General features: G+C 42.9%; 2 protein-coding genes across 5 annotated transcripts; one reads left to right on the top strand and one right to left on the bottom strand.

Moving 5' to 3' along the window:
* Nucleotides 1–13,530: 13,530 nt before the first annotated feature.
* MFSD6 (major facilitator superfamily domain containing 6) lies at nt 13,531–80,325 on the top strand. 4 transcript variants are annotated; one of them, XM_075608366.1, is made up of 8 exons: nt 13,531–13,782; nt 34,209–35,834; nt 46,236–46,333; nt 61,593–61,754; nt 65,091–65,189; nt 74,077–74,357; nt 75,644–75,663; nt 76,218–76,356. In XM_075608366.1, the coding sequence occupies exons 2-7, from the start codon at nt 34,264–34,266 to the stop codon at nt 75,659–75,661; spliced, it is 2,229 nt and encodes a 742-aa protein (XP_075464481.1). In that variant the 5' UTR covers nt 13,531–13,782; nt 34,209–34,263; the 3' UTR covers nt 75,662–75,663; nt 76,218–76,356. The 4 variants fall into 4 exon arrangements, with proteins under 4 accessions (XP_075464481.1, XP_075464479.1, XP_075464482.1 ...); XM_075608364.1 differs by lacking the exon at nt 75,644–75,663 and having other exon boundaries at nt 13,532–13,782; nt 76,218–80,325; XM_075608365.1 differs by lacking the exons at nt 13,531–13,782; nt 75,644–75,663 and adding an exon at nt 33,259–33,399 and having other exon boundaries at nt 76,218–80,325.
* A 7,100-nt stretch (nt 80,326–87,425) lies between these two features.
* NEMP2 (nuclear envelope integral membrane protein 2) lies at nt 87,426–106,286 on the bottom strand. The gene is made up of 9 exons (XM_075608363.1): nt 105,780–106,286; nt 104,166–104,281; nt 102,911–103,142; nt 102,249–102,321; nt 101,412–101,505; nt 94,927–95,041; nt 93,562–93,787; nt 92,278–92,454; nt 87,426–90,653 (listed from the first exon to the last, which is right to left on the bottom strand). Exons 1-9 carry the CDS (start codon nt 105,880–105,882, stop codon nt 90,419–90,421), a joined length of 1,371 nt encoding a protein of 456 aa, XP_075464478.1. The 5' UTR covers nt 105,883–106,286; the 3' UTR covers nt 87,426–90,418.
* Nucleotides 106,287–133,822: the final 27,536 nt, after the last annotated feature.

Raw genomic sequence — 133,822 nt, 5'->3', positions numbered from 1 at the left:
ACAGTATACAGTATGAACTCGTAACGTTAATCTTCAAATTACAATTACACACACTTGAAGTACTGTACGGCAATAAAAGACAGGTTGAATTGCAATTAGATTTTTAAGACAACTAGCGATCGCCCACTTGAGTTTCTCAACTTTATTGTAGACAACGCTAAAATGCAAGTTTCTGCACTCGATCAAAACTGTAGTAAACTCGAGTCTTAACGAGGGGAAATTTCAAGAAATCACGCACCATGACCGGGTACGCAAAGGAATACAACCTGCAAAATGATTGGATAATGGCCACTGCATCTGTAGCTGAGTGAGGTACGTTTTATTTTTTTATTTTTCTTGTGTGTTTTCACTGTCTGTTTTTGAGTTTTTAGCCACATATGTTCTTACCAATAACCATCACTTTTTAATTATTTGATAATAAAGTTATTTTATACCAACTCTGGCCACCTTCACATTTAGTACAGGGTGCATATCAATAGGGATTCTGTCCTTCTTTGTAATTTCATATGTGTTTATCCCTTTTTGCACCATACTCTCTAACTGACCTACAGTAGGCTTACACAGGAGCTTTCTTTCCTTCCCCCTTGATCCCCATTCCCTCTTCCCCCCACCCTGTATTTATATCATCATGCATACTCAATTTTCCCCCACCTTAGCTGTATCGTCTTGACAGAAATTTCCAGTTATCTCCTTTCTGTGGCTTCATATAGGGGATGGGCCTTTTATTTGTTTTAGCAGACTTGGGTTAGTCAAGGTAAACATGTTGCTAAAGTCTTGTCTTCAGGAAAGGTCAATTGTCTATTGACTTTGTTCCATTCTTCATAGTTCCCTGCAGCTGTATTTGTCTGTAGCTTGTTAAGATAATCTTGCTGGCATTCATCAAACTAACACTATTCTGCATTCAACCTTTAACCCATCCGTTGCTGGTTCGTGCCTGCACAGTTTCATCATATTAATCAGTCTTCTGGTGGTCTGTTTTGGGGGTCTTATACAGTAGTTCAAAATCCAACATAATCACTCTCCCCCTTCTTCCCTCCTCTTGTGCTCTACTCCACTCTTCCTCTTGTATTCTCTCTTCTCCATTCCACCATCTCTTGTATGCTCCTCCTCCCTCTTGTATTCTCTCTTCTCCATTCACTTTTCACCTCTTGTTCTCTCCTCCACCCTCCCTCTTGTACTCTCTCCTCCTCCACCATCTTGTACTTTCTCTCCTCTATTCTGCTCCCTCCTCGTGTACTCTCTCCCCCCATCCCCCTCCCTCCCTTCCTTACCTTGTATTCTCTCTCCCCCACAACTTTCATTGATTTGAAACTCACAACACCCCTCTCTTCATATGTACTCTCCCTCTTCTTCCTCCCTCCTGTTGTACTCTCTCTTTCCCTCCCTCCACTTGTATTTGCTTTCTTCTCCCCCCTTGTATCCTCTCTCCTCTTGTACTCTCCTCCACCCACCCTCTTGTATTCTTTCTCCTCCATTCCCCTCCCTCCTTTTGTACTCTCTCCTCCTCCTCTCCCGGCTCTTGTACTCTCTCCTCCACTTCACTTCTCTTGTATTTTCTCCTCCCTCCTCTTGTGCTTTCTTCCCCCCTCTTGTATTCTCTCTTCCACCCTCCCTCCTTTTGTACTCTTTCCCCCTTCTCTCCTCTTGTACGCTCTCTGTCTCTTTCCCTTTCCTTCCTTTTGCACTCTGTTACACACTCCATGCCCTAACTGGGGAAGGACTATGAAGCAAGGACCACCTAGGCGTCTAATACTGGAAGTTGTGCCCAAATTCCAGCAGGGCCTAACTTGTGGGTTCAGACTGCGATAGGGGGGCCCCTCTGTTGCTAGGTAGGTCACTAACAAGCTCCGCAAGTCTGCACCCATGTTCCCTAGGTAGGGCCTGGGAAAGGAGGCAGAGTGTCTCCAGAACTGCCGGAATAGCGTACTCTCTCTCCTCCCCTACCTCCTCTTGTACTCAACCCCCTCACACCTCTTGTACTCTCTCTCCTCCATCCCTGTCCCTCACCTTTTAATCTCACTCTCCCACCCCTTCCCTTAATTTGTTCTTTAATTCCTCCTATTCTCTTCATTTGTACTCTCTTTCTCTCTCCTCTTCCGCCCTCCCACCTCTTGTACTCTCTCCTCCCCTCCCTTCTCTTGTACTTTCTTCTCCCCTCCCAACCTTTGTACTCTCTCTCTATTTTCCGCTCCCTCCTTTTGTACTCATTCTCTTCTCCCACTCTCTCCTCTTGTATTCACTCTCCTCCCCCTACCTCCTTTTGTACTCTCACATCCATCGCCTCTCCTCTTGTACTCTCTTCTCTGTTGCCCTCCCTTTATTTGTACTCTCTCCTCCACCCCCCCCCCTTTATTTGTATTCTCTCTTATTTCCTCTTCTTATACTCTCCCTTCCTCCCTCTTCTTCTACTTTCTCCTCCCCACCTCCTCTTGTACTTAAACCCCCCCCCCCCCCACACACCTCCTGTGCTCTCTCTCCTCCATCCCTGTCCCTCACCTTTTACTCTCACTCCCACCCCTTCCTTTAATTTGTTCTTTCATTCCTCCTCTCTTCATTTGTACTCTGTCTTCTTCCTCCCTCCCTCCTCTTGTATTCTCTCCTCCCCCTCCCTCTTCTTGTACTCTGTCCTCCTCCTCTTGTTTTCTGTCCTCCCCCTCCCTCCTCTTGTACTCTCTCCTCCCCTCTCCGTCCTCCTGTACTCTCTACCCCTTCTTCCTCTTGTACTCTCTATCCTGTCCCTCCCTCCTTTTGTACTCTGTCTTCCCTGTCCTTTCTCTTGTACTCTCTCTCCTCCCTCTTGTACTTTATCCCCCTTCTCTTGTACTCTCTCTTTTCCTCCCCTCCTCTTGTACTCTCTTCTCTCCCCACTGCCCCTCCTTCCTCTTGTGCCTTCTCTCTTACACCCCCAACCACAGGCCCTACTAGGGGAATGTGGTTGTGGACTCGCAGAGTTTGTCAGTGCTCTGGGTGGGGGTGGGCCCCCCTCCCGGGGTGGGCCCCCCTCCCCCATCCGTAGGTGATGGAGGAGGGCTCACCCAGGGAGCTGATACTGGAAGAGTTGGATCCAACTTCCGGTGAGGTGGGTTCAAATCGCCAGGGCGAGGCCACCTCCGTTGTTGAGTTGGTCATTGACAAGCTCCGTTAAGTCCGCTCCCACGTTCCCCACATAGGGTTTAGGGAAAGGACGCAGAATGGCTGCAGAACTGACAGAACCGGACTAGAAAAATTGACCGCATTCGTTTTGCAGCAGGGATGTTTGGCCACTGCAGATGATGTACACCCTAAAACCCTAACTTAACCTTTTAGCCTAAAAACCCAAACCTTAACCTGTTAACCCCTTATCCTAAAAACCTTAACCGTTAACCCCTAATCCTTTATACATTGACCCGTTAACCCCTTAGCCTAAAACCTTAACACCTAATTCTATAGCTAATCACCTACCTCAGTGCTGAAACGGGAAAGTCCCTTTCCGGCTGCTAAAATAAGCACCAGAAGTATGTTCAGGTGCATTCATGCTCCACTCTAGTCCTGCCCTAAATTGATGTGTTTAAGTATAATGTTCAAACCCACATGAATAATATTGCAATGTTGGTGAGTCATTTTTCATGACTCATATAGAGGTAGCAGGAACAAACTCCAGTAAGAAATGTAATTGAATATAATGTTGAATTATTTTTGAAGTAAGCCTAAAGGTAAATTCGTAGTCTGTGCCAGCCGTTATTTTGTCTTGTATTAGTTTTGGCAGAATTTACAATACTCTTTATAATCACTTTGCTACTAAATAACAATAAATCTCAGAGGTGCAACTCTTGTTTAGCCTAAATGAATAACCTTCCCTTTAAAGCAGCAAGCCCATCCAGTATGATTTTTTAAACTGTTCTTGAGCGAAAGGCTTCCATTGAGCTTTTTGTGGTCACATCAGGTTCCTAAATATGTTTTTGTGCTGGTTTTGACACAAAACTTACTACAAACTTACTAGCAGGGTCACGTATATAAAGTCATGACATTGAAACTTTCTATTGGCCCTGGTGCTAGCTCTGACCCCATGGCCATTTTGTTTGCAGCGGGAAAATATTATTGCCCGATGACGATACCTCGGGATCAGGGGCCTCGGTCCCCAAAGGTCAGGACACCACAGATCGACTCCAAGGGACTACCTGGTTCAGATATTTAAGAAAAATATATAGCCCTCTGTGGCAGTGAGGGGGTTAATAAGTGTGGTTCTGTGCTGCTAGCAGAGCACACTCGGGTGCACTGCAGCAAGAGATAATCAGCCTCTCTGCCTGATAAAAGGCTGAGAAGAACAATGCTGGGGCTGGGGTGTAAGCCTGGGTAGAAAATGCATGGGGAAAAGCACTGCTGTTGATGCTACATCTAGCGATGGCTGGAAGCCATTACTGTAAGTAAGGCTCTGATAGGGATGTGTAAGCTAGCAATAACCGCATTATTTTGTAGGTCGTTTTTGAGCTTTTTAAATCGGTGTGTGCTGCAATAAAGGCTGCTCTGAAGAGTGGTTTATTTCTAGCCTCTGCCTGTGTGGTGTCTGCATCTACAACACAAACCTAAATCCGCTGTTACACCTCACAGAAAATTGGGCAGAGCGGACTTCTGCTTTAATATGAACGTGCAGTGACAACTATAACTTAACACTACAACCATCCAATGTCCCTATTCAAAATGCTGTAAAGCTGTCTTCCTACTGCTGGTGAGGACCTCGGCACCATTCATTTGATTGAATGGCTGATCCCACTGCCTTCTCTAATGACTTAGCTCCATTCCAGATACAATAATGAAGTCACCAATGTGCAGAAGGGTTCCCTTGTGTGTCAGGGGGCAGCGATGCAGGTGCTACTGGAAATCATTAGCTCAGACAATGCATGATCTGCAGTCTATAAAGCTATCTTCCACTCCACCTTCTCTAAGCAGGAAGGTTTTTTTTTTTTAGGCTAGTGTATGGAGCTGCTCACTATAATTCTATAATGCCGCATGTTTATTATGTTCAGGGAATGTTACAATTTATTTTAATGCCTCTTAAAAGCTGAGGATGTGATGCGGTTGTAATAAGGTAAAAGCATTTAGCTGTGACGCACCTTCCCTGACATTGTAGTGCGAGGTTAATCTCGCTTTGCAAATGTAATCTGAAAACCTAAACATACAAACAAATCTTTTCCATAATACACATATACCGTGGGGGCTCGTACCTAATGGAGGAAAGCACGGAATGGGACGTTTGGTCGCGGCCATGTCGCCGCGTCCCAGTCCCCACTGGCATTTAGCCGTAGAGGGATCCTCTGCCGCAGCTGCTCTGCCACTGGTCGCTTCTAAGGTAATGTAAGTTTTAGGATAGGGGTTAACTTTAGGATTTTTGTTAGCGGTTAGGGTAGGGGGTTAACTTTAGGGTTTTTCGCGGTTAGGGTAAGGGCTTAGGTGCTTTTAGGGAAAGGGGATTTTTGGGTAAGGGTATCATTATTATTAGGGGGTTAAGATTAGGGTGTTTAAGGGCAAAGGTTAGGGACTTCCCTGTGGCAAGGTCACTTGCGGCTAAACTCCGGTGGTCACTTGGTTTCGGAGAAACAGCCGTGACCAAATGACCTAGACCATGGAAAGAATACAGCAGCAGTTGGATACTGGCAGCGATCAGGGTTAAACTATACAGCAGGTTTAAAAACAAATAAAAAATACAATGTGGTCCCTGCCCAAAATATTTTTATACCCATATTTTCCCCGAAACTGAATTTCAAAAGGATTTCAGAACGCAGCATGGAAAGGGGGGAAATCTAGGCATTGTGTTTCGTTTTTGGAGCTAATAATAACGCATATTATTTTATATGTGCTAACCCCTTTGTGTCCAAGAGAGCCTGCAAAAGTGTGGCAAGGGTTAATAGTCTGGAATATTTTGATAGCAGACACTTTGTTGTTACTGTTCTAGCATGAATCTTAACAAAAGCAGACATTCATTTGTCTTCTCTGAGCCGTTATGCCTGTCTGGGCCTCAAACAGACTGTGGAGTCTTAAAAAGTGTTTGGATTGGTTCCCAGAACTGCATGAAGTCACTGAAATATTAATACGCCAGTGAGTCCTTCAGTAGGTGATGCTTTTAAAAGATATATTTGGCATCCAGTGTTCAGTAATCAAATGTCTACTGAATTTTGCTTGGCTGTCATATAAAATATACAGTAGTTATACGTATTATTTTTCTTTAGAAGAAAAATGTAAAAGTGTAAGTGTAACGGTGTCCGTCCCCCACCCCAATCACATATCGGGGCCATTACTGGGTGTGTGTGGTGCATGATACCTGCTGGTAACAAGTGGGCTGAGTTGTCCGCAGTAACTTTGGGCCACAGGAACAGGCTTCTGGGGTCCATACCCCAGATAAAACTTATCAGTGCAGCGCCTCCGTCTGCCGTAGGCTCCAGGGAAATGGAGATGAACTCCCGCAGTAGAACTGTACCTCTTCCCCCCCAGTTAGATCACATACCAGGCAGGAGGTATATTGCAAAAACAGGAACGGTTTATTACTACACTTGTTGCAGTAATACACAGCTACTCAGCAGTCTCCTGCCAGATCACAGTCTCTTCTCTCAGATATCACCGGAGATAGTCCCTGGACAGTCACTACGGGTCTAGGGCACCCACAGCCATCCTAGCTCTTCCCCACCTCTTTAGTGGAGGCTGAGGTATAGTCACACTACTCCTCCCCGGAGGGAAGAGCACATGGGAAAGCCCCAATCTCAAGCTCCCAGTCGTGACCTGCCTTCCTAAGAGGGAAGGACGGAAGACCCCAACTTTAGGGCGGTCCTATCCTGAAGTACAGCCAGAGGGTGAGAATTCGGTTGGCCCAGCCACAACAGGATGTGCCACCCCCTGCTGTCACTCAAGTGCAGCACCAAAGGTGAGGGGGAAAACCCCATGATAACTGGCACTGTGAACACCAGGGTTTACTGCCAGCCCATTGGGTAATAATAATACTATGTTCTTGTATAGTGCTGCTAGTTTCACGCAGCGCTTTACAGGGACATTTTGCAGGCACAGGTCCCTGTGTGGAGCTTACAATCTATGTTTTTGGTGCCTGAGGCACAGGGAGATAAAGTGACTTACCCAAGGTCACAAGGAGCCAACACCAGGAATTGAACACACTGAGCCTCTCCCTCTCACAGGTACTGTAGATTAGTAGCCAGGGGGTACCCCGCTACATAAGGTATTCATTACTCCTATTTTATTTCAATGTACTAATAGGATATTGTGATATGTTAGAAGGACATTTGCATAAAATAAGAGGTATGTGCATGTAACGGTGTTTCCCCCACCATCTGGGAGATCTGCCTATTACAGGGTGTGTAGTACTGTTTACCTGCTGGTTTACAGAATGCTGAGCTTTCCGCTAGTGGTATGGGAAAGACAGGACAGGCTTTTGAGGTATGGTTAGTTCTTCTCTCTGTGGTTGAGCCCCTCCATCTTCTGCAGGCTCCAGGGATGCTGGAGACAATCCCTGCAGGAGAACTCTTTGATACTCCCCCTGATAGATTGCACTTAGAGGCAGGAGTATATGTTATAAACTAGAACAACTTTATTCTTCAACTTCAGCATACACAGCATACCCTTGGCCTCCAGCCTTCAGATGGTCCCTGGACTCAAATTCTGAGATTTGAGGCCTCCAGAGCCGGTCCTATGCTCTTCCCTCATCCCCAGATGGGATGAATGGTATAGTTCTCACTCCCCTAAGCAAGAGGATGGAAGATGGCCTGAGCCCTGCGCACACTCTTCTCTGGGACAGTCTCTCTCAGGGGAGAGACAACTGACTACATTTAGGAAGTGCAGACCCTTAAGTACCCTAACAGAGGGTCCAAGGTCTGGGCCCAGGATTGGGCAGAACACAGGCCTTGTCCTGTCCCCCCTGTCACTCAAGGGAGCTGCTCACTGCTGGGGAAAACCCGGATTGGGCCTAACACTGCCTGCACTGGATACCATTACTTACATGCTAGGCAGGGCGGATTAGTAGTCAAAATGAGACTATATATATATATATATATATATATATATATATATATATATATATAAAATCAAAAAATAAATAGATGATACCGTTCTGTGGCTAACGAAATGCTTTTATTTGTGCGAGCTTTCGAGATACACTGATCTCTTCTTCCGGCGATGTTACAATGAATGAAGCAAGGATAACTTAAAAACAGTGTCTCTTGGAATGTTATCTGTGCTTCTCCTTCCCCCGGTGTGGATGTGTTTTATGGCTAGAGGTGTCAAAGGGTAACTGAAAGCAAGTGAAGAAAGAGTGTGTATGTGTATCAGTGTGAATAAAAATGAATGGAGAGCCCACAGTATAAACAGTGCTCTACACAAGGTGTGTGTGGAGTGAGAGGGATATAAATGGTGTGTGTGGGTGTGGAAATGTGAGAGTTTGTAGCACAACTAAAAGTGTGTGTGGATACTATGTGGTCCCTATTGGTGTATATGGATGGAAAAATAAGGAGTATTAGTATGTGTGAGAGACAGCTGTGTGTGCATACATATAGCACAGTATGTACAGACATGGCCTTTAGCGCTCATGGGAAGAGAGTTCGCTAGTGTCAGTAATGACTCATAAAATTTCGATCTCTGTTTAGGCCACTGCTAAGTGTCCCGAACAGTTGCATAAATTTGTATTCATGCAACCGTCTCTCTTTCGGGGTTTTAAGATTACCTTTGAGTATGGCAACCCTCAGATCGTTCATCTTATGGCCAGAGTCAGAGAAATGATTTTTGATTATTGAAGCTCGGCTAACACGGTACTGATACCTCTACATGAATATATATATATATATATATATATATATATATATATATATATATATATATATATATATATATATCTTATATATATATAAGATAAGACACTTAGTTTGGCCTCTCGCACATCAGGAGATCATTAGTAATTAGAGAGGGTGTGTTATTTTTGTGTTATGTTCATTGGTCATTAATTTAAAAATGTCTCTATATATATATGTCAATAAAGTTTGTTGTGTACAGACATACCCCGGTTTAAGGACACTCACTTTGAGGACACTCGCGAGTAAGGACATATCGCCCAGTAGGCAAGCGGCAGCTCGCGCATGCGCCTGTCAGCACGTCCTGAACAGCAATACCGGCTCCCTACCTGTACCGAAGCTGTGTGCAAGCGGGGAAACTATAGAGACTGTTACATATGCGTTATTTACATCAGTTATGCACGTATATGATGATTGCAGTACAGTACATGCATCAATAAGTGTGAAAAGGTAGTGCTTCACTTTAAGTACATTTTCACTTTACATACATGCTCCGGTCCCATTGCGTACGTTAATGTGGGGTATGCCTGTATACCTTGACAAAGCGCTTTGAGAAGCATGAAACGTTGGTGGGGCTTTTTTGCCCTTTTCTTGTCCTCATGACCATTAAATAATTATTTTTTATGGGAAACGCACTCTCCTGTTTATTTATTTTTCTATGGACATTTGTTGTAGTGCTCCACCATTCTTCCTTTTTCTCTGGTTGAAGGGTGAGCCTAAATAGGAGGACTGGTGAATCAGATGCCGGATTGCTGCTGCAGGCAAGAGAGAACCTGGAACCAATCAGGCAACTGGATCTTGCAGAGGGCAGAGTCTGTGATGAACCCTTACAGTACCTGCCCCCCTCAGGAGGAACCTCCGGGCGCTCTAAGGAAGGATTTGCTGGGTATTTACAGAGTCTACGATGGATCCTTGCAACCAGTTAATCCCTTGTCCCATTACCCCCTTGATCCACCAGCATAATTTGAATTCAGGAAACTGTACCACTCTTCCCATGCCAGAATATAAGCTGCCCAAGGACGGTGAACCTTGTACCAAACCCAACACTCCTCCATCACCATGACCCACAGGAATGCAAGGCATGGCTCTTCCACTGTCTCCGCTCCTGAAACCAGGTCTTCAAATGCTGCAAACTAGAAATGAGGCCATGCATCTGCCACCCTGTTTTCAACTCCTGGCACATGCTTCGCCCTAAACCAGATGTCCAAGCAATACAACACAAATTACCTGAGGAGAAGAGGCTGATACCACAGCCATCAAACCCATATTAGTGGACCTAAATACTACCTCTCAATTGAGTAACACATGCCCCCACAGCACCACCACCACCACCAGCAATGGGAACAGCTCCAGGAATGTCAGGTTCCCCAGCAAACAAAGGTCTCCCCATTCCTCTTGTTATTTCTCAGTGCACCACCGCCCCCGAAGAAAGGCCACAAAACCGACTGACCCTGCTGAACACATGAAGAGCTCTTTCGGCTGTCTTTTACCGGTTCCATAAGCGCTAATCTTACTCTGTTATAATGCCCCAAAAACTAATTCCACACCAACAGGTCCTTCCTAATCCCTCTCGAAACCCTGATGAAATGATGGGCTGCCCTAACCCCTGATATAGGAAAAGACAGCCGTCTGAAATAGAACCCATGCAGCAAAATTCAAATGCCCCAGCAATGATTGAAATTGTCTAAGCGTGGCTTTCTTAAGCCCCCCAAAATTGCACACCATCTCCAACAACTCTCTCAACTTCTTCTATGGCTGCCTAAACACCATTCCAATCATATCTACTTCAATGCCCAGGAAAGAAAAACTATTACGGGCCCTTCCATTTTCTCCTTTACCAACGGCACCCTAAAATACTCCACCAGCTCCTGAAACTCATGCAACAACCTCGCTCAGACCACAAAACCGCCTTACCCACCAACTAAAAACCATCCAGATATTGCAAGACGCTCTACAACCTAGACACATTGCGCAGCGCTCATTCCAAAAAATTAACTGAAGGTTTCAAATTTAAAAACAAGAAATCGCGCACCCTAACGGAAGACACAAATTAACGAAAATGTCTCCCTCCAACCTGCAACCCAGCAGATGGAAACACACAGGGTGCACTGGATGCAAACGGAAAGCGGACTCAATGTTCACTTTTGATAGCAATGCCCCTACACCTAAATCTCTGATCAACTTTCGAGCTCAGTCAAACAAAGCATACTGCACCCTGTATAAATCTTTGTTGATGTCGTAATTAACCAATTGTCACTCCGGAAAGGAAAGGTGGTAAAGGAACACAGCTCCTTTTTGGGCAGTACTCCCAAAAGGGATAGCCTCAAACTTTCAACTGAGGAAACTTGGAATGGTCTGCCATCTTATCCAACTTTCCCTCTTTACTCAACTTGGCCCTAGCCACCTCCAGATGCACTTCCAGGGGCTTAAGGTGCTTGCCACAAGGCGATCCCGTCTCCTCATAGGGAATGAAAAACCCTTTCTAACAATGTCTGCTGCCACCCTGTGCCACAGCTCCATACATCCTACGCTCACTGGCATCTTCGCTCTTTGCCCCGGCCTCCCGACTGCTCCCTTCATAACACCTGCCTTTTCAGAAGCACTTATTAGCAGGATGACCTCAGACTCATGTCGAAAACGGCAGCTAAGGCCCCACTTACACTGCGCCTCATTGAACTACCAGCATACTCCCTTCTGCCCTGAGTTCTGCTGACTGCCAGCCCCCGCCAGATGTCCTCTGTGCTACCCTAAGCGACATCCACAGGTCCATGCCCTTCACATCCCACCACTACTGCAAACTACGAAAACACTTCTCCGGCACCTTCACACCAATCAAACTCGCCAGAATGTAAAACGCCTGCAACCAGTCCCCAAAAGCCTGCCTACTCTCTCTGTCCTCTTCCTTCTCCTACCTCTCTCCCTTCTTAACCACCTTAGGGGGCTCTTTATAATCAGGGAGCAAAGGTAAAATCTCCACGTACTCCCTTTTCCACAGCTTCAATGCCCGAGTAAATCGTACCCCCAATGGGCTTGTGCCACAAAAATAAGCATCCTGATAACTGCTATTTGCCACCTTCACCTTGCCCTCTCCACTGCTACGCTGCCCCCAGCCTCCTGCAGGATCAGATCTGGAATTGAAGAGGTACAGTAGCCAAATTCTTTTTGACCACTAATAGAAACTAAACCCCCTCCTTAATCTTCAACTCAACTCCCTCAACTAGCAACATTAGGCCCCCACCTTGATTTAATGAAGGATTTTTGGGTACATTTTTTTAAAAATCTTTCTTTTTATAATTTTTTTCTTGCTACGAGAGCATTATATATATACGTTAATGGTACGCTTGGCTAGACATACAGCTGACCAGAGACCAACGTAGGAGGGCTTATATTGGTTTCGGAGAGTGAGGCGTTCTGTGTCCTACCTCAGCTGGGAGGAGCATATCCCTCATCTCATGTGCTGCCATGGAGGGACGAGAAATTATATTCATGGCAAAAAAAATTCTTTCTTTTATTTCTTAAAATAATTGAAATGATATTGTTTCTTATAGTGCCGAGTATGTGTCAAATTTTACAGGCTCAAAGAGGAGTGATGTAATAAATCAGTGGTGCGCAACCCCCTTGGGGGTCATTAGCAAATTTCTGGGGATCGCCAAAACAGAGGATTAACTCTGCGAGCGGTCCTGCTTCTGAATGGGAACCCCACTGTGTTTATCTTCTGACTGAAACTACAGAAGCAGCGGCAGCCTCCCTGGCTCTGTTCAGTCCGGCTGGATGATGTCGTAGATGCCCGAGTATTGGTATATCCATATTTGGGCATCTACGAAGTCATATAGGCTGTCTGAACGGAGCTGGAGAAACTGCTTGTGACTGCTGCTGGGGAGATGGAGCGAGACACAGAGACGGACAGCTGCGCAAGTTAGATTCTGTAGTTTGTCAGGAGATTAACTTTGCGTGAGGTTCCATTCAGAAGCAGGGAACCCCACAGAGTTAATGCTTACTGTTTTTTGGGGTGGGGCTCGCGTAGTGGACATTTATATTTAGGAGTCGCGGCTAAAAAAAGGTTGCACATCACTGTAATCATTTTAAGGGCAAGATGGGTGCAGATTTAATGCAATCTTCAGTGTACAGAGGGACTTTGCTTACATTTTTCCCCATGTGCATCAACTTGTGATTTTGAGGAATGTCACTAGAAGCAGTTAATTGGTCACACATTATGACAGGATACATAAAGCTTTGCGTCACTGGATGCCAATATTTTCACTCTCGCTAGCGTCAACAAAACTTCACCAGGTTTAAGAGTGGAATAAACATCCCTGCATCATAATCCACATTAGATATAAGAAACTGAATTTACCAGCTTCATAGTCTTGACATAGCTGCAAGCATAAAATATGTCAAATGAATTGCTGAACGCCAAAGTATATTGTTCTAAGTATTTTTTGGCTCCATGAAAAACAGGGAGAACCCACTTAAAAAAATATAAAATAAGGCACATGGAGGGTGAAAAATAATTTGTCAGATAAGCTGATTTTGGGATGAGCAAAGAGTAAATGGTCTTCCACATCATCTGTAAATACTCTATGCATCTGTAATGAGGGATCAGCACAACCACTGCCCATGGTGAAATAGCAAACAACATTTTGCAGCTGGGCGTGCACACAGTGACTAGAAAAAGAGGTGGGAGAGGAGGGAGAGGAGGACTGATGTCACAAAGAGGGAGGGTCACTTCACCTGCAGCCTGGTATAGCTGTAAGGAGTGGAGGGTTGAAACTAGTTTAACCAGTAGTGGGGACTGGGTTATTATTACAGGTATGACCTGCTACAGTACCTCACTGCTTTCCAGCAGATCAGAGGGAGGATGGTGAGGAGTGCGACAGTCGGGGCTGCTCTGATCTGCTGGAGAAGGGACTGCTGAAATGAATCAGCAAGGGGCATACTAGCTTCATGGTGTCTCATCAAAAAGGTACGTACAGCTGGATCTATTGTGGTTATGTTGTGGTTATGAAAGTGTGTCGCCTGATCACGTCTATATAGTCGTTATGGGCATGTTGTGTTATGTTGAGGGTGTGGAATTGAGATGCTCTTTCTCTCCCCTTAGCAGTGTGCATTGTGGATCTTTTCCTTACATAATTGCAATCCTGTACCATTTATAAATCAGATGGCGTGATTAATAGCCATTATATAGCCAGTACAGGAGGTTAAACGTGGATCTGACACCGGCCATAATAATTTAACTGATCTTGTATATTTGGCGGTGTGGGGTTATTTTTGTATGATCTATCAAGCCCCTATGGCTCTCCAGTAGAAGCTGATCCACAGCGCAGTGACAAGGCATAAACGTTATTAATATTTGATGTTTTAAAGCTGCCTTCATTATATTTGGATACGTGCTAATTCACCACCCTCTGCCGGGACTTCCGCAAACGTAAGTTCAACTGAAAACAAAGGTGCAGCACAAGTGCGCAGAGCTGTCACTGGTCAGCACAGTGTCACACACTGGCCTCTTTTGGGTTTTTTTGTTGCTCTTTTATCCTCGTGTGTCTCCCCTCTTCATTACTAATTTCCAGTTCCTAAATATACAGTAATTGTAGTCTGACATATCTATATATTTGACACACATACAGTATATAGATATATAGATTTTTTTAAACACGTGTGTATGTGTCACTCACTCTCTCACGCTCTCACTCGCTCTCTCACACTCTCTCACTCGCTCTCACTCTCACGTGAGGATGGGACCGACGGAAATTATTCCTGGACATATGCAATAATATACACATTTATTCACATTTCAAAATCATTTCCAATCTGTTATTATTTTTGGAAATAATAATTATTAAATTCTAATTGTTTTTATAAAACAAACACATTCTCCCCCCCACCCCCCGATTATCGCAATAATCAAATTTACCAGGTAGTCTGAGAAAAAAGGTACATATATATAACACATACAGACTTTACTGAACTCACTTTTAATGTTGTTCCATATGGATGTATTCACTCAGTTACTGATATGGCAGTTCTTGTATAAATATTTTTGTGTAGAAGAAAATCACCTCCCAACGCAATGTTTGGCGTTATTAAAACACTTGCACGTTAAAAGATTAATAACCAGAATCAGAAACAATATTCAAGGTCAATAAAGTACAGAAAAAAAAGAGAATAGAAATGAGGTGCTGAATAATTACAACACTTTTTTTAAAATGATTTTTTTTTTATATTATTGTATATGCTCAAATTCACACATATCTACACTGGTTTTCATATGTGCCTGTTTCCCACAGAGAAAGATGTCTGTTTTTTTTTTGTTAAACCTTGGACACGTAACATCATCCCGCTGTGCCTTTGGACTCAAAAATTAGATTGTAGCTCTGTGAGGCTCTTGTGCATTCCAAGTTTACATTTACAGCGCTAGCCGCAAAATATTAAATATAAATTAATAATCTTTTTGTTGATGTAACTTTTTAATGACCTTTATTCTTTCCACATCTATCTTTTTGTGCTGTAGCACTGCTGAGGTAGTTCCTTGTTTTTGTTTGGAGTATATAAAATGACATCCACTCATCCGAATTTTGTTTTTGCTACCTGTTGATGATGCTGTATGTACACTATACTGTAGTTAATGTTTATTAAACAGTACTATTTAATAAGATGCCTTACATCCCGTTTACTTCAACAGGATGTAAGGGGTCTTTTGGTGTCGGAAGATGTTCTATGGAATAGCACTGCTTGGTAATATGGCCCTATATGTTTTCTGAGTATTACTGCACCGACACACTTTATTCGAGCAAATACCCAGTATGTACCTGGCAGATACCTGGAATGCGCCGCTCCTCACCTCTGACAAGCCCCGTTGCGTTTGCCTTCCCAGCCTGGGTTCATGCCTGGCTGATGGGCGGCTGATCTGTTAAATGATAATGATTAGGATTTAATAGGCTGCAATGCTTCGCGTGTCTACCAGATGGCATAAATTCATGAATTGTAATGCAGTATATATATATATACTGTGCAGTATTGCAGCCAGCGGGAATAAAATGCTTCAATCCCTGCTTGGAAAATACCTCAATGCACTCGGGCAGAAAACAGTCACAAACCTCAATACACCCGGGTATACCCGAATTCGTGGGACTAGCCAAGCTCGAATAAAGTGTGTCGCCAGTGTACATCAATAAATGTCATTAAACAGGTTTTATGTATGAGTGCTTTTATATCCTTTATTTATCATGTGCTATAAAACATGGACTCTAATATACTATAGTGCCGACGAGTATTCTAAAACAAATCTGGAGCAATCACTAACAAGACCCAGGTACATGCTGGGTATATGCTGCAACATTTCAGTGACATTTCTGCAGACAGACTAATGGCCCATCGGATTAACAGCGGGGTCCCTGGCAGCCCCATTCAAACTGAATGGGACTGCCAGGGAACCCTGCTGTGTTAATAGCCCCAGATTTTCCAAGGCAAGTTTAAGGAAAGTTTTAGAATACTCGTCGGCGCACCTGTAGGCGTGTAACAGTGTTTCCCCCACCCAATCGCAGATAGGGGCCATTACAGGGTGTATCGGCGGTGGGGACAAAGGAACAGGCTTCTGGGGTTCATACCTCACATATCTCCATAGCAGTGCAGCGCCTCCATCTGCCGTGGACTCCAGGAACTGAAGGTGATCTCCCATGGTAGAACTTATTACCTCTCCCCCCCAGTAAGGTCATGCACCAGGCAGGAGGTATATTGCAAAACAAGAACGGATTTATTACTACACTCTGCAGTAACAGTTACACAGCAGTCTTCTGCTGGATACAGTCTGTCAGCTCAGCTCTCACTGAAGATGGTCCCTGGACCGCCACTGGCCAAGGGCATCCGCAGCTGTCCTAGCTCTTCCCCACCTCCCTAGCGGAGGCAGAGGTAAGGTAAACACTCACTCTCCCCCAAGGGGAAGAGGGATAGAGGAGGCCCAATATGCAGCCTCTCCAATGTGTGACCTGCCTTCCTCAAGTGGGAGAAGGCACAACCACTAACTTTAGGGTGGTCCTGCCCTTAAGTACAGCCAGAAGGCGGGAACCCCGTTGTCCCAGCTACAACAGGATTTACCACCCCCTGCTGTCACTCAAGTGCAGTACCCAAGGTGAAGGGGAAAACCCATACCAACTACTGGCAACCTGATTGTACCAGAGTTTACTGCCAGCCCTAGGGCAGAATAGTAGCCAGGGGGGTACTCTGCTACAGGTGTATTACCAGAGCGGTTTGGATTAGTGAAGATGGTCTTTGGTCTTGCAGACCAACAGTGGCCAACTGTCAACCATAGAAAGACATTCCCCATAATGATTAGCTCTCAGGAATTGGACATTGCATTACTAATAATGTGTAAGAATGTGCTTAATTATGCAATTAAAGTTGACTAAACTGGCGAGAGGAGGTGTGGTTCGACTCTTTAATGTTAAACCACTTGCTAAATTTAGCTCTTTGAAGTAGCATTTGACTCTGGTTTTTTTTCTTAAGTCTTTTTTTTTCCCCCTGAAAAGAGAGGGTTTTCAGAACTGCGATGTCATCTGGCACCCCCGCTCCGTCATTGGGCAGAAAATGTGCTAATGGCGGCGTTGGTGACCCAGCAGCCATGGTTGTAGTCTGGCGGACATGTTTTTGTGTGTGTGTGTGTGTGTCAAAACCATCACATACACAATATCTGAGTAACCGGGGGACATGATCAGGAGACTATGGATGAATTCCGGGGTAAAAAGTATATGTCCATTTGGGGGGAACTGCTTCTTTAACTTTCTGATTTCGCAAAGTAAAGAATTGCTTCTGATTAAGAAAATAGTTTTGCCATAAATGAATAAAGGTCACTTATTCCTTAATATTTGACATTTTAGATATTTATTTTGGTGGGAAGCTTTGATGTGCAGATAGACACATATATTTGGTTTAAGGTAGAGATAAAGGCAGTGATGATTTTAAGAGGTGCAAAGACCACTGATTTTTTTTTGTTTTGTTTTATTTTCCTCCACACCCACAGAACTACCACTTTTTTTTTATTTACAAACTTGCAATTTCAGTGTCAGGTCTACAGTACCTGTAACATTAGAAAAGCCTCTCTCCTGTGTTTTAGGCACCAAAATAGACTAACCTTTTCAGGGCAGGGACTAGTTATGCTGGATGATATTCTTTGCACAGAGTTGTATACATTGAACAGGGATCAGGATATTGAATCGTTCTCTGGGACATTACTACACTTGGAAAAATGTATGATCTTGTTTAATAAATGGCCTTCTTTGTGTTTTCTTTCGCAAAGGTTTGGTTTGGCTAGACGTGTTTACAACAGCCATTAAGTTGCTCAATACATACCACTGTGCCTATTTGATCTTCATGGTTCCTCTTGTACTAAAGCAAACCTGGAAGCGGGTCATAGAATTGTATTCCTTGTATTCCTTGTATGATCTAACACCGTGATGTCACTATGAGAAATTAGCATAAATAATGCAGCTATTTTAGGATTGCAACCAGAACGGAACTAGTTCATATAGTTAACTGTTCTTTATATAGCATTCCACACCCTAAGCCAGTGTTTTTTCTTAACCTTTTTTTGGTTAAGGAACCCTATAATTATATTGAGAAATTCTGCAGAACCCCAACTCTAATAGTGTGTGAGATCAGATACATTGTAAATTCTTCTGGATTTGTTGAAATAACCTGAAGATTATAGGGGAACCCTTTCGGAGTGCCTGGGGAACCCAAAGATTCCTAGGAACCTCTGTTCAAAAACACTGCCTCAAGGGATCTCATTTTGGTAGATAAATACAGCAAGGAAGATGATTTAAATATTGGAAGCAATGAGTTTGCATATGTAAATTAGTGAGTCACAGTTAAGATAATGTATTGCCAAAACCAGGAAGGGGAAATTGTGGTCTCTTGCTTTTCTTTCCTTTCAGTCTGTGTGTTGTTTTTGATCACTACAGCACGTTTCAATTCAGTTTGAAAGTTATATCCTTCCAAGGCCCTTTAGCAATGAAGAGGATGGAGGTGAAGAACCCACAATTTGGTCAACTCTCATCATACTGTACACACAACGCACAATCCTTTGTAGGTTAGTGCTGTTGGGGTCTGATCCTATGTGCACAAGCAAAATAAATCATAACCAATACAGACTTGTCAACTGTCACTGATTTTCTGTACACAGGACCTCATTGACTTTTAGTATTAGTTTAACACTCCTCAGTACATGCACACTGACAAAAGTCAGTACTTGACCACTAAAATTACCTTTTTTTGTGTAAAGTGTCCTCATATCTTCTATATTCCTGTCGTTTGAGATGAACATTTCTTTAACTCCCCTTTAGTTTTCACTTAACCTTTTTAGTGCCCTTATTGAATACATGGTACGTCACAGGCCCTGATATATTTGAGGCTCTACTGACGTACCATGTAAGTCAGTGGTAGGCAACCTGGTACACGTAAAGTGTCGCTAGGGCTATTATTGTTATTATTGATTTATTTTTAAGATGGCAACACATTCCACAGGCTCTGTGTTAAGTGGGTAAGAAGTGTAAAATAATGACATACAAAAAGATTACATTAATTGCACAAGTGGTGAAGTACCTACCGGTACTCCAAAGATCTTAATCCCACAAAGGCCAATATTCTGTGAAATCATTTTTTCCTTTGCTTTTTTTTTACGCCATGAAGATATATGGCCCTTTGTAAACTAATAAAATTTCCACTAGAAAGGGGAATATGGCCTCATGGTATATTAGGGACGTTCGTTCAAAATAGAAGTATTTTTTCCCCAAATCATTCTGGTATTTTCTATGCCATCTTAAACCTGTGGTTCATTGTAAAATCCTCAAGTATTTTCTGTTTCACAGAAATAATGAGTATTGCTTGACCTAAGGCTGTGGCCCTGCTGGCGATGACCACGCTCATGCTTGAGAGCGGTGACGTCACCAGCTCTCCAAGTATGAGCACCGGGTGTCCTGGCTATTTCGCAGGCGCAGGGAGGGGGGCGTTGCGGGCAAGTTGAGCGCGCTTCAAAGTCTCTTTTTGTTTTGTTTACTCAAGCGCCAAGCTTGGGTGAGCGTGCGTACCAGTACAGGCGCGGGTGCACATCGCGTGAGCAGGGACAGGATAATTTGAATTGCAGAAACTAAACTCGTCAAGCGCTGTGCGCTCAGCACGCTCAGCGCTTGTGTGGCCGCACCCTAAGGAACAGTGAGAACTCTCGAAAGCTTGTCTTATAATATCAATTGTTAGTCCAAATTAAAAAGGTATCGCCTAATACTGAAATACAGAAATAATAATTATTCATAATGGTGTGTTTTTTTTACCAACCTACACTAAAACTTTTTTTTTTCTTTTAAAGAAAGCGTAGTAACTTAAAAAGAACTTCTCAGTGAGGAGTTTATTGCAGAAAATATTACCTCTTTGCAAGTGAAATGGTTATTGCCTAGCTTTCTTCTAAAATAAAATTCCCCATATGACTTTTGTGAGCCTTTTTTTGCCTCGCAGTAATTTGTCCTAATGCGGTCTTTTCTTAGAATAGTAGGTCAGAGAGGGTGTTTTCCTGCTTTTTGCAAACATCAACTCCCTCATTAGCTAAATATAAAGCAAACTTGGGTGTACACTATATACCTTCACACGTACACACAGGGTAAATTGTCCTTTTGGCTGTGTTGAATGCTCTCAGTTAGGGTGACCAGATTTACAAAAGTAAAAACCGGGGCACATTAAAAAATATATTTATAAAACAAATGACATCACAAACTGTGCCCCTTCTCTCTGTCCCCCCTTCTCTCTCACACACACATCCAATTCTCTCTCTCCCGCCATCCCTCTCCCTCCATTCTCATTCTTCCCCCCATCCCTACATTCTCGTTCCACCCTTCCCATTCTCTGTGTCTCTCTCCCCCATTCTCTGTCTCTCTCTCCATTCTCGTTCTTCCCCCACATTCCTACATTCATTTTCTCTCTCTTTGTCTGTCTCTCTCTCTCTCGCTGTGTCTGTCTCTCTCCCCCCATTCTGTATCTGTCTCTCTCCCCCCAGAGGGGTGTATTAAATGAAATATAATTTTGTATGTTCCTTTAATAAATCTGGTGCAGATTTTGTACACGGACATTACACCATTTTTTTTTCTTTTAAAGAAAGCGTAGTAACTTAAAAAGAACTTCTCAGTGAGGAGTTTTTTGCAGAAAATATTACCTCTTTGCAAGTGAAATGGTTATTGCCTAGCTTTCTTCTAAAATAAAATTCCCCATATGACTTTTGTGAGCCTTTTTTTGCCTTGCAGTAATTTGTCCTAATGCGGTCTTTTCTTAGAATAGTAGGTCAGAGAGGGTGTTTTCCTGCTTTTTGCAAACATCAACTCCCTCATTAGCTAAATATAAAGCAAACTTGGGTGTAAACTATATACCTTCACACGTACACACAGGGTAAATTGTCCTTTTGGCTGTGTTGAATGCTCTCAGTTAGGGTGACCAGATTTACAAAAGTAAAAACCGGGGCACATTAAAAAATATATTTATAAAACAAATGACATCACAAACTGTGCCCCTTCTCTCTGTCCCCCCTTCTCTCTCACACACACATCCAATTCTCTCTCTCCCGCCATCCCTCTCCCTCCATTCTCATTCTTCCCCCCATCCCTACATTCTCGTTCCACCCTTCCCATTCTGTGTGTCTCTCTCCCCCATTCTCTGTCTCTCTCTCCATTCTCGTTCTTCCCCCACATTCCTACATTCATTCTCTCTCTCTCTCTCTTTGTCTGTCTGTCTGTCTCTCTCTCTCTCTCTCTCTCTCTCTCTCTCTCTCTCACTGTGTCTGTCTCTTCCCCCCCCCCCCCCATTCTGTATCTGTCTCTCTCCCCCCAGAGGGGTGTATTAAATGAAATATAATTTTGTATGTTTCTTTAATAAATCTGGTGCAGATTTTGTACACGGACATTACACCATTTTAATAAATAACTTCCGATCTGTCCCCAATTAGCTTTCTCCTAAGACAATGTGTAACTTAAAGTAGCAGTTCATGATCGTATCTGTGTTTTATGACCGTTGGAGATGAGGGCTGTAATAATAAATTGCAGTAGGAACCACTTGCGCTCTTCTCAGTAGCTCCGTGTGCGGTGGATGGGGCCAAGGTATAAAAGCAGCTCATTTCCGCCACTAGGTTCTTTTTCTGTTGCCCTCTCAAGGCGGCCGATGCTCCTAGCAGGCGGGAAACCAGCTTAAAAGAACCCACTTTATCAATGACATGTTGACACCATGGAATGCCCTAGAGTTTTCTTTGACATTACCGCTAACGGCGAACCGCTGGGCCGCATCATTATGGAGCTGAAGGTTGATGCGGTTCCAAAAACTACTGCAACTTTTGGGGAGGAGGGATTTGAGCACAAGTGCTCCTGTTTCCACAGAATTGTGCCCGGGTGGTGAAATCACCAAGCGCAACGGAATGGGCGGCCAATCAATCTATGGTACCAAGTTTGCCGATGAGAACTTCACCCTGAAGTACAAAGGCCGACATCTTGTCCATGGCCAACACCCTGTCCATGGCCAACATCGGCGCTCAGACTAACAGTTCCCAGTTTTACATCCCCACTTTACAGATGCAATAGGTGATTGTTAAAAATGTAGTGTTCGGCAGTGACGTAGACTGTGACATCGTCAGGATCGTGGATAGATGCGGCAAGACTTGTGAAGAGGTTGTTATCGCTAACCGTTGAACGCTTTAAACACAACAAGCACAGAGCCCCCCAAAGTTAGTTTGCTACTTTAGCCTCCAGTTCCAGTCCTTCAATCTTCACCGTGACTGAACTACTACATTTCTGTGGCACTTCTGTTCCTCACCCCCCCCCCCCATTCAGCCACGTCCCCCATTCACTCTGTTTATTTTCCCGCACGTGCCATTGATTATTAAAATAAATAAAACAAAGCAAACCTAACGATGATGTGGCCTTGGGCTTCCTGTTCCTGTTACACATGTATACGTTTCTTTGGTGAACTTCACATGCATACAATCATATGCAATACAGCTCTATTCAGCTGCATGTGCATTTTCAGGGTGGAAAGAAGCAGTAATTATACCGTTTATAGAATATGGAAAGTTAGATGCACGCTTATTAAACTAAATATTTCTGCATCACTGTATTTCTGGTTAAGGGCAGGGGTTTGCGATAGAAATGATTCAGAGCTAATAAGATCAGTAACGGCAGACATTTTCCAGCCGTTGTTTGATGCTCCTGTTTGACTTCCTTCCGAGAAGTAACTCATTACAGTTTATAGTGGTTGTTATCTGCTCTGTGCTAGCTCCAGAATGATGACTTGTGTCACTAAGGCATAAATAAAAATGATCAGTGTCTGGTTAATAGCTATTTACTGCACTCTGTTTTGTAATGGATCAGCTGAACCATACAAAGCCAGATCTGTCTTTTTGAAATGTCAATAAAAGGGGTGCTGTGTGTTTGAGAGGGGAAATCCCCCCCCCCCCCCATATAAACAATACCTTGTATAATAATGGAGTATACCTGCACACATCTATCCTCAGGGCCACTGACAGAATTCCCCCCCCCCCCAATGTCAGCAGCCTTTTGAGACCCCCCTTCACACCACCTCGCGAGCCACCTCTTCTATTTCCCCCCTACCCCTCACTGCATGTTTTTCTTTCATTCTTCCTCCTTCACTTCCTCACTCATCCCCCTCACCTTCCACTTTCACTCCCCCGCCTCTCCTCTCTCACTCTTCTCCCACCCACCCCATCGCTATCACTAGATTACCCCCTTCTCCCTTAATCACCCCCTGTTCACACTAATTTCCCACCTCTCTTCCCCCCCCACCCCAACCACACAAAATACAATGCTCCCTCTTCCCCATCACAAAATACCATGCCCCCTCCCACACACAATACAATACCCTTCCCCACACAAAATACAATACCACCCACGCACACGAAATACAATACCCCCTCCCACACACACATAATACCCCCCCCCCACACACACACACTACAATAGCAACGTTGTAAAGAAGAGTGGGCCAAAATTCCTCCACAACGATGTGAGAGACTGATAAAGTCATACAGAAAACGATTACTTCAAGTTTTTGCTGCTAAAGGTGGTTCTACAAGCTATTGAATCATAAGGTATTCTTAGTTTTTCACACATGGCTTCTCCATTTTGGCTTTATTTTTGTTAAATAAATCATGACACAGGGTAATATGTTTTGTAATTCTCTTAGCTGGGTTGCATATGGAGAAATGCCGGTTCGTGACGGTTCGAGCCTGGGAGCAGGTTGAGTACCTGGACAATGGTGAGTGTGGAAGGGCTGTGATTCAGATCAGGGAACTGGTTCTCTCGAGACGCTGAGGCGCCTACCACACGGGGGTACAGGGCTGGCCAGGGGAACCGTTGCCGGGTCTCAGCCCCATAGGCATGATTCCCATTGGCCAGTTCTAATTTTTCGCTTGCCAGGGGCGGTCTAGAGTCCTTAAGCCGGCCTCCTCCTCTGATTGGTGCAGCCGGGCGAGCCCTCGTCCTCTGATTGGCTGCACCATCACGATCCGTGTTCTGATTGGCCGATGGCCTCTGCTCCATTAAAAGTATAGGAGACCGAGAGCTATGTAAGGAGCATGGCTGATCAGTAGAAAGTGGCAACCCTGACTCTGAAGGCCAACCCGGAGAAAATGTTTAAAAAAAAAAAAATTCCTTACTTGGTGCGGCGGCGCCTTTCGGCATCCTGCTGCAAATCCCCCTCCAACTGCAGTGAACATGTCTGCGCGGCTTCAAATGACGCTGCGTTAGCATGACAACGGGACGTGAAGTCATGGCCCTACACAACGTCACATTGCCATGGTCACATGACGTCCCGTCATTTGACGCCGTACAGCCATGTTCACTGCAGTTAGAGAGGGAATTGCAGGAGATGCCGCCGCACCTTGCTGCCACCCGGAGATTGACAGACTTAACCCGTAGCCCAGAGGTAGGTGCCCGAAACCCTGAGTCTCTGGGTTAAACCCGGAGAGGTGGCAACCCTGATCAGATGACGTTTGGGGTTTGGACGGAGAAGGTGACATTACAACTGGCGGAGTATTCGAAAGTGCTATTGGATGAATAGCACTGACAAGCAGGATAAGAAGCTGTTCAGGGCAAGCCTACCGAAGCAGGCCCCTGCACCTAGTTGAGGCTAGATTATTTTCCCGCAGTTGGCGAGTGTTGCTTTGTGATTGCGTGATTTGAGTGTTTGCTGCCTTGCCAGAATGAACTTTCCTTTATTCAACTATTATGTCCTGTCTGGTGATAGTGATCCTTGTTGTAAAGGTGTTAAAACTTCTGGTCTCCCGTGACACTGACCTCTGTTTGGGCCCAACTTCCAGGGTAGGCCTGGCCCCCGTAGCCGCCATTGGGCCCGGGACGACAACTGGCTTCTTACATATTTTCGCTTTACAGAAGAATGAATATACAGCTGATCCCCGTTTTATAACGCTGTCCTCGGGTCCACCCAATACGACTGGAATCGCGGGGAAAAAATGGTAGGACTTACCCAGAACATGGTGCTGGGGAGCCGACACCACGGGTAATCCATTGCAGGGAGTGAGGGGGGGGGGAGGAGGGGAGTGCAGCTATACAGTGTGATGCTCTGTGAAGTTCTTCCGTTATGCTCCGTTGTTGAGTTGCTCCATAGCAGGAGAAAATGTCCTGCAAGTGCACTTGCTCTGTCCGTCCGGTTGCCAAAAAAGACCTCATGCAGTGGATTTGATTGAACAGCGTTCCCAGACAGGGCAAGTGCACTTGCAGGACGTTTTCATGGATTATCCTGTGAGGTGTTGAGGCGCGTGGTCCATAAAACTGGAAACTGTAATTCACTTCCACTTTAAAGTAATTTCTGATAGTGTTCAGTCCTACGGTTGAGGGGGGGGGGGGTTGTTAGGGGGGTTCTGTGACTGTTTGGGTGACTGCTACACCGGCAAAGAAATTGTCAGCAGTGTATGTTTCACCAACCAAGGTTTCTCTCGTTACGATCTCTTAAAAGCAACCAATAGGCCAGGTTTTCAAGATTTCTATAATATTTACATATTACGCTCTCTAACGATCATTAACAGAACTCTTGGATATGTGTTGCCCTGAAAACCTGGCCTTTTATAGTAGGAGGAGCTACACGTTCCTCACCTATATACAGGCATACCCCGCATTAACGTACGCAATGGGACCGGAGCATGTATGTAAAACGAAAATGTACTTAAAGTGAAGCACTACCTTTTTTCCACTTCTCGATGCATGTACTGTACTGCAATCATTATACTGTATACGTGCATAACTGATGTAAATAACGCATTTGTAACAGGCTCTATAGTCTCCCCGCTTGTGCACAGCTTCAGTACAGGTAGGGACCCGGTATTGCTGTGCAGGACGTGCTGACAGGCGCATGCGTGAGCTGCCATTTGCCTATTGCGATATGTACTTACTCGCGAGTGTACTTAAAGTGAGTGTCCTTAAACCGGGGTATGCCTGTATACAGTATTCTGACGTTTTCTCCTGCTATGGAGCAACTCAACAACGGAGCATAACGGAAGAAGACAGAGGAATATCAACATCACAGTATATGTACTTATTACGATTTAGTTACAACAAATTGCACAGACATCTATAAACAATCAGGTCAGATTTAATTACAAAAATCTATCCTATAAAGACTGGGGTAAATTGTGCAGCATAGCATAGCCATTATAGGTTCTAACCGTGCCTTAGCACAAGTATTGCTACTGCAGACACTAACACAAACCCATATCTTGGATTAAGCCTCATAAAATGGATTAATATTGTACAAGTCTTCATCATAGATGCACCTTACGAATTGTGTGAATAGTGTGAATTCTGTGACTATCATTGGCTAAAAATATCTTATTAAGGACTGACAAAACGTGTAGCACAGTACCAAACAAATATTGAGTACTAGACTGCACAATATGCACAAATTCTCAAACTGTGCTCAATTTAAAATCCTTAAGGCCCCGGACATGTTTGGCGCTTGCTTGCGGAAGCGTGCTGCCGCGCGCTCCCGCTCAGCACTGAGCCTCTACAGCCGCAATTAGAGCGGCTTTAGTAGGGGCTCACCTGCGCTTGCGGAAGCGCAGGTCTTAGGGGAATTTTAAATTCCCCCGCTTGCCGGCGAGACAGGCCGGTCACATGAGCGGTTCACCCAATGAGGGCGAACCAGCTCCGTGACGTCACTGGCCCACCCCCGGCCAGTGACGCGCCTGCCCCCGGCCCACCCCCGGCCCACCCCCTGACGGCTGCTGACAGCGCGTGCGGTAAGCAACCGCAAGGCCAGGGAAAGCACCCGCTTTCCCTGCACCTCAGCACGCCAGCAGGGACCATGGACTCGGCCTAAGAGAGAAAGCTGCTTCTGCAGATATACGCTAATATCTACAATCAAGAACTGCAACTTGGTGTAATAAGGCATAAACATCCATTTTGACTTTATCTCAGGAATGATGTACCGTATTTCCTCGATTGTAAGACGCCATTGATTGTAAGACGCCATTGATTGTAAGACGCACCATAGATTTGGCCCTTAAAATCGAGGAAAATTACTTTTTCACTTACCATGTTTCAGGAGAGGTCCCATCAGCGGAGGATGAAGCGGCCGGTGGCGGCAGGAGAGGTCCCATGTCTGCAGATGGTTGAAGATGGACAGTGTGCGATGGGAGTGCGGCGGCGGCGGCAGGACAGGTCCCATGTATGTCTGCAGGTGAATGAAGATAAGAAGACAGCAGGCATGTGGTGGCGGTGGTGGCAGAATATCATAATAGCAGGAGAGCCAAGCAGGAGCAGAGCGGCATAGGGGAACGACTGGGGAAGAGCACACTGTAACCGGAAGTCAGACACCGGTCAACTTCCGGTGTTACAGTGTGCAGCTCCCCAGCTGTTCCCCTATGCCGCTCTGCTCAGCTCTCCTGCTATTATAATCTCCTGCCGCTGCTGCCACCGCACGCCCGCTGTCTTATCTTCATTCACCTGCAGACTTGGCACCTGTCCTGCCGTCACCGCACTCCCGCCGCACAACAGCCAGCTGTCAATCTTCAACCAACTGCAGGCGTGGGACCTCTTCTGCTGCTGCCTGCTTCATCCTCCACTGACATGAGACCTCTCCTGAAACATAGTGTCTTATCACTCATTTTCAAAGATCTATTGTACTTTTATAAAGCACAAGACAAGCATTTCTGTACATCTAAAAATGGAAAATATGTTTTACAGTGGCGAGTGATACTAGAGGGCACAGAATATAATACCTATTGACTTTTATTTAAAACACAATATCGCCAGAACGCAATTCCATCAATAGACAAAATTAGAAATCGAATTTAGTTTGTATGCCAGATGGAAAAGTTAACGAGTCTGGTTAGCGATACTGGCGAAAAATTTCAAAAAGTCTGGCTGCCTTGGCTAGCCCAGACGGATATCCCGGGGCTGAGCAATGCCACCATCTGGCTTTAATAGGATAAAATGAGTTCTCCTTGGATGCACAGACAAGGTGACAGAACAGACACAGAGGACTAACGGTAGGCCCCCCCCTATAGGGAGCTAGGTCTAAGCTGAGAGAGGGGGGGCAGAAGGGAGAGAGAGGGGGGCAGAAGGGAGTGGGAGGGGGGTGGAGGGAAAGGGAGGGGGGGAGGTATGAGGAGGGGAACCGGAGACACCGTGCAGGGTCAGGTGGGGACCGGAAGGATTGTATGTACGTACAGCATAGCACCAAACACCCAGAAATGAATGTGCGTGCGTGTGTGCGTCTGTGCGCGCGTGTGCGTGCGTGAATATATTTATCAAAGTTGCACAATGTTAATAAATAATTTATTCTCACAACAGGTCTTTTTTTTTAATTTTTAAAATATTAAAATATATATTATATAATATACACACACACACACACACATACACACACACACACAGGTTCCCAGTGACACACAAACGCACAGACCACTTCAAAGTGACACACACACACGGACAGCTACCAAGTGACACACACACACACACAGTGATACCCGCCTCCCAAGAACGCTTGTGTCTCCTCTGCCAGGACAGCAAAAAGCTCCTGGTAGAGTGAGCGGCAGCAAGCAAGAGCGAGCAGCAGCACCTAAGCGCTTACTATGTCCGAGGCCTAAAGATCATAGATTTATTGCCCACCTGGAAATCTGGATTTCCTACGTAGGCTGAGTCCCCGCTGGTGCTGAGCACGCTCATGCTTGGAGAGCGCTCCAAGCATGAGAGCCGGATGTCCTGCATGGTGGGCGCGCGTGGGTGGGGCGGCATGGCGGGTAGTTGAGCTCGCTGAAAAGTATATATTTTTTGTTTACCTAAGCGCCGAGCGTGTGTGCCTGCGCATGAGCACGCACAGCGAGAGCAGGGACTTACATAGATATATGTATGTAAGTAACCACCGCCCGCTCAGCGCTAGCGGGGACGCAGCCTAAGGATGAGTATTTTATCAATGCTTTGGGTTCTTTTAAAAGGCCCAGGAGTTTCTTGCAGGCTCTCCTTGTGTCGGCGATCAATATATTGTTTTTTTACTGCTACTGGTATACTCTGATCTCAAATTAGTGTAAGGGCTTTTCTGGGAGGTATCAGCTTTTTAATGCAGCAGGCCAAAGCTATATATAGAGACTATACAATATCACATTTGTTTCTGATTATTTCTCCTTAATTAGCTTATTCTGTAATATATATTTAATAATTGGGCATTATTTCCTGATGGTGTATGCAACAATTTTTTTGTTATCCTAAAAAAGCTAAATGAAATGCTAAAGCTGGATTAACATGGTCACCCAGTTTGCATTTAAATTTGTTTTTGTTTTTTAAAATAGATGCAGCAGTGGCCAAGCTTTAAGGAAATGTAATTACCGAAGTTGCAATCGATCAGCCAAGCACCTGCTTTCCAGGATTCATATTATTGACACCTATTTAAAGAGGGGAAGTGCTGTGCCTTCTGTAAATGTTTTGCTGTAGCAACCCAAGGAAGCTACATTAAAACTCATTAAACATGTCAGAGTGGGAGCGGGAAAATGTATATTATACTACACCACTGATTTTATAACAATTGAATAGAGTGTGGGGATGCAGTAAGTTATCCAATTCTAAAATAATCTGATGTAGGCTACTTAAAAAAAAAAACCATAGGATTTTGCATGTAAGCTTAATACATTAATTCATTAAAAAAGGTATAATAAGTGAGGAGGGGGGGTAAAAAAAAGAAACAAAAAAGCACTGTATTATCTAATACTACATAACTAATGTATAAAAAGAACCACATAGGATTTTGAATGTGTTGCATGAAACAGTATACAGTATAAAGATAGCTGAGATTAAATGTAAATTTACTTGCATGTACAAAGATGCACACAGGCACTCACACATACTGTTTTATAGGCTGCCGAAAGGGTGAGCTTGTGATGTTTTGCTTAGATGAATACTGGTCTCCTGCCTTTATAACGAAAGTATTTTAACTTGTACACTTTGTTTTTTAAACATTCTTACTACCCACATAGTCTGGAAAAGAACACCAAATGTCAATGTCCGTGTGACCTTTCAGTAAGCTGTGTCCAGTTCCAAAGAGGGAGAGGAATGCCAATTGAATCGAATGATATTGCTTGAAACTTACTCTTAACAAATACAAACCGGCGCCTCAAAAAAGTCCAATAAATGCAAATATTATGTAATATGAAAACCTTATTACAGAAATCCAATCTGGACATCTGGATCCACTTGAATAATCCATGAAAAAGTCTCCTCAGGACATGTGGAATTAAACACAAGGGACAATCATAGTGTGTACTGCTGCATAACAACAAACAACTAGGACGGGACTAACACACTAACAAACAATGAACAATCAAAACACTGCTGAAATAAACAGTTAAGCTAATTTATTAAAATATAAAAGAGACAATGTCTGTCTAAAAATGTCGCGCTGCTGGTCCGGTTTACACAAACCAGAATCCTACTCCCAACAAGATAGGAGATAAATAGGCACATCCAAACAGTGGCAGATAACTCCCAATGGCTCCTCCGCTGCAGGGGGACGCCTGTGTGGGCGATCCGTCTGTGTGCTCCATGTACCGAGCTCAAGTGCAAGAGCAGACGTTGGGGGAGAATTTCACTGAGTGCTGCTGGGCTGTTTTCACAGTACCTAAAAGGCTGCGCTCGCGTCCATCACAAGCTGTAACCTCTGACCCGACGTGTTACGTGACTGCGTCACTTGGAAGTGACGCAGTTACGTAAGGCATAAAAACAGCCCAGCAGCTGTCTTGTGAGTAGGATTCTGCTTTTTGTAAACAGGACCAGCAGCGCGACAACGCATGAATTTTTAGACATGGTGTCTTTTATATTTTAAGAAATAGGCTTAACTGTTTATTTCAGCCGTGTTTTGACTGTTCATTGTTTGTTAGTGTGCTATTCTTGTCCCTTCTTAGTTGTTTGTTGTTATGTTGTTTATGCAGCAGTACACACTATGATTTTCCCTTGGGTTTAATTCCACATGTCCTGAGGAAACGTATTCGTGGATTATTCAAGTGGATCCGGATGTTCCAGATTGGACTTCTGTAATAAGGTTTTCATATTACCTTATATTTGCATTTATTGGACTTTTTTTTTTGAGGCGCCGGTTTGTATTTGATATGTATGTTTCCCTGATCTTGTTCGGTCAGTTTTTTTTATCAGGCAGCCTTGCTTATATGTACAAGTACTAGTACTCTGTACACTTTTTGATTATATTTAGTCACTAGTGGTCACATATTGTTTGTAAGCAGTAGCGCTTTCAGCACTTTCCTTTTTGTTGTATGAGACTTACTCTGCCATATTGTGCACATGGAATGACAGATGTTTTCTAGGAACTGATCACAGAAAAATATAGTAAAATGGCACATGTCCGAATGACGCGTTTCCACCAGGTTTCCCAAATCCACACACAATACCATTTGCATAGGACTTCCACCTCATCGGAATTCTATTGCACAAGTGGTTTCAGGTGGAATTGCAGCTGTGCTCTATAGAATTACAGATGTTTTCTAGGTTATTACAATAAAAATGGAGACGCAAAGCAGCACACTTAAAAAACAAACAAAAAAAAAACACATATTATACTGTATCCTTAGGAACTCCCTCATAGTTATGACCCACTACACAAGTGGACTGGAATACCAAGCACGATGGTTCAATAGAAAGCAGCTACAATATCATTCCACCTCAAATCACTTGCGCAGAAGAGTGCAAATGAGGTAGAAGTCCTAAGCACACAAAGGATATGATGTGTGTGAGTTTGCAAAATCTGATACGTGGAATTTTTCTACGGTCCTTTCCCATGAAAAGATCTGTCATTTGAGAGAAAGCTGTTGTCATTCCATGTGCAAAATATGTGTGTAAATATATAATCTGTAGGGGTAAGAGAGTTTTATGGATAAACCTTTTTTTAATTGTCATTTTTTTTTTCTAAATGTGAGCGGTCATTCCTTTTTAGTATGTCCATCCAAAAAGAATAAAATTGTGTGTCACGTACGGCACACTTGTGAGCCCGGCACCTGAATACGGGATAAGGGTTAATACATGGCTCTCTAGCTGACCCACTTTTCACCTTCGCGAAGGTCCCTCAAATTAACAATATCTCCCCTCATCCCATCCTTATACACCATCTGTCACGAACAGCACAATTGTGAGCACATGATTTAGATATTCAACCAGAGTTAATACATACAGCTACTCGAGCCAACTCACTCTTCCGCAAGGTACTTTCAATGAGTTAATATTAATCCCTTACTCAATTGCAATCATATCTATCCGCTGCCACCACCCTAGAATTATGCAAAATGTGTAATTAATATATATATCTGCCAGGGTCTTGGGTCCCTGTTTATTATAGGACAAAATATGCACTTAACACACATCTGTTGTAGCAAAATGTGTCCGAAAATGTAAATACTCTCTACAAAGCGTGCAACAGTTCATTCAGAGCCCCAAAGCATTACTAATTAAATGTTTTAATAGATTACAGAAAAAGATTACAAGAACATACAGTTACAATAAATGCAGAACAGTTTCTTAAAATAAAATGATAAACAAAGAGAAATCCCTACTTTACCATATGTTTATAGGTCTTTCCCAGAGAGGTCACTCTAGTCGAAGATGAAAATTCACGCCTGATCCCAAAATACACCTTGTTGAATTCCAATTTTCATATTACTTGGGTGAGAGACTTTTGTACTATCTCTGCCCCATGGAAACAACATAAGATTCACCCCTGTCGCATGCAGCTGTGTAAACCACGATCTCCGATCTGTGGCTGAGCTGCTGGAGATTGCAGGGGAGGGGGGCACCATGACGTCACCTGGCTGATTCGCCCTCATTGGCTGAACCGCCGGAGGGGCGTGGCCAGCGCTCCATCGCCAGTTCTAAAGACAATTTTCTTGTCTTCAGAAAATCTATTTGAGTATGACGGTGGCAAATTGAGCACCAAGCCAGCTAGTGGGCCCGGCCCCATTGACGGGCGGTTCTTGTTCCTGCAGCGCACGCCACAGCGCGCACTGAAGCATGTACTGGGGACCTAGCCTAACACCCAGGTACCACCTGTAACCGTCCCATTTGTAATCTTGTGTAAAAATGTATTATCTGGTATTTGTCATTCGGGTATTCTCTCTTTTTTTACATGAGTATGATTGTTTACATTCACAGTTCACCAATCACTAAGAATTGTACTGAACAGGAACTATCTGAATTAATGTTCATCTGTAATGGAGGAGACACGGTCACCGTTATCTCTTATTTGAAGGAATGTATATGAGGTCTGTGAAACGATCACAAGCTGTGGTCACAGTATCTCTGCTATATGTCGCTCCGCCATAGCTGTCATCTTAATTTAAACAGCACAAATTATTTCATGAGCAAACAAAACACCATTCCCTAATTACTTGATTACTGATTACCATGGATCTGTAACTATTTTTGGTCACAGACCCTCATTGCCAGAGGGAAATAGAATAAAAACTGAGTTTAGTAAGGAGGTTAACCTCTGTGTTGCAATAATGCACACAAACTTTAACCCTTACATGGCTTTATTGTGACACTGAATATAGGAGTTGGTTGTTAGGCTTCCTAAGAGTTTTTGAACATGTCTGTTTTTTGCTCTGACGTCCATGAGTGCTGTAGGGGTGAATTACATATATCAAATGTAAAGAAACCAGCAGTTTACATTTGATGTATCCGCCACAGAAATGTAAGTTGCCTAGATTTGAAGTCAGTTGACCAATATCCCACCCACATTTCAACGCCTGTTGAAAGACCAATGTTAATTTAAGTATTATTACTCTTGCCAATATAAAATCAGCTTTAAGTGTTACATTTCTTAACATTTACTCTTTGTCACTTGCAGGTTTGTCGAATAATCACACTTGTATACTGTTGACGATCAGCATTTGTGTTGAGCCATGGCGTCAGGTGACAAAGTTGCCATCTTATCCGAGGATGAGGAGGAACAGAAGAGGAAATATGTACTTGCCGACCCTTTTAATGGTCCCACAGTGGAGCATAATCAGACTGGACCCAGTGAAGCCCCCCAACTTACTGAAAACATTTCTGCTGCAGACCAGGAAATGGACTGGCTGGAAAAACACTGCGTCAAAATAAACAATGACCTTCTCATCTCTAAGGTCTTCTATTTCTTCTTCTACTCTGCTTATGGATCGCTTTATCCTCTGCTACCTCTGTATTACAAACAGCTGGGAATGACACCTACTCAAAGTGGGCTGCTGGTAGGGATTAGGTACTTTATAGAGTTCTGCAGTGCCCCTTTCTGGGGCGTGATAGCCGACCGCTTCAAAAAAGGGAAGATAGTCCTGCTTTTCTCGGTTTTATGTTGGGTTTTATTCAATTTGGGTATAGGGTTTGTAAAACCAGCTTCTTTAACATGTGTGCCCAAGAATCTTGTACCTGTGCATCCCACTAACTCCAGCCTAGCTCTAACAACAAGTTTGCCGCTTACCTTCACATCAGCATTTGTTACTACACAGAACACCACCACAACAAAAAGCAAGCGGAAGAGGGATTTATATGCACATAGGCCAGTCTCGTGGGAAGCGAATGTGCCCCACGACTCTGGAATAATGTCTGCATTTTCTAATGGAGAGCCCATTCTGTTACATCGGATGGTTCGAAATGCTGGAAATGATAGAATCAGCTTAACAGGGAACATGAGTGGGACGAATGGTTCTACCACTTCTGTTGCCACCACTACCATTGTTACCACTACTACAACCAAAAGTCCTGCTGCTGACCAGTTCATGTTGGTATATGACCAAGAGGATGTCGAAACAATCTTCCTGTTGATTTTGCTGGTGGTCATTATTGGAGAGTTTTTCAGTGCCCCAGCTGTCACCATTGTGGATACAGTGACACTGCAGTACTTGGGCAAGCACAGGGATCGCTATGGGATGCAAAGGATGTGGGGATCCCTGGGCTGGGGATTGGCCATGTTATCTGTGGGTATAGGAATTGATCATACCCATATAGCAGTGATCTTTGAGGGTATTGGCTGTAAAGCCCCCGACTACAAGAACTACCGCATTGCTTTCATTGTTTTTGGCGTCCTGATGTCGGTAGCTCTAATTGTCTCTACCCAGTTCCGCTTTCATTACCACCATATAAAGCAAGAGGAAGACAGGAGGGAGGACCTGGAGATCTCACAGGGGGAAGCAAATTCCCAACTTGAATCCCCCGTACAGAATCAGAATGGAAACATAGAGCAGGGGGAGATTGTCCAAAGCTTCCGATTTTGGGACTTGATAAAGATTATTTGCACAGTGCAGTACGGTTCTGTGCTCTTTGTGGCCTGGTTCATGGGGTTTGGTTATGGATATGTCTTCACCTTTCTATTCTGGCACTTAGAGGACCTGAATGGAACTACAACTCTGTTTGGGGTCTGCTCTGTCTTGAGTCACGTGTCTGAGCTGACTGCTTATTTTTTCAGCCACAAGTTGATTGAACTGGTTGGTCACATCAGGTAAGTGATTATAGCGGTGGTGTGTATAAAACCATATGACTCTTAATGGGATATAAGTTATTGGCTTCTTAACCTCATAGATTATCACTGTTCATGTAATAGCTGGGTACACTTATGCTCATAAACATCAAAATATTACATTAATGTTGAAATTCTTTAAGTAAAAAGGGATATGTTTCAGTCTTGTTCCTGCAAGGTAACGTCATACAAAAAGGAGAAGCTAAAAATGAAAAAAAAAAAAAAAACTATATGAGCAGCCAGACACTCAACATTTAAATGCTTTGTTTGACTAATTTTTATTTGAAAATAAATGTCATCAGTACTTATCTCCATAAACATGTCACTGCCATTGATTCACTTTGGTGCTAAAAGGGAATGCAGTTTTCATTTAATTGTAGGTAGTACTACCCTGAGCTCATAAAAATAAAGGAATTCTGGGAGACTGAGAGTTCTTAATCCTGGATTTGGAAACCCCCTTCGCATTTGGCCCCTGGTGCCTTTGAGAGTCATTGCATCATATAGACAAAATTGATCCACAAGACAGGATAAACAAAAAGAGCCCCTAGGTGTTTGCACTCATTGAATCCCGTATAGTGGATATATATTAATCCAGGGATACTAATATTCCCTAATCGGGCCTTCCTGATAAGTCATAAGATATATATATAGATATATCTATATATATATATATCTATATATATATATAATATATTTATTTATTGGTGGACCTCTAAGAATGGGGTCTTTAATATTGTTAAAACAAACTTGTATTACATCATAATAAATTGCATCAATAACTATGTTAAAAACTATTTACAGTGAACAATATAAGATCTAAAAACATTGGTGGGGAGGTTGCTGTCTCCATAGGTGGGGGAGTATATTCAATATACAGCACCAGCCAACGGAGGTCTATACAGGGTTAAAGATATTACCCTGGTCTATCCTTGCTATAGTCTAGGGACTATGCAAGTTTATAGAGATAGCGAGAATTAGAGATTCAAATAGTATACAATTCATATGGTCCCAATATCCATGCAAAGTATATATCAAGATACAGTATATGGTTTTGCTGGCCATAGAATGGGCTTTCCCCAAGGTCCCTCTAGAGGTCACACTTGGCAGCCATGGCTATTTGTGCTATAAGTTTATTCTCGCTTCTGCTGAGCATCTCTGAGGGTCTATTCAATAGGAACAGCCAAGGGTCCATGGTACATGATTGGGAAGTCACCTTCTGGATCCATCTATGTATTACAGAACACAGGGAGAGGTCCCAGTACTCAATAGCGAATATAAATGCAAACGACAATTGGTGATATGCCAAAAAGAATGTGTTTTTACTATACTGTAAATTGTACATTATACAGAAATAATACAAATATAGCAAACAATTGCATCAGACAATGATACAGGTGTAGTGACCCATCTAGTAGTGTAACCACAAATGGTATCAAATCAACACACTAAGTGTGATGGGCACAAACAGAAAAACAGAAAAGGGGGGGAGGGAGATGAGGTAAGGGAAACCAGGGGGTGGGGGATGGGGGAAAACAAGGGAATAAGGGGGGCAAAGTTTCGGGGCTCCTATCTCCTTCTTCTGGCCTTTTTCCAAAGACCAAAACGATCCAGGTACATCCCTTAACTTACCCTGTACAACAGTGACTCTCTTAGTAAAAACAATAGCAAGGCTGTAATAATTCTGCAAGTAGCAAAAAGTGCAAAGCATACTGTAGAAAACCTCCAATTAGGTATACTTCAGACCCATAGTAGCAAAGTTATCGAACAGCTAAGAGATAGTCCTCAGTAGCACAATAGAGTCCTATGACTAAAGTTTACACAGAATGAAGTTATGAATCAAATCAAACCAGCAGAGGTTGAGGTTATTCAGGACGTCTGAAATCTGCAGTGCGCACGCCGATTTAAGTCCGCATCAACGTGATGTCACTGGGAGCCACTGCTTCAAATATGCTCTCCCATCCCTCCCTGTCAATCTCCGTTCCAAGATCCTGTTTCCACTGTCTGATACATTTAGGGTTTCTATTTGTTTTTTCACTAGCAAACATGCCATAAAGGAACGAGATCAAACCTTTAGAGTGTCCTGTTTCCCGGCATAAATTCTCAGCGGGTTAGGGAGTCTCTGGGTTTCTTGATTTTAAAGAACCCTCTGTTGCATAAATCGAAATGCTTCTCGCATCCATGTTTGTTTTGTCTGGGAAGAATGTTTCCAATGGCTTAAATCTATTCCTACTCCTGATATCCATTAGGCGTGTCACCCCAGCTGCCCGCCAGTGCTGAAACCCAGATCTCGAAAGTCCTGGGATAAAGTCAGGGTTGTTGTATAGGCATGTCATTGGGGAATCCAAGCGTGTAAGGCCTTTTCTAAGGGCGTGAATCTTCCAAAATTTCAGGGAGTCTGTTTATAGTGGGGAGAATGTCCGCTTTTTCTTTTCTTACTAATTGCGGTAACCATAAAATGGTCTGTGTGTGCTTAAGGGGCTTTTCAGGTCAGATTCCAACTGTACCCACCGTCTAAGGTCTGTGTTCGTATGCCAGTTGACCATGTTACTGTGGCTCACAGAGCTGGTGGGCAGTGTAGAACAGGACAAGAGGAGACAGGCTGAATTCGATACCAGCGAGAGGGAGGATGAAAAACTGGTTTGTCCCGCCTCAAATAAGAGGGGAGGCACAGCTGTGCGAACCCTCCTGATGCTGTCGGTAATGTCCTGATTTGCCTGTTTACTCTGGGTCTTTTTCCTGACCATATAAAGCTTGTGATTATTCTTTGAAGGCTACTAAAATTGCTGATCACTAGGGCTATAGGGAGAGTCTGAAATATGTATAACAGCCGGGGGAGTATATTCATTTTGATGGACTGAATTCTGCCAACCCAAGATATCTTGATTTATGACCAGTTCTTTAGGTCTCTCTATTTATTGTTTGAATTATTTTGGGATAGCTTGCCTTCTACAAAGTTTCCGTAGGACTGTAATGTTTAACCCCCAGGTATCTGATGTTGTGTGGTCTCCATTTATAGTCGAAGTTGAGTGTAATATGTTTGACAGTGTGAGGCGGGAGATTAATATTGAGCGCCTCTGATTTATTGTTATTTATCTTGAACCCTGAGAGTGAGTTGAATATACCCAATTCTTTGGTTAGGGAGGGTAGGGAGATTAAGGGTTGGGCTATGGACAGAAGGATGTCATCCACAAATAAGGATAGTTAATACTCAAAATTCGCTATGTTGATCCCTCTTATGTCTGTATTCTCTCTCATTTTGCCCACCAATGACTCTACTGAGTGCAAACCAAAGGTGGGAGAACGGGCATCCCTGCCCCGTACCTCCCTTGATGTTGAAAAATAGAAGGAAAAAAATCCCTCATAGGTGCATACAAAAACTGAGTGCCAATATATTTTATTGCTATATAAGCCAACTGTCATACTGTATATAAATATGAAAAAGAAGTGGAACCATAAGAAATGTCACTTGGTGGGTAACAAATCCATGGAAAATAAACAACGGCCAAAATGCATGTGGTTTAATGACCCTCCTTGCAACCAAACAGAGGGATAGAACCACACCGGAGGGATGCCCACAAGCCGAAGCACCCTCGGTAGGTCCTCCAACCCAATCAACAAGCCCCCCCACTCCCAACAGGTATGTACGGCACGGTTCCCACACTGGCTCAGAAGTAATGACACGTGAATAAAGTCCTGTTCAATCAGAGACAGGTTGGTACTCGCGGTACTCCATCTATTATGAAAAAAGGTTCCTCCGGGCGTGCTTCAGCTGTGAAATCACTTGGAAGTAGAAAGATAATAGAAAAAGGCGAGGCACTGCAATGATAGTCAGGCTGGCGGCAGTAGATAAAAATGTATATTTTAATGAATTCACATGGCAATGAACAACCAGGTACGGAACAAGAAAATCCTCTGATCCACGTTTCTCGCCGTGCAGCGCTTTATCAACTCTTTGTTTAATTTTTATCTACTGCCTCCAGCCCGACTATCATTGCAGTACCTCGCCTTTTTCCATTAACTTTCTACCTCCCCTCGTTTTGGATGCCGTTCCCAGACAAGTCACACTCGCTGTTGGAGTTGTGCATATAGAGATAGTATTGCTATGAGAAATGATCCGCTGATACCAAATGCCTCTAGGGCGACTCAACTGTATGTCCAGTCAATTCTATTGAACGCTTTTTCAGTGCCGAATCATCAGGGGTATATTCTGTTTTTTGGAGTAAACTCTAATGTCTATAACCCTTCTAGTGTTATCCCCTGCCTGGTTGGTACAAATCCCATCAATGTCGGTGTTAATCAGCAAGATTGGCCTATAACTGGTACAATTTGCAGGGTCTTTTCCCTATTTAAGTATTACTGAAATTGATGCACTGGAGGATGGAGTTCAGGAGTTTTTGTAATTGAGAAATTAGTGTCTTGGCAACATTTTTGTAATAAATGTTTGAAATGCCATGTGGCCCTGGGGCCTTTGAGGTTTTCAGTGATTTTGATAGCAGTCACAAATCTCATGACATGAGATTTGTTTATGTAGGGACGATAGGTATGTTAGTAGGTTTTCTGGATGTTGTTTGTTGGACACCGTTATTTTTTATTTTTTACCATCCTATAGTTTAGTATAGTATTGGTAAAACTCTTCTGCTAGTAGTTCTGGGTTTGAGGCGAGTGCCATCTCTCAGTCTTGGGCATTGATTATAGTGGAGGCACGCATGGCGTTGCGTGCGCCTGTCGCCCGAGTGATGTGTGCACTGTAGATGGAGTCGTCCCAAGGCTGGGTCGCCCTCATTGGCAGAACCACTCATGTGACGCTGCCGTCGCGCGTAAAAAACAAATGTATCCGCGTTCGTTCTAGGTCCACCTCTGACAGGATTTCGGGTATTGTAAGAATAGAAAGGTTTGGGTAAGTAATGATTGGTTTAACCTCCAGGAGAGGTGTTTGTTGTATGAAGATCGCTTGTTTATCGTAATCTCCACTGAGCACATAGCCTTTTTAATGCTTTGCAAAATTTGGCATTTTCGGGAAATTGTTTGCGCCAAAATATTGGCAGGTTTGCCTGATTTTTGTGATGCACATCTCTCTATGCAGCAGTTATTTTTCTGTAGAGGACAGCAAAACTTTTTTTTTTTTTTTTAACCCAATTAGTATTTTTCCCCATCTCTGCATTTTTGATGTTTTGTATTTTTGGATTAAAATTAGAGCAGTTTCCTGCTATGTTAGGACATTACAGAGTATGACCAGGTTTTAAAAGTTAAAATGTAATTTGAGTTTCTGATACTGTTGTAATATAATCCTTATTTTGTAAATCCTTTTTTTTTTCAATAGAGATACAGAGCTATTGTGAACCACAATGCAGTGGGATTAGCGTTTGAAAACACAAATGGCATCAGAACCTCAGTCTGCCAATACTGTAAATGTGTCTGCTGTCCCGTGTTTTTAAAGCAAGTTTTAGCATGGACTTTAAAACACACATACAAAGCAAGCTTTAGGGACAGATGGAGGAAATAGATATCGTTTCTTATCTTGCTGTATCTGTTCTGAATCATACTGTGGACATTAAGGTTGAAGCTCATTTTGTGCTCTATAATTAAACAGTGGTATATAATTTAAGTAGTAGTTTAACAGTCTAATAATATAATTATGTGCAGGCAGGGTTTGAAGTGCAATGCAATTTTTAACCCCTATCTAATATCAAAGACATCCTGTTTAGTCAGTTCAAAACCATTGTAATTCTCTGGTAGGTTTTTTTATTTTGGAAATAAATCTTAATTATTAACCATCACAGGTTCCCAATCAAACTTTAAAAATTGTAACAAAGAAATTGCATTTAATGGCAAAGTACTTTTTAACATTTGTGCAACCCTTATGGTTTCATGGAACTGCCTCTCTTTAATGTTGCAGTTGCCGCTTGCAACCTGTATTCTAGGTGCAATGAAATGAAAGCATCCAGTTCTATAACGCATCTTGATCATCAGGGCCGCCAACAGCGTGGGTCTGCCGGGGTTGGTGTTCTTGTCCCGGTGAGTTGGGGGGGCCCGGCCAGCTGGCACTGCAAGTTGGGCCGACCTCTGGCCAGGCCCGTCTGCCGGTCCTCTCGCGGCCGGGCCCCGGCTCTCCCTTAGCAGCAGCCTGCATTACTCTATTCCTCTGTTCCACGCCAACGGGCCTCTCTGACGTCAGCACGCCGGAAGCGCTCTGACGTCCGCACCCTCTGCTTCCGGGGCGCGACGGCATGAGAGGGAGGCCTGTCGGAAGCTCGGCGTGGGACAGAGGGATAGAGGGATACAGGCTGCTGCTGAGGGGAGTGTCGGGGTGCGGATGCGAGATCACCAGCAGCAAGGCCTGGGCAGAGGTTAGATGGGGAGGCGAGCACCGGGGCAGGCCAGACAGGGGGGTGCAGCAGCAAAAGTTTGCGCTCAAATGGTCTAGACCAGTGGTTCCCAATTCCAGTCCTCAAGTACCAACAACAAGTCAGGTTTTCAGGATATCTCTGTTTCAGCACAGGTGCCTGAATCAGTGGCTCAGCAGTTTTGATTGAGCCACCTGTGCTGAAGTAGGGATAACTACGATGAGTTAATAGTTTGCTTCAGCTTTAAAGGATCAGCCATGTAGCAGGTAAAAAATAAATAATTTAAACAAAGTAGTGTAATTCCTTAGGTTAATTAAATCACCATAGAAAAACCAATTTTAATTGTTTGCATTCTGTTCTGCAGGCCAGCTAAATACAAGCAAATCTACTACTTATGTTCATCATAATGACTTTGCAAACAAAAAAACTAAACTAAAAGAACAGTTTGCTTGTGGCTTTGTGGAGTGAAACAGTGTAGTCCCCATAAGACATAAAAAAAATATATTTAAATATACGTATTTGTTATATTGTCAGCTACGTTTAACCACTCTCCTTAGTTCACATTCGTCCTAGGAGGGAGTCCCAGGCACTGCCGACTCTCGCCTTTCTTAGGCCCAGGACATAGTGCACTCAGTGTCGCTGAGCCGGGCTGAGCCGCGCTGAACAGATGCACAAAGCCCCTGCATCTGTTATCAGCGCGGCTATAGTTTCTCCCTCCGCATGCGTGCGGAGGAGGAGAAACTTTCCGAGAGCGGCAGGTTTGAAATTTGCCGCTCGGGGAAGCGGAGGAGCGGTCACGTGACCGCTCCCATCCAATGGGGCTGCAGCCGGTCCTACACAGGCAGCACAGAGGTGTGTGTGTGTGTATGTAGGAGGGGGGGGGAGCGGGTGATATGTCCCCTTCTGCCCCGATCCCTGTGCCTGTCTCCCTGCCAGCGCGGGAGATGGAGGGGTGTTGCGCTGCCCCCGTGGGGGGGGGGGGGAAGGGGTGAGTGGGTGATGTGTCCCCCTTCTGCCCCGATCCCTGTCTCCCTGCCAGCGCGGGAGATGGAGGGGTGTTGCGCTGCCCCCGTGGGGGGGGGGGGGGGGAGAAGAGGTGAGCGGGTGATGTGTCCCCCTTCTCCCCCGATCCCTGTCTTCCTGCCAGCGCGGGAGATGGAGGGGTGTTGCGCTTCCCCTCGTGGGGGGGGGGGAGGGGTGAGCGGGTGATGTGTCCCCCTTCTGCCCCGATCCCAGTCTCCCAGGCAGCGCGGGAGATGGAGGGGTGTTGCGCTGCCCCCGTGGGGGGGGGGGAGGGGGGAGCGGGTGATGTGTCCCCCTTCTGCCCCGATCCCTGTGCCTGTCTCCCTGCCCGCACGGGAGATGGAGGGGTGTTGTGTGTGTGTGTATGTGGGTGTATGTGTGTGTCTGTATTTGTATGTATATGTGTGTGTATGTATATGTATGTGTGTGCGTGTGCGCGTGCGTGAATATATTTATCAAAGTTGCACAATGTTAATAAATAATTTATTCTCACAACATGTCTTTTTTTTTAATTTTTAAAATATTATATAATATACACACACACACCACACACATATACACACACACACAGGTTTCCCAGTGACACACAAACACACAGACCACTTCAAAGTGACACACACACACACTGACAGCTACCAAGTGACACACACACACACACAGTGATACCCGCCTCCCAAGCGCGCTTGCTGTCTCCTGTGCCAGGACAGCAAAAAGCTCCTGGCAGAGCGAGCGGCAGCAAGCAAGAGCGAGCAGCAGCACCTAAGCGCTTACTATGTCCCAGGACTTAGGTATGCTGTAAAAACCAACATGGTCTCATATAATCCTACTGTAGGTCCTGCCTCTGTAAATCTCAAGCATACACCCTACATTGTAAGATCTTTGTATGTATGTATGTATGTATATCTTTATATCGCGCCATTAATGTAAATGGCGCTTCACAGTTGTAAATACATGTGACATAATCATATAAATAACAAGTAATACAAAAAACACATAATGGGAAGTGCTTCAGACATAAAAGTGGCATTTAGGAAAAGGAGCCCCTGCCCCGAAGAGCTTCCAATCTAATTGACCAAGGACTCCTTTACATTCATATTGGCTGCATTTACTGTATGATCATTTTGTTATCTCCCAGTGCCTTATCCTAGATACTGTTTCTGCAAAGCACTAATTACCTAGTTGATATCATATAATAAATATGCATACATATGATCATTCAGGATAAAAATGGAAAGTAAAAGGAATTTTATTTCTGTAAAGATCTGTGGATATTTAATCTATCTTTGTGGTTTTCACCATTTTTAAAAACGGCAGACTCCTTTTTATAAAGGGTTTATGATCTTGCTAACCACAGACCACCTCTCTCCTGTATGAAAATACTATTGCTGTGGGGCTATATTTGTAGGTGATCTGCTTTCCATATAATTTATCACATGACATAGTCATTTTGCTCTGAATTTAACACAGGTGTGGTATATTGACATGGTTACAGCACACCCTGTATTCAGGAAACTCCTACAGACACACCCAAGCTATAGGAAAATTCTGTTCTAAAGTGTCATGTGAAAGAGCTGGGTTTCTTCTTTTTTTTCCTTTTTTTTAAGAGCAAAGTTAATTGCTGCTGCCTGGAAAAGTAAAATACAGAAAATGGATATGGTATGATGAACGATAAGCAGTAAAAGGCCTTAAAAGACACCATCCAAAGCAAAATAAATTCTTGTTATCCTTTTCTTCTAAACACAATTCTGAAATGCATGGTAAAAAAAAGGTTTGCCTGTTATTCAGGCCTGAAAGCTGGCCCTAAAGCTCCAGAATCTGTTTTACCTGTTCTATGACATTGGCCCTTTTTAACTCCTGATTACAATCATTAGGTCACTTTTGATCCTACTTGAAACTGATCCTTTAAGGTAACCATATCATTGTCATTAGGTCACTTTGGTTTTACTTAGGACTGACCCTGTAGTCAATTAAACTTATTGCTGTTAAGTCAATTGATCTTCCGTGATTCTGACACTTTAAATAATTCCTAAAACATATCGCTGTCTGTTTGATTATACTAGGGAATTACCTTTTTACCAATTAAACATATAATGTTTCTTCGGACACATGGTACTGACGCACGACTTTTCAACTGGCTGAAAGGGCATGATGTTTCATACTAGTTACTTAAGCAGCTAGGTGTAGTTTTTCACACTGAAACGACATTTATGCTAGCGAACTGTTGAAATATAATAATGTGCAAGTCTTTTTAAGTGTATGTAAAATTACATTACAATAAGCTTGTGAGCCTCCTACTTCTAAATGTTTTCTGAGTTCTGCTTTGACCAATTAAATATATCGCTCTCATTAGGTCACATATTACTGTGATTAGGTCACTTTAATCCTACTGTACATGGGACTGACCTTTTGAACTTTACATTGTAAGTATTGTTGGCTTGGTCATGGTGGCCACCAGGGAAATGAAGGGCCTATAGTGGACAGAGGAAATGGGTTCTTAAAATAGGTTCCCAGACTTGTCAATGGAAGCTTCCTGTTGTAAGAGATATATTTTCTTCCAAAGTCCTGGGGTTTTCAGAGAATTAAAAAACTGTTACGCCAATGTATAAGGGATACATAATTCTGACCGTGATTTCCTTATTTTATTCATGGTCTGCCAGCCATTTTTACCTTTAACCATCAAAAGCCTATATCTCCGGAATTGGGGGTCTCCTTATGATTACACAGCATTACCAACGTGGCTCCATGTCATCACAAGACTTTGGCTCAGTCCTTGTGTTTTAACACTGGTCCCAGTGCATTTTGGTTAGTGATAGTCCTGTATGTCTATGGATAATTACCACTTAGAAAACCAGACCCGGGTTCCATTTTTATGATGACATGGAGTCAGAAAAGCTTTGCTGCAGAAACTCCATAGGTTCAAGTTAATGCAAAAATATATGTATATATTTAACACGGCTGCTTTAAAAATAACGATCAACCTCATTCTCTGATTCTCCCCATGTCTGTTATATTGTAGGGTGCTGTACATTGGCCTTGCTTGCAATACTGCTCGTTACTTGTATATCTCATACATGGACATTGCCTGGACTGTTCTCCCAATGGAAGTGCTACAAGGTATGTAAAACCTCAATGAAACACTTGCTAACACTGTACTATAAACAGCAAATAAAAATACCACTTGTGAGCACATTGACGTCTCAGACAAGTCTGCAAACCTGCCTTTCCCCATTATCTCTTAACATACAGTGCTTCTTCTACAGCCAGAGATTCTGGGTAATGACATGCAAATGAGCACTCTGTGTGTCACCTTTTGCTCCATATCCATTTTAATATTGACCCTTATAAGCTTCTGTCTACCGTATTACACAGCTTTTACAGCACAGCCTATGTCACTCCTAGACGAAGCGCCAGCAGAGTGTGAAACGCGTAGAGGAGGCTGTGCTGCAGCCTGCTGTTTTACCTGTGTGTATTCAATAAAGCTACTGTGTTTAACCTTGGATCCGATGTCATTGGGCTGTTTGCTGTCACACCGGATTCTCCCCTTCATTTCTATATGTTAAAGACGTGCATAGCCAGTAAATCTACTCAAACATTTGTAATTGTCCTTGAAACCCTACAGTGACTACTGGCCCTAAAAGGGTTAAGTTTATTGACAAGAGGAGTCGGTTTACCAAGCTTTTGGGCAATTTTCTAATTCAAATTACTCTAGCTGTCCCTTAATTTAGAAAAGAGGCATTGAAGGAGGGGATTTTCTTCCTATTTATAAATATATCGATGGTCAATACAAGGAACAGCAAAGGGAACTTTTTATCCCATGGACAGTAGAAATGACACAGGGTTGTCCCTTGAGGGTGGAGAGACTAACCAGCAGCAAAGGAAACAATTGTTACTCTCTCTATCCACCTTTAAGACCCATCTTAAAACCCAACTCCTTAACGAAGAATATGAGTAGCTCAGTGGCTGATACTATACACCGCATACATCGACCTTGGCCCATTCAGACATACAACACCTTTCTACCTTTTCTGTACGTAATTCCTACTTGTCAACTAGATTGTAAGCTCTATGTCTGAAGCACTTCTTCCCATTTATGTATTATTGGTCGGGGGACCACGAATCAGCCTCGAGAGACGCAACAGTTCATATACTGTACATTTAAATAAAGAAAATAGAAATAAAAGATGGGAATTACTGCATTACCATCAATGCATAAAAATTCTTTGCATCAGATTTTGTTCAGCATGTGATATGGGATATAGATCAATCAAAAAGAATTACTTGATGCAACTATTATTTTAGGATTTATTATTGTCATGTTTATGTGAAAATAAATAAATAACCAGGTATAAACAAGGGGGAAGGAACATATAAGAAAAAAAACAATAAAAGCAAGGATGATTATATTTTACACAGTAATTAAAGCAGCAGTTCTATTCAATTTCCTCCAAGATACATGTCGGCAACGATAGCATCGGTACTTCCTGGTTGTTTAAATCCCTGGCATCACATGGGCCAATATGAAGCTACAGTGGATGATGTTGCAGCTTCCTACTGGCCCACGTAACGCAGGAGATTTAAAACGCCATTTTGTTTACCTTGGAGGGGACCGTACCGGCGCTACCTTTCCAGGTATGTCTACCTTACGAAGCTTGTATGGGGCACCTGCATCAAGGGTTATCTAACCCGTTCCGGCATTAACTCCCATTCATGGGCAATGGGAAAACCGGTGCGATAACGCGTACTGGCACGTGATACTGCACCGACACACTTTATTCGAGCAAATACCCAGTATGTACCTGGCAGATACCTGGAATGCGCCGCTCCTCACCTCTGACAAGCCCCGTTGCGTTTGCCTTCCCAGCCTGGGTTCATGCCTGGCTGACGGGCGGCTGATCTGTTAAATGATAATGATTAGGATTTAATAGGCTGCAATGCTTCGCGTGTCTACCAGATGGCATAAATTCATGAATTGTAATGCAGTATATATATATATACTGTGCAGTATTGCAGCCAGCGGGAATAAAATGCTTCAATCCCTGCCTGGAAAATACCTCAATGCACTCGGGCAGAAAACAGTCACAAACCTCAATACACCCGGGTATACCCGAATTCGTGGTTCTAGCCGAGCTCGAATAAAGTGTGTCGCCAGTGTACATGTGCCCCAATCACTTTACTTATTTATGCCTTGTGAAAACTGTATGTTTTGCTTTTCTCTGGGTCTGTTGAATGCAAGCATAGAGAGCTACGTATGTTAATCTTGTTTGACCAATGATGGCGCCATAATTACTGTACTTTGCAAACATAAAACCAAAACAATTTAACCGTGACTTATACAGGTTTTAAAACTCTCTGCAGCATTTGCTTACCATGGAAATATTTAAACTTTACAAAAAAGGCTTTGAAAAAAGAGTACTTATACAGCTTCATTGAATCCAATAGACATGGCACTGTTCTTTGTCCATTTTTTTGCTCTAGGAGGAACCCTCTTTAGATACTCCTTGGCTGCATGGCATTAATATAATTAAATGAACACAGTAAAAGTTGTACAGACTGGCCAGTAATTGCTTTACATTCAGGGGTCGTTATGGACATGGCTGACGTCAGGCCCTGCGTTCACGCTGTTGGCTTTAGCGGTGCTTTTTTCTTTCTGGTGTGGGGATTGTAGAACCTCCAGTGCAGAGCCCACGCCCTAAACTAAACAAAGGGATAATGTTATGCCGTGCGCACACATACATGCTCAGAAATGCCAGTATTGAAGCCTTTGTCAGTAGAAGGGTTAGACGCCAATACTTGCTTTGCCACATTTTGACAGTAGATTTTCAAAGACACGGGGGTAGGGAATTATTGTGCTTATTTAGTATTAAAAACTTGCGCTAATGCTATTGGAAGGCCATTTTAAGTGGCAGTTGCCCTTGTATTTTCTTTTGACACTTATGTTTTTTTTCTATAGGGGTGGGTGATCAGGGGGTCTCTGGAGCTGAACCGCATCAATTTCAGGCCCGGTGACCTCCTGGGTTTAGAGGTACATACCTGTAAATGAAGTGCCGGTATGTCGCCTCCTGGGGATACAAAATGGCAGTTTGAATCATTCGCGTCACGCAGGCTAATGGGAAGCCGCAACTACATTTTCCTACTGGCCCACATGAAGCAGGGGATTTAAACAACCAAGAAATACTGGCACCAGCATTCCCTGTAAGCATCTCAGGAATAGAGGGTCCCCGGAGATGAAATTAACATGGTCCGGCTTTGGAAAGCCCCTGCTCCCCACCTATGTGAAGAAAGGAGAGACGGGGGGGGGGGGGGAGTGGTGGTGTGGGGAATGTTGGCAGAACTGCTAGCAACAACACCAGTGAGTATATCAGGAAAAGAGGGGTCATGTAGCTGAAACAGAATTCAGTTCCTGAGTACCCCCTGGTGGTGATATATCTGGTGTACGGCTTAAAAAGTAAGGGTTAAATTAACTGTACTGTATATAAAGGATTATTGAAATGGGATATTAGTTAAACTGTTTTTTTTTATTTTTTAGAGAAGGCACTTTTAGAGCCAAATTGGTCATTTCCGCCACTTTTTTACTTTTACCACCCAGATGTGTTTATTGGCCACAGCAGTAATACATCCAATAACTGCCTAGCTCAGGTTAGAACTTCTTTTGAATTATAAACCTGGCACTGTATAGCAAAGTATATCATAGCTTGTTCTGCTGCAATGGTTTGGGTCATATTTGTATGTCAATGTAGATATCGGTTAAATGAAAGGGTGGCTCAAGATGACCTCAGTCCATCATGCTGTAAATCTCATGGGTTTCAGTCACAGGATTAACGCCTTGTGACAGCAAACCCATCCTGATTACAGTAACGTTTGTGTCATGCCGACTTGTTGCAATTACATCCCTTGTCTAGATTTAGATTGCAAGGGCGTTCTAGATGCACACACACACACACAATGAGCATTTTGCAATGTTACAAGGCTTTGGCTTTGAAGCTAACAAGTATAAACCACTGGTCATAATTGTGAGAATAGGCAAGTGTATTCTGTAGAGTGTAGACTATCAACGGGAGAGGAAAGGGTCTCAATTCCATTCTGTTCACACTGTTTACTAAGTGTCACTAAGCTTTAAGACACCTTACAGTCACCATAAAGAAAAGAAAAACTATAGGCTAGCAACTCTATATAGGTGTTAACCCTGGCTTGTCAAGGTGGGGCTTCTGAATGGTTTTGTTTCCATATCACCACAAATATTTATTTTCTATTATACCAGTTGCTCTGTGGAATGTAGCACAATAGTCCTAGAAACCTCCATAACTCGTACAACCTGTTTCTGAATGCTGCAGTCTATCTTACCATTACAGTCACACTTGCTCATAAATATGTAACAGTAAAGGAAAAGAGAGAGCAGAGATATTGAGAGAGAAAATAGATGGTGGTGAGAATAAGCATAGAGAACAGAGGCAGAAACAATGAGATATTCAGATAATAATCTGTATTATGTGAGAATTGTAGTTAACTAATTATGTTCAATAGCTCTGTAATGTCAGCAAGCTGCACATTGTAGAGCAGTGGTGTTCAACCTTCTTTTTGGCTAAGGAAGGTATGATTATATTGTGAAATTCTGCGTTACACCAATCCTCTCTAATAGCGTGTCTAAGATCAGATGTATTGAATAGAACCTCAACCCACTCTAACAGCAAGCCTGATGCATGTAACCTAAAACCTCTCTAAGGCCACGCTTTTAGTGCCGGCGACGGTAACGTCGTGCTGCGGTCAAATCTAATTGAAATGACTTCCAGCGATCGCGACCAAACCGTCGCTCTGTCGCGCTTACTATAAGCGCATGTGACGGTCAATGCATTTGTTTTGATGCGACGTTGCTGTCGCCGGGACTATAAGCGCGGCCTATTACCATGTCTGAGCATCAGATCCATTGTAAGGAGCCCCAACCCTCTACATTGGCACATCTGAGGATGAGATGCATTGTAAATTCTTCTGTATTTGGTACAGTTTTCAAATGTCCTGAAAATTGCATGGAACCCTTTAGGGATGCCTGCGGAACGCTGTATAAACCACCACACTTCTGCTATCTCTGGAAGACTCCCCTACGAGTAAGCTCTTCACGGCAGGGACACTTTCTCCCAATGGTAACTTTTATTTTTGATGCACTTATCCCAATTACACCGTCTATATTATTTCCATCAAGTGCTGCTCACACTGTTTTATATGTAGTTAAAAATATACCTACAGTGCATACCAGAATGTTTTTACACATTGCTAGCTCCATTACCACTAAATGCCGCATTTTTGGCCCTTTTGTTTATACATTCAGGGTCTTCCGGTGCTGAACCACCTTATTTTTTTTTAGCTCAGGGGGCCTCTCCTGATTTCACAGTTGCGTACCAGTGCAGTTACCGGTGTTAAAGTTCCCCGAAGGAAAATCAATATGACTGCCAAATCTTGCATGTGCCGCGGGCTAATGGGAATGTTGCATAGTTTCCTAGTTGATGGCCGTTTACATTTCTAGTGAGAACACAAGTAACTACACAGACAACTATCAGCAGGGTCGGCTTAATGGTGGTGCCAGTGGGCCAAGCATTGACAGAAGCCCCGCGCTCTTCCTCGGCCCAACTTCTGCAATCACTGTTTAAATGTTGTAGTGGTTAATTGAACCATCACAACATTTAAACTGTAATTACCAGAGTTGGGCCAGTGGAAAGGGTGGGTCCTCTGTGAGTGCCGGCATCTCCTGCTACCATGTGAAGTCACGTGACATGGTGCATGGGTGGGAAAGAGGCCCCACACGTCACTTCACTGCTCCAGAAGCAATATGAGGCCCTGCGTACACATACAGTGCACTGGACCCTGCCATACTCCCTGCCAGCCCTGGGAATTTGAGGTCCTCAGGACTAAAAAGACAGTTTAGGTCCAGATGACCCCCCAGTTCCAATGCTTTGAAAGGAAGTCTGCGCCAGCTACATGGTACACTATCGAAAATCCTCAAATGAAGAATGGCTATTTTAGTCCCTTACTTGCAATGTGTTGCAGAATTCTTGCAGCCAAGGGATTAATCGGGAGTTCTACACAGTATCTTTACTGAAGTAACAATTCATTTCTGGGGCATGAATATCATACTCTGGATTTATACAATTATTTATAGCCTTATGATCATTTTATTATTTCACATACAGAAATAACTAAGCTATGTTTTATATTAGATGGAATACGCTCTCAATTTTCTTGCAAGTCAGCATCTAATGTAGATTAGTTTATTCCTGAAAGCGCAGTCCTAAAGTTCAAAGCGTGCCGCCCAATGATATCACCATTAGAAGTGACGTATATTGCATTCTAAAATTCATGTTAGAATCCTAGTGTGTTGGTAATTTGCAGTTGTGGTTTAATCCTCGTCCTACGCTGCACAATAAATAGTCGGCATAATCGCAGTGCATTATTCTATATAACCAGACTAATGTGGTTTACAGAATAATAACGCATGTATTTTCCTATCCCTCAGACTGCTTCAGGAATCATTTGTAGTTACTGAAGTGAAGTCTACAGTATGTGCTAAGCGTCGCAAACTGCTTTTTCTGTTGCAAAATTGGTGCACGGAAATTAATTTTAAATTGCGCTTGTGTGCACCTAGCTACTGCCCTGAAATGTCTCAATCTGCTCCATCAGCATCAAAAGAGTTAAAACATTTTTTAAAGAAATTGCGCACTGAAATTAACTGCTCTAGGCGTACAGATGTAAATCGTATGTACTAAAACAATGTGCTCTGAAAAAGTAGTGCGTCAAAATAATCCGCCAAGTTTAACTTGGTGTGAACCCTAAAGTCTGTGATTAGTGTTGATGCAGAATGAAATTGCTGTGTATTAATCAAAAAATGTATTTGATTTACCACGGATGTTTAATTATGTAGATTAACCAAATGTATTATTTTCCCAGTAAGGCTATGATAAATAATATTACACTAATAATTGATCTTTACCAACACAAGTTCTAAAATAAAATAAAAGATAGTTCTGTTTAACTCGCTGCAATCGGGTATTCAACATGATGCACTGTGTGAAAATGAATGTCAAACAACCAATATGCGTCATATGTACGAAGCCTTCAGCATATGATACACATCTTATGAAGATCCGTACCACTTTTTAGCAATGAAATGTCGACACACAAAAAATATATATTTGTAAATGATTTGTAAACTTAAAATATTTATATTGTGAATAGTTTTGCGTTTTTGACCTAATCTTTGTAATGATAAAACAGTTTATGGAGACTTTCTACCATAAAAATGTGATTCCAACTATTTTGCTAAGATGTTGTTTTTTACGTAATTAGGATGCCCTTATTAGCCAAACTACAAAATAGAAGACTATGCATTTGTTTTTACTGGGTACATTTTTAATCTAAGGCCAGGTCCCTGCTGCAGCGGACGCTGCGGGGACAAAAGCCGTCCCTCAGTGGGGCCGGGCTGCAAGGGGGCGGACAGTTTTTCCTGCAGACACGAAAATTGTGCTCAATACTAGCGACGGAGCGCTAGGCCACGCCCCCCGGCGGCTCAGCCAATGAGGGCGGACCTGCCGGGTGACGTCATGGCCACGTCCCCTGTTTATCCCCCGTCACGCCCCCAGTGTCTTTCCCCCTGCAGCTAACTGCAGACCGGGTAACTCAGCTGCGTGCGTGCAGCGCAGACAGCGGGGCCGTAGCCTTAGGGGGACTGATGGAAAAAGATCTCTACATAGCAGCATTTTTTTCATTTTTTTTTTATTTGAAAGCCCCACTGCTTTCTCTATTCTAAAGCTTTACAGCTGTTTTCAAGTTTAAACGTATATTTTTATAAGACATTTTCCAGGGTATGGTAAATAATAGTGCGTAATAAATCTTTGCCGCAAGCAATGAATACTCTTGGATTTATGTAATTACCCACAGGCACCACCATGATCCAGCCGTATATAAAATGCAGTATTACGGCGCACTCTGCCTCGAAAACTTTTTTAACCCAATGTTTATTTTGAATGATGGAGAATTTAATTTCAGAATATGCGAGATACTGAAAGGGCCGCTGACGTCTTTTCCCTCTGTGGGAGTTGAACTGGGCCCCCTGGTTGTTGGGTGGGGTGCAGAAGGATGGTGGCGCTTTAGTGAGTCCTCGGTATCCGTGGGCCCGGTCCCAGCTGCAGAGGAGGGCCTGCCCAGGCGGTGGAGGAGGGCCTGCCCAGGCGGTGGAGGAGGGCCTGCCCAGGCGATGGAGGAGGGCCTGCCCAGGCGGTGGAGGAGGGCCTGCCCAGGCGGTGGAGGAGGGCCCAGCCACACTATCATGGGAGTTTTAGCAAACTTGCGCTCTGAGTTTTGGAGCACAAATGAGGCATTTTCAGCTTTCATCTGCTCTTTAATGCATCTTAACACATTGATGACTAATCATTAGGAAGTTCCATGAGGCCATATTATGAGTAGGCAACAAACTCTGCATCTCTGTGTCGTTTTTCTTCTATCGGTGGCATCAAAACTGGAGCCTTTTGTTAAAAAATTGGTATTTATCTGTGCCATAACCTTGATAAACAACCGTCTTATACTTCTTAAAAAGCTGTTTCTGTGCATTGATCTGCATTTTCTCTCAAAGCAGGTATTGAATTTATTTGGCGGTCACCAGTCAGGGTTTCTATACTGTTTACCGACATTAATGTAGTTGACTATTTCTGTACCCACGAAAGGAAGTTTATTTTATTAAACAGCGTTGATGAGCTTTGTTCTCCATCTGGCTCACTCACTGCTTGAAGGTCAGTAGGAGAATGGCTGACATTTATTAGAGCCAACGTGCAGTTCTATGTTTACTTTGTTAAGACAGTTTTCATTAAATGGGAGAAAATCTGTGTTTGTTTTTATGCTCTCCAATGGAAGTAGATGAAATGTTCTCAAAGCGGTCTGTCTGTGTAAAGATAATTAACCATAATATTACATGTTCTATCACAAACTGAGGTATTAAAATAAGCTGATATAGCCTGGAACCCGTTATAACGCTGTTACATCCCATAATCCAGCTGCACATGCTGATCTCAGTTACTGATAAAGCACATGTTGTTCTAGATTACTGTACGAGGACATGTGCAGAGGTATGCAATGGAGACTGTTTTAAGGTGAAATTAAATAAGGCTTTTATTGCGCCCGTTTCTTTAGCACAAAAAAATCACCCAAACGTATGAAAATAAGGGGTCAAACAAAACTTCTGTTCCACTTGGGAGTATTTCTAGTTAAACCTATGCAGTCAACAACTCCCTTTAGATTAGCATGTCTCCCAGCCCCAAACATATATCTTTATATGGGCAGATATATAAAAAGTCTTAGAAAGGAAAGTATTATCTGTTTCTTGTAGGGGAAGGCTTCTTTGTTCTTCTGGTATCCACACCTTTGGGCGATAAGGCAATGTCAGGATCCAGGTTTAGAAGTACTTTCCCCTGTGTCTTGCTGACAGCGTGCAGTCTAGTCTCTCTGCAGCTCAAGACACCTGTTCCTATGGTCAGTCCCACAATTTGTGAGATTCAGGAACAATCTCACTTCCTGTCTCAAAGGCAGGCTTTTCTAACAAACCTAATCAGCCAGGTAGTGTTGATTAATTGACTACCGACAGTTAACCACCACACTGCTGGATTAGAGGCACATTTCCTGAACAGGGATAAATCCCCTGTTACAATTACATTTGTTTTTTCTTCAGTTTTTAACTATTGCTATTTCATTTTTGACCATTTCTAGGCCATTACCCCCTTGAACGTCGGAAATATTAGTAAGAGAGGGGAAATACGTTTTGCTGTGCACTCTTGTTGAACACACATGGCCATATTTATTAAGCAATCTTCTACCACAAGACACTTTCCACCACTGCGAGAAAATGCGATACTTTTACCTAGCAGCTGGGGTTCCACGAGCACCCCTCGGGTTCTGTGGCTGCCAGGTGGAGAGAGCTGAGACAACTCTCCCAACTGTCCCTGGCCGGCAGTGCGATGGCACCCAACGCAGCTGTGACCCGGCGGCTCCTGAGCTCAGCTGCAGCAGCCGCCTGGTCACGGAGATCCTTCCTCTCCCTCCAGTCTAAGCAGGAAGTTGCGTTCAACTTTCAGCTGACAGGAGGAGAGAGCTGCGGACCGGCACAGGCTCAAAGAGAAGTAGGAAGGAGAGCGAAAGTGTGTCTCAGGCTCAAAGAGAGGTAGGGGGAGGGAGGTGCGTGTGTGCGTGTGTGTGGAGTGGAGTTGCGGGGGGGGGGAAGACTGGAGTGGAGCAAGACAGGCAGGGGAGAGTGTAAGGGGGCAAGAGAGCGGGGGAAATTGCAAGGGGTGAAGGGAGTGTGAGAGGGGGGAGAGTGTAAAGGGGCAAGAGAAAAGTGAGAGTATGGGGGGGAATGAAGGGGAATGAAGGGGAAAAGAGGAGTATAAGGCCGCGATTATACATCACTCTGGTGCATGTCTGCGTGCGCTCATCGCATCACGGGCGCCCGAGCGGTGTGTGATTGTGAGGAAAGCAAATGGGGAGGCTGGTTCACCGTGATTGGCTGAACCGCCCACGAGACACGGCAGTTGCTTGTAAAGACACAATTATTTGTCTTTTCGAAATGAGCTTGTGCCATCGGACACTGTATAATCGCGGCCTAAGAGTGGAAGAGAGCAAAAGGGGGAAGAGGGAGGTAGTTTAAGGAGAAACAGAGAGGGGTGAGAGAGAGCTGGAGGCGGGGGGAGGGGGAGGAGCATTGTGGGTTCCCCAGAATTTCACAATCTAATTCTAGGTTCCTTAACCAAAAAAAGGTTGAAAACCACTGATCTAGAGTAGTGGATTCAATCTTTTTTTTTACATTGTGCACCCCCTGCTAGAAAAAATTCGATCCAGAAACCCTTACTTAAGTAATACATCTACATACTCATGACTATTGCTTTCAAGAGTTCCCAGACAGTATAGTGTTACAGTAGGTTGTGGAGAGAACACCTGCTTAATAACTGCACCTCAGTGTGTGCGGAAAGCATGGGTGGTATGGCTGTCAATGACTGCCCCACAATGTCTTGTCACTGTGGATGCAAAGCATTGTGGGTTGGGACTTTGGCAACTCCTGATGTAATTGACAGCTATACTACCCAGTTTGGGGCATTACTTCTTATTATTCTTCTTATTAGTATTATTATATGGGCTCTGGAACCCACAACACTACCTGGGATCCAACATTACATTTTTTTTTTTTTTTTTTTTACAAACACCCTGGAGACAACTCAGACCCCCAGGGGGCCTCAAATCCCCTGTTGGTAATCCCTCATCTAGAGCCATTTTTAATATGGGTGCTAAGGAAACGCCAAAGAATACCAAATCATACATTTTCTTGTGTGCACGGAACCAACAGTTTAACTTTTTTTGTGTGAAATCAATGTCTTCGATAGTTTAAATTCCAACCCCAGAGGAGATAGAAAAGTCAGCTGATTGTTACCCCCGGATCGTAATCTGTGTATAACCTATTCCTGTGTTAAATACACAAAACTGCTCAAATTGTTAAATTGTCTGAAATTTCCTTGAGAGAAAAAAGAGGAGGGTGTTATTTGCAAAACAGAAGGGGAAATGGAAGTATTCCAAGTTGGAGACCTGCTGACTAGCAAGTCATTAAATGGTTACGGTTACTGATTGGCAGCCATCTTATATTTAGGGGATGTCAGGAAGGGATAATGTTAGAGGAGCAATGCGGTCCTGCTAAAGGAGATCTCTTGTTTTTTTCTTTTCAATTTCTGAAAGAACTTGCCAGACTTAAGAGCTTTTTGAAATGCAGATATGTTGACCCAACGCCCTTAAGGCTACGGCCCCAGTATCAGCTGCTGCACGCGCGCCTGTTGGCGCATGCATGTGTGAAAGCCGCCATCTGCGGTCTGTGGCTGAGCTGCAGGGGGAAAGACATGATTGCGACGGGGGGGACGGGGGGCGTGGTGGGGACGCGGCCATGACAGCACGCGGCTGGTTCGCCTTCATTGGCTGAACCACCGCTGTGACGTGTCCAGCGCTCTGTCGCAACCAGCAAAGACAAGATTCTTGTCTTTGCGAAAATATGGTCGCACATCGCGATCTGTACATGCGCTTGAAGGCAGCTACTGGGCCCGACACCATAGAGGTGCAGATCTTGTTCCTGCAGCACACACAGTAACGCTCGCCGCAGCTTATACTGGGGACTCAGCCTTAGGAGCTCAGCTTGTGCTGTTCCACAGCAGCTGTGGAACTCACCACAAAAGCAATATGTTTGCATGTTTTATATTATTTACACAGTAGGGTGGACACTTTAAGGTTATATGTTAGGCAGTTTATATTTTGGCATCAGAGCGCGTCTGCAGATCCATTCAAATTGCTATTCATAAACAAGTGTTAAACCTTTCCACTTCAGTATTTCCTGTTATAAACCACATAGCCTGCACTGAAAGTATGCAGAAATCAATATTATGTTTAAAAAATGTTGCAGGAAGAATACTCCTAAGGACATTTGTAAAAGCAGAACTAAGAACCAGATTTACTAAACCTTTGGTGTACTTTGTGACTTTCTAAAACTGGATTTAGAACTACAGTACATTGTTTGGATTTGATACAATACCGCTTAAAGCAGCAATTTATCCACAAATCACAAATGAAGTCCTAACATAACCTGATAGTTCATGTTATGCTGATCTACTTCTAACTTCAGTTTTTCAAAATTTTCTTTATTTTTTTGCAGTTTCCAACTGTAGATTTATTTTACTGGTATTATCATACTAACTGTTATTATGCCAACTCTGCGGTCTTAATGTGTGTGAATGGCAGTGGCCATTTTAACCTCCCAGAGTGCCTAATTTTCAGAAACTGATAGTTTCAACATTTGACTACAGAACTTTAAAAAGTGCAGGATTGCTAAAATCCCACAACAAAAGGACATTATAATTGTAAAAAGAAAGCGGTTTATTTTCTTGTGTTGAGTAGAAGACTGCTGCTTCCAAGCAGCAATTCCACTAGACGCCTACATGAGTTTAATTAATATATTGTTAGTATCTTGCCCCGTGAGCCTTACTTGATCTTTTATTAATTTGTTTCTAAACCACCAGGGCTCAGCCCATGCGTGCTTCTCACGCCAACCCCACCCTCCACAAAATGACAGTTTGCCTTTTTTTTATTTCCCCCACCTTCTCTGTCCTCCCTCCCTCCCTCCTTTTTGATCTTCCCCCACTCCTCTCCCTCCCTTCTTTCTCCACCGCATCTTTCATTTAATATCTAATGATGTCATGAATTCTTTCCGTCTCCCTCCTACTCCAGCATTCTTGCTTGCTCATCGTATGTCAACTGACACTCACTTTCTTTCCCAGTCTGCTTTCTGTGTAAACTTTATAGCTATATGACTCTATTTCTGCCACCAGGCTATGTGCATTATGATGTCACTGATGAGCTATATCTCACGGAGGGGCAGGCAAAACAATTTTGTAGTAGAGAGGTCATCTTAATCTCTAGCTTCTGAGGTTACTGAGGTAAACTATAGACTGCACTGGGACACTTCATTTTGCAAATTCTCCTGAATGAAGCATCTGGTTTTAAAGTAAAAACATCCCCTGAAAGGGCACTGGAGTTAATTTTAAAGTAAAAAATTCAATTAAAAAAAAGGATGGTCCCGAAAGGGTTACATTTACCAGGACTGAGATGGTATTGAACACCATTCAAAGAGGTCTGCATCAAGACAAGTGAATTTGCAGGGGTTGAAATGGACACAAATAAAAGTACTTGAACAGCGTTAGCCCTAAGGTTGGCCTTATGATCAGGGAACATTATTTGTTTTGTTGCTCATTCTCTAGTCTAGGGGAAGATTGCATTCACTGCTCTGTAGAAGGCTTCACTTCCATTCGCATCACTGGGGGCCGATCGCTACCCTCAAGTGGTCATGTGGATACGATCCCTGAAGAGTGCCACCAGTCTTCCGGCACCATAAGGGTTAGGATGCAGATATCAGTCATTTGTATTGCCAACAACTACCAGATCTTTGAGGTTTTGTATCAAAGTACCAACGAATTTCAATAATTGAATCTCTCAAAACCCCATTTGCTCAAAAAGCAGGAGTAAATGCATCTGGCATTACTGTTAAATTGCCAAACTTACTTAGAATTTGACTTTCTTTTCCAAAGTCATTATCAATTTTAAATCCAGATGTAGTATTGTATGGCCAGTATTAAAACCAGAGACAGAACATAAAACACAGACAGAGCCCAGTGCTACATCCAAAGACAGAAATACACAGTACAGTGCCTAAATATATATATATATATATAGATGTCTTTTGAATAAAATGGTCTTTTAGTTTAACTCTTTGGCCAAAGTGTTGTAAGCCCTTGAGCCCCTCCAAGGCAGACCACATCTCAAGGGTCCTAAAACTAATATACATTCTTAATAACCTGTACATTACCAGGAAGAATGATTTATAATAAATCTGTCAAAATTAGTTGCATAGTTCTAAGTCTGATTGAAGATCTTATTAACCTGTATAATACCAGGAAAAGCACTCTGTATTAGATTTCTCGCAATCAAACTGCACGCAAGTTCCCATGAGTGTGGAAGGTGGAATGGAGTAAGCTTTAACCATTTAAAAGTGGGAGGGGGTGAGCTTCAAACTAGGGAAGGAGGAGCCACCCTCCAAATCAGCCAGGACCAGCTGAACAAGAATTACAAAACCTACAGGACCCCTATAAGCTCATATTGAACCCCCAAAATAACCACAACATGTATATATATATATATATATATATATGTATATATATATATATATATATATATATATAGGCACTGTACTGTGTATTTGTGTCTTTGGATGTAGCACAGGGCTCTGTCTGTGTTTCATGTTATGACCATTTTATGACCACAAAATAACAGCTAAAAAAAATTGTACATAGGAAAAACAGATGAGTTGCGATCAGACAGCCTATTGCCCAGTATGCTGAGGTAATCATTAAAAAAATAAACCAGGAGGTGGAGCAGATGGAAAATAGCTAATGAAATAAGTCTTCTAGTTTCATGGCACAGAGAAATCACAAAAAGCCTAACATAATGTACATTCATTGTTAAATTGTTATTTTATGCTCATAATATGTTGACCTATTGTAGAAGCTTCTGAATGATTGTTGGAGCCTATGGTAAAGTTCTTAAATTTCACACCACTACAAGGACAAAATAAAAGTTTGATGTGTATTCACTCCTCAAAAGGGTGATCTATCTTGCCCAGTGTTCATCTTACAGAAATCAAAGTAGCTTTTTAAGATGTCCGGTTGAGTAATTGTAATAGGACAATGCACACTTTCTCATCACAAGCCTCTGGGGAAGCCAATCCAAGCACCATTGTAATGACCATGTTTCTCTCATGTAGGTGTGACCCACGCGGCTATATGGGCAGCCTGTATTTCATACCTTAGTGCTGCAGTCCCACCTGCATTACGAACCTCTGCTCAGGGCATTCTGCAGGGCCTCCATTTGGGGCTCGGAAGAGGATGTGGTGCCATGATAGGAGGAGTCTTGGTCAATTACTTCGGTAAGTCACAAACCTTTCTGTATGGCTTCTATTCATTATGGTTAGAAGTGGGGTTGTGTATGGCAAACTAAGCATTAAGTTCCATATGTTTCAAGCAAAGTTGATGCATTGACTGTATATTGACCCACCATATTGAACAGGATTATGATGGGTCCCTGTGATGGGGTTCATTTACTCTCAATCTAGAACAAAATAAATGCTGCATTTTTTAAAATCAACCATCGATCTTTAATCTAGTGCAAAATGTATCAGTGAACATAAATTCTTATTGGAAGCAATAGGATTTTCTTCGATAAATCATATGCTGTTTGCACTGAGCTGTGCTCTATTAACCTACCAGCTTTTGAGTCCACTCTACGCTCCTCCCTCTCCTCTCTCAGTTCTGCTCCAGACCCTGACAGTCTGGTCAGGAACTACATCTTTGCCCTATCCTCCTCTCTTGATCTACATGCCCTGCTTTCTCTCTGCTGTTCTCGCCCTTTGAACCCCAAGCGCTGGCTAAATACCCACACGCGCATGCTGCGTTCCTGCACTTGTTCCTCTGAACGACTCTGGAGGAAATCTCACTCTCGCAGACTTCCTTCACTACAACTTTATGCTATCCTGTTTCAACTCTGCCCTTTCTCAAGCTAAACAAACCTACTTTTCTTCACTAATCAACACGCACGAGTTTAACCCACGCTGACTCTTCTCTGTCTTTGACTCCCTACAAAGAACACCCTCTGCTGCTTGTTCTTCTTCCTCCATTTCACCTCAGGACTTTGCCGACTATTTCAAGGAAAAGGTGGAATCCATATGTCAGGCCATCCCTTCTGTATTCTCCTCCCATCCTACACCTCTTCCTAACTCTTCTCCTGCCTTCCTTGACTCTTTATCCACTGTCACAGAGGAGGATGTGTCATTTCGGATCTCCTCCTCCCTCTACCACCTGCCCTCTTGACCCCATTCCCTCCCATCTCCTAAAACCTCTTGCTCCTACTATAATCCCTACGCTCACACACATTTTTAACTCCTCCCTCTGCTCTGGAACCTTTCCATCCTCCTTCAAACATGCAACAGTCATACCATTACTCAAAAACAGCAAGCTTGACCCTACCTGTCTTTCTAACTATCGACCTATCTCCCTCCTGCCTTTTGCCTTTAAACTCCTTGAACGACTTGTATTCTCTCGCTTGCACCATTTTCTCAACACCTATTCTCTCCTAGACCCTCTGCAATCTAGCTTCCGCACTGCTCACTCAACTGAAAGAGCCCTCACTAAAATAACTAATGAACTCCTTTTGCCAAAGACAGAAGTCATTACACTCTGCTCATATTACTCGACCTCTCTGCAGCATTTGATACTGTGGACCCCCCTCTTCTCCTTCACATTCTCCATACTCTTGGCATTCATAACAAAGCTCTATCCTGGATCTCCTCTTACCTCTCCCATCGTACTTTCAGTGTCTCTTTTGCTAACATCTCTTCCTCTATCGATCTCTCTGTGGAGGTAACCCAGGGCTCTGTCCTGGGACCCCTTCTCTTTTCTCTTTACACACACTCTAGGTGACTTAATCACATCTCTTGGGTTCAAATATCACCTCTATGCTGATGACACACAAATTTACTTTTCTACCCTTGACCTTACACCTGCTGTAGAGCCTAAAGTTTCTGAATGTCTATATCATCCTGGACGGCCTTCCACCGACTTAAACTTAACATGGAAAAAACAGAACACTTCATACTTCATCCCAAACCTGGCTCTATTTCCTTCTTCCGCATTACTGTTGGAAGAACTATCTTCTTGGAAGTAACTAAGTTACTATCATTCACCCAGTAGACCAAGCACGCTACCTAGGGGTCACACTCGACTCCTCTCTCACATTCTCTTGTCATATTCAAAAGGTAGCAAAAAAATGTCGATTTTTCCTTCGCAATATTACCAAGATACACCCTTTCCTCTGTGGCTCAACTGCAAAAACTGACACAGACCCTCATTCTCTCCTGTCGTGACTACTGTAACCTCATGCTGTCTGGCCTTCCTGCCTCTCACCTGTCTCCTGTACAACCTATCCTAAATAATGCTGCCAGAATCACTCGACTATTTCCTAAATCTTGCTCAGCGTCTCCCCTGCTGAAACCCCTCTCCTGGCTTCCTATCAAATCCCGTATCACACACTCAATTCTCCTCCTCACTTTTAAAGCTTTACACTCTTCTGCTCCCCCTTACATCTCAACCCAAATTTCTCGCTATACACCATCCCGACTCTTGCTTTCTTTTCAAGGATGTCTTCTCTCTACTACACCTTTTGTTTCTAAAGCCCTTTTCCACCTTAAAACCTTCTCACTGACTGCCCCACACCTATGGAATGCCCTTTACCTCAATATCCGACTAGCACCCTCTCTATCCACATTTAAGTCCCACCTCAAAACACACCTGCTTAAGGAAGCATATGAGTAGCGCCGTGGCTAACACTATACACCTAATACATAAAGCTTGGCTCCTTGCAGATGCAATTACCAGAACGCACGTCTACTGTCTCTGTACATTCTTCCTACCAACCAATTCGATTGTAAGCTCATCGGAGCAGGGACTCCTTTTCCTAAATGTTACTTTTATGTCTGAAGCACTTCTCCCTTTTGTGTTATTTATATTATTTGTTATTTATATGATTGTCATGTATATTACTGCTGTGAAGCACTATGTAAATTAGTGGCGCTATATAAATAAAGACATACATAAGCCTCAATACATACTAAGCCTCAATACTCTGAAGTCTGTCCACCACAAAGCGTCTTTATAAGTCTGAGATGAAAACCTTCTCCATTCACCTAAAATTTGTACTGAAACGTATAATAAACGTTATTCTCACTTTTAACATCATTGGCTGCAAAACCATGTCTGGTGGGGATAAAATTATATCATTGTAGATATAATTAGAGTCCTTTGTAGATGTTGTTGTTTACAGAAACCTCACCGATCTCTTCTCCATGTTGTACAGAAGAGACCTGTGCGGTTTGAGTAGCTCTGTACACGCCTATACATCTATGATGAATTCTACCATTGATCCTTTATATTAGCTTCCAATCTATTGTGAAAGTACACTCTACAACGAACACAGCTCGTAGTACTTTTTTAATTACACCATTGTGTCTCTTAACTCCATGTCATGATATTTTCTCATTGTTTTAAGTAGTCCTGTTGTAATCTGGCTCTCTATAATCCCCCATTATATTGTAAAATTGAGAATGGAAGAACCAGGACTAGACTAAAGTCTCATGACGGCATGACCTTATGTTGACAACACTCAATGAGGTACAAGGAGCAGAAGGTATCTAACGTGTTTAATGTTCCAGGTGCTGCAGAGACATTCAGAGGGATAGGAATGGCATGTCTGGTGATTCTTCTGCTCTTTGCTATGATCCAGTGGATAGCGGCTCCTCATAACAACAAAGGTATGTATGTATGTTCTGTATTATTGTATATAACAGGCTCTTCGTCTTGTTGCATAGTTAATGTGTTTTAATTTCCTCCAGTCCTGGAGAAATTGATGTTTGTGAAGAGACTGTACACTGAAGAAAATGTGGAGTTAGTAAAACTAGAGAAAAGGATTTAGATTTGTAGGATACATGCATATTCATTAAACATTATTCTAACACAGCTTTTTTTTTATTGAACCAGGATTCACTGGTAATAATGTTGCTTGGGTGAAAAATATTAAGGCCTCACTAAATAGTGATATGCCTTAGAGCAGGGGTGAGCAAACTTTTTATGCCGAGCCCCCCTTTTCATCCATGAAATTTCTCGGGCCCCCCCTGCCTGATGTAATCAAAATCACATGACGTCAGCGCACGTGAGCTGGTTCAGCCATTGAGGGCGAACCAGCTTTGTAACGCCCCCGCCACGCGTCTACAAAAAAAGTATTTATAGCACAAATTACATAACTTAAAAATAAATATTATAATATTTGTCTAATAGCGTTCCCATTTCTGCTGTATTATTAATCTCTCTCTTCCCGCCACATTAGAACACCTCAGGACCTCTCTAACCTCTTCCAGTCTCTCCCTGTATTTCTCACTCCCCCTCCAGTCCCTCTCTATTCCTCCCCTCAGTGTCTCCGTCTCCCCCCCCACTCTCTTTCCCTCCCCCCAGTGTGTGTCTCTTTCTCCCTCCCCCATTGTCTCTCACTCTCTCCCCTCTTCCAGTCTCACACTCCTCTTCCAGTCTCTCCAACTCCCTGTATTTCTCACTCCCCCTCCAGTCCCTCTCTATCCCTCCCCTCAGTGTCTCCCCCCACTCTCTTTCCCTCCCCCTGTGTGTCTCTCTCTCTTTCTCCCTCTCCCTAGTGTCCCCCTCCCTCCATTGTCTCTCACTCTCCTTCCAGCCATTGCCTCTCCCTCCCCCCAGTGTCTCTCTTGCACTCTCCAACCAGCTATTGTTTCTCCCTCCACCCGGTGTCTCTCTCACACTCTCCCTCCAGCCATTGTGTGTCTCCCTCCCACCAATGTCTCTCTCATCCCCATCCCCATGTAGCTCTTTCAGCCCCCCCTCCCCATGTCACACTCTCACCCCCTCATGTCACTCACACCCTCCCCATGCCTCAGTCTCACACTCACTCCCCCATGTCCCAGTCTCACCCCCCATGTCCCAGTCTCACTCCCCCCCATGTCCCAGTCTCACTCCCCCCCATGTCCCAGTCTCACTCCCCCATGTGCCAGTCTCACTCCCCCATGTGCCAGTCTCACTCCCCCATGTCCCAGTCTCACTCCCCCCCATGTCCCAGTCTCACTCCCCCCCATGTCCCAGTCTCACTCCCCCCCATGTCCCAGTCTCACTCCCCCCCATGTCCCAGTCTCACTCCCCCCCATGTCCCAGTCTCACTCCCCCATGTGCCAGTCTCACTCCCCCATGTCCTAGTCTCACTCCCCCATGTCCCAGTCTCACTCCCCCATGTCCCAGTCTCACTCCCCCATGTCCCAGTCTCACTCCCCCATGTCCCAGTCTCACTCCCCCATGTGCCAGTCTCACTCCCCCATGTGCCAGTCTCACTCACCCCCTCTCCCCATGTCACACGCTGATGCAGGAAGCAACGAGATGCTGCTGTGTACTGTAGCACAGCGGAGCACAGCGGAGCACAGCGCCACCTAATGGCCAAAAGAAAAATTGCAGCTGCAGACTGCTTTTTTCCTCTGCTCCTGGCAAAATCGCCGCTGCTTCCTGCGCCCCCCCTAAACAATCTTGCGCCCCCCCAGGGGGGCGCGCCCCCCAGTTTGCGCACCGCTGCCTTAGAGCAGCCCATACACTTGAATTTTTTTTTTGTTGTTGTTGTAACTTATTATTATTTAGATTTTGAAAAAAAAACACAGGGAAAGGGATACAGAAAGAGGAGGGGGGGAGTGGGTACCACCACTTTAACACCTGGATCCAACAATACAAAATTACATAACAGCAACAGCGCCATACATCTTAACTCCACAGGTTACACAGAAATACCAGCTGTTAGAGAGCAAGTACAATCCACATTCCGCAGTGAGTCAAAGATTCACTTATTTCCCCTTGTGTTCCAGGGCTCCCAAACGTTATAGAATTTTCTTGAGTTACGTCTAACAGAAGCTGTGAGTCTTTCTATAGATTGCACCTCATTCACTCTCGAGATCATCTCTTTCCTGGAGGGGGGTTGGAGCTTTTTCACAGGCACCTGTGATTGTGCGTCTTGCCGCAGTCAGAATATGCACCAATAATTTAGATTTATTTTAGTTTAAATTATCTAGAGGTTTACCAAGAACCATTGTCATCGGGTCTAGGGGGATTCTTATCCCAAAAATTTCCCGCACCAAATTTTGCACTATTCCCCAGAATCTCTGTATTTTGGGTGAAAACCACCAAATATGGGCCATATCTCCGATACCGCCACAGCCCGTCCAACAAAGATTCGTGGACTCAGGGTAGATCTGCCTCAACCTCTGAGGTGTCAAGTACCACCTGAACATAACCTTGTAAATATTCTCTTTAGAGATTGTGCATAGTGCTGTGTTCGTTGCATTGACCCAGATAGCTTGCCAGTCTTCCCAAGGAATCTCTACTTGAAAGTCCTGGGCCCATTGATCCATATAGTGGTGTGTGCAGGTGGCCTTAGGTTCCCAACTTGGTATAGTGTTGAGATAAGACCCCACTGCTTATTTTTCTACATAACATTCTGGGAAGGACCCACCCGTGGACAATTAAGATAGTGGGAGACCTGTAAATATCTGAATACATCAACACCAGTGAAAAAGTATCTCTGGCTGAAATCCTGAAAATGTAATATTTTGCTGGTTAAAAGCATATCTCCCACATCTCTGACTTCCCTTCCCTTCCATGCATCATACATACTAGAAAACCACCCGGTCCAAAATCAGGGTTATCAAAAATAAGGGTACATCTCGAAGGAGTTGGAGATAGTTGATAGTAGTTTTTAACCGTATACCAAATTTTAAAAGAAAATGTTATTAGTGCCGAATCAAAAAGATCCGGTTTGGAACTCTTTATTGACCTATTATTCCACATAAGGGTCGGGAGAGCTGTAGAGCTATAGGTCTACCCACCGATATTGATTTTCTTGAGAGTGCAAAAAAACTATCTGTTTTAAATGGGAGTCTAGATAATATTTCCTCATTTCAGGAACTGCCAGACCCCCTCTTTCTCTGGGTGCGATCATGACTGATCTCGGTACTCTTGGTCGTTTGTTACCCCATATAAACTGCATGATTTTATTCTGTAAATCCCTCTAATATTTTATCGGAATAGCAACCGGTAATGTCTGGAAACAGTAGAACAGTTTCGGGAGGACATTCATCTTAACTGATATAATACGACCTATCCAGGAAATTTGGTGACCATTCCAGAGTAAAAGATCCAGTTTTAATCTAGTGAAAAGCTCTGGGTAATTATGTTTATAAAGAGAATGAAAGTTTTTTGTAAGAAAAATCCCTAAGTATTTCAATTTTACATTGTTCCAGTGATAATTAAAATTGAATTTGATTAATCTTACTTCAATATCTGATAAAGTTAAATTTAGAGCCTCTGACTTGGCCGAATTAATTTTATAACCTGAGAACAGACCAAACCTAGAGAGCTCATCTTGTAGGTTGGGAAGAGAAGTCAGAGGGTTAAAGATTGTCAAAATAATATCGTCAGCAAACAGAGATAATTAAAACATTTCCAGGACGATCTTGATACCTTGAATATTAGAATTTTCCCTGATTTTGATTGTGAGCGGCTCAATTGTCAGCGCAGAAAGTAGGGGAGATAGTGGGCAACCCTGCCTGGTACCATTGCTGATCTTAATTTGATTTAGCTCCCCCTCAGGGTAGCTGTAGGAGTGTCGTATAAGGCTTTGACCCCTTTTAAAAATGGTCCGGAGAAGCCGAACCCCAGCATAGTTCTATCTAGAAAATCCCACTTAATTCTATCGACCGCTTTTTCTGCGTCTAAGCTCAATAACATCGCTTTGGGTTTAGAAAACTGAACATAATCAATTATATTAATAATCTTACGCGTGTTGTCTGTGGCTTGATGCTTGCTTATAAAACCTACCTGGTCATTGTGGATTAGGCGGGGCAAAATTGAGTTTAATCTAGTCGCCAGAATTTTACTATATATTTTTAAATCTGTATTGAGAAGTGAAATTGGCCTATAACTCATTGGATCTTTTCCTTCCTTAGGTATTACCACTAAATTTGCTTTTGACATTTGTGATGGGATCTGGGAACCTGATAGAAAACTATTAAACATATCCAAAATAAATGGTGCTAATATTTTTTGTATTATAAATTTGAAAAAACGTCCGGGCCTGGGGCTTTTGAGGATTTCAAACCTTTAATAGCCTCTTTTAATTCTGTAATATTTATTTTAGCGTTGAGACCTGCCGATTCTTCCGCAGATAGCTTTGGAAGTTTGCATGCCTGTAGATGTCTATTTGTTCGATGGATGTTTTATTAAAGTTGGGGTCTGATGAGTCGAGATTATGTAAAATATTATAATATTTAGAAAATTCCTCAGCAATTTGAAAAGAGTTATATGTGATTTCCCCGTTACGCCTTCTTATCGCTGAAACTTGCGATTTGGCTTTTACACCTCTTAGCTTGCTAGCGAGGAGCTTATCTTCTTTATTGCCTTTATCATAGTAAGTCTGACGGGTCCATTTTAATGCTTTCTCTGTATCTTCCTGTCTTAATTTATGTAGTTCCTCTCTGTTCTGGCAAAGCAATTTATATATCTTCATGCAGGGGTGTGATTTATGTTCCTTTTCAAGTTCAGTTATTTTAGCTGTAAATTTACTTTGTTTGATTTTTTTTGCCTTTTTCCTATATGAAGCTATTGAGATAAATTGACCCATAATGGGGGCTTTATGGGCCTCCCAGAAAATGGACGGACTTTGACTGAACCTTTTATTTAGTTTGAAATAATCTACTAGAATATTCCCTCGCTGTTCTTCGATCCCTGTCTGGTTTAAGAGCGTCTCATTTAGGCGCCACTGGAACACCTTGGGTCTAGTAAAAGGGGGTTTCAGGACCAACTCAACTGGAGCGTGATCAGACCATGTTATAGGGCCTACATTTCTATGGGCAACACGATCCGAAAGATTTGCAGAGACTAATATGTAATAAATTCTTGTGTTTATGTTGTGTGGGGGGAATAAAAGGTATACAGGCATACCCCGCATTAACGTACGCAATGGGACCGGAGCATGTATGTAAAGCGAAAATGTACTTAAAGTGAAGCACTACCTTTTCCCACTTACCGATGCATGTACTGTACTGCAATCGTCATATACGTGCACAACTGATGTAAATAACGCATTTGTAACAGGCTCTATAGTCTCCCCGCTTGCGCACAGCTTCGGTACAGGTAGGGAGCCGGTATTGCTGTTCAGGACGTGATGACAGGCGCATGCGTTAGCTGCCGTTTGCCTATTGGGCGATATGTACTTACTCGCGAGTGTACTTAAAGTGAGTACTTAAAGCGGGGTATGCCTGTAATCCCTTTGTTTCTTGTTCATGTGCCGTGTCTTCGAGTGAGAAGTTTTTTTATAAGTTTCTTAAAATATTTTGCTTGGTTGAATGCTTCGTTTGCTATCTTATACCGTGGTGATGAGGGTCTGTCCAACTCAGGGTTCACTGTCATATTGAAATCTCCTCCTAATATTATATCTCCCGAGGGGGAGCTCCCAATTTCTTCTAAGGTTGATTTAAAAAAATCAATGTGTTGATCGTTTGGAGCATATACATTGACTAAAGTTAGTCTAACCCCTGCCAGAAGACCTCTCACCATTATGAATCTACCCTACTTATCTCTTTTAATTTCTTCCATTTGAAATGGGATGGCATGTTTTAACAAAATGGCTACGCCTCTTTTCTTTTTGGAAAAAGAGGAATAATAAGCTAATGGGCCCCGAAAGGTGTTAGGAGGGTCCTGATTATTAAAATGGGGTTCCTGTAGAAATAAAATATCTGCCTGCATCTTTTTAAATTCTCTCATGGCTAGTCTCCTTTTATTATTTGAATTTAGTCCCTTTACATTTAAAGAGACTATTTTAATTGGGTAGTCATAGATTACAAACTAAGACTCGCTCTTTAATAATCGTGAAGTGTAGAATAGAGTGTGGATATGGAGGCGTCGTTACCTAGACTTGTAGATTTACTACGTTTTGCTTTAAAAGAGGAAGGACTCATCCTCCTGGATAGTCTGTGGTGGTACTGAAGGGGGAACACCTTGGGGGGGGGGGGGGGGGAGAGTAAAGATTAAGAAAACAAACACAGAAAACAACAATGAAGAATATATGGGGGGGATGGACCTATTGTGCATCCTAACCCTTTTTAACTATTGATCTTTATATAGACCAAGATAAAGGGCTTCAAGAAACCCAAATAGGGGGGGGGGGGGGCACAAGCTTCTCGGGATATAATATAAACCTTAGAAAGTTTGTAGTCACCAAAAAACTTTAAGATTGAGGGCAAGTCATCTTAGTCTTAGATTTTCTGTTCCCCATCCGGGACCAACAAGACCCGGTAGGGCCAGGAAAAGAATCAAACCTTGCCGAGGTGAAAAGTTAGCGCAGGCCATAATTTCTCCTCCATCAGCTAGACCGACTTTAAACGTAAAAACAGGGCCCTTTGTTCGGTCACGTTGGGTGTGCAAAATCCAGAGGGTCTTGACGGTCCTCTCCTTCACTCCGCGCTGAAGCCTCCGGTGGTCTCTTAGGTCTCGGAGAGCATTGCGGTTTCGCGGGTTGCTGGCCGTCTACTCCAAGGGTTCCCAGGAAATTCTCCGCCTCTTCTGGGAATCTTAGCGAGAATTGCTTCCCATCTCTGTTTACAACCAGACGGAACGGGAAGGCCCATCTATAGTGTATGTCATTGTCTCTAAGGAACGCTGTAACTGAGCGGAGGCCTCTTCATCTTGAAATTGTGGATCTGGAAAGATCCTGGAAGATCTGGATAATGGAGTCTTCGAATTCCATGAAATTTTGATTCCGGCAGCTTCTCACTATTTTCTCCTTGGTGGTGTAGTAGTGTAATTTGACGATTACATCCCTGCATTTCTGAGGGTCTGCAAATCTTGGACACAAGGCACGATGGGCTCTGTCCACATGAAGGTCACTTGTTTGGAGCAACGGGACTAGTTGAGTAAATAGGTTTGTTAGGAAGGGTTGCAACTCATCCGGAACGACTGTTTCCGGGATATTTCTTATTATGAGGTTTTGCCTCCGTTCCCGATTTTCCAAGTCGTCGACGGTGTCGTTCAGGTTCCTGACTTCGTCATTGAGTCTGAATATTTCGTCTTCCATTGAACCTTGACTCTGCAGAGATTTTTCAAGTTTATTTTCCAGCTGGACTGTTCATTTGGTCAGAGAGTTCAGACTTGCCTTGAATTCCGGATCAGCCTTATCGAGAGACCGTTGAAACACACCTTGCATCTCTTTAAATAAAACCTTTAAAACTTTTGTAGTGATTTGAATATTTTCTTCTAAACCTTGTTCTTGTTCAGTGTCCGTAAAGTTTCCTCCTTGTTGTTGTGAGAGCTCCTGTGCCCGTGGATGCGTGTGCCAGCACGGGCACCATCTTGGATTTCGGGCAGAGGAGATGCAGATTTCTGGAGGAAACAGGAGACAGAGGGGGTGGCTGGCTTACGGTCTTTCTTGGGGGGAGGCATCCCTGCATGTTCCAACACCTGGGGAGGATGTTTTTACGCGTGTTTCGGCGGTTTTGGAGGCTAATTATAGCGCGATCTCGGCGGAGACCCCGGAGCTGACTCGGGCTGCTACCATCCTCCTCGACGCTGCGTGCGCGCCTTGAACGAGTTTTTAATGCGTGTTAAGACATAGTAGCATTTAAGTCTTGATCCATAGGGGGGGGGGGAAGGGAGCGGTATTCTCAGGAACACACCCAAAAAATAAAAAATATACACAATAATGGTGCAGTATGATAAAGCAATAGGGAAATGGGTGAAAAACAATACCTGCAGAAGACACCCAGCACATTCACTCTAAAGAATCAATCTAACAAAACACTAGAATGAATCATTTTAATAGTCTGAGCTCATGCCTACTACCCCCCACACTGCGCCCACAGAGGCACATAACAAGGCTCTAGGCCAGATACTTCCATCCATTGCACACTCCATCACCTACTGTCTGTGTACTTCTCCCACCATGCCAATTGGATTGTAAGCTCTCCAGGTCAAGGATTCCCTTTCCTACCATGTGCTTTTGTTTGGTGCACCTAGTGTATTATAGTTCACTTTATTCTACTTTATTTTTTTAAAGCACTGCATACAGTGTTGGCATTAGATTATTTTTTTTTAACATTTCACTGATCATTCTAACACTGAAATGGGTTAATTATATTTGTGCAAATTGAGTTGCCTGTGATATATATCACACACAAGTCAACTTCCACAAATATAATGAACTCATTTCAGTGTTAGAATGATCAGTGATACGTTATAAAAAAAAAACACCCAACAAATTGTGAGGGAAAAAAACAATGCATATAGTAGGAGTTCTAAACTAAAGAAAGCACTGAATATTTTTACAACTACTGTATATATAGCCTACTGTACATGTTTTTTTAACGTCACTGATCCTTTTAACACTGAAATGTTCATTGCATTTGTTATTATTTAGCTGATTTAATTAACAAAACGATGTTGTGTGTGAATATCCAGTGCTCTTTTTAATTTACAACTCCTCCCATTATATGCATTGTTTTTCTTTGTAACTAGAAATCTTGAAACCTGAAGTAAAAACTCCCTACTATTTTATATTGCTGCAATCCTTATTATTGTATTTTTGTTTTTTAGATGCATCAATGCTGGCAGAAAGAATCCCTGTTCCTTCCAGCCCAGTTCCCATAGCAACTATCGACCTGGTACCACAGCACGCTGAGAATATAATTCCCAGGGTGGAACCCAAACTTCCTCACAAGAAAACAAGACACCAAGAGGACCAGGAAGATGTCAGTAGACCTGCATGGGGGATAAGCTCATCACCATGGGTCACCCTTGCCTTTGCCTGTTATCAGATTAAGGAGATGGTGAAGCTTTCCAAAGGCAACAAAGCAATGGAGAACCAGCCTCTACAGGTACAGACTATAGGAGCTCAGGAGCTTATGTATCAAGATAATGCAGTTGAGTCCCCTACCTTTATTCTGTATGCTGTGAAGATATCTTCCCCATGCTGGAGAAAAGTTTACCCCCTTTAAAATGAATGGGACTAAAATCTTCAAAAGCATGGGGAAGATGGCTTCACATTATATCAAATGTGGGACTTTGATATAGTGCAAGACTTTTCTCTTGCGTCAGTATGTGCTGACTTCAGATTTATGAAACTTGTTATTTTAGTGTCGAACATCTGATACTGAGCTCTTCACCTCTCTCCACTTTAGTGATTCAAAGAAGGAGAAAAAACGCAGCAGTTACTGACCCCTCATTATAATAACATGCTGGGCAATGACGCCCTGAACCTTTCCAATAACTACTCCCCAATTTACTTATTTATGCAAAAAGTACAGCGTTGATGCAAAGCACGGTGCCAATTTCACTTATATCTGTGTGAATGTATCGTCAATTTAACTTTATAATTCTCATAGGTGACATCTGACACACATTCCCCTCTTTAGCAGAGCTCTAGGATCTTTGTTAGACGTAAGGAGCTCGTTAGTCACGTCATTAGACATTGTCTCCGATTAGCATAAATGATGGTTTTAAATACAGAGTTTGTTGAATCCCATTATGATGTGTCTGTCGCGTAACTTCCCACTAACTCTTCCTATAACCACTTTCTAAATTGGAAGCTGAAGCAGACGGCAGAGGTGAAAAATACATTGATCCTGTACAACAACGCTTGTAGTTACAGGTTAGAAATGCCTGTGTCCGCTTCAATTTTAAGAGTTTAATCAGTATTTGAATTAGGATGAATACAAGTGTGCATCAGTTTGACATTTTGGGAATGCCACTTACAGAAGTAAAGGGGGAGTTGTGCGACACACAATATAATGGGACATATCTAATCTGCATCTCTAATTCATGGCATGCATTGTGCTGTACAATATACGATACAGGTTTTAGAGGTGATCTTCACTGTAGTCCGTTCATACACTATTGATTGATTTTGCCTTTACTTTTTCATCCAGTTCACATACATAAAATGTTTTGTGAAGCCCTCCAGTAATTACAAAATAATAATTTGTGGATTGCTTGGTGACATTTCAAATTCAGAAGAGGTCACTCCCTATATGTCCTATATTTTATGGACAAATATCTCTTCTTCAAACATGTGCACATTTTAACCTGACCTTATCTGATTCACCATCATTTCTGTTCAGCTTAACCTAGTTTTGTTTTTCTCATGCTGCTTGTGGAATAACAGTTAGGAAGCAAGAATTGAAGGTAAGGCCTCATTTCTTATGGGCTGCGCATCATTACAGAATAATGGACGTGTTCTATCTAATATCATATGTCATATATATTGAATTTATTTAACGTCCCACTAAAAAAATCAACTGCATTATATAATAGTACTGTGTATATCTATACACTTTCAGCTCCAACAGGATATTATAATGTAACCCCTTCAATGGCCCCTGCATTGACTATACTAGGCACCCATTTCTACCGCTCTCCATTCATCCATCAACAATAACTAGCTTAAGCCAGTAGGGGCTTAGCTCCTATAGTTTGTTGGGTCCCTGTATTGTTAGTATCTGGAATGTTTGGTTGTGGTGTACTGTATGTATTTTAACTCTGTGTTCCTTTTACTGCAACACCTTCATTTTTGAGCTGCAGATTTAAAGTGACAAATTGTGTCATCTTTCAGGAGCCTTATTGTGTACACCATATCAAGTCTACAGAGTCTTACCTGCTAAAAAATACATTGTTTAACCAATTTTACTGCCAGGGACATATCCTAAATGTGTCCTCTTTGTCATTTCTGTTTCTCCCAGGAAAATAATCAGAATAATAATGCTCACACAATACCATCATCGCCACAAGTCATCGGGAATTCAGAAGCTACTGCCCAGACAGAGGCTACTGCGACCCCTGATAGGCCAGAGCTAGTAAATCCAACTGGCCCGAAAGAGCAGCTCTCAGGTGATGAGACCCAGTCAGCTGACACAATCTTGCCAGAGGACAAGAAGATGAATTCATCTTCGCCATCAGAAGATATGGGACACAACCCTGGAAATTAAGCTCATGTCATTTTAGAGAAGATTGGTGGTTATACACTGGAAATTGATAATATACAACATTTTTCAAGAACCACAATGTAACGCTACAGGGCAGCTTTTCTTAAAAGCAGATCTGTGTAAAAAAAACGGAATTGACGTTTTGATCTTCAAAAAGTGTTCCCTATTTTGCAAAGACTTGTAAATCTGTAAAAGTAAAGCACCTCTAGTGTCTTGGTGTTAGTCGAAGCCCCATGATGCAGTCAGATAGAGTCTCATTTATTGGAAGGCAATGTAACTCCTTACCAATTTCGGTTACTACTCTGTTTGATATTCCATGGAAAGCTCAATTTTTGGTACCCTCACCATAAACTGCTAATTTACATCTGTAGATGAGATATGAAAGTACTATGTGTGAAATCAGATAACCTAATTCAGTCAAGGTGCATTTCCCCCATCTGCGTGTTTATTTTTAATTCTGTCAAGATTTCTTTACCCTACTGTAATGTACATACTGTTTACTGAAATATATATATATATATATATATATATATATATATATATTGTACACACACACACACTGGTTTCTTCACAAACAATGAAGCCAACATTTTAGTGGAAACTATTCTGCTTTGTGACATCACTGGAGTTCCTAGCTAGAGCCTAAGCCGAGAAGCTCTGGATAAAACAGATTATCTGATGAGGCTGTTGGAAGTCTAGGTGGAAAATATCTCTTTCCTGCTGCAGTAAAGAAAGTGAGAAGAAGCAGCAGAGGTTGGCATGTGCACACACTACTGCAGGCTTTGGGCCTTGTAACACAATGTTATCATAACCGCTCGTACTAAACAAAAAAAAGGGATGATAATCTGTTTTAAAGGACATCACATTGTGTTTTATTGCAAAATAGTTCTTGTTTTGAGGGAACTGCACCTTAATGGATAGCCTTTTGTCTTTACTGTTATTTATTTAACTGCCTTTTCATTTGTGAAAGAGCAAGCCACATATGTCATACTGTATCTACCGTAAATACTGTACACTGGGGTTTTCACTAATCAAAATGAGGACGAGTTTGAAAACTATAACCTTATATTTGAAAGTATTCTGAAACTGGTTAATAGATTTGAACTGCTGGTAAATGAGGATAACGGGATATTGGAGAAAAGGGTGTCACCTCTCTATAGTGTCCAATTGCTGGACATTACTGCTTAAATCCCTACAGCTAATTCCAGTCAGTGTCAATGGAACATGCTTTTTTTTCTAGATGTGATGTCATAAGCTGTTCAGAAGGTGATGTCACCAGGCAATGACATCACCTCCTGAACAGCTTTGTATTTAAACTTTACTGAGCAGCAATTTAAACGCAAAATATTGACAAAATCAACTAATGGCAGTGACATGATTAAAAAGTTAAATTCAAGTGACTACTAATTTACAAACACATGAGTGATGTAATTGCGTGTTGAGCAGGAACTTCCAGATCCAAAACGCCTCAACCTCTTCATTGGTATCCGACAAGAACAAGGTACGACAGGTATTGAGGAAACACTTGATTGACACGCACCTCCATTAAGATTTCCCATTAAACAGAAAAACCAAAATAATTTTCAAATAAACCTTTAAGCTCTTACAGTAAATTGATTACAAATTATTATTATTATTTTTTTTAAATAAAGTGGGACTACCACATTTAGCAAATAGAATAGATATATATTGCTGATACATTTTTACAAGTGTATTTTCTTTCACTGGAGCCCCATGTTATACATAGGGAAGGATGGTGTTTTCCTATATATTACTTTGTTGCATATATTATTGGACAGTGAATGTACAATGTATATTAGATGCTCCTAATTATAGGAATAAAATGACATTAATGGAGCATTGTGATGTTCTTCAACACAAATTGAGTAGGAAATTGAAGGGGAGACCATAGTTGTTGGTATACTGTGTTCCGATCCAGCTGGAAGTGTATAATATTATACAGGTGTAGCAGATGTTACCGCAGTTCATTGCATTAGTGCTGGCAAGTTATTTAACAGCAGCTATTGAAACCAAGGGTTAACAGGGGTAGTAACATTTGCTACATCTGTTTATTCAATAAATAGGAATAAAAAGTAGGCACGTAGCAGAGACCTTTTGCAAGCTCCACCATGATTTGGTCAACATTGGATATCCCAGCAGCCTGATTGGAGAGTGTGGCATGAAATACAGTTGTTTAAGAACTAGCACAGTATAAATGAGAAGTAAGAATCTTGTAGACAGGATAATAGAACAGAACATAACCTTGTAACAAATGAGGTTTGCCACATTGTTTTCTCCCAACACGTACTGTAGCTTTGTGTTTGTTGGTAGGCACAATATTCCTTTTGAAGTGTGTAATAGAGGCTGAATGTACTGTAAGAAGTTCCTAAATCCATTGGTGGACATGTAGTAATGTAATTAAATATAAACCCAATGAACCCCAGACGTATTCTTTTATGGGTTGAGGGTTCCTCTGAGAATAGTTAGAAATGTGCGAACGTTTCACAATATCAAAAAATATTTGCAGTCACTTGGGCAATGTGACATTGGTAATGTGATTTTGGTATTAACGCAGAAATGGTGGAATCAAAATTGTCACCAAATTTCAAAAGGAAAAGTGTATAAAAATGGTGAAATTTAATTTTTTTTGCGAATTTCAAATGAAAATTGTGACTTTGCAAAAAATTCTAACTTAAAATTTAGCAACATTTTTATTTTTCTCTTAAAAAAAAACGGAAATAAAGTAGAAACAATGGGGGAAAAGAGCCGCAAGTAAATAACAACTTAAGACTGGCCCTGCCCAAAGAGCTTACAATCTAAGTAGTGTTACAGCATCTTGGTATGTTTGTCACCTTTTATAATGAAAGTATGAATATTGTGTATGCACCAACTATACCTGAAATACAGCCTCCGCATACTTTTCTTCGTCAGGTAAATGCTAATTAATGTGGGTACCCTAATAATGCTTATCAGGGGTCAACGTACACATTAGCTAAACAAAACTATCAGTAATATTACAGTATCAGTCTTTAAATTATTTTGTAGATTGTAGGAGGTGGATCAAATTGCCAAGTCAACATTATGATAATGATGCAGTCCTGGTATTGGATTTGAATTTGCTGGTTTGTTATCAACTTTGGTTTAATAGAAGAGAGAGCAATAAATAACTGATCTGTATCACACTGTTGAAGGGGCCTTTGTGTTTCTGCCAGAAAGGTACCACCCTTCACTATGCATTAAGGTCTAAAATATAAATAAGTAACCAGCACTCAAAAACGGAAAAAAGTAAGGGGAATGCTGGTCGCGAAACGCGTTGCCGCAGTATGAAATTGGCTCGGATCTGTTTTTTTTTTTTTTTTAATCTGTTCCAAATAAACCAACGAGATTGCTACAAGCATGTGAGTTTCTCATTTTATTTCAATTTTTGGAGTGCTAGTTCCTTTATTTATCTTTTATACTGTTCTATTGCATATCCTGTTTTTTTTTTCTTCTCTTGCTATATACTGATTTGAGAGTACCTAATGGCTATATGATTTTTGTATTATATGCACCAAGATCTCCCTTCTAAACTGCTGAAAATGTATCAGATTTATGGGAGGTACAAATCATATAACGGTCAGCGGGACTTTTTTGTTTTGAAAGAACAGGTTCCGTTTGTAATACTTGTGCAGCTGGAGAACTTGGTACATACAGTACAGTAATGCCCAATTTTTAATCGGTGCTGCTGTGTGACGATCAAAAGCGGTATGGTTTCCAAAGGGTAGGCAGGCGGCTTTTAAAGCATTCTTAAAGTCACCACTCTATTTGTGGGGTCTTTTTACATTTGAAATCACAAATAAGCATTTAGTGACATTAGGCGAAGTAGCCAATATCCTATTATGTTGAAGGAAGATGTCTTTGGAGAGTTGCAATAAAAAGAATAACACTGTAAAATGCATTCATTTAGGCCGCATCAACAAATATGTGAATTTCAAAAGTAAGTAGGGGCTGCACCTTTGATAGAACTTTTTTTAAACTGGATTGAGACCTGTAGTAATTTTGGGTGTTAAGAGGTACTTCCAATCCAGGCATTCTTTTAAATGAAATGTTTTAAGACATCACTAATTTTAACGCCTGAGAGACTTCGTAACAAAGCGTATGCTAAACTGTGTCTAGTTTGGCTCTGAATGTAAGCCCACTTAATGTCTGCAACTGCGCGTGTGGAAAAGGGCTTGTTGAATTGTATTCGCTGTACTCATGGGATATGCCTTGCAGCACATTACTGTAGTTTGGAGCCCTTGCAAAAGCTTTATACGGCAAGTGGCTGTAAAACATTAACAATGTGGTAGCAGAGCGGAAGAGCTAGGATTCACTAAAGAAAAACAGTCTGAGTAAAAAAATGTTCTGATGTATGGCTGTAAAGCAGTAATGTCATACTGTATATACATACACACGTGTGTGTGTGTGTGTGTGTGTGTGTGTGTGTGTGTGTGTGTGTGTGTGTGTGTGTGTGTGTGTGTGTGTGTGTGTGTGTGTGTGTGTGTGTGTGTGTGTGTGTGTGTGTGTGTGTGTGTGTGTGTGAAAGTGTATATATATATATATATATACAGGCATACCCCGGTTTAAGTACACTCACGAGTAAGTACATCTCACTCAATAGGCAAACGGCAGCTCACGCATGCGCCATTCAGCACGTCCAGAACAGCAATACCGGCTCCCTACCTGTACCGAAGCTGTGCGCAAGCGGGGAGACTACAGAGCCTGTTACACATGCGTTATTTACATCAGTTATGCACGTATATGACGATTGCAGTACAGTACATGCATCGATAAGTGGGAAAAGGGTAGTGCTTCACTTTAAGTACATTTTTTCGCTTTACATACATGCTCCGGTCCCATTGCGTATGTTAATGTGGGGTATGCCTGTATATATATAATCTGTATGTTCAAACGGTAACAGATTTTCTTTTTTAGGGGAGCAACTGTAAATAAGCAGTTCTAGTCTCCTTCATTCTTCTTTGTTTTCGTACTTGAATTTGAAAGTACTGTAAGCTGTCATGGCTGGTTGAAGTGTCCTTTTAAGATCTGGAATGTATTTATTGATGTATATTTATGTACCGCTGCGCACATCCAGAATAAGTGTACAGATAAAGAGGATTTAGGCTGAATAAAATGCGTTGTCTGTTAAGTGTTTCTGCAGATAATTGTTTCCTAAATCCTGTTACAGAAAAGATGGAGAACCCGTGAGTGTAACTGCATGTCTTTCCCATCTCCCCAAACCTGCTTCATTCACCCTGTTATGTCATAAAGTGGTTACCCTGCTGAAAAGGATTCTGGGTAGTGACATGTAAATTAGCCCACTGGACATGTCACTTGGGCTTCCTACACATTTTTTACATGGATGCCCTAAAGTTTCTGCCTGTTGCATTACACAACTTGTACACATAACCTCAGGGCCAGAGATACAGTTAGGGGCGGAAATAATTGGACACTGACACAATTTTCATAATTTTGGCTCTGTACGCCACCACAATGGATTTGAAATGAAACAACCGAGATGCAATAGAAGTGCAGACTTTCAGCTTTAATTCAACGGTTGAACAAAAATATCATATGAAACGTTTAGGAATTGCAACCATTTTCATACACAGTCCACTTATTTCAGGGGCTCAAATGTAATTGGACAAATGAACACAATCATAAATAAAATGTTCATTTTTAATACTTTGTCGAAAATCCTTTGCAGGCAATGACTGCTTGAAGTCTGGAACGCATGGACATCACCAAACGCTGGGTTTCCTCCTTTGTGATGCTTTGCCAGGCCTTTACTGCAGCTGTCCAGTTGTTTGTTCGTGTGTCTTTCTGCCTTAAGTTTTGTCTCCAGCAAGTGAAATGCATGCTCGATCGGGTTGAGATCAGGTGATTGACTCGGCCATTGCAGAATATTCCACTTCTTTGCCTTAAAAAACAACAGGGTTGCTTTCGCAGTATTTTTTTGGGTCATTGTCCATCTGTATAGTGAAGTGCCGTCCAATCAACTTCGCTGAATTTGTCTGAATCTGAGCAGACAATATATCCCTATACACTTCAGAATGCATCCGGCTGCTTCTGTCTTCTGTCACATCATCAATAAACACTAGTGACCCAGTGCCATTCTAAGCCATGCATGCCCATGCCATCACGCTGCCTCCACCGTGTTTTACAGATGATTTGGTATGCTTCGGATCATGAGCCATTCCAAGCCTACTCCTTACTTTTTTCTTCCCATCATTCTGGTACAGGTTGATCTTAGTTTCATCTGTCCAAAGAATGCTGTTCCAGAACTGGGCTGGCTTTTTTAGATATCGTTTGGCAAAGTCTAATCTGGCTTTTCTATTCTTGAGGCGTATGAATGGTTTGCACCTTGTGGTGAACCCTCTGTATTTGCTCTCGTGAAGTCTTCTCTTTATGATAGACTTGGATAATGATATGCCTACCTCCTGGAGAGTGTTCTTCACTTGGCTGGATGTTGTGAAGGGGTTTTTCTTTACCATGGAAAGGATACTACGATCATCCACCACTGTTGTCTTCCATGGACGTCCTTGCCTTTTTGTGTTGCAGAGCTCACCAGTGCGTTCTTCTTTTCTCAGAATGTACCAAACTGTTGATTTGGCCACTCCTAATGTTCCTATCTCTCTGATGGGTTTTCTTTTTTTTTTTTTTGCAGCCCAAGGATGCCCTGTTTCACTTGCATTGAGAGCTCCTTTGACCGCTGGCACGGTAACTTGTGACAGGGTATAATATACACCAAATATCTGGGTTGAATTGAACACGACTTAGATATAATAAATATAGTTTATTCCTTAAAGAAGGAGAACACACAAGATGGTACAAATAACATACAAGGTATAGACACTTACTTAAGGGTTGGACAATGAAGCAATCAGGTACAGGATTGGCAATTCATTCAGCAATACAGGTCCAAATGAAGACATCACGAAAGACACTGGGCATAGGGCTGACACTGATTTATATGTGATTTCAATCCTATACCCTGGCATTGAGTGCAAGTCATTGGAGGACAATTATCTGCACCCAATCCCTCCTTGCCACCTCACTTGAGGCAAAGGAATACCTGCCCACTGGGTGGACATTATTCTAATCGGGGGCTTACTTCCCTAGCCCCCCTCCCACAAGACTGGCGTCACCCAGTCTGCTTGGGATAGGAAACCCTTTGTTCCAAGGTGTGAAACACAACACTTATCCCAAGTACACATGTCCTGCTCTGCTTTGTTGTAGCCTACACAAGCAGGGTGGGGGAGCCTTTGATCAGGGGGTTTATTGTAGACCACTTGTCTCCCCCCTGAGCATTAACATACCATATGGGCTCTAGCCTTTCCGGGCTTTTACCCTGGACCCAAAATACAATACATTCTTTAATATCTGGAGGGTGAAGTTCCGATTGCGCACAAGCTCATCAGATTAGGAAATATATAAAAAAAGAAAAGGAAGAAAAAACACAAGGCAAAAAGTAATACACTCACATTAGGCAAGGATAGATAGGCATTTCGGTTGTTAAGTGAACCACACTGATGAGCAGGCTGTAGATAGCCAATGGCAGACCTTAGCTGCTGCATGTGATGCTACTGTGTATTCACTGTTTAACTAAACAGGGCAGGAAGAAACAGCTCTGTAACTGGCATACTGTGTGACAAAGTATAACAATAGAGAATGTTACTCGGGTTGGCTCTCAATCTTTCAGTGAATAGGACAGGACAATAATCTATTCTGTGGTCGGCACTGAGTGATTTTGAGGAACCTGAAATACTGGAGACTATCACTGAAGCAAAAGGACCCTGAGCAGGCTGTGCGGTGTGTTGCAGATTTAAAGATTATCCTGCTGCGGAGGAGCTGATATTGAGGCTGCAAGTTTTGCGATTGGAGGAGAGTATCCTTCTCATGAGGAACCTATAATAATGCTGCGAGTCCTACTACGAGAGAAGGTCTACAGTGCCAGTTCAACAGAGATTCCTGCTCATCAGTGTGGTTCACTTAACAACCGAAATGCCTATCTATCCTTGCCTAATGTGAGTGTATTACTTTTTGCCTTGACGGTTACTTACAATATCACACTATTGTGTTTTCTCTTCCTTTTCTTTTTTTATATATTTCCTAATCTGATGAGCTCGTGCGCAATCGGAACTTCACCCTCCTAACAAACACAAGTGGCTCTGAACGAACCCATTTGCGGTCCGTTGCGGCACCCATCAAGGAAATCTATAAGTTGAACTACTACGTATCCTTCTAGTTCACAGTTTTTTGCGCTTGTTTTCCCCCCTTTATGCTATTTTTTAATATCTACACATATTAAAATAATCCGTTGTTGGTCTGAGCGGGCTGAAATTTGCCAGGCCCTCATGCCGGAGAACCCTTGCCATAGTGGCCAAATATCAGCCTTCCACGACCCCCCAGAACCGGAGATACAAAAATACAGTTTAAAAGCACATTACAAAACTGGCTTTTTTCTGCCATGTAAGTCAATGGCAGAAACCTAAATTTTACCATTACCCTGACTCCGTTCTGTTGCCCCGAGAGGGTCGCTATTTGCCATGCAATCTTGCCGGAACTAGGACTACCTGGTGACCGAATCTCAGCCCTCTAGGTTGAACAGAACCGGAGTTATGGGTTCCAGGTTTCTGCTCATTCGGACTTAGCCGTTTCAAAGCCACGTGGCTTTCTCCGCCATTACGGTCAATGGTAGGACCACTCTTGGCTGGCCCGACCCTTTCTCACCGCCATTACTGGTCGGACCCTGTTGGGGTCAAGTGAGGAGGTTCCTAACATCTACAGGCAAAAGGAATTTTATTTCTGGGGGACCTAGAACAAAAGTTCCCACACCAATTGGCCGTGAACTTGACCGAGGCCCTAGTTCCCACGCCAATTGCGCGATCAAAGCTCTTTTTTGACAATGTTTCCGCTCTTGCGGTCTGGCAGGCTGCCAGCTCATCTCCGGAGGTCGGCTTCCAGGGATCCCATTGAAATGGATGGCTCCATTGACTTTCAATGGAGAACCGCCGCTCCTCCTCTCGAGCGCCACCTGCAGGTCTTCTACGGAAACGGGCCCAAATCGCCGGAATCTCCATAGGATTGTATAGAGCCCCAATGGCGACCTATGGAGAAACTGCAAAATGGAGCCTGCAAAGGCGGGAAAAGGGACAAAGGGCCATAAACACAGAATTAACATTAACCCTTTCCCTCCCGCATAGATCCCAGTGTATGTGTTGGTGCACACTGGAATGGGAACAATACATATGCACAGGGGGATACACAGTTGGTGCTGAATCAGGGGCATAACTACAGTACTGAACATCATTCCAGTTAACCCCTCGCCTCCCAGGTGAGAGCATGGGGTGGCCAAATGGGGTGTAACCCCTTTAATACCGGGCCAAATCCCCTCTCCCATGACAACCGCATATTGTGGGTTCACAGTTACCGCTTCCAAATGTGAATGCCACACCTGGAATCAATTCCAGACCTTTTACCTGCTTAATTGATTATGAAATAACGGAATAGCCCACACCTGTCCATGAAACAGCTTTTGAGTCAATTGTCCAATTACTTTTGGTCCTTTGAAAAAGAGGGGGCTACATATTAAAGAGATGTAATTCCTAAACCCTTCCTCCAATTTGGATGTGAATACCCTCAAATTAAAGTTGATAGACTGCACTTTAAGCCCATATTCATTATTTAACTGTAACTTGAATTTATTTTGGTACACAGCCAAAATAACAAAACTTGTATCAGCGTCCAATTATTTCCGGACCTAACTGTATATACAAGGTGCCCATACTAAAAATAAAAAAGTCACGAAACTCCTACAAGTAAATACAACATGCCTCTTTTAGTGTGGATACACTGTAGAATCACTCAATCTTCTGAAAACCCCAATTGTGAATATGCAGGACTATTTCGGTCTTCCAGCTCCTTCACCATACAAAAACTAAATTCAATTAATTTCTATGAATTTATTTCTTTAACAAATCTAGTGTTGTTTTTCTGCACAAGTTTTGGTGCCAGTTGACCGGTAACTGGTAATGTTGCCACTATAACTTCTACAAATGTAAGTTTTGTTTAGCACTGGGCAACAAGATTGGCAGCAACATGCAGACTGAACAGTGAGGATAACCGTGCAAAATTCAATGGACACAGCAAAAGTTACTAAAAACGTATGTCTGCGACATCTGTAAGTGATTTGTTATTATGCAGGCACTCCACTGTGTGTAGAATAGAGACGTATTCCATTGCTAAGTTATAGTTGATTAAAGTCTAGTTGTGTTTTGTAGGGACAAAAAGGTGTCAGAACCCTAATAAGCAATATTTATATTATATAATGAATTTAAACTAGAATGGATATTACAGCTTTGAATAAGAAAATGTGGCAGAAGCCATAATTGTCTTCAATATTATATTCTAATCCCATTGCTCATAATCGTTATATGGAGCTTCTTGTACATCTCTAAAAGTACCAAAACCAACCGGGCTGGCCTGGCCGCTCAATTACTTTCTGGACATGTAACCCAGTTATCTGAGCAGGCCACTCACCCCTACTGTACACCGCACTTATCCCCGTACATCCGCCTCCATGAGCCTGACGTTCGTCATTTCTCGTACCGATCACCCCACTGTTGGGACAATTTACCTGAGTCCTTCAAATCCGCTTTCTGACTAAATTCCTTCATGACTTCAGCTGTTTCTTACTTTAAACATGTTTGTAACTGCGAATCGTAACGTCAACTTGACTTTGTGCCCAGGACAGACGTGAAAATGAGCGGCGACTCTCAATGTGTTTGTTCCTGGGTAAAATATGTTCTAAATAAAAAGGAAGTGTGCATTTCCACACAGAAGCAGCTCTTCCACATCTAACGCTAGGATTAACATGTTAACAATGGAATAAATCTGTGGCGCGGAATGGAGATATTCAGTTCACATACTTTATGAAAAATGGGAATGACAAAGATGTTTTAGTGTAAAACAATGCAGCCTTGTCTATCGAGACAACATACAAGAGCAGTATTTATTGTGATGTTATAGTGCTAATAATCCTTTCACTGTACATTTTAAACAAAAATGGTAGACATGTTGTTATTACATGTAGAAGTGTAGTGACTCATTTTTGTGGGAGGGATTCACCTTCTAGCTCCTTTTGGGTTCATATTCTAAAAAACAAACAAAAAAAAAAAAACTGGGGTCATGATTAAGATTTTCTCCTCCCGTCTGCAGTTAAAAGGGATAGCCACGTAAGCCCGAAGTGAACCAACGGTACCTAATGGTACAAATCTATTTAATGTGTGTTATGTAGGTGAGGGGCATCACATTTTAAAATAGTCAACCAATATTCCCATGGTTATCAAATACTTTGAAGGGTCATTACGATCTCTTCTCTAAAAGATAAAGAGATTATAGGATGCAATAATATTCTTTAACTAATCTATAAAAAAAATGTATTTGTTGTGCTTTTTATCCTTAAGGTAACATTGATGCCATTATTACCCAAACTGTTAAAGAATAGAGTTGTTAGTATCTGATAAACCATTTTACAAATCCGGTGAAAATAAAAGGTGCAGTTTCCCCCAATTCAACCCCTTTTGAAAATGATCCATGCGATTAATGCCCTTGAAAGAAGATTACCAACCGTATTCATTTTTCCCAGCTGTATTTCATTTTTTATTCAAAAAGGCCAAAAATCTTCAGTCTAATGTCCACATGGCAGCTCCTGTTGTTTTATTCTGTCTGTCTTCATGCCACCAGGCAGCACAGTGCTACTTTACATGTACACTACAAAGGGCCTTGTCAGAAGAAAAACAAATCTTCATCTGAGGCTCTTTGAGGTCTACTAATGTCACTAAGTGACAGGCGAATAAGAATCATTAATTTAGGCTTTGAGCTCATTTTATATGAATAAAATAATTTTTTTAAAAAACAGCAGGGCAAAAAACTAGAGGTAAAAACAGACATTGTACTGTTCAATATTATAAATAAATCCTTCCCAATTAAACAAATAAACATGCAGCGGAACTGCCCCTTTAAAACACAAGCTCACAAGTTAATCAGTTCTTTTTTTAATTTAAGGGTTCTTTCAAGTTCTTTTTTATTTTTTCTTCACTAAAACTGTATTCAACTCTTATTTACACTTTCATTATCTGGTGACCTGCAACAGAAAAACAAGAGGCTTCTCTAGATGGTATTGCATATTGCAGCAAATTGCATAGTATTATTCGACATACATGCAATATAAATTAAATATAGTAATTTGGCATATTCCACAAACAAGAAATATAAATCAATTGCACATTAAAATATGTACATTTGATATTAAAAAAAAAAATGCCATTGCCAAGATAAAAACACCAGAGAATAATTAGCAACTTAAAGAATCTCCACTGGTCAGAATATACATTTCCATTCTCATTTCAATTATTAAGATATAGCTCAAAATAATTTTACTTTATGTCCACTTTGGAAGAGTGTGATCCATGCAGGCAGTTGACAAAGTGCACGTGATGTCTAGGGGTGCAACTGATATGTATAAGGTGCTCTATTTAAATTCTGTGGGTAGGGTGCTGTGTTGCAAAGCTATAATCATCATTCAGGATTGTCCTCTATTTTATACCTTAAAAAAATCGTATATCATTACAGTAAAGACAGAGCACCTGTGAGTGTATAACACAAGGGTGGCCAACTCCAGCCCCCAAGGGCCACCAACAGGCCAGGTTAGGGATTTCCCTGCTTCAGCACAGGTGTCTCAATCGTTGACTGTGCCACGAGTGCTGAAGCAGAGATATCCCCAATACCTGGCCTGTTCGTAGCTCTTGAGGAACAAAGTTTGCCTCCACTGGTCTACCACATCCCCCATCCCTGCTTCATTCACCCCAATGTCAAGTTGTGCAGTGGTTAAGTTGCAGACAGTGATTCTGGGTGGTGACGTGCAAGGGAGGACACTGGGCATGTTCCATTTCAGCTCCCTATTCATTTCAGCAGGTTTCAATAGTGAAGAAATATTAATGTAAAACCCTTTTTTTTGCAGGTTCTCTTAAAGATTTGTTTGTTTGAGACATTTGTTTAAAAAAAAAAATTTAAAAAAAAAATTAAAAAAATAATAATGGGACTTTGAAGAATGGTATTACTGCTGTGAAAAGATGTTTTCCAATGTTTTAAAATCCCAGATGTTTTCAGTGGGCACCACATGCCCTACAACGATACATTGGCCCTTTGTGTAGGCAACTGATGTGATCTAGATGCAATTAATGTGGGCAACTAATATGTCCAACACAGTGATATTAACTGTTAGTGGGGATGCAGCATTACAGTTAATGCCATTACCAGGCTTTAACCTGTTCTGAGGGCACCATTACTTAAATAGAAGCATAATAAATTTCCCCAGGAGCTTACAATCTAATAGTTGGCGGCTGTGGCACAGTAAATATGGCAAGTTGTACATGTAAATCAGAGTGTGATTAGCATTATCCCAGCCATTTACAACCAACAAATGTATCGTTATGCAGTATGCTACCTCTTATTTGGTTTATACAACATTGCAACAGCCCTATGTTGATAAACGGCTCACTCGACTGTTGGTATTTTGAGATTAGGAAGGTATTTACGGCTCTGTACAATATCCATTGGCTTTGTTACCCCCTCTGGATCAACATACTGATAGTCATGAAGAAGGTAAAAGAATTAACTGGATGAATTAATAACTATTGATTTCAAAGTTGAGTTACGTTCCCTGAGCCAATCTGAGCACTACATTTTGCTTCCTATAGTGGCAACACATTGTGCAAAAGGTTTCCTGAACGCAGCATTTTGATTGCAGTAGGGCTGTCTTCATTTTGAATGACCAATTTTAGACTGATCATTTGTCTCCAATGCTTGAATAGTACTGGACGGTTAAGATTGTAGGTGCTGTTACGTCTCCAATAGCCTGCATCTTTAAGAAGCTTTCAGTCACTAACGAGCTGATGTTCTATAGCATTATTCTGATGGTAATTATCTTGATATTCCTCGACATCTCCATTTTCTTCATGTGCCAAGTCCACCTGCTGGTTCTGCTCATCTCCCCTCTCCTGGACAAAAAGCTGTTCTTCCAGGAAGAGGCTTCCAAATCCATACTGCTCTTCATAGACATTGACCTCTTCTGGAGAAACATGGTTACATCCCAGCATGAAGTCTGCAAATCTGCCCAAAATCAGAATGTGAGCACAAGGATACACGTGGAAGCATATAAATATATAACATTGATTTGTAATACCTCTTGGGTTCAATCTTAACCAAAATAAATGAACTTTGATGAGCTAAGTATATAAAAATGGTTAATTATAAAAACAATTGTACATTTTCCCCCCCATGAAGAGTTTTTAAAATCTACTGCAATTTTAGATTTAGGGGTGCAATGGTATACAGGGAATTGCTATTTCCTCTGCCAGGAGGCATTGTGTCTCATCCTCTGCACTTATTGGCTCTCCCTACCAAGCGAGAGTGGTTACTTCGCCTGATAAGAAGTCTCCACAAAGGGGGCTATTTTGTAAACCTTGAAGCATGATGTTGTACCGGGGTTGGCCAAAACGGCTCAATAATTTGAAGAAGCATTTTCAGTTTATGACATTGCAAAAGGCCAGGCCTTTTATAATAAGCCTCTAACTCTACAGTGTTTGCCATGCTCTATCCCAGGTAGCAGGGATATTCAGCTGGACTTTCAATAAGAGGTTTACGGGAGTTGTGAAGGGGACTGCAGGAATGGTGATGTTCTTCCAAAGGGTTTCGGAAGCCAAACTTTATTTTAAGACTGAAGACAATTGCTCTTTTTAATGAACTAACATTCAGGTTTGCCATACAATAGGTGTAGTTGTACACAGACTTTTGAGACTTCAATGTAGTAAATTCCGTTTCATACAGAATGAGCCAAAGAGTGAGATTATGAAACATGGTCCATAACTGCATCTAGGAAGAACGTCTATACAGAAATCGTCCCCTACTGGGCTCCCCACGTCCCAAGAAAAATGGATCTTGTTTTAAAATCATTAAGGTGTCCGATCCTGTTTTTTCCCCAGTACATCACTAATGCAAAGAGCCACACAACTTATTTAAAGTGACTAATCAGTGATATGTTTAATTAAAGTAATTGAGATTAAAAAAGACATGCATAACTATTTGTAATTATTCTCTTAAAAGTTTGTTACTTTAAAGTTATAGCGCACCCTGAAACAGACTTGATTGCTGTAATGTAATCTTTTGTTTTATACATACTATCACCCCGGTCCTAGAACAAGTTAGGAATGGAGACAGGATAAATGTGAGATAAGGCCAATATAACTAACAAAAGCCTTCACCTACAGATGCAGCGGTCCTTATTTTAAGAAATCACGGCGCCGTTTTCGTGTGCGCTGCTGTACTCCACGTGGCATGAACGCAGCAAATCGCCCCAGGCACACGTGTTTATCGCGGTTGCTTTGTTTGAATTTCATGGATTGTGTGCAATTAAATGCAATGAAGTGAATGTATTGTAATGTGTACAGTACTGTGCTACTGTGTCAATTTCAGGTGTTTAAAAGCCACAACACTAAAATGCCATTGCTTGCACCCGCCTCTTAAGGCGGTACGGTTGGAAGCAATCCCGCGCCATGACATGGGTATTCCGAGGTATATACCGCGTGATTTGTTAAAATAATGCAGCTACATCTGTACATTTAACCCACTAAACATATCAGAGCCATGACACAATACAATGAAAAGGCATACAAGTGGAATTAAGCTCAATTTCTCAGGATGATATAGCTGCTAGAACCCCGCAGTCCTTGTGTACCTTTTTGGGGATGAGAGTCTAGACACTGTAAGCCATGAGTTTAAGTCTGGACTTTTACAGAAAGTACGCAGATCATCCAAAGCCGTGGTGGTTTCTGTATCTGCCTGTTCCTGATATTCCTCTTCTGTAAGGAGTTTTACCAGCGGCGTTTTAGATTTAAAGACCTCTTTCATTTTTCTGGAGGGAAAGTCAACAATCTTCAAGTGTTTACAACGCCCACAACATAATTCTGACGCAAACCGTGTTTGGTGGTTCCCCACTAGATAATTCACTCACTGTGGCATATATTTATACTGAGTATTGTTTAGAGCATCTTCTACTTAACTCTTTCACTGCCAGAAAGTTCAGTAAAGCATTGCAGGCCCTGTTAGCAGTAGAGATGATGACACAACTCCTTAATACAACCTCATAGGAGGGTGGCTGATCACAAGTATTTTTTTGACCCATTGAATAATCTTATATGGGATTTTTTTTTTTTTTTAAATAGTTCTGTAGTATTAGTTAGTGATTTTTTTTAATTCAACTCCATGCCATTTTTAATGAGTTTTATTTTTCTGAGCATCATTTGATTTGTATAAAAGGTTTTAGCCCACCTCCCCAGCAGTGCAAGATCTTTGCGTGCCATGAGTCCCTCCCACAGGACTCCTCATAGACTAGTATGTCGCACAGAGGAGTCTAGTTCAGGCCCAGAACTGGTAAGATAAAAACAGTCCATAAGGCCAGCTGTCATCTTATTTTGGGTATAAAATCCCACTCCATGGGGAGCAGTGGATTACATTGCAGACAGATTTATCTAGTTAACCCCTTGGGTAACCCTCCTTGTAGGGCACCGCTTCATGCAGCAATGTATCCGTGCTGCAGCACTGCATTTACTGGCGAGTTGTATTGCAGTGCTTTACCAATATTAACTCTGCTCTACCAGGCTGCAATGTATGTTACGTGCACTGTTTGTTTATTGTGCCACTCTGTATTTTATTTTGTCTATTAGACCGATTACGGTTCTATATTTTAACCATATATCCATTTACACATCTTCATTTGCCCACGGGGCACTTACTTTTAGTGTTTGGGGTTACCTACCATTTGCTACATCCACACCTCACTCTAGTAACCTACCAGTTTTCCATTCCATTGCTATTTACCTATACTCCGGATAGATTAGCGAGTGCACACTACTGGAGACTTCTCCCTCGCCTACTCTCTGCCTCCGGAATTTCCTTGGCTTCGAACCCTGCTTTGCTTGGGAATGCAGTATTATTGCCAATATGACTCGTGGGTACTAACCTGCACACATAGCACAATGCTCTAAAGGGATAATGCAGGCCCTTGGAAGAAATAAGAACAGCAATGACAGCATAGGCAACCTCCGGGGCAGCAAGACCAAAGTAAATCAAGAAGCAGGCTATCAATTGCAGTGCCCAAGTGAGGAGGTTGATGCTTTGTTGGCTGGTTAGTGGACCATGTCTGTAGCATACGGCAAAACTGAGCAACCCTGCAGTCAAAACGTACCCTGTGAATACAGTAAAGTTACATTGCATTGGGTATATCACATGAGTACTTTAGTTTATCACATGTAAATACTCAAATTAGCACCGGGGAAGCATTTTTAGGAAATATGACGTTTTGTTCATTTCCACACAAACTTTTTTTATTCATGTGCACTTTCATCCAACTAACATTTCTTCTCCATGTTTCTAGCATTTGTGCTCCTGCTCCAACACATGCACAGAAAATGTGATACATTTAAAATGTTAGAACCCAACATCTATGGCACATTCATTGCAGTGGATATACTGTGGCTATCATATCAATTAGACAAATACATATGTAAAGTGTGACACTGTCCCCAAGATAGCACATCATATTCTGTTTAATATGTACATCTTAGAGTGGGGGGGGGGGGGGGGGAGGGGAGCAAGATTTTTTTTAGGGGAGGCAGAGGAGGACGGCAGTGGGAGAAGAGGACGGAGGACTGCCAGAGCGTCCGAGGAGTTGGACGGCGGGAGCGAAGCAGGGCGGCTGGGGAGGAGCTCGCCCCAGTGGTCTGACCCTGAAATATTCACCGACTTGCGGTGTCTGCTGCTGCTACAGTGCGCTCCTGCCCAGCCGTCCTCCACTGCCACCCTGCATATCTCCCGCCGTTCTCCTCCACCGAAGCCAGGTAGGCATTGTTAAGGGTGTGAGAGGAGGAAAAGAGGGGATGAAAGAAGAGGGGGAGAGAGAGGGGTGATTGCAGCCTGTATTATTCACATTTATATTGTATACCGATGTAATAATTTTTTTGTTTGTTTTCGTGTGATTTGGATTACATCAGATGGGGGATGGGCCCGACTAATATCACGGATGAAAAGGGGGGCTCGATGTAAAAAGTTTGCTCACCCCTGGCTTAGAGGATAGAAAGGCAATATTATGGAAAAATTCAAATACAAAAGGGATTCAACAAAGAGAGAAATGCTAGAATAAGAGACCATGCTCCGAAGCTCGAGGCTGGCAGATTAAGAAGAAATGTGAGGAAGTGCGTCTTCATAGTCATAGAAATGTGGTGGGTTTGTGCAATAGCCACCCAACAAGGCGGTCCTATATACACGATAGCCCAGGATCAATGTATTTATGTTACATTCAGTGATCTGAAATCAATACGGTTCTCACCCAGTATTAAATGCTTGTTTTCATTCCATAACCATTCAATGTTCTCTTTCAAAAACTGAATTGCATATGCAGTGAAAAAACAACAGCTGCTCATCAAAAGCCAAAAGGTGCTGTGCTGAAAGTATAAGAAAGTATACAATTACTGCAGATAATGCTTAAGGATTCCTATTGCTAGGGGGCAATTCATTAAATGGAGTTAGCTGTACCCATTACCAAAGACCATTCATTTAGAATCCAGGGTCATTTTTGTAAGCAATGTATTAATGGCTTCTAAGGGTTAAAGAGGCAATTCATGCAGGCAATTTTTTTTTAAAACATAGGGTTGAACCATGGGGTTCCCGGAGCTGAACCCCATTAATTTCAGCTCCGCGGAAGCCCTGCTTGCGGAGATACAGACCTCCGTAGGGGGTGCCGGTAGCTGCTTCGCTCAGCTAGCAGGGATCACGTAATGGCGGCGTTTCAAAGCTCCAGCGCCCTGCGGGCTGACAGGAAGCATCATCAGGTTCAGCTTCCTATTGGCCCGCGTGACGCGGGAGCGTTAAACTTTGCCGAGATACCGTCTATCTCGGGAAGCAGGGGATCATCCGAGCTGAAATTAATGGGGTTCCGTGCCGGAGACCCCTTGCTTAAATCCTATGTTAAAAAATAAATTATATTTATTTTTTAAAAGCATGAATTGCTCCTTTAACACACAGCGCTTAGCTGCTATCAAACTATAACATGATATTAGTTACATAGTTACATAGTAGATGAGTTTGAAAAAAGACCTATGTCCATCAAGTTCAATACTGTATATGCTAAATTTAGACGAAACGTTATCCTATATTTGTACTTACACTGTATTGATCTAGAGGAAGGCAAACAAAAAAACCCCAGTGACACATCATCCAATGATATCTCATAAAGGGACAAATAAATTCCTTCCTGACTCCCAATATTGTCAATCAGATTACTCCCTGGATCAGCATCCTTCCCATGTTTGCTTATTTGGTATATCCCTGTATACCTTTCCTTTCTAAAAAGAAAGCCTTTATTGGCTGAACCAGCTCATGTGACGCGACTGCAGCCCAAAATTTCAATTTGGGTTATGGCGGCAAAATGTTGCAGCGTCAACGCTGTACTTTGCCGCCACAAGCAGTTTCTAGTGTGACAACTGTCATCCACTAGCCTCAAAGAGTGCTGCATGTGCGCGCGCACGTCGCATAGCAGGCCATGTGAGCTAGCCCTAAGGGATAACCCTGTGTCGTTTGTAATACCCGTGGGATGAATAGTTTTTTTGAAAGCTCCTTGTATTGTCCCTGAATATGTTTGTATATAGTTATCATATCCCCTCTTAGACGCCTCTTATCTAATGTAAAGAAATCTAGTTTAGCTAGCCTGTCCTCATAAATCAGATAATCCATCTCCTTTATCAATTTGGTGGCTCTTCTCTTCATGTTCTCTAGTTTCATATCTTTTCTATGGCGTGGTGCCCTAAATTGAACTCCATATTCAAGGTGTGGTCTTAATAATGCTTTATAAAGGGGCCCTGTAACAGGGACTTGTCACTGTTGAGAGAAACGGACTCTAAATCCAGCAGGGAGCTGGTTAATTGCACAGGCAATCATCCAGACTCCACCTGGCTGATTAGGACTGTTAGAAAAAGCCTTATCTAAGAAACAGGAAGGAGATTTCCTTAGCCCACAACTGGACTGACCAGAGGAAAAGATGTCTTGATGCACATAGAAGGACTATATGCTTACAGCAAGACAAGGGGACAAGACCTCTATACCTGGTCACGGACATTTCCATAGGTGTGGACCCAGGAGAGCAGAGAGGCCTTCCCCTACAGCTGCAAGAACAGATAAGAGACTTTCTTGTTGGACTGTTAGAGATAGATAGAAAATAAAAAATGAATAAACAATACCGTTCTGTGGCTAACTAAATGCTTTTATTTGTGCGAGCTTCCGAGATACACTGATCTCTTCTTCAGACGTTGTTACAATGAATGAAGCAAGCAAGGTTTAACTTAAAAACAGTGCATCTTGGAATGTTATCTGTGACTGAAACCTATCCCTCCCCCTGTGCTGTATGGGGGAGGGAAAGGTTTCAGTCACAGATAACATTCCAACCTGAAAAAGTTCCATTTATGACAACTCTGTTTTCAATCCAGGTGCAAATATTTTTACAGTCCAATATGCTTTATTTTGTACACTAACCGCGTGTGGAACTGTATGTAAAATTTAAGTAGACTACATCAACTGCATTACCTTGGTCTAAAGAAACAAATAAGGTTAGTTTGGTACGACCTATCCTTCATAAATCCATGCTGACTATTACTAATAATTTTGTTTTCCACATTAGGTATTCCTGACTATTATCCTGTACTAAACCTTCAAGTAGCTTCCCCACTATTGATGTCAGGCTTACGGGTCTCTAATTCCCCGGTTGTGCTCTAGCTCTCTTTTTAAATATAGGCACCACATCTGCTTTACGCCAATCATGTGCTACTGAGATCCAGGAAATGGAGTCCTTGAATATTAAATGTAATGGTTTGGCTATTACTGAACTTAACTCCTTAAGAACTCTTGGATGTATGCCATCGGGGCCAGGTGCCTTATTTACTTTAATATTATCAAGCTGCCTATGAAGTTTTCCCTCAGATGACCAATTGTTCATTAATATAGAGGTTGTGGCTTCCTCCTGCACCACTACTATTGTAATTGATTCTTCACTTGGTAAAAACAGAGACAAACAATGTGTTTAATACCTCTGCTTTTTCCATTTCTCCAATAATTTCAATAGAAAAAGCACAACCAGGAATATCCCCCCAAAAAATTAGAAGGAAGGTGCGTTATCCATAAAAAGATTTAATGGTCAAAGATGGAAAAAATAGCAAGGCATTATCCTACCAACATGTTTCGTGCTACACAGAGCCCTTTATCAAGGCATTCTTATCCCATCATTACCAACATATTTATGAGTAAATGTTTAATTAACTTACCAATCATAGGGCATAACCGGGATCCTCCCCACAAACACACTGATAGTAGTCAGGTGTGGAGATGGATGCGCGCGCGAGTCACGGACGCAGGCCCCGCCCCCTACATGCGATCCTGGGCCAACACAGAATGGGAGCCAGAGTGATACGCGCTTGCGCAGTATCAACTACTGGCAACACCACTATGGAGGCCGCGGAGCGTGCCAGTAGAGCGGGGAGGCGAACCGCCCGCGCCCGCGCACACCCCCCCCGAACATCACACGCATCATTATGGTGCGCGCACCTCCCATTCGGGACCCCTAACCCCTCCCCGTTGCTGTGCACAAATAAGAGAAAGCACGAGACTCCAGGGAGCACCACGCATGAATATATTTGTCTCCAATAATTTTACACTGAAAGGGTTCTATATACTGTATTTTCTAACTTTTTTGTTTTAAGGTACTTAAATAACTTTTTAGGGTTGATCTTCCTTTCTTGCAATACTTTTTTCATTATCCATTTTTGCTAATTTGATTGTCATTTGGAACTTTTATTACATTCATTATAATTCTGATATGATGCTGCCATCCCTTATGACTAAGAATCTAAAACACTTTACAATACATTGCCCAAAATGCTGTGCAAGAACTAAATTAAATAACCCTGAGCAAGCTATCTATTACAGTAGATCAGCGTTTTCCAAATGGGGTTCCGCGGAACCCTGGGGTTCCGTAGAGCAGTTCCAGGGATTCCGCCGACGGACGGGCCGCCCGCACTCACTGTGCCGGATTTCCCCCTCAAAAAAGCAGTCAGTCTGTAGCTGCAATTTCTCCTTCAGCCATTAGGTGGCGCTGTGCTGCACAGCTCATGCAGCACCTCGTTTGCCTTGCTGCATGCAGCGTGATAAGGTGAGTGTGTGTGAGAGTGTGTGTGTGTCATGGGGAGGGGGTGAAAGAGACATAGAGAGGTGGGAGGGGGTGAAAGTGTGACATGGGGGTGTGAGACATATTGAGGGGAGGGGGAGACACACTGGGGGAAGGCGAGAGAGACACTGGAGGGAAGGGAGAGACACACACTGGCTGGAGGGAGAGAGAGACCATGAGGAGGGAGAAAGAGACACTGGGCAGAGGAAGTGACACACTGGCGGGAGAGAGACACTGATGTGAGAGAGACGCAGGCTGGAGGGAGAGAGACACTGAGGTGAGGGAGACACACTGGGGGGAGGGAGTGAGGGAGACACTGAGGGGAGGGAGAGAGACACTGGGGGGGAGGGAGTGAGAGACCCTGGGGGGAGGGAGTGAGAGACACTGGGGGGGAGGGAGTGAGAGACACTGGGGGGAGGGAGCGATGGGGGTCTTTTAAAAATGTATTGGGGCGGTGAAGGTCTTTAAAAAATGTATTGGGGTGGTGGGGGTCAGTTAAAAATGATCTTGAAACAAGAAAATGTTTCATCTGCGGCGCATTTCTTTTTTATTTTTCATGTGCTGTGCTAAAAATATTTAAGGGGTTCCATTCTGTTTTACAAAATATAAAAGGGTTCCACGACTAAATGTAATTGGGAAACACTGCAGTAGATTACAGGAGAACGGATCCATCTGCAGTTTAGCTAATCACTTGTCAGTGTGCAGATTGTATTGATGCACATATTGAAAGGGAAACAAAATATTTATTTTATTTTTAAAACGGCAGCTTGAACTGCAGCTTTAACCTCCCAAATCTCCGATTGACTACCAGTGCCATGCTCTACACCTGGGACAAGTTCAGGAAATACTACCTTGGAGGTCCTTGCCTTAAGCTTGCAGCCTAGATCCCTGAAATCATTTTTTAGGACCCTCCATCTTTCTCTAACTTTGTCATTGGTGCCAATGTGTACCAAGACCGCCGGGTCAGTCCCAGCCCCAGCCCCTCACAACAATCTGCCTACCTGATTTGAAATGTGCCGAATTCGAGTCCCCGGGAGACAACAAACTGTTCGATTCATGTGGTCATGGCAATAGATTGCCCTATCTTCCTAATGTAGTCTCCTACTACCACAATCTTTCTTGGTCTCTCAGTATCCCGAGTCCCCTCTGTGCTGGAGGATCTATTCCCCCTGGTTTCTAGAGGAATAAGTCTCCCCCAGCCTTGCCATTCCTCCCCTGACACCCTCAATATCTTCACTCAATATGGCAAATCTACTTGGATGGGTCAGCTCAGAACTAGCCTGACGCTTCCTCTTCCCCCTGCTTCCCGTTCTAACTGTTAGGCTAGCCCAGGGGTCTCCAAACCTGTCCTCAAGAGCCGCACACAGGCCAGCTTTTATGGATATCCCTGTTTCAGCACAGGTGGCTCAATCAGTGCCTCAGTGCTTGACTGGGCCACTGATTGAGCCACCTGTGCTGAAACAGGGATATCCATAAAAGCTGGCCTGTGTGCGGCTCTTGAGGACAGGTTTGGAGACCCCTGGGCTAGGTCCCCACTGCCTGCTGCAGCACCCGCTATGGCGTGCTCTGCATGGACAAGAGCCGCCCCTCAATGGGGCCGTGCCCGACGCGTTGTGCGAACAGATGATTTCTCTGAAGACAGGAAATCTGTGCTCACAACTTGTGATGGAGCGCTGGCCATGCCCCCCGGTGGTTCAGCCAATGAGGGCGAACCTGCCGGGTGATGTCATGGCTACGCCCCCCGCAGACCGGGGATCTCAGCTGCATACGCCTCCGACCTGGCAGGCGCGCGTGCAGCGCCTTTACCGGGGCCTCAGCCTTATCCAGCTACTTACCTCTTCATGGTCCTCACTCACAGCTAAACCATCTGCATCACTAGTCCCAGCCAGGGCCTGCTCAGTGAGCACTAAACTCCTTTCAAGATTGTCAATTTCCCTCAATATTGCAAGTTTCCTCTTCATATCAGCAATCTGATGCTCCAAAGAGACCACCCGCTCACACCTCTCACAGCGATATGCTCCCTGGAACAGCTGCTCCAAGTGCACATACACATGGCAAGATGTGCATTGAGTGGCATTTTCAATCCTGCTCATAGGTTGCAACCAAGGAGTTATAAGTGCTAACAATAAACTGTACTTCAATATACTGTAGTATTCCTTATTTCACACCTTCCTTGTTCTAACTCCTTCTGCTTCTAACTCCACACTTGATACAAACAGCACTTGAAATCAAACAGTAATCCAGTCACCCCGATCAGGACACGCAAGTTCAGCATTCGTTACAAGCCTCTGTTTTAAAGAGGGCCACATACACCAAACAGATATGAAAGGTAAGCAATCAACTAACCACATCCACTGCAAGATCAACCAGGCAGGAGTAGAAAAAAAAACAAAAGTTAGTTACAGACTTTCAATTACCACACCATTTTCACATAAATTAACCCACTGTACACTCCCCACGTTCAGCCACCCCTGATAGTATACACAGCACAGCCCTTCCCTTTTGGTTCTAACTCCACACTTGATACAAACAGAAATACAGTCACACAGATCAGGACACGCAAGATATGAATAGCTTCATTATATAAAAAGTATAGAACGTACCTTTGGAATAAATCTTTTAACTATCAACAGGAAGAAGACTAATGAAGCAAAAATACCCAATGTTATCCCGGCAGAATAATAAACTGCACCATTCCTGTGAAAATAAAGTATTTAATTATTCATTTCAGGGTAGCATTTTATTCAAATGTAACCCTAGGACAGCAGGAAATACGAATACATTTTACATCCTGGTGGTCGAAGTGTAGCCTGCAATGAGAGACACAGAATGGGTGAGAGAGAGTGCGACACAGAATGGGTGAGAGAGAGTGCGACACAGAATGGGGGAGAGAGAGAGCGCGTCACAGAATGGGGGAGAGCGAGAGCGCGTCACAAAATGGGGGAGAGAGAGAGAGAGCGAGAAGAAAAAAACCACACACACAACATGCAGTTGTAGCAAATCGTTTGGATGGATTAATGCTGCTGGTGTCCCATTCAGAATCATGAACCCTCCCTCCCCCCCGCAGCACGATCATGGCAGACACTGTCCCCGTATATATGTCTACGTCTGTATAATACATAATGAAGCAAATGGATATATGGACATATAGATATATACAAAACACATTAGTTATTGGAGCCCAGTATTTCCAATGATGCCAGACACCAACTCAAGCGAATATCTACAATGCTATTTAACAACTTTTACAGATAAACAGAAAATAGTTTTGTTTTGATTACAACGGAAGCTGGTTAACACCAATTAAATGCTTGCTCAACTAAATAGGGTTATTGAGTATCAACGCAGCATTTTCATTTTCGCATGGGGAACACTGTAATGACCACACAGCATACAATGTTACTTTTAAGCACGGCAGAAAATATTAGTATTGTACATACCGACTTATGTCCTTGGCAAAGTAGAAAAGGAACACACCTCCAAAGAAGAGAACGAAGAGACTTCTACTGAATTCTGTGAAAAAATGTAATCCATATAGAAGTCGAAATGTCAACTTTCAAGGATATTTAGGATATTCTGGACCAACATGTTCTATTGTATTGGAAGGTGCACAAGATAGTTCTGCTGTGTTGTATGTTTGAAGAGTTATATTCCATATCAGACAAAGTGGCTAATCTGGCCATTGAAAACGAGAAGTAACTCTCAATGTATAGCTTCCTGGTAACGAACCTGGCAAATACATTTTTGGCCAAAACGCCCAATTTGCAGCTGAAAATGGCCCAATTGGCTACTTCAACTGATATCGAATAAGCCCCGTAGTCTGTGGAGTTCTGCCTCTGAATGTAAACAAATTCCTTAACAATATTCAATCATCCATTAAGTGAATATACTTATTCATTCCCTGGTTAAAAAAAATACAAATGTTTGCATGTTTCTATTTTCTGTTTGTCTGTGTCCTTCTAATCTTATCTGGTAATTATTGTTCTTTCCCTTTATCTCTTGGCTAATGATGGTTGCACACCTTGGCACAGCAGTGAAGTGAATTTACTTAGGAATGGAACAGAACGTGGTAGGCCAACAATGAGCAAACTGCTCCACTTACTGGTCTTTTTGACGCCCACAGTGTAAACAGCCGATGTATTGGTAGTTTTCACATTGAAGCAGTCTCTCTCGCCAAACTGGTTAACATTAATGTACGTCTCATTGGAATATATTGGTTTCCAGATGCTTTGCAATAAACAAGTTCCATAAACGAGGATATTTTCAGGATAATTGCAGTTCAGTGCGTTTGATTGCTGAATAACAGTAAGCACTGCTGTGCTGTTTATCTGAACCTGAAATGAAAGAGATATACAGTAGGAGGTCATTCAGCAAAGGTGCAGAGTACACAATATTATTTTTTTTCTCTTCTGATAAATGTGGTTCTATTCTTGCAACTGGGATTTTTTTTTTACACAAAATAGCCATTTGTGGTTTAAGGTGAAATACATATATTTTTTAAGGACAGTTAAATAAAGTACTCTAAAACTTAATCAGTAACTTGTATTCATTATTTCTTCACTACTCTTTAGAACTGAAACACACTGAACAGTTGTCAGTGAATATTATTCTCTCCGTATAATGAAGGAATTCTCTGCCGTTTGTTCTAGCCACAAAAATGCAGTCACTGCAAAGAACATAAATAATTAGTTTTGGTTAAATCAAAGACACACACGCAGACAGAGACACACACACACACACGCAGACAGAGACACACACACGCAGACACACACACACACACACACACACACACACACACACACACACACACACACACACACACACACACACACAGTCATAAACTGTCTATATCAGCAAAAGGTTAGTGTGCCTTATTCCCAGAATGATGGGATTAACTTCTGCTGGCAGCAGCTTCCAGGTGTAATCACAACCTGAGCTGCAAGGTTTAAAAGGGAGCCTGAGAATACAGCCAGTGTCTCATACAGAGGGCTGAGATAAGGCTGGGTGTCTTGGCAATGGTGCGGTGGAAAAGAGCGTAGTGATTGTACTTCTACCTGTGAGGGTAAGGTTTACCCATTGAACTTCTGCTACAATTGTTTTGTTTAATTTGAAACCAGTTTAGCTGGCCAGTGAGGTTTGTTTAGTTAGCCTCAGCGGATTAGGTTTTAATTGTGTTACTTTCTGTAAAAGGACAGTGTCCACAAGTGTTTGATTTAAGTCTGTAGACAAAATAAAATGGCGAATTACACTCCTGTGTGTGTGTGTGTGTGTGTGTGTGTGTGTGTGTACACACCATGCAGTTTCCTGTATAACATGTTACAAATCAAAGCTCCTGGAGTTTGGAATATTGTACTTACGTGCACAGTTGACCATAGCTGAAGCCACTTTATATTGCTTTCTGGAATGTAACAGAAACAATGCCCTTGTGTTCTGTTAATTAAACTTGCTTCATTCACAGGGATGCACCTGTTATCTAAATAATAATAAATACATGAACAGCATAAGAGAGCAGTTGATATTCATTGTGTATCACAGGGCAATGGGTTGCAGGCCCATCTGGCAGCAAAAGGTCTTAAGGTTAATATATTGTTATACTGACAAAGTGCCAATGCAGGTGTGAAATGTGTTAGGGGATTTCTACCTTCTATTTTACTACATGCTGTGTGCCAAATTGATTTTTTCCCAGATATTTGCACTCTAGCCCTCCTCTTTTATTGCTGTGCACTGCCATCTCTTCCCCCCCCCATCCTCATTGTCCTACTGAGACCCAAAAAGACACACTGTGAATGCTATCTATAAATCTGTTTGTTTTTTGTTCTGTGGGATTCAAGATGTGAATTCTGCAGCACTTCCTATGATGCAGCAAGAAGATATTCACACTGGCATTGATGTTAAATAAATAAACTGAGGATGAAGATGCTTATTCTTCACATACCTGGTCTAGTTCACGTCCCCTAATCCCTGTTGCCCATTTCAAAACTCGCATTAATTTGTAAAGTGCCAACATATTCTGCTGTGCAGTACAATAAGGGTACAAAGTTATGTACATTAGGTTATATACAAATGAGGACGGATCTGCACAGATGGCTTGTGAGCCTTGCCATCTACTGTAGCTCTACAAGTAAATACTCTGCCTTGTTTTTAATGATCTCTAATAAAATATGAATAAAACTACATTAGATGTATGTTGGCAGATCTGGTGGCATCTATAAAGATAATACACATATTAGACTTCAGTTGGCAGATCTGGTATATTATATGAAGACGATATCCTTTTCTTGAATAGAGTTGTGTTAGTAGATTTAATATAGTATATAAATATTACACGTATACAGTCATTACTTACTGTATGTTGGTAGATCCAGTACAGTCTTTATTGATGAAATGCATACCCACATTAGATTTGTTAATCGGTCAGTTAGTCTATAATGTATTACAGCTATGCCTACTTTAGATGTCTGTTAGATCTGTTCTAGACTCTTGGTATCCACACTAACATTTATGTAAGCACATTTGGTACAGCAGATTAGTATTCATACAGATTTATGTTAGTAGATCTGGTATAAACTAGAATGATCACCCACACTACAACTGATGGCAGATCTTAAATATTATATAAAAGATAGTATCCATACTCGCACTACATCTGTTTGAAGACCATTCATAAAGTGTATAAATTTAGTAACCATACCATCAATAGACTTTAGCAGATCTACATGTAGCCCATATTACAACTGTATTGGCAGATCTGATATAGTCTATGAAGATAATCAATTTCCACACTACAGCTATTAGCAGATCCAAAATCTATTGGTATCCATACCCACACTACAGCTCTGTTAGCAGATTCCTAGACCCATAGACTACTAGTATCCATACCCACACGACAGCTGTGATCAGACCTGGTGTAAATCTCCATACCCACATGACATGTGTTTTCTTGAAGCGCATCAGTTAAACACATAGCTTACCCAGCAACTCTTGCCCATGTATAGGTGAAAGATTTAGGAGCAGTAGCCAGAGCCTGACATACAATGGGATTATTGATGCAACATAGCAACCTGCAACTTGCATCTTGCTTCCCTGTTTGAAATGCCGCTTTGGAATCCTGTGCTGGCCAGACCCTCTCAGCCGAGCGCCGGTGCGTGGATGCTAGATAGCTTCCACATACAGTAGCTTTGTGCTTCCAAAGCCGAATGCATCAATAGTTGGAACACTTGCCATGCATACAAGAGAGGTAAGCACCAAGTGAATTTAAATGAAGTCCAGTCTTTGTTTTTTTTTAGCTTGGTAATGTTGCAGTTCTGGGCTGTGTCTCCTGGTTTGCTAGCGTGGCTGGAGGGGGGGAGTGAATGTGGATGTACAGTATAGGGTGATTGGTTCAGACTGCTGAGCTGTGAAAGGCGGAAGTGTTCCTACTGTAGGCTGCAACATGCCAGAGGTTGTAACATACGGTACTTTGTTCTATAGAGGGACCAGGGCAAATAGTTTGGAAGCGACCATTTTAATGGTGCAATCCCGCGCAGCTAGCCAAAAACAACTTTTTTAAAAACCTTTACCTTCCACCCTAACCTTTCAAAAAAACCTAAAAAAAAATTGGCCTTTTCTGTTTTTCTGAAAATTATAATAATAATTACAAATTGCATTTCTTAGGGACTTCTAATCAGTCAATCAAGTTATTTTTTATTTAGCCTTAGCCCACCCTGTTCTATGCTTGTGCAAATACTTGTTGAACACCAGTGGCAAATGTTTTTTTTTTTGAAAATGAAATATATATTTATTTTTAAATACTTACAGAAGTCAGATTTTGGTTAAAAAATTTTTTTTTAAAAGGGCATCAATCACCCAGATGTAATCCCTTAAACATGTCACTGGCATAAATTAACTTTGGTACTACGAGGACTGCCCCTTTATCTCTTCACTGCCACTGGGGCTATCAACACATTGGTAACATTTCAGCATAATTTTTTTAAATATATATATATATGTAGCCCTGGCTGGTTTGGGCTATCCGTCCGCCCTTCTCCCTACCTGTAGCGAAGCATTGATAACTGGGGGAAAAGGTAGTGCTTCAGTTTAAGTACATTTTCGCTTTACATACATGCTCTGGGCCCATTGCGTACGTTAATGCGGGGTGTGCCTGTATCTGGTTGTAGCCACTTCCAGTTTCACATTGCAAAGCCAGTAATCAACCTCACACTGAGATCCAAAGGTCAAATCAGCCATCTGTGAGTAGGTTTACTGGCTATGTATGTCTTTACTCAGGCTGTGCTGAAAAAGCTATATAATACGGCAGGCATACGCTGATGGGGTTCATGCTAAAATGGACAAAAAGTAAAAGGTTACACACTGCTCATTTGTATGTCATTACCAATAATTCCTGGTTGCAGTGGAAGCATTGTAGGGGTGCTCAACTCCACCCACCCAAAAAGATCAGATTTTCAGGATATCCCTGCTTCAGTAGTTTTTATTTTTATTTTTTTAGTTGTATGTAACCCCCTTTTCCTCGTGTCTAAGGGAACTACGTGTGCTGCTGCTACCTGTGGCTCACAGAAGGGCTGAGCCTCCGCAGCTGGGAGCCTGGGGTTTGCTCTCGTTCTCCTTGGTGCAGCACCTCCACCTAAGTGAGATCCCAGCGCAGCGGGATAACCCCTTTTAGGACCACTTAAGGTGAAATGATCCACACACCAGTATATAACAATTGGTTTACTGACAATAGAATAACGATAATAACGACTGCGTAATAAAATTCCCAAGGGCCAATTTATACATTTATGGAGGAATTGTTCTAGGGATGAGGACTTTATTATACAATCGAGGGATTTATACACCAGATTTGTAACAAGGGGTTACAATGGAACAGACAGAGCCTTTGAGAAAATGCAAACGTGAAAAAGGGTGCGCTGATATATTCACTCCAAAATATATTCACAAATTTAGATGGGTAATTGGAGTCTGGGTTAGATGGACAAGGGGATGGAACTTAACCTGGAATGTGTATTTCAAAATGCTACTACAGAAGGTTTGCGCGGCTAGAGATAGCCCAAATGATAGAATATAGCCCAAATGATAGAATATAGAAAAAAATATATGTGTGTATATATAAAAAAACAACATTAATATTCTCTCGTCCGGTAAAGAAAGACTGCACTCGGTTCAGTAATCATGAAAAACTGTATTGGGCATCTGAATAGAAAAGATAAGTCACCCAATCCACGGATTGGGTGACTTATCTTTTCTATTCAGATGCCCAATACAGTTTTTCATGATTACTGAACCGAGTGCAGTCTTTCTTTACCGGACGAGAGAATGGTAATGTTTTTTTTTTATTATTTGAGACTAGCACCTGTCTATATGAACCAGTACATTGAGTGCAAGCTGTGATGTTTGTTTTGTGTGTATATATAGATATTAAAAAAAAGCAAATAAAAATCAGATATTAATCAATACATAAAAAATGAGTGACATGAACCAATTTAGGAGCGTACTGATGGGAACAGTGTCAGCCAACAAATGTGCACAATATAAATATAGTCAAGTTTTTGTATATACGGCCTGATGTCCTTATTCAGTGTAGAAAAAAGATGCAGTCTCTTGGATTAAGGATAACCAATCCTTAGTGTGCCGATACCTCAAAGAGAAAAAATATAAAAGAAGGCGCAAGGAAGCAATGAATAAAAGTAAATCTTTATAAAGTGAAAGTTAGAAAATAGCAATAATAATAACACAATATAACAATGAATAATGTCTGTGTAGAAAAAATAATAAAAAACAGACTTTGCCTGCTTTGTCTGTGACTGCTGCCGAGGTGCCAATGATACTGGTAAAACCACTTTTGTTCTCCCGCAATGGCCACGATCTTCTCCGTCCGATGTTTACCAAGTGTATGGAGGGGGGTGCTGGTGTTAGCTCGCCGATCATGACCGCACTGCTGGGCTGGAGTGGTCGTCTCCTGGGTTGTCTCCTTAGGCTAAGGCCCAGGACATAGTGGAATCAGCGTCGCTGAGGCGGGCTGAGCCGCGCTGAACACATGCACAAAGCCCCTGCATCTGTAATCAGCGCGGCTATGGTTTCTCCCTCCTCATGCGCGCTGATGCGTGCGGAGGCTGAGAAACTTCCCCGAGACAGGCAGGTTTGAAATTTGCCGCTCGGGGAAGCGGAGGAGCGGTCACGTGACCGCTCCCCATCCAATGGGTCTGCAGCCGGTCCTACAGACCACCAGACCAGATAGAGGCAGCACAGAGGTTTGTGTGTGTGTGTGTGTGTGTGTGTAGGGGGGGGGGAGCGGGTGATGTGCCCCTTCTGCCCGATCCCTGTGGCTGTCAGCCTGCGGGAGATGGAGGGGGCTTGCGCCGCCGGGGGGGGGGGGGAGCGAGTGATGTGTCCCCCTTCTGCCCCGATCACCGTGGCTGCCTCCCTGCCTGCGCGGGAGATGCAGGGGTGTTGCGTGGCCGCGGGCGTGGGGGGGGAGGAAGGGGTTGTGTCCCGGAGCAGTGGTAGCAGCAAGGTGGTGTGTGTGTGTGTGTGATAATATAAATATATATATATATATATATTGTGTGTGTGTGTGTGTGTGTGTGTGTGTGTGTGTGTATATATATATATATATATATATATATATACACACACACACACACACACACACACACAATGAGTGTGTGTGTGTATATATATATATATATATATATATATATATATATATATATATATATATATATATATATATATATATATATATATACACACACACACACACACAATGTGTGTGTGTGTGTGTGTGTGTATGTGTGTATATATATATATATATATATAAAAAAAGTATACATTACCGCATAGCAGCAAAAAGGGAGACAGCACTCAGGTGAATGAAAATAAATGTATTAAATACAGCACATAACTCCAACGTTTCGATCCCACAGGGGGATCTTCCTCAGGGTGGTGCAACAGACACAGGACAGTGAGTGACTTATATACCCCAACACCCAAGTGACATAAACATCTCCACATCATCAGAAAGCATCATCATCGGGCGACAAAACAGCTGTGCATAATACAATTTAATTAGATCATGCTCCAACTCCATGTCTGTACTCCTATTGGGGAATCCAAGTCACATGATCAAACCCAAGCTGTCAGTGTCATTGCATGTAAACAAACTGATGCTGCATCAGCAGGCCCGGTTTTCAAGGCAACAACATGTGTGCTCAACTCTTTAAAGGCAGCAGACACCGGTGGTTGTCATGTGTACTGCACGTGTATAGATACACCACTGCAAATGTGTATGTGCTGTAGCAGTGATGAATTTACTTCTAAACAGCACCTAAGAATAACAGATACTGGCATGCGTATATCAGTAGAATCCTATGACAGATAGAACCCGCTGTAATCCCAGTCGGGTAACCCATAATAAACCTGTCGGCGTCACATGCTGCATGGATATACATAGGTTGCTAGTTAACCCCTAGTATACCAGTACTGCTAGAGACACAAAGTGCGATCAAATAAAGGAACATACTGTCTGTAGAACTACATAAATATACAATATACGGACCTGCAAAAATGTGGAATAAAGAACACCCAATACACAGTGAGGGTAAAGTGAAGAGAACCGGGAGGGGAAAATAAAATCAATGGAAGAAGCTGAACGACAAGAATATACAAGCTGTAGTAAAATATACTGTATAATAAATGCCTTTTACATAATCATTTTGAACTACGCTGATCCATGTATACTGTACATACAGTTGATGTTGAACAGTAATAATTACAAAAAATTACAAAAAACAACCCAAGTTCATGTCCTCATTCAGGCCTTTGGGGGCCATAGAATCCAGTCTGTGAATCATCCTCGCCTCAAGCTGGAGCAAAAGCCTGTGTCTATTTCCTCCCCTGGTTGGAGTATGGGCTTGTACAACGGGCATACAACGAAAGGTGGCTAAGCTGTGCTGTTTAAGCTTAAAGTGCCTTGCCACTGGTAACAGCTTAAGATCATCAGAATTGGTGGGGTCAGCAAGGGCCTTGCGTATTGTGGAACGATGCATTGCTATTCGTTCCTTAAGCATACGCGATGTCTTGCCCACGTAAAGAAGCCCACAGGGGCATTTGATAATGTAGACTACAAATTTTGAGTCACAATTGAGAAAATCCACAATTTTAATTGGATAACCTTTATGCGGATGCATAAAAGTGTTGCCCAGCATTAAATACTGGCAATTTACACAACCTCTACACTTGTGCACCCCCGGAGCTTTTGTTAGCCAGGTCGTTTTCGCTGCATATTTATCCACTGGGTCCGCCTTTATGAGGTAATCCCCCACATTCCGACCCCGCCGATAGCAAAAGAGGGGTGGGGACTCAAAATGTTTTCCGATACGTTTATCATTCGCCAAAATGTGCCAGTTTTGCTTTATACTGCGTTGTATCTGGCTTGAGGCAGTACTATATGTTGTTACTATGTGAAACCGATCATTTTCAATGGTTGTCACCGTAGGTTTCAGTAGATCACCCCTTGTTGGTAAACGTGCTTTGGCTAATGCTTGATCAATTTCTGTCCGATCGTAGCCCCTCTCTCTGAAGCGATCTGCCATTTTCTGTAAAGCTGCTTCAACATGCGTAGGATCGCTTGTAATTCTCCGTACCCGGAGCATTTGTGAAAAGGGGAGTCCCCTCTTTAGAGGGGGAGGGTGATGACTCTGAGCGTCTAAGAGAGTATTCTTATCTGTGTCCTTTGTATGTATTCTAGTACACAATACATTATTTTCCTTGTATACCACGGTATCCAGGAATACTATATTAGTGGCACTGTACTGGTACGTGAAGCGTATGTTTGATGGTATGAGATTCACATAATGAATAAATTCCAACAGATCATGTTCGCCCCCACCCCACAGGAGGAACACATCATCGATGAATCTAGCATAATATAAAATAGACTCAGCGTGTGGAGAATCATGTAGAAGGTGTGTCTGCTCATATGTGTCCATATAGATATTCGCATAAGATGGGGCCATATTAGACCCCATAGCAGTTCCCATGAGTTGGAGATAGTACGTCCGTTCGAATCTGAAGTAATTCTTATGTAATATAAGATCTATGAGAGTCATAAGGAACTCTGATGGAGGACCATCTCCTCGGCCGGTACTGTGTAGATGGCTCCTGACAGCTTCCATCCCCTCCTGGTGGGGGATGTTAGTGTACAAGCTTGACACGTCAAGTGTCACAAGCAGGACATCTGTTAAATCCAATGTTAGTGCTGACAGTTTAGTTATGAAGTCCGTAGTATCTTTAATATATGATGACATCTGTAGGACCATAGGTTGTAGGTGAAAATCAACAAACTGTGACAGTGGGTGGCATAGTGATGACCGCGCCGAGATTATTGGTCTACCCGGCGGTGCTATGAGAGATTTATGTACCTTAGGCAAGGTGTAGAGTACAGGCATAATCGGAAAGTCAGTGGTCAAGAATTTAGCCAAATCCTCTGAGATCCAGCCATTATTTAGTCCCATTGTGATAATTGAATCCACCTCACGCTTATATACCGCTGTAGGATCTGCGGTTAGCTTTTTATAATGGTCCTGGTGGGCGAGTTGACCCAGAATCTCATTGCGGTAATAGGAGTATGGCATTATTACAATGCCTCCCCCTTTGTCCGCAGGCTTGATGATAATTTCCCTTCTGTTGTTAAGTCATTATTACTGTTCAACATCAACTGTATGTACAGTATACATGGATCAGCGTAGTTCAAAATGATTATGTAAAAGGCATTTATTATACAGTATATTTTACTACAGCTTGTATATTCTTGTCGTTCAGCTTCTTCCATTGATTTTATTTTCCCCTCCCGGTTCTCTTCACTTTACCCTCACTGTGTATTGGGTGTTCTTTATTCCACATTTTTGCAGGTCCGTATATTGTATATTTATGTAGTTCTACAGACAGTATGTTCCTTTATTTGATCGCACTTTGTGTCTCTAGCAGTACTGGTATACTAGGGGTTAACTAGCAACCTATGTATATCCATGCAGCATGTGACGCCGACAGGTTTATTATGGGTTACCCGACTGGGATTACAGCGGGTTCTATCTGTCATAGGATTCTACTGATATACGCATGCCAGTATCTGTTATTCTTAGGTGCTGTTTAGAAGTAAATTCATCACTGCTACAGCACATACACATTTGCAGTGGTGTATCTATACACGTGCAGTACACATGACAACCACCGGTGTCTGCTGCCTTTAAAGAGTTGAGCACACATGTTGTTGCCTTGAAAACCGGGCCTGCTGATGCAGCATCAGTTTGTTTACATGCAATGACACTGACAGCTTGGGTTTGATCATGTGACTTGGATTCCCCAATAGGAGTACAGACATGGAGTTGGAGCATGATCTAATTAAATTGTATTATGCACAGCTGTTTTGTCGCCCGATGATGATGCTTTCTGATGATGTGGAGATGTTTATGTCACTTGGGTGTTGGGGTATATAAGTCACTCACTGTCCTGTGTCTGTTGCACCACCCTGAGGAAGATCCCCCTGTGGGATCGAAACGTTGGAGTTATGTGCTGTATTTAATACATTTATTTTCATTCACCTGAGTGCTGTCTCCCTTTTTGCTGCTATGCGGTAATGTATACTTTTATTATTTATATGGGACATGCACCTATTCATTATTGAATTTCTATTGGAGTGCCAGTGATTTTTTATCATATATATATATATATATACACACACACACACAATGAGTGTGTGTGTGTGTATATATATATATATATATATATATATATATATATATATATATATATATATATATATATATATATATACACACACACACACACACACACACACACACACACACACACACACACACACACACACACACAGTGTGTGTATATATATACACACACACAGTGTGTGTGTGTATATGTGTGGTGTGTGTATGTGTATATATCTATATATAGATATATATATATATATGTGTATGTATGTGTGTGGTGTATGTATATATTTAACAAAGTTGCACACTGTTTACCTACTTACTTGTGGATGTGGGCAACAGTATGTGGGGAGGACTACAAGATGTTGCAAGGTTAAACAAACACTCTTAGCAGACCAAAAAAACCTCACACTAGCTTGTAGGTCTGTGTGACGGTAACTTTGTGACAGGCTATAATAATACACCAAAAATATACCTGGGTTGAACTGAACACGGCTGAGATATGATAAAATATAATTTATTCCTTGAAAAAGGTGAACACACGAGATTATACAAATAACAAACAAAATATAGACACTTACTTAAGATGGAATGATGAAACAGTCATAATTCTGGACTGGCAGTTCATACAGCAATCTTGAACATCACAGAAGTCACGAAGCACAACAGCCATAGGCTTGGCCTTGTTTATATACAATTATTTCCCATTGAACACAACCTAAACCCAGCCCCTCTCATAAATCAGTGGTGAGGTTGACAGTTTTCCCCAGAGTAAAACTCCTCCCACCCAAGGACGTTTAAAAACTGCTTTTCCTATCTAAATAACTTCATAACTTCAGTTCAGTAGTACTTACTGGCACGCGAGACATATTAATACATTCCGGCGCGCATGACGCTCCCAATAAGACTAAATATTACCGTGTAATACAAAAATTAAGAGAGATATTAATATCTGTCTCTTAGGACCTGCTAGACATCATGTGTCTGTAATCGTTATTTGCGGCTCGGTCCCCCGGTTACACATATGTAACTTTTAGCATGTTCAGCCGAGGACATCTCATGGTATTCTTATATTTAATAAGGTCACTCATTCTGATATCTCCTTGTGTAACGGCACCCCTGGCCCCCATAACCCCTTGTCAAGAAATCCTTTGAAGCTGGGCCTGTGTGTAGCGAACATTTGTCACAGGTGCTATATTTCACACCCAATGCCCTGTTGAAGCCCAGATATTTCTGAAAAGACACCACACATATTTGTATTTTCTTAAACTGCAGCTCATTAACCCCTTAAGCCTCCCGCATCAATCCCAGTCTGTGTTGGTGCAAACACTGGAGCAGAAACAATACATTTTTACAGGGGAATATACATTAGGATGCTGAAGCAAGGTAAAAACACATTACTGGACCACAGTCCAGTTAACCCCTTGCTTCCAAGGTGAGAGTAGGGGGTGTAACCCCTTTAATCCCGGGCCAAACCCCCTCTACCATGACAGTCTGCTTGCTGATTGGAAAGGGGAGGTTTAAAAGGCAGACAGCAGATTCCTTCCGGTCTCTCATTTTGCTCTCAATCTGTGAGGGAACAGGTTGCAGAGAGCCTGTCAGGGGGAGAGCCTGAACTCCCTTTGGGGATACGGCGATTAAGGACTGCCCTGTTATTTTGCAGACTGATGCTGTTTACTTTAAAAACTGTATTCTGTTTTTGTTACCTGATACCTGTGTAACAGTGTTTGCCCGGGCCAATCTCATATTGCCCCACCTATGTGGACACTGCCCCCTGTTACATGAAGTGTAGTGTGGTGCACCTGCTGGCTTACAGAATCCCTGAGTCTCCCACGGTGGTATGGGGGAAGGCATCAGGACTGGCTTATGAGGTATTGCTGAGTTATACTCACTCATGGTACAGCGCCTCCATCTCTTCCAGACCCCCAGCATAGTATGGAGGAGTCTCTGAAAGAGAACCTCTATGTGCACCTTCTTCCCAAGTGACTCCACACACCGGACAGAAGCAATATCTTTCTTTGGCATCCTTTATTGTCACCACACATGGACAGCTGCCCATCATTGCGGCCAATCTTCTAGCTGCTCATCTCAGGTTGCCAACCCAAAGGAAGTCCCTGACCGTACACTGCCAGGCAAGGGCACTGAAAGCAGGTCTAGCTCTTCCCTTACTCCCTGATGGAGTAAGAGGAATAGTCTTCCACACCACTCCCTTGAGGGAGGGCCACAAACACTGCCAGAGCCCTGACAGGTTGCTGGACAGACTCACCTCACTCAGGTTGTTAGGCACACTGACTAAATAGAGAAAGTGCTGCATATTATATAGATTCAGTAGGCACCACCCCTGTGTCACTGTAAGTGGACACAGAGCCTGCTGTCACTTCCTTCGCTGAATAATACACAGCACAGGAGGTGAGGGCAACCCCCATGATTTCTCCTGGCAAACCTGCCCTTAACAGGGATTATTGCACAGGAGGAGAAAGGCATGTAACCCCAAAACTACACAGGGCTACAATCTCCCTCTGGTGGATCCAATGGTCCCCACTTGGTTCTAAATTTGCTGGGTCTTCCTTCAAACGGACAACCTGCAAACATAATACAACAATACAAAATTACATCAATACAAAATACAGATACATTACAAGTGCATTACTGTACACAGAACATCCTTTAATGCAACCCCCCCATCGCTAGGACAACTCCCTAGGAGAATCCACTTAGTAATAGTGCCTGGGGTCGGGTTTCTTTACTTCTCGCCCATTGTGATCGATAATAGTAATATAATATGATCTGGGCGGCCCGCTCTCTGGTCTATACTCCAACTTATGCTTGTAAGTGTTCCTGCCTACACTCCAAATACGCATAAGATAACATACCCTCTCCTCTGTGCGGTACTCAGAGTGACTAGACTTGGATTTAAGTCTTCCACCGCTTCCCTTAACCAGGTATACCGATTGTCCTCAATTTCCTGCATTATGGGTTCAGGAACATACAGGTACTCAAATCCGTGAGATTGTTTATATCTAGCCACTATGGCTCTCTCAGCCCTGCTTACTCTCACCAGCTTTTTGTTCCCTGCTTTACCTGGCAGAACCCAGGACAGTGGTTCTACAGGGGCAATGACGTCGTATAATATAGAGGACCCTTTAGGTGTGACTATCCCCCTTTGGATCTCATCCCACCTCCTCACGAGCTCCTCTTGGCCTTCTCAGCCGAGTACTCACCCATATCTCCTCGCATCAGGATGAATCTAGTGCAGTCCAACCAATCTGAATAACCCTCATATAACAGAGCCCACCACTTGGTACTATGCTCCCGTAATTGGTTTCGCACCACCAGAGCAGTCTCATGCCCTTCTGAGTCCCCTCCAGACGAGAACACAGATGTGACACAAGAATGGGTAGAGGCCCCATAACGCTTAGGCCTCCCTCTAACAATGTGGGTGTAAATGGTAGGATTCATCTTGGGTGGTTTCACATATGGTACTACCTCCTTCCCCGATCCCTCATCCGAAACAGTCCCCCCAGTCCATGGCCGACACAGGCCGCTCCTCCGATTTGTCCTGTTACTCCCCAGACCACCCTTGGCTTGAACGTGACCCCACAGGAGACTTGGCAGGGGCATTGGCCTTGGCACTGGGCAAGGGGAATGGGGAAGTGTTCTTACTCTTTGGCAGGTAAATCAGCAATTTGGCGATGCCACAACCCGTCATAGCTTTGGGTGTAGCAGAATCACCAACCCGCTGTCCTCCACGGCCTCGCATAGCCTGCTGATATCTATCCACATCCTGCTGTGATAGACGGTTGCTGCTCAGCGCCGCTGCCGGATGCTCCCGGTTGGTTCCGCTGCTAAATCCGGAAGTGACGTCATCTTCTCGTGATGTGGCACCATCTTGGGTGGAGTCGTCCCACCCCGGAACTTCCTCCTCTATCTCGACGTCCGGTGCTGGATGTCCTGCGACGCTTCTCTGCTCCGCTTGGGCCTTGGTTGGGGCCTTCATTACGGCCACCTCCATGTGAGCCTGTGGGGAGTAAGGAGGTTCCTCACCACTCCGCTGGCTTGCAATGGTCTCCTCTTCCTCTGGTCCCGTCTCCGGATGTCCCTCCGCCGCACTGGGAGTCGCCACGGCCGTGGGACTCTTCTGCTGCTCCGGTCGCACCAGCGCTTGTTGTCGAGGGATGTCGATTTGTAGCAGGCCCAACTCGCAGGTAAGCCGCTCTTCCTCCACAGCACCGCTGCAGTGGTCTGCCGGTAGGCGCATCACCACCGATGTACTGCTCCCATGATCGTCATCCGGGGATGATGCTGATCAGGGTAAAGGTACCTCCGCAGGGGACCGACAGCGAGGCTCCGGTTTCCCATTACGGTCACCCAGGCCTCTACGCCCTCTTTCTCTGGCGCCACCTTCAGTAGCGATCCCCATTCTCCGGGATCACTCTTCTCTTTCTTGATTTTTGGCGGTTCTACTGCCGTCAGCATGGCTGTAGTTCCTCCCACCTCTGCGTGCCCAGGTACGAATGGCTCCACGGCCCACAAGTAGTGGATTCCGTATTGAGGGCATATCGCCGTCGTACTGGCTTCTTCGCCCGGTAGTCTACACTGCATGCATAGACACCGGAGGACCTCTCGATCACCCGTCTTCACTACCAGGAAGCCTCCTGGAAGTTTGTAGGGGTGTATACCAAAGTCCGCCATAGCACAGTCAGTAATTGCGCTGGGTAAGGGAGACACGACACAACAGTCTCTTGCTCGCCAGCTTTGCGCAACTGAAGGAGAGGAAGCTCACATCCGGCTCCTCCTTCACTCAGGTTAGCTTTCCATTGGTGGTTGCAGTGACCCCTCCTTCTGGTGGAGATTAGAGGAGGGTCACTCAGCTGCACGTCATGACTCAGAATCGGCTGTGAGCCTTTCACATTATAGAGGGGCGCGGCCACAGCTTTCGCGCCACTTCCCGGCCAGGTCCCTGCAGAATTTCTCTCTGCACTCTGCTCACGCGGTTTCCCAGGTTGTCGGGAACCGCCATCTTGGATTAGTCTGCAGTCCACACTCACCGCAGCTTTGACTTGCGTGGTAATCACCGACTGGCAATCAGGAACGTCATCCAACATCTCACACGTAATTGCAATGTCCTCACTGATCTCCTCCTCTGAAGCACCCAGAGAATTCAGGCAGGACAAAAAGGGTGCGGCCATCGCTTTCGCGCCACTCCACAGCTTACTCATTATAGGCGTCTCCGCACACGATTCCTCTGCTGTCCTCACAGTACGTGCGCTTCTCATTTCTGGCGCGAACCGCCATTTTGGGCTCTCCGCACGGGACCACATCACATGTAGCCGCCATCTTTACTTCTTTGCTGAAATCGCATATGGTGCTCCTCTGCTGGGCAGCCGCCATGCTGGTGCAATAAAGTAAGCCAACGTGCACATCGACATGTATCTCAAGTGTATATGCCTCAGTTGTAATACACTACCTCAGGCTAGGCTAAACTCTCTCTCTGTATGCTGCACACGGTATCAGTTCAGTGTAAGTGCTCTGTGGTGTATAGTCTGGTTACTGGCTAGAAAAAATTGTTATAAAATTCTGGTTAATGACCCAACAGAGAAATTTCAAGATACTCTTAAGATAATTCTGAAAGAGGGACTTGAACACAAAGTAATTACTAAAACAGAACACGATTTTATATTTGTACCCCACCCAAGGATAGCGACCTTTTACCATCTCCCCAAAGTACATAAGGGACTGTCACCACCACCAGGGAGACCGATAGTATCGGGGATTGGTAATGTCACCTCCATTGCCAGTGTTTATCTTGACAAATTTCTAAGATCGTTCGTCAGTTCCCTCCCTTCACATTTGAAAGATACTAAGGATATCCTACTTAAAATTGATGACGTACAAATTGATGAAGAGACCTATTTGGTTGGTTTGGATGTAGTCAATCTTTATACCAGTATCCCACACAAAATAGGCCTTACAGCTACACAATTGTTTCTAAGATCCAGAAATATGGAAGCTAAATTACATAATGACTTTATCATCAAACTACTTGACTTCACACTAAGTAGTAATTTTTTCATATTTAACGGAAAGTACTATCATCAAATCCAGGGCACTGCTATGGGGACCACATGTGCCCCCACCTATGCCAACTTTATATCTCGGCTGGTGGGAGGAAACTGTGGTCTTCAGCGATGCCCTGGAGATGTATGCGGATCACATTCTACTATGGGTCCGCTACATCAATGATATCCTACTATTGTGGAGAGGAACAAAGGTACTCCTATGTGAATTTGTGGAAAAACTTAACAATGTATGCAATTTGAAATTAACTATGCAAGCTGATAAGAACAGCATTGATTGTAATATCCAGAAAATCACAAGAGGTATCAATGGATATCTAGAAACGACTATATTCAGAAAACCAACAGCTACGAATAGCTTACTAAAAGCAGATAGTCACCATCCTGACCACCTCATAAGAAATATTCCAACTGGCCAGTTCCTCCGACTTCGACGCAACTGCTCTACTACATCTGACTTTGTATCGAAAGCGGAGGAAATGAGTAAACGGTTCTATGAAAGAGGCTACGGTAAAGGAACGGTGAAGAAAGCATATCAGAGAGCACTCCACACACAGATGGACACACTAGTTACTCATAATAGGAGAAGGGGAGCTACCAAGGAAGTGATTTGCTTCATTAGCACATACAACACACAGTGGAACGATCTTAGACGTATTTTCAATAAACACTGGCATTTATTGACAGAAGATGAGGATTTGGCTGAGGTACTTCATAAATCACCAACATTTACCAGTAGAAGCTCAAGGAATATTAAAGATCGTGTTGTTCATAGCCATTACCAACCGGTCCCAACAAGGACCTGGCTAGATCATAAACCACAGGGTTCATTCCCCTGTGGCCAATGTAAAGCTTGTCTTCATGCCCCAAACAAAAACTTTCACTGACACTAACAAATACATACAAGTTCAAGGACTTAACTGTACTAGCAGAGGGGTAATTTATTTGATGAAATGTGCTTGTGACAAAATGTACGTGGGAAAGACCTACCGAGAACTTAAGGTGCGTATCCTAGAACACTTAGGCTCTATACGCAATAACCATGATACACCTATTTCTAGACATGTGAACGGTATCCACCATGGGAACTGCAAAATACTACAGTTTGCAGGCATCGAACTAATACCCCTAGGATCACGCAAAGGAGATTGGAATAAACAACTTTTACAAAAAGAGTGTAAATGGATTTTCAAACTAGGAACACAGAGCTCATTGGGCTTAAAACGAAGGGTTAATTTTTTCACCATTTATTATTTAGGACCTAATATTTATTGTTCTGTTTCTAGTTCGTTAAATATTTTAATTTGTAGTAAGACCGTATTGACCCTAGGGGCGGTCTGGTTATCAAGGTTCATTCCTACACACCGATACATCTATGATACACTGTGGGTCTGACCTATGTACATTCTGTCACTCACACGCAATTAGCTTCTGCTTTACAGAGTCCTATGAGCTGTAATGTTCATTTCATCATTACTGTGTTGATATTCTGGAAATGAGAGCCGACACTTGTCATAAGGATGTGTATTAATCCATATAATATCTAGCATCATACTGGATGTTATTCTTAAGAGGTTTGATTACGATCAGCTCTAAAACGGGACGAAAGGGATTATGAATATTCATTAGGCAATCCCTAAGCCCCGCCCCCAGGTGAGGTATATAAACTCCAGCGCTAGGAGTGCAGGTACACTCCTCCCCTTGAAGAAGCGCCGGTTTACGGCACGAAACAGCTGTCGGGCAAACCTGGCGACGCACTGACTGATGACGTCAGCCAGTTAGGAGCAGCATGCGGTACACAGCACGCCGAAAGTAACAGACAAACCTAAGCAGGCAAACGGTTGTATTAATCCAATTATATGCAAATATTTGGCCTCATTACACATCGGTTAAACCATTATAGCATAAAACATATGTAAAGAGAGAATTAAACCCCTCATATATTAGCCATAACCATATGTTAGTTCGGCTAGGTATATTTATGATGGTTATACCTGTGCATATTAGCACTACATGCACAATATAAGAACCTATCTTGGCTGATACTTACCTTGATTTGCTAGCGACAGGACATCATTTGGATGTATATTTTGTCCTCGAGCAACCAATACATGTGTGATTATACTTACTTTGTTATATAAACCATATGTTTGAGTACATTTCTTCTGCTTCCCATGTCAGGCATATGTATATGCTAACGATTACAATTTGATATTGGTGACTTAACTAGCCATAGCATACGCGACATCTGATTACCAATTGAGGACACCTATATACACAATCTGGTGTATACTGTATATCTAATAAGGCATGCTAGAGGTTTTAATAATATTTTATTTGTGTGTATATAGTTTTTCATATAGAAAAGTTTAAATAAAATTGTATTCTTTTTGTATTTACCTCCCTGGTGTCTGCATTGTACATGCAGGATTTTGATAATATAGTATCTAATTATGATTACTAGGCTGAGTGCAATCAAATGGGAATCTTTTTTGTGATCACCTCTTGATCATCCTGTTAGTATACATTCCCTTCCCTATGCTCCACCACCCTTTGTACACTTAGGATTATTAAGGTAGAGCTGTGGTTTTCTCCTATTGTCGATACTGGCTAGAAGTACCTAGGATCAGCCCCACTGTACTTAACATGTCACCTATTGTCGGTTATACATAACGTTGACCCATACCAGGAGTTCCTGACCCAAGTTAACCAGGCTACCCCCTAGGCATCAAACAACTACCCTCCTCCAGGTGACCACAAGCAATAGCCTTGTCTCCAGATCTATATCACACCATACAGGGGCATCTAGGGTGTGTGTAGGAGGACATGTGCAGATACACAATGGAGACTGTTTTAAGGTGAAATTAAAACACGGCTTTATTGTGCCTGTCGCTTTAAACGCAGCAAAAATATATGAAAATAAGCCAAACAGAAAACCTATCTCTGCTTTGGAGACTATCTACACATGTAGCTCAGCCCTCTCTCTGACTGGGTTGGTTAGCTAAGCTATTTACCAGCCCCAAAATATAAACATATATACAGATATATTACAGTTCCAAAAGAAAGTCTTATCTGTTCTCCTGAAGCTGTAGGGGAAGTCCTCTCTGCTCTCCTGGGTAAGCACCTTTGTGTGCTACAGCAATGTCTGTCCAGGTTTTGAGGTCTGGTTCCCTTGTCTTGCTATCAGCATACAGTCCAGTCCTTCTGTAGCTCAAGACAGCAGTTCCTCTCGTCAGTCTCCCCAATTGTGCGACTCAGGAATATCTGCTCTGTCTCCTAGTTCAGCTCAGGTGTGATCTAAGGAGTCTTACTTCCTGTCTCAAAGGCAGGCTTTTTCTAACATCTCTAATCAGCCAGGTGCTGGTCAATTAACCAGCACACTGCTGGATTAGAGGCAAGTTTTCTGAACAGGGTAAGTCCCCTGTTACATACCTCCCCTGTTTGTGGGAAGCTCTGGCTTGCCACGGCCCAAGCCCATCCTTCCACTCTCACTCGAGATATCTCTGGGACTTGAATGAGAGTGGATGGAGGAGAACCCTCAGTCCTGCTGGGATTGCAGCCCTTCCTTCAGTTTAGTAGTGTCTCCTCCTGAAGGTGTTTGAGTTCAGCAGTCCTCAGTCGCTCAAGGAGAACTTTTCCCAAGTACAGTCTTTCTACTGACCATGTGGTCCTGAGCTTTCCCCTGTGTCGGCCACTCCTCTTTTTGTAGGCAGACTGTATGGCGACAGTCGCAGAGCGCCTATGCAAATCGCTCTCTCTCGCCATCCTTCCCATGTGCTCCACTTTAGCACAAAATGTCCATTTCCTGGTATCACCAGAGCGCCCTATAACAGCCATTTGAGCCCTCAGTTCTTGAAGCTGTCTTCCTGCACTTTTCCCATACAATGTAGTCGCCATTTCAGCTTCTTTGGGATTGAATTGCGATTCCAGCTCCATTTCCAGAGAATGTCCTATCTTTTCAGCTTTCTCAGCTAAGGATTCTTCTGGCTTAGATTCTGTAGTCCAACCTCTGTTTGTTGCCTGTTGGGCGATTGCAGGTTTGGCTAGTGCTTTCTTAGGTGGCTCAAACTTCGTAATCTTGTTTTGAAGGTGAGTGGTGTCCCCAGCTCTCACTGTACACTTGTCCTCATGGGCCTTAGTTACTGTGGGATACTGACGCGTGGTCAGAGACAATACCTTTTCCTGTATTGGAGGCATCAGTAAGTTAGTGGACTGCAGAGTCTCACTCTGTTTCTTGAGTGTTTCCTGCCATTCTCCTTTCAGGGGCTTTATTTCTTCCCTGTGCTTTCTCCGAGCTTGCTTCCACCTATCATTCTTTATTTTGTGGAGCACTGTGAACTTCTTCGCTTGGGCTGCAGATACTCTTCTCAGTTTCTGGACCTTTTTGCACTCCCTCTTGTACCGAGTCACCTGGTCTCTTAGCTTAGCCTCTAGCGATGCTTTGGTGATGGTCAGGGTAGCCTTCAGTTTATCCTGCTGCTTTGCGAGGACGCACTGGGTAATCAGACGTTCCTGCAGCACCTGTATTTCCTTAGCAGCCTGCAGATTTTCTTCCTGCAGAGTTCGCTGCTTCTCTTCGACATTCTTGAGGTGTGTACGCAGACCTTGCAGTTGATTCTGCAGTCTGTGCTCTGTTTCAAATTTCTCATCTTCCAACTGTTTCTTTATTTTTTCAAGCTCGTGCAGCTTTTCATTCTTTCCATTGACGTGGTTTGTCAACTCCGAATTTTCTTTTTTTAATCTTAAATTTTCTTCTTTTTCAGTCTCTGTACTATTCAGGGCCTCCTTGCAGTCCACCTTCCATTTTTGCACATCTGCTTGGAGGTGGGCTGTCTCCTGGCGTGAGACTTCCATCTCCAGGTTTAGGTTCTGAAGCTCCTTCTGAGATACTTTGAGGTCTAAGTTAAGATGTAGGATAGTTTTCTTTGAAATGTCCAGCTCCTCAGTGAGACTGTGAAGTCCCTTTCTGGAGACTTCCAGTTCTGTGCAGCAGCTGTTGATCTCATGATGTGAGGCATCCAGTGCTCTGCGGAGTGTATGAACCTCCTTCTGAGATACGTCTACGTCTGTCCGGACACTGTTGACCTCCTGTTGTGAGGCATTCAGCTCTATGCGAAGAGTGTGAACCTCTTGCTGGAAGACTGTCATCTGCTTCAGTGCCTCCTCATACTTCCGCTTCAGCTTAGTCATCATTTTATCAGATTGGCTCTGCTTTTCATCCATGGCGGTAATAGTAGAGTTTGCAGTATCTGACTCAGTCTTGAGATCGTCCAATTCTGTCCTGGCCAAAGAGTACATTGTGAGCACATCTTTCTGTAGCTTCACGTTATTTTCCCGGAGCCGATCACAGTCACGTCTGGCAACCTTCAGGGCATCCCCAGGGCTGGTCAAGGGATCGTCACTCAGCGGTTCCGGCTCCGCTTCCCTGGGATGGTTGGTTGAGGTTTTTTCACTATTAGCACCAGACAGACACTTCTTTGGGGTACACGACTTCTGCCTTGGGCCCTCGGGATATTCGGTCATCCGCGGGACGACTTCTCCATTTTCTCTAGGCTGCAGGGCATTTCGGACCCCCTTTTCCTCCGCAAGATCTGCAGATGTATCTGTTCCTTTCACGGTAAGTGAAGAACCGCTTTTCATTTTCTTTTTTTCGCCTTTTTGTTTTGGATGACACCGTCCCCTCAGGGATACTGGGGTCTCCATCTTCATTTGAAATGTTAGCAGCGTCACTGGATCCACATGCTTTTCTTGCAACTGTAATAGCTGACGGAAATATTCGGTGATCCACTGCTCCCGCCGATCATATTCGTCATCATAGGGAGCTTTCTTTTCGGTTCGTACCGAGTTCAGGCACCCCCACCATTCTTGGTGTGTTTTGTGGGTGTGACTCGGTTTGGGTTCCCCATAAGAGATGTCTTCCTCCTCATCGGACTGGAAGGGCCACTCTTCCATGGGGTAGGGTTCATTACAGGAACGTTGTATTTTGTCCTCCATTTTGGTATATTTTTCTTCCTCACCTCAGGAGGCACACTGTTGTCACTGTATTTGCTAGAACCCCAAATGGTGGTAGTCCTACAGGTGGGCATATTTTGCTTGTAGAGGTCGTAGCTCTCACAGGCCTCTCTGTAGACTTTTTCTACCCTTGGGTAAGTTTTACAACATTAGCATTACTGTGCATGCATTTATTCTCATCGTCTGAATAAGGCCTGAAGGGACACTGCTCCGTGTGGTGGGGTTCTTTACACCAGGAACAAATTTTCTTCCCTATTTTTACAGTCTGTATTTGACTTCAGCTGGGTGGCCATTTTAAATTCCCAGGGTTCTATTTCTTTGCAGTGGAATATTTCTTTCACTCCCGGCAGGGTGACTTAACACTCAGCAATTGGCTTTGGGATACCTTTTACACAGTTCAGCAATCCCTTTTTCCCCGGTAGGGCAATTTTACACTCAGCATTTGTTTGCTGAAAATTCCCCTGCTTCAGCACAGTCTCCATTCACAGCTGGTAGTCCTATGCGGTGTGGCAACCTTTACTTGCAGAATCAGTACCGCTCGTGTGTCACCATCTGTATTCACTGCTTCAGCGAAACATTTGAAAACAACAAACGCCTATCCCTTTTAAGGGCTAACTTACTTCTTGAACCCTGACTACGGCTGGAAGGCAAACCCCGTATTTCAATGACCATATTACACTTTATTGTGATAGGCAAATAAGGTTTACCTGCTTCAGCAGTCTCTCTCTCCTCTTGGGATTGGGGAAAAGAGTCCATCTGTGGTTTTGTAAGTTTCAGTGCAGTGTAGATTTCCTGTCTGGGTGTGTATCACTTTAACTCTGTCTCTGCTGCATGAGATCTTTAGTCAGGCTGTTTGTAGGCAAAAAGCACAACAAAAAAATTTCACAGAAAATCTCCGGGTCCTTTTAACTTCAAAGGCCACCTCTCATCCCAAACTTCTGACACCATATGTAGGAGGACATGTGCAGAGGTACACAATGGAGACTGTTATAAGGTGAAATTAAAACAAGGCTTTATTGTGCCTGTCGCTTTAAACACAGCAAAAATATATGAAAATAAGCCAAACAGAAAACCTATCTCTGCTTTGGACACTATCTACACATGTAGCTCAGCCCTCTCTCTGACTGGGTTGGTTAGCTAAGCTATTTAACAGCCCCAAAATATAAACATATATACAGATATATTACAGTTCCAAAAGAAAGTCTTATCTGTTCTCCTGAAGCTGTAGGGGAAGTCCTCTCTGCTCTCCTGGGTAAGCACCTTTGTGTGCTACAGCAATGTCTGTCCAGGTTTTGAGGTCTGGTCCCCTTGTCTTGCTATCAGCATACAGTCCAGTCCTTCTGCAGCTCAAGACAGCAGTTCCTCTGGTCAGTCTCCCCAATTGTGCGACTCAGGAATCTCTGCTCTGTCTCCTAGTTCAGCTCCGGTGTGAGCTAAGGAGTCTTACTTCCTGTCTCAAAGGCAGGCTTTTTCTAACACTTCTAATCAGCCAGGTGCTGGTCAATTAACCAGCACACTGCCGGATTAGAGGCAAGTTTTCTGAACAGGGTAAGTCCCCTGTTACAGTGTGCTTTGTGAGGGGCAACCTCCTGACTACCCCTAGGCTCCCTTCCCTTCGCAGCACTTTCCTGGAAGCATACATGTTCCTAAATCAGTTCGCCTAGCTGAAAGCCGGTCCTGTTGCCTCTCTCAGCAGCGCCTCCAAATGTAACAGTGTTTGCCAAGGCAAATCTCATATTGCCCGGCCCCTATGTGGACACTGCCCCCTGTTACATGAAGTGTAGTGTGGTGCACCTGCTGGCTTACAGAATCCCTGAGTCTCCCGCGATGGTATGAGGAATGGTATCAGGACTGGCTTATGAGGTATTGCTGAGTTATACTCACTCATGGTACAGCGCCTCCATCTCTTCCAGACCCCAGCGTAGTAGGGAGCAGTCTCTGAAAGAGAACCTCTATGTGCACCTTCTTCCCAAGTGACTCCACACACAGGACAGAAGCGATATCTTTCTTTGGCATCCTTTATTGCCACCACACATGGACAGCCGCCCATCATAGCGGCCAATCTTCTAGCCGTTCATCTCAGGTTGCCAACCCAAAGGAAGTCCCTGACCGTACACTGCCAGGCAAGGGCACTGAAAGCAGGTCTAGCTCTTCCCCTACTCCCTAATGAAGTAAGAGGAATAGTCTTCCACACCACTCCCTTGAGGGAGGGCCACAAACACTGCCAGAGCCCTGACAGGTTGCTGGACAGACTCACCTCACTCAGGTGGTGAGGCACACTGACTAAATAGAGAAAGTGCTGCATATTATATAGATTCAGTAGGCACCACCCCTGTGTCACTGTAAGTGGACACAGAGCCTGCTGTCACTTCCTTCACTGAATAATACACAGCACAGGAGGTGAGGGCAACCCCCATGATTTCTCCTGGCAAACCTGCCCTTAACAGGGATTATTGCACAGGAGAAGAAAGGCATGTAACCTCAAAACTACACAGGGCTACACCTGCAACCCCTGACAGGGGGAATAAAGGACTTTCATTACAAGAAAGTGGTGTGTGAGCTCCTTCCTGACCATACCTAGAAGGCTGCTCCGTCACAGATGTCTAAAAACTAGGATTACGGAGCACGTCAGAATTATCATAAAAAGTGACTCCAGCTATCCAGTGTCAAAATGTTGTACAAATTGTGAGAGGCAATATTGAAAATGTTATGTTTCAGGGAATCGAAGATATCCCTCTCTTACCACAGAGGGGGGAGATAGAACCAGAAGCCTAATTCAACTGGAAGCATTTGGTATCTATTCCCTTAAAACAAGGTCACTGTTGGGTTTGAATTCGAATTGGGACCTTAGTCATTTTTTGTGATAATTCCAATGTGCGTTAGTTACAGTATGACTATATGCACATATCCAGGTTTTGGTTTATTTGTAAGAGTTATACATTCATGCCCTGGTTTGTTTGCAATACAGCTTTGATTCTCCCTCTCTTCATTTGGGAGGATTTACTTACCTCTAGGTTAAAAGATGATTTTTTTGCCATTATTATCTTTATTACAATGGCTCATACTGTTTTTATGCTGTCTTTAATAATACTGAGCAGTTTGTTAGGTATTAACCAGAAGAACTCTTCTCGATATGTAATTTTCAACATTGGAACATATTGGTATATGAGGGTTTAACGTTAACCTCTTCTGGCTGGCTTAACACTGGTATCTAATTTTAATTTAAGAAGTAAATTTATATTGGTATATAGATGTGGATGATATAATGAAATCAACAGATGAAACAAATGATCAAAATAGTAGCTTGATGGTAGCCTATTCACAATAATGCTGATCCAAACAGGTAGCAGTGTATGTAGAGGATGGAGGAGGGGGGAACAGGGGTATAGTAAGATGCTGGTATAAGGCACTCCCCCAAGTGATAAAGCAATCCCTTACCCTCCTCCTAGCATACCTCTTAACTGCAAATAGTCCTGTCTAAAGCACTGGCCCCAAACAAACAATAAATAGAAGTACTCACTGATCTTGATTGAAGTCAAATGTAGATGAACAAATCTGTTTCCAGCAGCGTGCGTCGCTTCCCACAGTGAACTAGGAAGAGTATGAAAAGAAGGAGCAAGCACAGCAAGGTGATCCAGACTGGAGACGGGTAAAAATGCAAAAAACTTTATTTAGGCATAACACCTAAGAAAAATACTACTAGCACAATCCTCTAACGCGTTTCGTGCCTGTATCACCTTGCTGTGCTTGCTCCTTTTCATACTCTAAAGTACAACTAACCTACGTGTCACGCAGGACACAACCCTCCACCGTGTTCCCCACACCATGTCCAATGTCCCACAACCAACCCAAAGTGTGTGGTGACCGCGCGGCCCACTATTGTGATAGGATTATAGTTGGTGCACTTATAAAGGTACCTGCCGGGCGCTCCTGCAACCGGGCCCGCAGACAGCTTCGAAAAAGATCCGCCACGCAGCGATCCCTTCTGCAACATCCCCCCCGGGGCGATCCCACCCGGATAAAGTCTCTTCCTCTGGTGAGGCCTGATCCCAGACCCCTCCTCAGGGAGTGCAGCGTCCGCTGTGTCCCTAAACTATCTAAGCAGTTGTAATGGGGCAGGTTCCCTATCCTAGGGCCTGTCCCTGAAGCAACCACAAACTTTAGGATGGATTTAGCGGCCAGCCGCTAAAGCAATGAATGGGTTAAGGCTAATGGCGGACATCACATGGTTTACTAAAACCAATAGGATAACCCCCAATCCTATTGGTTCTAGTAAACCATGTGATGCCAGGCATTTTGGGTTCTGTAACGTCATCTTAAAGGGAATGGAAGCTGAGCCTTTCTAATTGGCATGGTTCACTCCCTTTTTGATGACGTCACCTCAAAAAAAAAAAGGCACATGGTTGTCCCAGCCAGTCAGAGGCGTGGGTACCATTCCCTCTCAAATATGACATCACAGGCCATGTAAAAGCCTGTGTAGTCTCATTTGACACAACAGAGCTGATGGAGCAACATCTCCCTATTGGATTAACAAAAGAAGAACATATGAAGCTGAAGCTGAAGAAGAAGATAAAGAATAACCACGAGTGGATTACAAGTACAGATGAAGATAAAGAAGACCCCAAATGGATTACGAATTACAGATGAAGAAAAGACGATTTTACCTGTGGACTGTGGCTGTTGAGGATCATTGCTTGGACCTGGAGTTGCTGTTGGAGTTGGATTCGGTGGGTGAAGACATCAAAAAGATGGATTTTGTTTTTTTAATGTTGTATTTTTTTTAGGTTCCCCATTGCATGGCATAGTAGCATGTCATGACCACAGGGTGTGCCACCTTGCCATTCAATTGGTGTTTTGGCCTTTATTTTTTAGGAATTGCAATGTGGTTTTTATTTTATGCATGTTTTTATTTTTTGCAGATGCACCATTGCATGGCATAGTGGCAGCTCATGCCCACTGGGCATGGGAGTGCCACCATGCCAGTCAATTTTTTTTGGTGGCATTTTAAAGATTAAATTGTTTTTTATTAGTGGCTTGTTTTGAAGATTGGCAGAATGCATGTTGCCTGGCATAGTGGCAGCTCATGCCCACGGGGATGGGAGTGCCAGTATGCTTGTCAATTTATTTTATTGTACTGTTGATGCCCACGGAGGACAAGGACAGTCATGAGGATGAGGACAGCCTTCATCCTGGCAGGGGTAAGTGCCAGTTTAATTTACTTCATGCTGCTGATTTATGTTTTATTTTAAACGGGCAAATGCAGTATTATCCATATCTGGATAATAGTAATTTTGCCCATTACTGTACTGTATGTATTGGGGGTGGGTGTATTTATTTAAATGTATTGCATTTTTTTTAATTCACTGGATTGATACCGCACGCTAGCGGGGACCACCGGACACCTGTGGGGACCACCCTAGGACCCCCGCTGGCCTCTGGTATCAATCCTGTGCAGAGGAACATGTGACCGGAGCTGGAGCATTACTATTGGACAGATGGGGATGAGTTGCACCGGAAGTCGCGCTCCTCCCTGGCTGTCCAAGAGTAATGCTCCAGCTCCGGTCACATGTTCCTCTGCTCCTACCAGCTGTGAAGGATGTTGTCCTCTGCTGCCACAGGCTGAAGAATGTTGTCCTCTGCTGCTTGATAGATGTCTTCCGCTGCTCCCAACACCACCAGGATGTCCTCGTGGCCCTCCTCACCCTACGCCGCCGGCTGCAGTTAAGTCTTCTGCTGCTGTGCTCCTGCCGTTCTCCAAGAGGAGGACCAAGGGAGCAGTGCAGAATGGAAATTACCCGCCACCGGTTCTCAACACCCTGGGCTGGTTCCAGGTAATTTCTGGGAACTTTAAATATGGTCGGGTACTGGGTAATTTCCAGGTACCCGGTACATCAGTACTCACCATATAAAAATCTGCAGGAGGTCTCCTACACACGGAAATATCCAGAAAACCCATGTAAACAAACAATAACCTACGGGCAGACAGCAAACACCTTCTACCACTGATAAAAGGAATCCCAACAGGACAGTTTCTAAGAATTTGCAGAAACTGTTCAAATATCCAGGACTTCAAAAACAAGCCAAGGACATGAGAAAAAGATTCCTCTTAAGAGGCTACAGTAACCAAAACATCAAAAAAGCATATCACAGAGCACTAACAACCAGAAAAGAAGATCTTCTGAAGACAACGATAAACCGGACACTAGACAAGAAAACCATAAGATGCATTAACACCTACAACAGACAATGGAAACAGATACAAGATTGCATGAAGAAGCACTGGCACATCATACTTAATGACAAAGATCTGAAAGAAGTGTTACCACCAAACCTTCAACATTGTCTGTAGAAGAGCAAAGACTCTAAAAGACGTTTTGGTACAGAGCCATTTCTCAAAACCAACCAACCGCCTCAAAACCAACCGAGTCATGGCTCAACAAAACCGCCAAAGGATGCTTCAGCTGTAACAACTTCAGAGCCTGTGAATATGTCAAAACCACCAAAGAGTTCACAAACTAACAAAAAATACATGATCAGACACCTCATTAACTGCAAGACTCTAGGAATCATAGATGTTGCTACCTGCCAATGCGGTCGGATGTATGTGGGAAACACTAAGAGATAGTTTAGAAGAAGGATCCTAGAACATATCAACAATCTGAAATACACTTAACACCCCCATCTCATGACACATCAGAGAAGTACACGGGGGAAATAATCACACACACCACAGTACAATTAAGCACTTCAGGTCATTATAATAAAAATAGCATTTTCTTCTAAAACTGTATGTACTCCATTTGGTCTTCTGACATGACTACTATGTTGAGATACTAATATTATAGCCTAAATGAGCGGACTTTTATCATCTGTTTTCTCCACTATCACTCTGAGGCCTACCATGCCAATGAAACTGATTGCATTTACATAATTCAACAACCACGGGTTACCTATGCCTTTAAATAGACACTCCACACGACGCCGACGCTACCCCGGAAGAAGCTGAGCGAATCAGTGAAATGTACGTCGGGTCACACGCGACGAGCTGCCGTGAACGACCAGGAGAATCTTTTTTTATTTTTTTTTATTTTTTTAAAGCCTGCATTTCAATCAGCTGATGCACCACAAATGCAACAGCATGGACCATGTATCAATTTGACACTTTGTAACTTTGCAACTTTGAATCTCCCGCGAATGTACTACTCCAGCTCCCTATATGCAACAAGGGCTTGCCCTAGATACAGTCCTAACACACACTACAAAAACACTGAACTCTGCTGCCACCCTGGGGATTGTAGAAATACTGCAGAACTAGACTCCATGTTTACTAATGTTCCTCTTTACATCTCAAACTGGGAATAAAACACTCTAAAACATGAGATAAGGAACATTATCTGTACCCTAACGAATCACAAACTTAGTACACCTGGGAATTAATCATTTTGCCTTACAAAGACTAATATTACTACTCACCCTCACAGGTTTCTCCTGGAATAATTGTAGCCTGTTTATTCCCTGTTAACTAGTCCACATCCCACAGTGTATTTATATTCTTTGTCATTAATTCTACAACTAGAATTGTGATTACAGTCGTAGGTCTCCCATCTTTTTAAAGGTCCAATACTATTAAAATGTGTTTTTAACTTATACCCTCTGGTTTGCGCTACATAGGATCTCTCTATCTGGCAGGCTAGACCCACAGATCCCTCCCCTCTACATATGCAGGATATACAGGTTGAATTCCTGGTAGAAAGTATTAATTTTATTTTACACCAAAATCACTTTTGGTTCAATGGGGATCATAACTGTACCTGCAAAAGTGCAGTTCTGCCATGGGGACCAAGTTTGCACTGTGCTACGTGAACCTGTTTGTGGAAGCATGATAAAATCTGGTCCTACACTGGGCTGGGTGCAAACTTGGTCCTATGGTGAAGATACATAGATGATGTATTGTTCATTTGGAGGGGGGGGATGAACAGCCTGGATGAGTTCATTATGTATTTAAATAATAATTATTTAAATTTGAGATTCACCCATGAATCTAGTGAAAGAGACATTTATTTTTTGGATCTAACTATATCTATGTGGAGAGTAATGTACTGAAAACGACAAGATACTTTAAACTCTTTTATATTGCCATCAAGCTGCAAACACAAGAGGTGGATAAACAACATCCATTGCAGCCAGTTTAGAAGACTGAAAAGA

This window comes from Ascaphus truei, chromosome 7, assembly GCF_040206685.1.
Source record: "Ascaphus truei isolate aAscTru1 chromosome 7, aAscTru1.hap1, whole genome shotgun sequence".
In the NCBI taxonomy this organism is placed as follows: domain Eukaryota; kingdom Metazoa; phylum Chordata; class Amphibia; order Anura; family Ascaphidae; genus Ascaphus; species Ascaphus truei.
This window is presented reverse-complemented; position numbering and strand designations above follow the sequence as displayed.

Bases quoted from the DNA above. Each gene is read 5' to 3' on its own strand.
- MFSD6 (XM_075608364.1), top strand. From the start codon at position 34,264: ATGGCGTCAGGTGACAAAGTTGCCATCTTATCCGAGGATGAGGAGGAA. The intron at 35,835-46,235 runs GTAAGTGATTAT...GTTATATTGTAG, and splicing joins GAACTGGTTGGTCACATCAG to GGTGCTGTACATTGGCCTTG. The intron at 61,755-65,090 runs GTAAGTCACAAA...TTAATGTTCCAG, and splicing joins AGTCTTGGTCAATTACTTCG to GTGCTGCAGAGACATTCAGA.
- NEMP2 (XM_075608363.1), bottom strand. From the start codon at position 105,882: ATGCAAGTTGCAGGTTGCTATGTTGCATCAATAATCCCATTGTATGTC. The intron at 101,506-102,248 runs GTATGTACAATA...TTATTTTCACAG, and splicing joins TTTGCCAAGGACATAAGTCG to GAATGGTGCAGTTTATTATT. The intron at 90,654-92,277 runs GTACACAAGGAC...GATTTTGGGCAG, and splicing joins AGACTCTCATCCCCAAAAAG to ATTTGCAGACTTCATGCTGG.